Source organism: Bufo gargarizans, chromosome 10 (assembly GCF_014858855.1).
Source record: "Bufo gargarizans isolate SCDJY-AF-19 chromosome 10, ASM1485885v1, whole genome shotgun sequence".
Taxonomy (NCBI): Eukaryota; Metazoa; Chordata; class Amphibia; order Anura; family Bufonidae; genus Bufo; species Bufo gargarizans.
In genome coordinates, this window is record NC_058089.1 from 123688036 (window position 1) to 123832214 (window position 144179).

The following is a 144179-nucleotide window of genomic DNA, read 5'->3' on the forward strand; positions in this document are numbered from 1 at the left end:
CAGGCAGTGTGTGTGGACAGTATCAACAAATCGGTTTGACTTTGGGCTAGTCTTCCTGACAATCCCCTGGTTTTAACCCTTAATCCCCTATACAGGGATCTGACCTTTGCTGTAGGGAACCAACCAGGCCACCACCTCTTTAAAAAATTCCAGTTTGGTTGACAGCTGACCCACAGGGATCAGAGACACCGGTGTGAGGCACCTAGGGGTCAGGCAATACTCGTCAATAAACAGGCAGGTCAGAGCAGGTAGAGTGTGCAAATTTGTGAAATTAATCGTAGGTCAGGGCAGGCGGCATAGGCTCAGTTCTAGAGATGAGCAAATTGCAGTTGATTTGATTTGCACCAAATCCGAATTCCCTTACGCTTCGTGATGACGAATTACATTTTTTCCTGAAATGGTTTCTGCACGTGTTAGGACATGGGGCACAGAACTCTGGGAACGAGGGATCACCCACAATCAGGGCCGGCCTTTGGGGTGTGCGGGCTGTGCGGCCGCACAGGGCGCCATAGCAACAGGGGCGCCGGGCGGCCAACAGCCCGCAATGTAATATGGGCAGGCGAGGCGGCACTTATGTTTTCCCACGGGGCGGGCCCCCGCCCCCTCCATCTCCCCCTCCCCTGTATTCAGCAGGGGGCGCACGTTGCGGTTTAAAAAAAAAATAATATGTTCGGGCGGCTGGCGGCGCCCCTCATTCTGCGCCGCCTGAGGCTGAGCGCCTGCCTGCGCCTGCTGTGTGCTGTTAATGTAGCGTGGCCGAGCTCTGTTTGATCCGCGGTACAGGAGCTTTTGTTTCCTGTACCCGGCCGGACTGACAGGAAGTGCTCACTTAGTGTGCACTTCCTGTCAGTCCGGCCGGGTACAGGAAACAAATGCTCCTGTACCGCGGATCGAACAGAGCTCGGCCACGCTACACTAGAGGTGGAAAAGAGAGTGAAAAGGGGGAGGGAGAGAAATAATGAGAGTATGGGGGGGGGGGGGGGGGAGAGAAATAATGAGAGTATGGGGGGGGGGAGAAATAATGAGAGTATGGGGGGGGGGGGAGAAATAATGAGAGTATGGGGGGGGGGGAGAAATAATGAGAGTATTGGGGGGGGGGAGAAATAATGAGAGTATGGGGGGGGAGAAATAATGAGAGTATGGGGGGGGAGAAATAATGAGAGTATTGGGGGGGGGAGAAATAATGAGAGTATTGGGGGGGGGAGAAATAATGAGAGTATTGGGGGGGGGAGAAATAATGAGAGTATTGGGGGGGGGGGAGAATAATGAGAGTATTGGGGGGGGGGGAATAATGAGAGTATTGGGGGGGGGAATAATGAGAGTATTGGGGGGGGGGAGAAATAATGAGAGTATTGGGGGGGGAGAAATAATGAGAGTATTGGGGGGGGAGAAATAATGAGAGTATTGGGGGGGGAGAAATAATGAGAGTATTGGGGGGGGAGAAATAATGAGAGTATTGGGGGGGGGGGGGAATAATGAGAGTATTGGGGGGGGGGAGAAATAATGAGAGTATTGGGGGGGGGGAGAAATAATGAGAGTATTGGGGGGAGGAGAAATAATGAGAGTATTGGGGGGGGGGAAATAATGAGAGTGATGGCGGGGGGGGGGAAATAATGAGAGTGATGGCGGGGGGGGGGAAATAATGAGAGTGATGGGGCTGGGGAGAATAATGAGAGTGATGGGGGGGGGAGAATAATGAGAGTGATGGGGGGGGGAGAATAATGAGAGTGATGGGGGGGAGAATAATGAGAGTGATGGGGGGGGGGAGAATAATGAGAGTGATGGGGGGGGGAGAATAATGAGAGTGATGGGGGGGAGAATAATGAGAGTGATGGGGGGGAGAATAATGAGAGTGATGGGGGGAGAATAATGAGAGTGATGGGGGGGAGAATAATGAGAGTGATGGGGGGAGAATAATGAGAGTGATGGGGGGGGAGAATAATGAGAGTGATGGGGGGGGAGAATAATGAGAGTGATGGGGGGGGAGAATAATGAGAGTGATGGGGGGGGAGAATAATGAGAGTGATGGGGGGGGGGAAATAATGAGAGTGATGGCGGGGGGGGGAAATAATGAGAGTGATGGCGGGGGGGGGAAATAATGAGAGTGATGGCGGGGGGGGGAAATAATGAGAGTGATGGCGGGGGGGGGAAATAATGAGAGTGATTGGGGGGGGGGGGAATAATGAGAGTGACGAGGGAAGGGGGGGGGGAGAGAGTGACAATGGAGTCCCCAGAGCCAGACTGCAGCCAGAGTCCAGATCATCTTATTGTCCTGGTGGTAAGTAGACAATGCAATATGTTTATTATTTAATTGTTTAGTTAATTATACTACATTGGAAACTAATTTTCTCAGCTGGACACCGGCCGACATGCGCTGGGGGCCTCACCAGCGGTTAGGGTAGGGAAAAAGCACTGGCCCGTACGTAAATTTTTCCCTTCCCTAACCGCTGGTGAGGCTCCCGGTGCATGCGCAGTGTCGGCCGGTGTTCAGCTGAAAACATCCATCCGATCACTGCGCATTGGCCCATAGTTTTTCCCTACCCTAACCGCCGGCGAGGCTCCTGGCGCATGCGCATTCTGCTGTGAAATTTCCCTAACCTGTCGTTGTGCGCCTGCGCGATGCTGCACACCTCCTCACGTCATGTCCGGTGCGACCGGAAGTGACGAGGGTAGGGAAATCTCACGAACTAGGGAAGTATAACATTACACCGGCCTTTGGGGTGTGAGGGCTGGTAACTACTTGGTTGGATAGTCAGCCAGCCTATGCCATGATGCCAGCAACAAGCAGTTTTTTTTTTTTTTTTTTGGGGGGGGGGGCGCGCCACAAGGTTAGCTCGCACAGGGCGCCTGAACACCTAAGGCCGGCCCTGCCCACAATAATGCCATGCATGCAGCCAATCAGCAGCCAGCCAGCCCTGTGACGTCACAGCCATATAAATAGCCTCAGCCATCTTGGATTCTGCCATTTTCCAGTGTAAGTGCTTAGTGCAGGGAGATACGTCAGCAGGCGCTAGGGACGGTGCTAGGAAAGACTTCATTGTGCTGAAAAAACGATTTACAAGTTCAGGGAAAGATTATTCAAGGTGTAGGGAAAGGATAGGGAGGAATCATCTACACTATAAAAGGAGAACAGGGTGTAATAGGAGAATGTACAGCCTGGGTAATAGGAGCGACTCTATTACACCTTGCTGCACTAATTGGAAACCCAAACTGGTGTTATACTGCTGCTTTTAGGTTGTTTGCACTATATGATACATCACTAATTCCAACAAACCTTGCTTGTGATTGGGGTCCAAGTTCTGTGTGATACAGCCATTTACGGGGTGTATTAATAGGAAGTAAATATAATTAAATATGTGACGCACCGGAGTGGTGAAGCTTGGAAAAGGTGCTCTCAGTAAAGAGGATTCGCCCTTCCTCTGAACAAGAATACAATCAAATAAGAAAATACTGGGCACTCTAGTTCATGGAATACCATATGTTTTATTGAATGATTTTGGTATAATACCTTAAAACATTGTTAAAAAATAATTATAAAAAAAAGGCAGTACACAGTTCTAGGATAAATGATCACATACAGTATTAAAACATCATGATGTTAATAGCGACTAAAATTACTGGAAATCTCATATATAATAAAAAGTCTCTGGAAATCTCATATATAATAGAGAATAAAATGACACAAATAAAATACACTATATGTATGTCCGTTTTTGTGGAGATAAATTAGATGATTCCTGGATACAGGGACAATTCGAATATTATTTCTTAGGTGAGCGTTAATGCGGCGTCCCGCTTTACTCACTTAATTCAGCGCTGTCTCGTTAAGTCCTTGCAAGGTCAGCTTGTTTGTACCTGTTTTTCCGGTGCAGTGTGTTGGTGCTGCTGCACAGTAAAAGAAAAAGACTCTGCCGTTCGGAATAGTCGCTCTGGACACCGCTCCGCTCAGTAATCGAGCCGGTATCCTACGAGCTTAGTATACCTTCTTCCACGCTCATACAGCCAGACGCTTGTGTGATCTCAGCTGTGTTCCTGTTGGTTAATTGGAATCAGCGTGTCAGGTCGTGTATCTCCGGCATAATCGTTATCAGAGCCCTTTTCAATGAATAAGCTGGCAAATCTTTAGGGGGGTCTTGAGCCAAACCAGACGCGTTTCGGGGGTTAATATCGCCCCTTCCCACTTCTGCGTTGATTTTATGTTGTTTTACTTTTTGGGGGGTGTATTAATAGAGAAAAAAAATATATGTCATAAGTGCCGGTCAGCGATGAAGTTACATTGTACAACAGCCATTTACGGGGTGTATTAATAGGAAAGATACTTAAGTCCCTTAAGGGTACTTTCACATTAGCGTTTTTCTTTTCCGGCGCTGAGTTCCGTCCTAGGGGCTCAAATCCGGAAAAGAACTGATCAGTTTTATCCTAATGCATTCTGAATGGAGAGTCAGTCCTTCAGGATGCATCAGGATGTCTTCTGTTCAGTCTTTTTGACTGATCAGGCTTTTCAGAAAAACGTAGCATGCAGTATTTTTACCTCCGGCCAAAAAGCCTGAACACTTTGACTGAACGCCTGATCAGGCTTTTTTCCCATTGACTTGCATTAACGCCGGATCCGGCCCCGTGTGTTCAGTCAAAACGGATCCGGCTTTTGCATGTTAAACCCGAAAAATGTGAAAAAAAAGTTAAAGTCCATAAATGGCGGATCCGTTTTTTCCAATGCATTTTTCCATTGTGATCGAAAGCCTGATCAGGATTTAAATGTAATCCGTTTTCACACGTTTTTCCGGATCCGGTGGGCAGTTCCAGTGTCGGAATTGAACGCCGGATTAAAACAACGCTAGTGTGAAAGTAGCCTTAGCCATTCTTTATTGATTTTACATATTATTTTTTTGGTTACATATTTTTTTTTTGGGGGGGTGTATTAATAGGAAAAAAAAGGGACAAATACCGTATTTATCGGCGTATAACACGCACTTTTTCCCCCTGAAAATAGGGGGCAAATGATGTATGCGTGTTATACGCCGATTAGGGCTGAAACGTGTCCTCCGGAGGCCAGAGAGGCAGGACTGAGCCGGCCGGCACAGCGGAGGGAGGAGGAGGGAGTCCCTCCCTCCCCACTGTGAGCGGCTGCCGCTGAAGACCAACGAGGACAGAGTAGGAGGAGGAGGGGAGGGACTGTGGCCACTGCGCACCAATGAATGTGCCGGCCATATCCCACAGTTCCGATCGGAGTCCCAGCAGTGTAATGCTGGGGCTCCGATCGCTTACCATGGCAGCCAGGAGTCACGCTACTGAAGCCCTGGCTGCCATGGTATGTTAGTGAGCAGAGAGCAGCGCATTATACTCACGTGCGCTGTGGCCGCCGGTCGCTCCTTCTTCTGTCTGTGCGGCGGATTGCTAATGCTTACAGCATTAGCAATGCGCCGCACAGACCTATGAGAAGGAGCGACCGGCGGCCACAGCGCACGTGAGTATAATGCGCTGCTCTCTGCTCACTAACATACCATGGCAGCCAGGGCTTCAGTAGCGTGACTCCTGGCTGCCATGGTAAGCGATCGGAGCCCCAGCATTACACTGCTGGGGCTCCGATAGGAACTGACACTGCCACCAATGATGGGGGGGAGGAGGGGGACCCTGTGGCCACTGCCACCAATGATTAATACTGGGGAGGGAGGGGGGGGGGGTTTGCGTTACCAGAGGGGGCAGATCAGAGGCTTTATTTGAAATTTATTTATTTTTCCTGAAATTTCCCTCTAAAATGAAGGTGCGTGTTATACGCCCGTGCGTGTTATACGCCGATAAATACGGTATGTCGTTGGCGGAAAGTTACATTGTACTACAGCCATTTATGTAGTTTTTTTAAAGGAAATATGCATAAGTCTTATTAGCCGTTCTGCGGTGAATTGTGATTGTTATATTTCTTATATGGGGGCAGTGGCGTACCGCCAATATAGGCAGGGTACTCCACTGCTATGGGGCCCGTTGCACAGGGCGGCCTGGAGCGCACCGAAGGCCCTGCCCCCCTGCAACTGCGCTCACTGCAGGCTCAGCTTGAAGGCCCAAGCCCCCCCCCCCCCCCCCCGAACTTTTACTAACTCTGCGCGCTCCTTAGGACCCAGCCTGGCTGTGCGCTCCCTCGGCTCGTACGCCTGCACAGCACCACACATTGGGCCAATCAGCATTAGGAGTGTGCAAAGATCCTGCTGCTGATTGGCCCAGTGTATCGCTGGCAGGCAGCAGGCGCGCACCCAGCATAGAAGAAGTTGAGAGTGACTTGTGCTGCCCGCCTCGCCAGTGTCGCCAGCCAAACCATCATCCCGCAGCCAGTCCGGACCTGTGCCACTGCCAGCCCGCCCACACAGTAAGACTGCCCCAGCCCCAGTCACTATCTTTCCAAACCCAACCCGGATCATTAAAGAAAAAAATTTCTGTACTAATAACAGTCTCTCTTACTGGCACTGGCGTAATTAGAAATGACTGGGCCCCACAGGAAATTTTTGAATGGGCCCCACAGCACATTTTTGAATGGACCCCCCCAGTTGTCCGGCACCTCTGACCGGCAGAGACCCTTGACTTCTTCCCTAATACAGTCCAATTATCGTCCAATAGACAGTGTCAAAATATCATACTACAGTATACATATTGTCACGGCCTTTGCTGTGTGCGCCGTGACCCTTGTGCCATGCTTGCGGTGGCCGGTGGCAACGTGTTGCTGTTTAGGCATGTGGTGGCAGTGTCTCGGCTTAGGCTGTGTGCGCCGTGACATGGTTGCCGGTGGCAACGTGTTGCGTGTTGGCTGGTATGTGCACTTCCCCTTTAAGTTGTAGCCTTCCCCTGTCTGGTGCTGTAAGGGTTAACTCCATGACTCCATGGGTGTGATCACTTGGGTTTTATCTCCTGTGGCTTCCTGGTTGGAGTCAGTTGTACTTCAGGTGCAGGAACTCTGCTCCAGTCCAGGGTGTTCTATCTGCCCAGCCTTTATTGGCAAATGGGGTTGTGGCAGGGGAGGAGCCAGGGCAGAAGGTGGGATGGGCCAGTGGGTGGGGTTAAGGGGCCCAATTCAGATGCTTGTTAAGGGGCCCAATGATTTCTGCGGTGAATTGTGATTCTGTGGGAGTTTATTAATCAGAAATATATATATATATATATATATATATATATATGTCTTAATGGCCGTTCAGCGCTGAAGTAACATTGTACTACAGCCATTTACATGGTGTAGAAAAAAGAAATAAATGTACGTCCCATTAGCCGTTCAGCAGTGAATTGTGTTTGTTATATTTCTTTTTTTGGGGGTGTAGAAAAAGGGAAAAAAGGAAAACATATGTCATAATTGGCATTCAGCGGTGAAGTTACATGCTGTAGAAAAAGGAAATATACGTATGTCCCATTAGTTGTTCTGCGGTGAATTGTGATTGTTATATTTCTTTTTTTGGGGTGTAGTTATAGGAAAAAGTATACGTCTTAATTGACCTTCTGCGGTGAATTGTGATTATAATTTTTTTTTGGGGTGGAGCTTATTAATCAGAAAAAAATATATATATATGTCTTAATTGCCATTCAGCGGTGAAGTAACATTGTACTACAGCCTTTTTTGGGGGGTATTGTTTTGATTTAATTATTTTATTATGCAGTATGTCAGACAGACAGGTGACAGGCACTTCAAAGGGAACAGGAAGTGGGTAAAATGTTTCTGTCGCAGGCAGCAGAAGAAGAGGGGGTGGCAGCAGGAGTCGCAGCGGTGTCACGGAGGCAGCGGTAGCAGGCAGTCAGCACGGAGTGTTGGGGGGAAAATGCCATACTCGGCGGTGTGGCAATTTTTTCTTAGGCCACCGGAGAAGGTGAACGTGGCCATTTGTCGAATTTGTGGGCAGAAGGTGGAGTGTGGCCAAGGTGCCAATGTTCTGCATCAACACATGCAGCTTGTGTGGCTTGGGAGAACCTAGGCTCCGATGTGGTGATCCAGCCTGCCGCAGCAACCGCAGCATCACCCAGTGGCACGCACCCAATTTCATGCAGTCAATGCTCCACCACCTCAGCCGAAGGGAGCTGTCTGTCCTTCCCATCATCTGCTGGTCCTGATGCTCCTCCTACTCCTCAGCAGTCATTCCGTCAGCAATCGATCACTGAAGCGATTGCCAAGAGACAACAGTATGCGTGCACTCATCCAACAGTGCAGAAGCTGAACGTGCTCCTGGTCAAGTTGCTGGTGCTTCAGTCCCTCCCTTTCCAAGGGGTGGACTCTGCACTTTTCGGAGAACTGATGGCTTGTACCGAGCCAAGGTGGAGAGTCCCAAGCTGTCATTTCTTTGCGAAAAAGGCAGTACCAGCCCTGCACACATATGTAGAACAGAAGGTGGGCCAGTCCTTGAGCCTCTCGGTGTCTGCCAAAGTGCATGGCAGCGCCGACGTGTGGAGCTATAACTACGGTCAAGGACAATATATGTCCTTTACGGCCCACTGGGTAAATGTGGTTCCTGCCCAGCCACACCAGCAACTTGGCCAGGTAACGCCGCTTCTGCCTCCACGTTCTCACGTGGTCCTGCAACAATGTCCGCCTCTGCCTCCTCATCCTCCACCATGTCCTCAGCCTCCACTGCAGGGACAATTCACAGTGCCCATCCAGCATACCACATGTGCAGGGCACTACGGTGTCACACTGTTCTGCACCTAGTTTGCCTGGGCAAACTGAGTCACACAGGGGAGGAACTGCTCCGCGTCCTTGATCAAGAAATCGAATCCTGGCTTTCTCCTTGACAACTCAAAATCGGAACCATGGTGACCGACAACGGGAAAAACATGGTTTCGGCGCTGCATCAAGGAGGGCTGAGCCATGCATCCTGCATGGTGCACGTGTTCAATCTAGTTCCTGAAGTCTTCACCCCCTTCTGCAAGACATTCTGAAACTCGTACACCACAAAGCACACCCTCCTTGAGCTGCAGTGGCAGAAAGGTGTCCCCCATCATAGGCTGATATGCTACGTTTCCACCCGTTGGAATTTCACCATCCATATGTTGGACCGATTATATGAACAGAGAAAGGCCATAAACGATTTCTTGATTATACAGGCGGACAGAAGTACTCCCCTGTGTAACTTCAATGTTAGCCAGTGGCAGCTCATGCGTGACACCTGCCATTTGCTCCGGCCCTTTGAAGAGGCCACTTTATTTGTGAGTCACTAGGACTATGGGATGAACAACGTCATTCAACTGCTTTATGTCCTGGAACAGATGCTGCTAAATCTGGCTGGCCAGGGGACAGGAGACGTGGCTACTATATCTCATGGCCACATGAGTCCTGTGGGGGCTGAACTAGAGGAGGAGGTCTGAGCACAAGCAATATGTAGAGAAATTGGTATTTTTTCTACACAGGTGACAGGAGAGGAGGAGCAGGAACAGCCAGAGGAGCTACAGGGCGATGAGGAAGACGAGACAGAGCACCCAAATGCACCGTGGCAATATGCAGTGGAGATGGAGGCAGGGAGTCCCTTCAAGTCACTTGCGCAAAAGGCCCGATACATGTTCGCTTGCGTAGTGACCGCCAAATTGTCACCATTCAGTAGAGGGATGACTACTGGCTCTCCACCATGTTAAACCATCGCTACCAGTCGAAAAAGAGGGCCTTTTTTTACACCCGCTGAGAGGGAGGACAAACTGAACTACTATTGAAGAATCCTATGTAGTCAGTTGGCCGCTGCCTATGTGCGCTATCGCCCATCCTTACACAGGTCTGACCTGGGGGCCCTCTGCGCTCACATTCCACTGCCATGGCTGCTGGGGGGGGGAACAGGAGCAGTACCAGCTCCATCAGCAGCAACTTAAGTCTAGAGTCACCCACCTACTGAACAAACTACTCACCAGCAGCAGCTAGACATAGAGCAGAACCTGAACCAGCAAGTTGTGGCATACTTGGAGTGCACCCTGCCCCCCTACATCGAAGATTCCCTGGACTACTGGGCAGTCAAACTCGATTTGTGGCCACAACTGGCCAAGTTTTCCCTGAACAAGCTTTCCTGCCCAGCCAGCAGTGTGGCATCAGAGCAGGTGTTTTGTTGCGGCGGGGGCCATGGTTACCCCAAGGAGAAATTGCCTATCCATCCAAAATGTGGAGAAACTGACCTTTGTGAAAATAAGTCAGGCATGGATCAGCCAGGATTTTCAAACAACAGTGCCTGATGCATCAGACTAGATCATCATCACACTTTGACAAAAGAGACCTGTTTCTTCTGGCTACATGCTTCAGCTACTATTCTGATGCTGCCACCCACCTGATGCCACACCTGCTGCCAAGTGCTCCTACTGCCAGCCACCATCTCCAGCTGGTATTGGTATAGCCCCCCACTTTGTCACTGGGGCACTCTGTGGTCTCCTCATGCTGATGCCACTTCACCACACTGTGGTCTCCTCATGCTGCTGCTATCTCAACAATATGTCACTGTGCCACTCTGTGGTGTCCTCATGCTGTTGCCACTTCAACACTATGTCACTGGGCCACTTTGTGGTCTCATCATGCAGCTGTCACATCACCACTGTGTGGTCTCCTCATGCTGCTGTAACATCACCATTGTGTGGTCTCATGCTGCTGCCACCTCCCCACTATGTTACTGGGCCACTCTGTGGTCTTCTCATGCTGCTGCCACATCACTACTCTGTGGTTTCCTCATGCTGTTGCCACTTCAACACTATGTGTCATGGATCAGAGTGGGGTTAACTCTAATCCGTGGGATGTCAATATGAAAGATAGCTGCTAGGTCAGGACAGGAATCAGGGAGCAGGTCACCTCCTATCACATCCCTAATTCTGACCCTGTCTCCTAGCCGTATGAGCCAACCCTGATGGTAGGAGGGCTCATACTCGGGAACCTAAGATCCCTACTAGCCCTCAGGGTGGCCCTGGACTAGGAGCAGAGTAAGACGACCTGTTCCTCCACATCACGGAGGAACCGGAGTCTCACTGGCCAAGCTGCAAGGAAAAGGGAACATGTACAGCATATGGCAATGGCAGGTAAGTAGACAAGTACCACACGTACCTGCCACAGACACACAGCCTGGAACCCATGCACGAGTGCTGTTGTCCACAAGAACATAAACGGACACAGCCCACATCACACAGGAACTCAGGACCATAAGCTGCAATAAAGATAAAGACACCACTAGACATATAATAATACAAGAACAATAATGTCTAACATAACTTATGACCACAAGGGTGGCCCTCAGTGGACAGTTGGAATAATACCAGGAGGATGACTCCAGCAAACCGCATGGCTGAAGTACCCCCCAGACACAGGCATCCAGCAGAGGCTAAATAGCCTCAAGTAGACACACCCACACAGAGACACACCCAGTGTTCACACACTAGGAAGGGAATTAACCCTTCCAATACCAGGCAAGGGATGGAAGCTACTTAAAGCACAAACAAGCACACACTCCACCTGTTACCGCAGGCAACGGCATGAGTGGCAACCATGTCCTGGGGATCAGCCAGAAGGCCGAGGCACTGCCACCACATTCACACAACACCACACGTTGCCACGGGCAACCACAAGTGAAGGAAAGTGTCACTAAACACACCATAGGCCGTGACACTATGTCACTGGGCCACTTTGTGGTCTCCTCATGCTGCTGTCACATCACCACTGTGTGGTCTCCTCATGCTGCTGTAACATCACCATTGTGTGGTCTCCTCATGCTGCTGCCATCTTCCCACTATGTTACTGGGCCACTCTGTGGTCTCCTCATGCTGCTGCCACATCACTACTCTGTAATTTCCTCATGCTGCTGCTACATCAACACCATGTCACTGGGCCACTCTGTGGTCTTCTCATGCTGCTGCCACATCACTACTCTGTGGTTTCCTCATGCTGCTGCTACCTCCCCATTATGTCACTGGGCCACTCTGTGGTCTCCTCATGCTGCTGCCACATCACTACTCTGTGGACTACTCATGCTGTTGCCACATCACCACTCTGTGGTCTCCTCATGCTGCTGCCACTACACCACTTGGTGGTCTCATGCTGCTGCCACGTCACTACTCTGGTTTCCTCATGCTGCTGCTACCTCAACACTGTCACTGGGCCACTTTCTGGTATCTTATGCTGCTGCCACTTCACCACTCTGTGGTCTCCTTATGGTGCTGCCACATCGCTACTCTGTGGACTCCTCATGCTGCTGCCACATCACCACTCTGTGGTCTCCTCATGCTGCTGCCACATCAGTACTTTGTGGTCTCCTCATGCTGCTGCTACCTCAACACTATGTCACTTGGCCGCTTTGTGGTCTCCTCATGCTGCTGCCACATGACTCCTTTGTGATCTCCTCATGCTGCTACCTCAACACTATGTCACTTGGCCACTCTGTGGTCTCCTCATGCTGCTGCCACCTCACCACTCTGTGGTCTCTTCATGCTGCTGTCCCATCACCACTCTGTGATCTTCTCATGCTGCTGCCACTTCACCACTCTGTGGTCTCCTCATTCTGCTGATACCTCACTACTATGTCACTGGGCCACTCTGTGGTCTCCTCATGCTGCTGCTACCTCAACACTATCTCAATGGGCCTTTTTGTGGTCTCCTCATGCTGCTGCCACTTCACCACTCTGTGGTCTCCTCATACTGCTGCCACATCACTACTCTTTGGTTTCCTCATGCTGCTGCTACCTCAACACTGTGTCACTGGGCCACTTTCTGGTATCCTTATGCTGTTGCCACTTCACCACTCTGTGGTCTCCTCATGGTGCTGCCACATCACTACTCCGTGGTTTCCTCATGCTGCTGCTACCTAAACACTATGTCACTGGGCCACTTTCTGGTCCCCTTATGCTGCTACCACTTCACCACTCTGTGGTCTCCTCATGCTGCTGTTACTTCACCACTGTGTGGTCTCCTAATGCTGCTGCCACATCAGTACTTTGTGGTCTCATCATGCTGCTGCTACCTCAACACTGTGTCACTGGGCCACTCTGTAGTCTCCTCATGCTGCTGCCACTTTACCACTCTGTGGTCTCCTCATGCTGCTGCCACCTCAACACTATGTCACTGGGCTGCTTTGTGGTTGCCTCATGCTGCTGCCACATCACTCCTCTGTGATCTCCTCATGCTGCTACCTCAACACTATGTCACTGGGCCACTCTGTGGTCTCCTAATGCTGCTGCCACTTCACCACTCTGTGGTGTCTTCATGCTGCTGTCCCATCACCACTCTGTGATCTTCTCATGCTGCTGCCACTTCACCACTCTGTGGTCTTCTCATTCTGCTGCTACCTCACTACTATGTCACTGGGCCACTCTGTGGTCTCCTCATGCTGATGCCACCTCAACACCATGTCACTGGGCCACTTTGTGGTCTCCTCATGCTGCTGCCACTTCACCACTCTATGGTCTCCTCATGCTGCTGCCACCTCAATACTGTTTTACTGGGCCACTTTGTGGTCTCCTCATGCTGCTGCCACATCACTACTTTGTGTTCTCCTCATGCTGCTGCTACCTCAACACTGTGTCACTGGGCCACTCTGTGGTCTCCTCATGCTGCTGCCACCCCAACACTATGTCACTGGGCCACTCTGTGGTCTCCTCATGCTGTTGCCACCTTACCATTCTTTCATTGGGCCACTCTGTGGACTTTTCATGCTGTTCCCACCCTCCCCACTCCATGACTGGGCCACTATTTTGCCTTTTTTGGCCTGGTTGACATCATCATTTATTTGACCCTTCTAATTTTTCAGAAGGAAGGAAAAATGAGACGCACAACGGATCCTGTCTATGGGGTAGCTGTAAGGCCTGTATGACATGGTCCATATTTTGCATCAGAATTGGCTTATGATTTGGTAGCCAAAAGCAGGACTGGGTACAAAACACAGAAGACATGCAAATATTCCATTCACATGTCATCTCTGTTTTGTATCCTATCCTATCAGTATTTAGCAATACTGATGCATTACTGACCAAATGCTGACCGAGTGAAGGCGGTTCAAGTCAATGGGTCCGTGAAAAATCACGGATGCACACAAGATTGTCATCCGCGTCCGTGATCCGTGTCCGTTTTTTCCTATCATTTCAATGGCAAACTTGACTTAGATTTTTTTTTCATTTTTCATGTCCGTGGATCCTCCAAAAATCAAGGAAGACCCACGAACGAAAAAACGGTCACGGATCATGGACCTACGGACCCCGTTTTTGCGGACCTTAAAAAAAAAAACCTTGTGTGCATGAGGCCTAAGGCTGAGTTCCTACTTCAGTTTTTCACAAATAAGTGAAGTGTGCAGTGATTCTAAGAGCGACGCCTGCCATCATTATGTCATACTGCCTCACAGTATTGTTTCACTACCACAGCAGACTCCCTATGCGTGTTACTGCAAGGCACAGTGTTCTACACCACTATACACTCTCTGCAGTCAGGAAATATCTGTTTTTATAATGTGATTTGCTCAAATAAATTTGCATAGAATTTAATATTTTCTGAAAATTCGGCGAACCGACCAAATTGAATTTTTGAGAAATTCGCACATCTCTAGTCAGTACGGTTGACAGGCTAAAGAAAGCAGGTAGAAGTTTGGTACATGGGTAGACAGAATAACACACCTTCACTGGTTTACCTAAAGGTCAGCCAAGGAGTGAGAGGGCAGATCAGCATTTATAGCAGAAGCTGATTAACAATGAGACACACCGAGCAAGGAGAGGAGGATAGTGGTGGTGACAAAAATGGGAGTTGTAGTTCAGTGAATAACGTTCAGTAGAATAGAAGTAACGAGTTAGTGATGGACATTTTGTTGAAGTAACGCTTTCCTTTATTTAAGAGGAATTGTCTCGAACCCATACTTAGATGACATCCTGGTGAGAGCTCCCTCCATAGTATCCAACCTAGACAGCCAAAAATCCAACCTGATGCATTCTCAACGTCTTTTCTTCCTGGAAATGTGCTTTGAAACCCATCTGGAAAGGGTCATCCTTCCTACAGAGAATATAGTCCACCTATGCAGCTTTCTTCAGTTATTCTCGCCCATTTTCAATTAGCATCTGTATGCAAGTCTTGGGTCTTATCTCATGGTCTCATTAATGGAAGCATTCCTATATGCCCAGTTTCACTTTCACCCTCTTCAGCACATGATCCTGGCCAAGTGGGACAAGTCTCTAAACTCCCTAGGTGATGCACTTTCCAACTATGCTTCATCACTTTCTCCAGTGGTGGCTGTCCTCCCCCATGCTAACGATGGGTTTATCCTTCACCCCTATCTGATGGCTAGTGATCACAACATATGCCAGCCTCCATGGATGGGGAGGAGTTCTTTAATCAGTGCAAGGGGAATGCATGTCTAGCAGAGTCATCCCTTCTCATCAATATATTAGAGTTGAGAACTATGTGGCTATCGCTTGAAGATTGGACCAACGAGTCTGCATCCAAAAAGACAACTCGACATGACAGAGGTGGCATACCGCAACCATCACAGAGGAACGCCGAGCCCAGAAACCATGGCGGAAACGTTTCAGATGGGCAGAGATACACGTACCAGCACTGTCTGCCATTTTTGTCTTGGTCTTATGACCCCCTTGCTCTGGTGGTAAATGTTTTTGTCATTCCCCGGAGTCAATTCACATTCCCTTACGTGTTTCCTCCTCCTTATCTATGACACCAGCTGCTCCAGAAGATTCTGGCAGAAGGCCTATCGGTCATTCTGGTTGTACAAGACTGGCCTTAGCGGGTCTAGTATGCGTCTTTAATGGCTCTTCTAGTGGACCTACCTTGGTCTCTAGCATTGCGTGGAGATCTTCTCTCACAAGATCTTTTACATCACCCAAATTTACCTTACTTACATTTAACAGCATGGCTGTTGAAGCTGTTGTTCTCCAGAATCAGGGGTTTCTCAGAATTTGTCAACCAGACCATGATCAAGGTCAGGATACCGGTTTCCTCACGTATTTACCATAGGACTTGGAAGTACTTCTTCCGCTGGTGTGAACAGTAGTGATAAACGGCATAGGCAATATTCAAATTCGCGATATTTCGTGAATTTTTGGCCGAATATTCGCCATAAATGAGCAAATTCGAGAATTCGTGATCTCCAGTCATTGTTTACTTGATTGCAAAAATCGGCAATGTAATATATTCGTGATAAATTTGCGATTAGAATATTCAACACTATTAGCGAATACGAATATATAGCACTATATTCTAAATATTCGTGAATTCTCGAGGTGGCGATATTCGCGATTACAATTTGCGATTCGAATATTAACGCTCAACACTAGTGAACAGTTGAAACCTTCTCCTGTGAATTTCTCCCTTTCTTCTACCCTCATCCTCAGGAGGGGTTTTATCTATGCCTAGGACTCAGTTCTCTCAAAGCACACTTTTCAGCACCCTCTAGGTTACAGTTTAACGGTTCGCACTTTTCTTCAGGGTGTGGCCCACGCTGTAGTTAGTGATGAGCGAGCACCAAAGTATTCGGGTGTTCGGCCCAAACACATTGCTATATTCGTGTGCTCGGCCAGGCACCCGAGTATATTGGAAGTCAATGGGGGACAATCAGGCACCCCCTGCTCGGAAGAGAAGAGGGTGTCTGGTTTATAAAAAAAGGTTAGAAATTGATGGAAACCCCATCAAAATGGTTTGGAAACAGCATTAAGAGGATAGCTGGTTGCGTCTTAGACTCCTATTATGTATGACATACAATAGACAACCACACAAAGGCTGTATGCCAAAAGCCAGGTATGTGCAAGCCATCAATCTATCCATGAGACAGATGACAGTGTTAGTCAGCATACCTTACAATGGCAGCCTTTGTAAGGTATTTTGCATCTGTTGGATGGCTTGGGTGGACCTGCACACCTAGATCAATATCATTAGGGTGACAAAAAGTTTTCCGATTGTCCTAACATAATATTCAATAAAATTTCTATACAGTTTTGTCATGTAAAAACTCAAAATCTGCCTTGTTTTTCAGCTGTCATAAGACTACGAAAACCAATAGATGGCGCTATTTAGTTATGAACAGCGCCCTCTATTGGTTTCACAGTCTTATGACCAGACAAATATTCTTGTCAGAAGACTATGAAACCAATAGAGGGTGCTATTGAATTATGAACAGCGCCCTCTATTGGTTTCACAGTCTTATGATAAGACAAATATTCTTGTCAGAAGACTATGAAACCAATAGAGGGCGCTATTTAGTTATGAACAGCGCCCTCTATTGGTTTCACAGTCTTATGACAACACAAATATTCTTGTCAGAAGACTATGAAACCAATAGAGGGCGCTGTTCATAACTCAATAGCGCCATCTATTGGTTTCATAGTCTTCTGACAAGAATTTAGAAATTTTAAGACTAATTTTCTAACTTTTGTGCCTATTTTCCGATCTATTTATGTAGGTGCACTTTATTTTGCGCCGGATATAGTTGTAAAAACAGTCAAATTTCTACTTGAACTATTTTGAGTGGTGAGTTGCACCACATTTTTCCTACTTTCATGGAGACGTGTGCCTAATTTCAGCTCACTTGTGCCACATTTCCATACTAATTTGACCTTAGTCTTAGTGAATTTGAACCTGTCTTACAAGAAAATAACCACTAGATGTCAGCTTTGAAACAAAAAAGAAAAGAAAAACCTGATTTATTAAAGGATAATAAATGAGTTACAAATTAAAGACAGGTGTTTTTCATTACACCTGTTTTTTTTTTGTTTTTTTTGTTTACTCCAAAAAAGGTGAGCTTGATAAATGTGCTAATTAAGCTTAGTCTCTGCAAGAAGGGTATAAAGCTGGTAGGAGGAGTGATCACCTTTTAATGGTTAATGTCCGCCTTCTAGTGGCAGCAGCTATACCCATGGTTTGTGTCCACCAATGAACGGAAGAGAAAATGATTTTACAGTAACAAAAAAATCATATTTTTTTTTAAAACCGTGGAAGGACAAATTTTTTTAAACTACACCAGTTATTAAATGTAAAAAAAAGTTAGTGTATAGAAATGTAATGTTTTACATTTCCATCCATCTCTCATAAACTGGAATGTCTATATATTTTTTGTATGGCCCCAAGTGGAGGGAGGTGTGGGAGGAAATTGTGACACATCGTCTCTATGCTACACGGAGACTGAGACGACAGCTAGTGTGAAATTACAAGCTACAGCTCTTTCTGTCTGTGTGAAAACAGCTCAATTACCAAAGGGGCACTATATGTCATGGTCCCTCCTGTGACAGATGTCAGGAGATCAAGGAGACTGGCGGAGCATGGATGAATCTAACTGCCTCTTTGATTACTCTTGATTCAGTGTTGTTGTTAATTACCACATCCCTTGTTTCAGGTGTAGCTTAGTAGTCATTACTTCTACCCTATTTAGTCTTACCCCACCCTTCTGACTGTGTGGTAAGATAGCTTCATTTGGTTTTGGAAGAGCTGGTGTGTGGTCCTCTCTGGAGTTCCTGCTCGTCCATCTCACTACAGAAGTTAAGTGTCGCATTTGTTTGTTTTTCGTTTTCCCTTCCTTTGTGGGTTGTTACTAGGCCTCAGGGAGATGCTTGTTCCTTTATCAGGGAAGAAACTGGCTGTCTCAGCCCTGCCAATATCCACAGGGCTCTTTAGGGTCTCCAGGGTCCAAGGTTCCAGGGTATGGGCATTCCTACCTGCCCATACGGTTAGGAGTCAGGGCCAGGAGTAGGGTTCTCTAGGAGGTGACCTTTTCCTAGTGGTAAAGCCTAGTGGATTTCCCTCTCCCTCCTGGTTCTTAGTGTGGTGTTTCCTCCTATACCTCATCCGTGACACTATATTAGTGAGTGTTGTATCATATGTATTCAACACTGAAGAGTTTTCTCTGCCGGGAGTACCCCTTTAAGGTCTGTAGTAGCTGCATTCACTGAACAAAAGGGTATTTTACATTCCACTCCCTAAATAAATATCACTGAATGACGGAACGTTGTGAAAAATGATAAAATCACCTTTATTAAATATTATTAAAATATAAGGAGGGACAACACAAATAGTGATTTGTGATAAATAATGGACGACTATCCGCACATGAGAGACCAGTTCAGAAGTGAGTCTGATATACTGAACAGCTGTGTCGCTGAGATTCAGTGTAACTAGACATCCACATGTGAGGCAACAAGTCAACCATATACACGACTTAAAACTATGACCACACCATATACAGTAGCTAGCGGTGGTTGTTGCACCTCAATGAACCAGTCCGGTTACAAAAGGTCAACACTACCAGCTAAGTGCGGTCATAGTATTACCTGCTAATGCAAGCGGCTAATAACGCTGATACCTGGGCTGCAATACTGGCTATAGGTACCTTGCCAATTGCGAATCTCTGCCCTATGTCTTATAGGAGATTGCTAAACATCTGCTCACATCCTGGTATGCATCCACATTACAGTGACGGGATGCACCCAGTATCTGAGATGTGAGCACGAATCATTCTCCCAATGATTGTCTAGCATCCAAGCCCCCAGTCCTGCTCTACGCGTTTCACCCTAATATGGGATCCTCAGGAGCATTAAGATATCTGGGCTACAGACAAACATGAACGCTAACCGCCTCGTGTTCTGAGGCTGACGGCAGCTGTACTAGAATGGCCGTACACTGACGCTGAAATGCTCAGGCTGTGAGGAGGAAACCCCTCCCCTTTGTTGGATCGAGCCCCTGGGTCGGCCAATCGCGTGGAGGGGGATGCGGCTAACCGCAACCCAAACCCTGCCCACACTGCCCGACCACTGACCGGAGCGATACCACTTTGCTGGAGTGTCAAAACACTCCCAAGATAAACGGGGACCAAACAGCGGTATTTCATAATGCAGCAGCACGGTAAGGATAGTATTCAAGGCAGCTGATTGTGTTGCTGTCATAACATTCCTATTCGGACAGCGCTGAGGCAATCTTATGAGGATATATCCTAGAATACATAGATATAAAAGAGTAGTAGGGGCATATATAAACACGTAGGGAGGTTAAACCTCAAATCGATTAGGGCAAAGAGGATATCACAAGTGAGGATGCTAATGTGTAGCAAGAGGGAATGCAGGCGCTACTCCAGTGATTTACAGGAAGCACGCATATGAAATGTGCTCATTCAGACCTTGCGGTTGCACCGTTCGTAGCCTGAATATCCATTGCGCCTCCTTCTGCAATAACTTTCTGTCAAAATCACCCCCTCCTTGGCGACCTTCTCACAACTTCAATCCCTTGAAATTTGATCGCATTTTCTGCGTGTTACTGTACCCATAAATGCATTGCCCAATAATATGGCATTGCACGCCACGCATCCCCCACATCGAAATGTACCCTTGAGATCAGTGCTGAGCCAGGTGGTACTCATTGGAGCTTGAAAAAAAAGCTGTGTACCAGGCGGTCTTTCAAATTATCCCCGCGGCGATAGGTGATTGCCGGTCTGTCTTCAAGGAGATGTCCCACATCCGGGTCAGATTTCAATATTCCCCAGAATTGTGTAAGGACATCTCTGACCTCCTCATGTGCCTCATCATATGTACCAATGATGCAAGCTTATCTGGAATTGTTCCAGAGTGAGTGACTACCGTGTTGCATCTAAAGATCTGCAACATAAGTTTAGGCGCAGAGGATATCCTCAAAATGTCCTGGCTGGGGCATACCAACATTCCCTAGCTGTGGATTGGAATACATTGCTGGCTCCCAAAATGACATCAATGGGGAATGATAAGTGTCGCACTTTCAGGCAACGGAACTGCGTGCGGAATCAAACAACGCAAGTGTGAAAGTACCCTAAATCATAAAATACAAACTTTTGACAATGAAGAAAATGGCAGCTAGATGGTTGATAAATACAAGGCATTTTCAGTTCCATAGATATGCAAAAAGAATAAAAAATATCTGTGGTTTGCAAGCGTATACTGTTTGCATTATCAACGTTGGCCAAAATAATGTCAGCTATACATTGTTATTATACTTGAAGTGGTTTGATGTTCAGTTATCAGAATTAAAAGTTAAGGTTCAGTGTTCCTTTAAATTTTCTTGATGCCCCTGCTCTGTCTGAATACGTGCTATTTATGTGTGGCCGTTGCTTTGTACTGCATTTAGTAACAGGCAGATCTTTTTGGCTGGTGACACAAAAACAACCAATGAACTCCTAAAGGTTACAGCTTCAGGTCTGCACTATGACTTCTACAGGACTGTGGTCTGTCGACTACGAAGTTTACGGAGATGTTCAGGGTAAGGCAATGAACTTTTATCTTTTATTAATAAATGATGAGTAGAGTGGAGTAGATATGTCTGAATTTGTTGCTGAATTTGTTAATGTAAGTGTGTGATGGCTAGTTGCAAGAGACATAGGGGGCCATTTATTAAAAACTGCGTTTTAGACATCAGTTTTACTACAACTCCTGCTCAGGCGGGGCATCCACCAAAGTTATGTAGAGGCGCAGGCCTCTCCATAACTTTGACACATCCAGCACCAGTCTAAATGTAAGACAGTTTCCTTGCTGTCTTACATTTAGATAATTTTCTACGCCTAAACCAGGCATAGAAAATAATGAATGAGATGGACCTGCCGACCCGCCCCCCTTCCCTGTCCACACCAAGCCCCCTTCTTTTAGACCTGACGTGAACAGGAAAAAGTCGCAGATTGCAAAAAAAAAGTCATAGATTGACTCTCACAGGAGTGCTGATCTGGGCTGTTTTACCCTTACATGCCGCGTGCCTGCAATATGTAAGCAGTGACCGAGGAAGCGGACTCCCTCTGTCTCCCATCCAAACCCCCCACATGTTTGATATTGCCATGTCAGTAACGACCCGCACTACACAAATACAGCCAGGTCCATAAATATTGGGACATCGACACAATTCTAACATTTTTGGCTCTATGCACCACCACAATGGATTTGAAATGAAACAAAGATGTGCTTTAACTGCAGACTGTCAGCTTTAATTTGAGGGTATTTACATCCAAATCAGGTGAACGGTGTAGGAATTACAACAGTTTGCATATGTGCCTCCCACTTGTTAAGGGACCAAAAGACAGAATAATAATCATAAATCCAACTTTCACTTTTTAATACTTGGTTGCAAATCTATTGCAGTCAATTGCAGCCTGAAGTCTGGAACGCATAGACATCACCAGACGCTGAGTTTCATCCCTGGTGATGCTCTGCCAGGCCTCTACTGCAACTGTCTTCAGTTCCTGCTTGTTCTTGGGGCATTTTCCCTTCAGTTTTATCTTCAGCAAGTGAAATGCATGCTCAATCGGAGTCAGGTCAGGTGATTGACTTGGCAATTGCATAAGATTTCACTTCTTTCCCTTAAAAAACTCTTTGGTTGCTTTTGCAGTATGCTTTGGGTCATTGTCCATCTGCACTGTGAAGCGCCGTCCAATGAGTTCTGAAGCATTTGGCTGAATATGAGCAGATAATATTGCCCGAAACACTTCAGAATTCATCCTGCTGCTTTTGTCAGCAGTCACATCATCAATAAATACAAGAGAACCAGTTTCATTGGCAGCCATACATGCCCACGCCATGACACTACCACCACCATGCTTCACTGATGAGGTGGTATGCTTAGGATCATGAGCAGTTCCTTTCCTTCTCCATACTCCTCTCTTCCCTTCACTCTGGTACAAGTTGATCTTGGTCTCATCTGTCCATAGGATGTTGTTCCAGAACTGTAAAGACTTTTTTAGATGTCATTTGGCAAACTCTAATCTGGCCTTCCTGTTTTTGAGGCTCACAAATGGTTTACATCTTGTGGTGAACCCTCTGTATTCACTCTGGTGAAGTCTTCTCTTGATTGTTGACTTTGACACACATACACCTACCTCCTGGAGAGTGTTCTTGATCTGGCCAACTGTTGTGAAGGGTGTTTTCTTCACCAGGGAAGGAATTCTTGGGTCATCCACCACAGTTGTTGTGATGAATACCACCCCTCGTGCCTGCTGACGTCAACCACGTCGAGCTCACGAGACCTGGTATGATCACAGGGTTTACCAAAAACGTGAAGTTACGCCCTCCAGAGGAGCACGTAAGGTCAGGCTGGTATAGTTTACACACACACCTCCTGTCCACGCGGGCACAGAGAGGCAACAAGCTGAGAGAGCCTTTTCACTGTCGCAGTGAAAACAGAACACACTCAGCCCGGGTAACTGCCAACAGTTTCTCGTTTGATATAAGCCCGGTCCGCTAACGGGATTATATAGGGTCAGAAACCAACCCGCGATAGCTTATAACTAGGCCAAAACACGGACGTGGGGATTCGTGATCGAGATACAAGATAGCACAAGATTAAATTATAGATTTAATCGCTGTAAGAGCACACTAGATATGACACAATATACACAGACAATATATACAGTGGTCTGAGGTTACAGATTACAGGTTATATGGTTACAACAGGGTTAAGCAGTGTGAAAGTCAGTTACCGAGTATGATGAAAGTTCCTTTGAGATGTTCTTTTGCCGGAGTCCACATGAAGGGCCGTGATCTCCTGCTATTTCCTGGGTCCCTCTAAACACATGTGTAGGATGTGACCCCTCTTCAGAGAAAGACGCGCCTACTTGCTGGCACCAGACTTTTAACCTGCAGCTGGCCCCTCCCCTCCCTGCCTCGGGGGGGGGTCCACTCCCCCTCCTCTGGGCTGGCAGCAGATGACCCACAAAACCCTTTTGAGTTCATAGCTCCAGACCAGAGGGTCACAGGGAGATGGTTCTGCGACTAATGGACCTGCCTGGGTTCCGGCTACAAGTAGAGCCCAAACCTGGCACCGTTATGTGGTTTTTATGGGGAGATATGGGTATCTCCCTACCCCGACTGTGTACTAGCAAACAAAGACCATGGGAACGTACCTCGTGGCCACCGGGACACAAATATGTATCTGGTTTGCGCCTACGATGGCCAGGCGTTTCATAATTCCTTATGAACGGTAGGTGCCAACATGTCTGGGAAGTCTCATTGATCCTGGGGAAGAGCAGATACCCACAGCAGGGGGTTTTCCTGCAGATTCAGGTGGCTCCAAACTGGTGCACAGAGGTGTGACCTTCTCCTTGAAGCCTGGACCCCCTGAGGGGTGTCTTCCTGGCCAACTTACACTCAGATGGCTGGGGGGAGGGTGGAAACTTATTTTGCATGGACACTGAACAGGCCAAGAGGTGCATTAAATCACAATCAGGGCTGGGGCTTTGAAGCCGGGCCCTCCTGTGGAGTTCCGTACCTCTGCTATCTGTCAGCAAATGGGGGGTGTGAGGACATGGCTGACAGTAAATATTAATCCATATTCCTTTTAGGATCCCCATTCATGCTTCCAAATTATGTGTTAGTGTCCAACCGTATTTTCCTTTCTGAATCCTTTAAACTTTTTTACTTTAGCAATGTGCTCAAAGCAAGGGAACATGCAGGAAGAAATTACATTTACTGCTGCTCCAAAAGTCAGAGTATTCCAACTATTGCTAGAGAGTTAAAATAAGTAATTATTTCTCCATCGGCTAAGGCCGGGTTCACATCACCATTTAACTGATGCTCAAAATAACGGATCCGTTTTTTGTTTTTGTTTTTACGGTCAAGTGAACGCGGCCTTATTTGCATAAGTCTGACTGTTCAACAGACCTATAATCCATCCCTAAGCTTGTGGAGCAGCTACCGTGCTCTGCAAGCATGGATAGACATTACCCTTTTTTATTTAAAGGAACCCTAAACATAGGAAATGAACAGATACCCCAACACTTCTTCCCTTAATTTTCTCCTTTACTTTCATCCTACTTTGTCCCATATTATGATTAAAACTGAGAAGTATATAAAGAATTGTTCATGTCCCAGGAGCTCAGCAATATCCACCCCTCCTGACTATTCTTTGTCTGACTGTATAAGGTGTCCATACATCAGATGAACTATCTCTTCTAACTCCCCCATACACATACAGTCTCGGCTGAGTATGTATGTGTTTTTAATGGGAGAGAGGAGAATACCGCTGCAAGAAAACTCTGGCTGTGTCTCAACTCCCAGGAGAAAAATGATTGGCATTGAAATTCAACATACTTGATCCTTCTCTCCCCAATATGGTCTGTTGGTGCTGAGTCAGAAGCTTCCCATAAACATTGACAAGTCCCACGGAAAATGGCAGGTTTGGCTCACAATAATCGAATATGTCTGGGGCCCTAAGACAGCTGGTTGGAGAAGGACCCTTCCTTTCTAAGCCATGTATGCAGTAGAACAAAAAGGTTGTTAAGTCTTGCCCATTAGCCAACCCCTGACCCCTCAGCAATTCCCTAGCCAAATTTGGTATAAATAAGGAGTAGATTAACCTTTTTTATGCAGGATTTTTACAAAAAATGTTTGTTTAGCTCACACAGTGAAGATTGTATCGCTACTTGTATCATGTATTTCTTTTTTTTTTTTTTTTCCTGGAAGAAATGAAATCCATAAGATAAGATCTGGTTAATTTTAATCTGAATGTTATAATATGTCATATTATTTTTTACAGGGGTATTCTTCAGAAAGGTATGGTACGAATGCTTTTATTTTGGTTGGACTCTGTATTGATTTGCATTGTGCTAACATTGGGGGGGAAGAACTAGGACATATAATGATTTAGCACCATCAGAGATGCTTTTCTGACAGCATGCAAACAGCCATAGAGATGATTGTTAGTGTTACTTCTTTATATAGCGCCAACATATTTCACAATGGTTTACAGTTCAGACAATAAGCAGGCATAGAGTTTCTGTTGGCTGTCCTAGACTCAAAACAAAGGAAACTAGAAAAAATGACAAGATTTATGAGAACCCAAACCTTATGAGAAATCTGCAATGCATTCAGAAAATCTTCAGACCTCTTAACTTTTTTCACATTTTGTTAAGGCCTCATGCACACGACCGTTGTTGTGTTCCGTGTCCGTTGTTCCGTTCTCCGTGATTTTCTGCGGACCCATTGACTTTCAATGGGTCCGTTGAAAATTCGGATAATGCACCATTTGTCATCCGCGTCCGTGATCCGTGTTTTCAGTCCGTCCAAAAAATATGACCTGTCCTATTTTTTTCACGGACAACGGTTCACGGACCCATTCAAGTCAATGGGTCCGTGAAAAAACACGGATGCACACAATATTGTCATCCGCGTCCGTGATCCGTGTCCGTTTTTTTCCTATCATTTGCAAGGCAAACTTGACTTAGATTTTTTTTCACTTTCCTTCATGTCTGGTGATCCTCCAAAAATCAAGGAAGACACACGGAAACAAAAACAGAAACGGTTCACGGAACAACAGAACCCCATTTTGCGGATCGTGAAAAAATACTGTCGTGTGCATGAGGCCTAAGTTGTAGCCGTGAGCTAAAATTAAAAAAAAATTCAGGTTTTCCCCTATCAATCTGCACTCAATTCCCCTTAATGAGAAAGTGAAAACAGAATTTTAGAAACATTAGTAAATTTATTAAAAAGGACAAACTCAAATCTTGCATGGACTTAAGTGTTCTCAGACCCTTTGCTATGACACTTGCAATTTAGCTTTGGGGTCTCACCTTTCTCTTGATCATCTTGGAGATGTTTCTACACATTGATTTGAGTCTACTTCTAGTAAATTTATTGAACATGATTTGGGAAGATACACCCCTATATAATTTCTCACCGCTGACATTGCATATCCAAGAAATAACCAAGCCATGGGGGGGGGGGGGGGGGAGATCAGAGACAGAATTGTATGGAGGCACAGAAGGATATATAAAAATTCTGCTGCATTGAAAGTTCCCAAGAGCACAGTGTCCTCCATAATTCTTAAATTGAAGAACTTTGGAACAACCGGGAGAAGTAATCGGGAGAAAGGGACTTTGTAAGAGAGGTGACCAAACTCAAGGGTCACTCTGGCAGAGCTCCAAAGATCCTGTGTACAGATGGAAGAAACTTCTAAAAGGTCAACCATCACTGAAGAACTAGTAAAAGACACATGAAAGTTAGAAAAAAGCACCTTAAAGGACTCTCAGACTGTGAGAAACAAGATTCTCTGGTCTGATGAAACCAAGATTGAACTTTTTGGCCTCAATACTAAGAATATGTCTGGAGGAAATCTGGTAGTGCTTATCACCTGTCCAATACCATCCCTACAGTGTGGCATGGTGGTGGCAGCATCATGCTGTGTTTTTTTTTTTTTCTCCAATGGTTGGAACAGGGAAACTGGTGAGGGTTGAGGGAAAGCAGAATGGAGTAAAGTACAGAGATATTCTTAATGAAAACCTGATCCAGAATTCTCTGGACCTCAGAGTGGGCCGAAGGTTCACCTCCCAACAAGAAAATACATAATAACATACGTTATAAGGCTGAAAAAAAGACACATGTCCATACAGTTCAGCCTGTTAACCAGCAAGTTAATCCAAAGGAAGGCAAAAAACCACATGAGGTAGAAGCAAATTTTCTACCTCATGTAGAATTTTCTACCTCAATCAGGCAATCAGAATAACTCCCTGGATCAATTATCCTTCTCCAGAATTCTAATAACTATAACCTATAATATTAGTACACTTCAGAAATACATCCAGGCTCCTCTTGGTCTCTTTTAGTGAATTCGCCATCACCACCTCTTCAGGCAGAGAGTTCCATTGTCTCACTGCTCTTACCATAAAGAATGTTTGTGTAGAAACCTTCTTTCCGCAAAGGATGTCCCATCATCACAGCCCTGGGTATAAATAGATGATGGGAGAGATCTCTGTATTGACCCCTGATATATTTATACATAGTTATTAGATCTCCCCTCAGTCGTCTTTTTTCTAAAATGAATAACCCTAATTTTGACAATCTTTCAGGGTACTGTAGTCCACCCATTCCAGTTATTACTTTGGTTGCCCTCCTCTGGACCCTCTCCAGCTCTGCTATGTCTGCCTTGTTTACAGGAGCCCAGAACTGTACACAGTACTCCATGTGTGGTCTGACTAGTGATTTGTAAAGTGGTAGGACTATGTTCTCATCACGGGCATCTATGCCCCTTTTGATTGCAACCAATTCTCTTATTGGCCTTGGCATCAGCTTGTGTCTACAGCTTAGTTTACTGTCCACTAAAAACTCTAAGGGTGCATTCACATCACTGTTTAGATTTCTGTTCTTCTGTTCCATCAGAAGAAGAGAGAGAGAGAAAATAAAATATCCTGTGATATCAGTTAGGGCTTGTTCACACGACCGTGTGAAGGCCGTGCCCGTGATGTGGACCGCAAATTGCAGTCCTCAATGCACGGGTACAGACCGTGGCCCAGTGGCATGAGGATCGCTGACCCAGTCACTTGAATGGGTCTGCGATCTGTCTGTTCCACAAAAAGATACAGCATGTTCTATCTTTTTGCGGTGCGGAGGCATGGAACGGAACCCCAGAAAGCACTCCGTAGTGCTTCCGTAGTGTTCCATGCTTCTGTTCTGCATCGTTCCGCATTTCCGGATTGGCGGACCCATGAAGTGAATGGGTCCGCATCCGTAATGCGGAATGCACACGGAACGGTGCCCATGTATTGCAGATCCGCAAATGCGGGCTGCAATACGGCAATGGGCAGCACACGTTTGTGTGAATGAGCCATTATGTATAGAATTGCATAGGATCCATTTTTTTACAGGATCCAGTAAAAAAAACTGATCTAGTTGTATCAGTAATCATCAGTTCGAGCCATTTCCGTCTGAGATTTTTTAGATGGAAACAAAAGTACTGCATGCAGGACTTTTTTTCCCTTCTAAAAACGGATCTCAGACGGAAATGGCTCAAATGGATGACAACTGATGCAACAGGATAATTTTTTTTTTCTCTCTCTCTCTTCTTCTAACAGATCAGAAGAACGGAAAGCTAGACGGTGATGTGAATGCACCCCAAGTCCTTTTCCATGTCAGTGTTACCCAGTGTTTTACCATATAGTATGTACTGGTGACTTGCATTATTCCCATGTGCCTAACCTTACATTTGTCAGTGTTAAACCTCATCTGCTACTTATCTGGCCAAGCCTCAAATCTCTCCAGATCCATCTGTAGCTGTATACTGTCCTCTTCCATGCTACGGTAATTACTTTACACAGTTTAGTGATATCTGCAAAAAATGATTTTTTACTGTGCAAGCCTTCTACAAGATCATTAAAAAATATATTGAAGAGAATAGGGCCCAATACTGACTCCTGTGGTACCCCACTAGTGACAGTGACCCAATCTGAGTGTGTACCATTAATAACCACCCTCTGTTTTCTGTCACATGAACTGTCACCCCCATTTTCTTCCATTCTTATTTTATGTACTAATCTTTTATGTGGCCCAGTACCAAATCCTTTGGAGAAGTCAACATATATAACATCCACTGACTCACCGCAGTCAACTTACTTTCTCATAGAAACTGCTTGAATTAGTTTGACAGGACCTATCCCTCAAAAAGCCTCAATGACCCTAAGGCCCCTTTCACACGGGCGAGTTTTCCGTGCGGGTGCGATCCGTGCGGCGAACGTATAGCACCCGCACTAAATCCTGACCCATTCATTTCTATGGGGCTGTGCACATGAGCGTTGTTTTTCACGCATCACTTGTGCGTTCAGTGAAAATCGCAGCATGCTCTATATTGTCCGATTTCCACGCGACGCAGGCCCCATAGAAGTGAATGGGGTGCGTGAAAATCGCATAGCATCCGGATACCATGCGTTGCGTTCAGATTTTTTTGACGGAAGTAACTTAGCAACACTCCTGGGCTATATAATACAGGAAGTAGGCGTTTTTTTTCTCTGTGTCTGTCTGCATGTGGTTTGTGGCAGCACATGAGGGATCAGTTTTTTCTGCAGCTTTTTCAAGCCCTCGTGGAGCGAATAGTTGTCAGCATGCCCAAAAATCCACGTGCCGTGGATGTGGAAAAGCTCATTGTCCTGGTGCAGGATAGGCCCTGCCTCTGGGATCTACGTTGTTCCGAATACCAGGACAGATATAAAAAGGACGCTGCCTGGGAGGAGGTTACCCAGGATCTGTTTGCAGCCATATGGCAAATGACCAAAGGCCAAAGTCGCAGGAATTTAAGTAAGTTAACAATGTATACATGTTTGATCCATGTTGTCCTCCCTAGTATATATGCCTTGTTATACGTTAGTTTACCTATCACTTTAGAAATTGATACATGTTCCTTTCTTGCCTTTCTATTACCAGTTGAAGAGGTCAAGAATCGTTGGCGGAGCTGCCGTGACCAATTCCGCAAGGAAATGAGAAAGCAGGGGCGGAGCGGGGCTGGTCTCCCCAAGAAAAGACCGTACCTCTTCCGGGAGCAGCTAATGTTCCTTCGCGCTGTCATGGATCTGCGTCCATAAGTCCATTCTACACAATAAGCTATACGCACTGTATGTCGAATTTTTACGTACTGTGAATGTTTTGAATGGATCAATGTGAAATGTCATATTTTGCAATAGCAAACATTCACATTGCTCCTTTCTTAACCAAAAGTAGGAGATTAAAATGATAAGTTGAGTAAAGATTGATGGTACGTAAATAATGTAGCAGGATTAACCCACATGCTCTATGGGACATAAGATGTCTAATAAATGTGTCAAAAAATTTTTGTTTCCTCGTTTTGGTTAAAGTTAACACGATAGTATACACGAGTATAGACCTTATATTTCTGAGTGTGTGGGTTATCCCTGCTACATCTATACTACCACAATTACCACATATGTCTATTTTTGGTTGGCAGGGGAGTTGCTAGTGTGTGAAAACATCTGGGGCACAAGGCCACTGTACAACGCCCCCGTGAATCAAAGTTCCACCCATGAAGCTATGTCGCCATCCCCGGGAGGGAGGGGGGCTTCACAGTAGTTATTAACCCCTTTCAGCAGTCCCCCCTTCAGTGAATGGGGGAGTGCTGAAAGTGGTTTAATAACTATTGCGAAGGGACTAGCCATCTGGGCAACCCCCAGATCACCCCCCCCCCCCCCCCCCCCTTGTACTAGTTCCGCTACTTATCTGCTGCGCCGGCATGAGTTCAGTCACTTCTGTGCCACCGGTGCTCAATCGCAGCAGATAAGTAGCGGAACTAGTACAAGGGGGGTGATCAGGGGGGTGATCAGGGGGTTGCCCAGTTCCAATCAATGGAAAAATTCCCTTGAATATTTCCTTAAAATTCTATCAGCAATCCAGCATAACATTCAGGGCACTGGACCAAACATATGGGGCACAAGCCCCGAATGTTTTGCCATAATGACACCTCGGTTTGTTGGGCCTGTTAGTACTATGTGACAAATGTAGATTGTGTAGCTCATGACAGGAATATGTTAATAGATTTTTTCGAATCGTCATGTTTATATATTTTAATCATTTTGTAGAACGGAGGACAACCTAGAGGAGGAAGGAGAAGAATCGGCTCCACAATTGTCCAGTGCTTGTGAGGAGGAGACGACAGCTGGGCAGCAGGAGACTCTTCCGGGACCAACACCAGCACCTTCCGAGCCTCCTGCAGCATCAGGAGCTGATTCCCCCCCCCCCCCCCTCTGGCACTACCCATCAGGTCCAGACGACGGGCAAATCCTCCTGCCGAGTCCAACGTGAATGTCCAAGTTTTGGATTATTTATCTCGGGCTCGGCAGGAGGATCATCACAATATGTTTGCCCGTAGTCTGGCCCATTATATGCGGCAGCTACCTCCAGAACGATTATTACGGACAAGAACTTCAGTAGAAATCGTTCTGGAGCTAGCAAATTCCCTTCCTGATCCCTCTGTCATGCATGACGCCCTTGAAAATTTGCGCCGCTATGGGCAACTAATTGTCCCCAACCACCCCACTGTTTCCCAGCCATTACCCGACCAACAACAAATGCCCCCCCAAGGGATCATTATGGGCCACCAATGGCGCCATATGTTCCCCAGATTCAGGGTGAACCCAGCTATGGTCCTCCGGGACCCTCGCCCAGTCGAGCTGGGCCACCACAATGCCTTGGCCCCCCTTCCCAGGCCCAATATTCAAGGGCTCCTTCCCAGGCCCAATATTCAGGTCCCCCATCCCAGGGCCAATATTCAGGTCCCCCATCCCAGGGCCAATATTCCGGCCCCCCTTCACAGGGCCAATATTCCGGCCCCCCTTCACAGGGCCAATATTCCGGCCCCCCTTCACAGGGCCAATATTCAAGGGCTCCTTATGAGGGACAAGCTCAAAATCAGGCTGGACCCTCACAATATTCAGCCCCTCCTTATCAGGGATCTTCTTCGCCATCAAGGCAATATGTTAATTTGTAGTAATTTTGCATGAAAAATGTATTTATTTTCATATACCAGAGATTTTATTTTCATATTGTGTGCAATAAAACACATTTTTGTTTTCAAGCTTCTAATGTGTCTGATTTAATTTTATTGTGCATACACATACCACAATATATAGATAGTGCATTTGTACTAAACATTAGTAACCACATAGGACACATATGAAATGTTAATTTTGCACACAAACACTGACGTTCAATAGTTTTTATTTTTAGGGGTTCTTACATCAAAATGTAGGTCATAATAAATTTAAATGAGTTTGTTTTATTACACATACATACAAAACATGTTAGACCAACAAATATATACTCCTACAACACCATATAATCAATATTAACACATTTGTTTAACTCTGTATTATACCGAAAAACATTTTTACAAATTTGAGTAATTTTGCCACATTTTGTAGGTAATAGAGAAATGAGGTATTAGTACATATTTCACATACCATGTAGACTATTTATTTGCAAAATATGTAAGCTCGCAACCCACGTCAAGGGTCCTCATTATCTTGCGAGTCCCTAACTAAAAAAAAAAAAAACTGAACTAAACTCAAACCATCCTGGTTATGAAAATAAAGTGGCAAACACAAAAGTCCATGAATTGAGGACTACTGTTGAAAAGGAAAAGAACCGATAGGGGACATAAAATAATCCGAAAAAAATTCCCGCACTCTGAGTCCAGCATATCCAGATCGTCCAAGTAGTAAAGTGTCTCTTGGTGATGGTGTACTGTACACTTGGGCGTCTTCATCAGGTGTGGCCTCATAGGTGCGTATGTAGTTATGCAGCACTACACATGCCTTGATGACCACATTGACATTTTGTGGTGCCAGCTGTATTGACGACTGGAAAACCCGCCATTTATTAGAAAAAATGCTGAATGTGCACTCCACAAACCTTCTGGCTCTACTTAACCGATAATTAAAATTGCGCTTCTTGGCATCCAAACCGCGTCGAGGATAAGGACGCATCAGGTGGCTAGAAAGGGCAAATCCCTCGTCCCCTACGACCACATAAGGCGCAGGTGGCCCAGTAGAGCCAGGAAGGTTTGCTGGTTGTGGTACGTCCAGTTGGTTGGACTGAAGCCAACGACCCATTCGGGAAGCCCTGAAGATGCGAGCATCTGCAGAACTTCCACAGGACCCAATATCTACAATTATAAACCTGTAGTTTGTGTCAGCCAAGGCCAACAAAACTACAGAGAAAAACTGCTTATAATTATAGTATTGGGACCCTGAGTTCGGTGGCTTCTTAACCCGTATGTGCTTCCCGTCAAGGGCACCAATACAATTAGGAAATTGAGCCCTTTCCTGGAAGCCATGGGCTATATCAAGCCACTGCTGCCTGGTTGGTTGTGTCAGCACTGAAGCCTTCAGTGTCAACCAAATGGAGGCACATGTAGCCCGTACCACGCCAGCAATTGTGGAAGTGCCCATTCGAAAAACAAAATGCAAAGACGAAAAAGAATTACGGTACCAGTTGCCAGATATCTGAAAATAAAAAAATAAAATAGAATTAGATACTTTCATAGCACATGTTTTTAAATCTAGCACATTACTTGACATTATTTAATGGAAAAGTAGCTGGTAAATATATGAAACAAGCACATAGTGGTATATTTTTAAAACATATGATTTATATTCTGATATAAAACTAAATAAGGAATAGCATTTAAACCTTCATAAAGTTCAAGACAATTAACATATACACACAGGTGAAGTGTCCTCATCATTACAGGCTGCATTTGAATAATTAACCCCTGCGGAACTGGATTCTGGTGTGACTAATCTAACCACACACAGTTTCTCACTAAAAATAAGGGAGTTTAAATACAGGTCTACTTCATTTACGCACTCAGGCATATAATATTAAAAGTTTATAATACATAGGCCATTGACCTAACAACTATGTATTGGAAAACAGGGTGGCATTTAAGTATTTAGTCTGAAAATATATATAGTCTTACCTTAAAGTAATAATAAGCCGTTATTCAGGTGACACACTCCGCCGCATATTGGTGTCCTGAAAAGTTAAGGAAGGCCTCAACTCCTCCAACAGACGATCAAACGTAGACACCGACATGCGGCAATAATTGAAGAACTTTGGAGGGTGCGCACTGAGCTCAGCGTACAAGCCAAACAAAGATACCTTTGCTGGCACGCTGCGAAAGTATAGGATGCACCCACATGCGCTTCCTCCGCGGCTCCTCCTCAATCATTTCTGGCTGCTCTCCAAAACAGCGGGAGACCAGCCAGTGCAAAAAGACATGGTCAGTGGATGACAGGGTGAAAGTGGACATCCTGCAAAGGATAATCCACTAACAAACACACACACCAATCAACACACAAACCACTCCACCAAAAAATGGAGCTGTCCAACAAAACAATGCATGCTGGGGGTATTTATATGGTGTTTGCAGTTACAGGTGAATGTAGTGGATTGATCAGTTTTTTTGAACGCGCATGGAAAAAAACGCATGCCATCCGGATGTCACATGCACGGGAAAAACGAACGCGAGGCAATCGTATAATGAACTGACAGCACTCGCCTGAAAAATCGCAAGCTTTTCACTGAACGCACCCTGAACGCATCCGGCTAAAAAACATGACGCCCGTGTGAAAGAGGCCTAAGAAGACAACAAGGGAGTGGCTTAGGGACAACTCTGTGAATGTCATTGAGTGGACCAGCCAAAGCCCTGACTTGAACCCAATAGAACATCTCTGGAGAGAATGTCAATGCAAGATTTTAGTTTTTCCTGTTCAATAAATTAGCAAAGATTTTGAACATTCTGTTTTCACTTTCTCATTGAGTGCAAAACGATGGGGAAAGTTTTAAACTTTTTTTTATTTCAGTATAAGGCCGAAACATAAAAAAATATGAAAGGGTCTGAAAACTTTCCAAATGTATTGTATCAGGAACTAGTGTCTATGGGGGGTGCCAAGCATGTGTCATTGGGGAAGTTGCTTCAGTTACATCCCCTCTAATGAAATAACATCGATGTTCTGAGCTGAACCTCTATGTTTAAGGAGTTATCCGATATCTAAAATATCCCCCCAATGCCGGTCCCCTTGAATGGATTAAATTTACCTGCTCCCTGGTACCCGCGTCGCTCCAGATCCCTGCATGGCCCTGCTGCATCTTCCTGTCACTCAGATCAAAACATCTGGAGATGGGGGAGAGCAGCCAAAAGAAGGCCACAACGAGAACAAGCCCCCTTGAGGCTGGTGAGCATTGCGGCCTGCTCCCTTCGGTTTGATCCGAGTGACGGGGGAAGCAGCGGCGACTGTGCAGGGATCTGGAGCGACATGGGTGCCAGGGAGCAGCTAAGTATAATGTATACAAGAGGCCCTGACATGGGGGGGATATTTTAGATATAGGATATCCCCTTTAATTGAGACATCCAGGCTAATAGATGTCTAACAACTGACCTGAGTTTGGTTGGTCCTTGGAAAACTGTAGTAGATCTCAAGTATCTTTCAAATGTTTTAGATTTTCAGTGAGGATTCTGCACCAAAATCCACAACAGAGTCTAATACAATAGGTCTAATGGGTCCTAGGTTTGAATCCGACCAAGGACAACATCTGCATGGAGTTTGTATGTTCTCCCTGTGTTTGTGTGGGTTTCCTCTGGGTACTCTGGTTTCCTCCCACACTGCAGTGACATACTGACAGGGACATTAGATTGAATGCTAATGTATGTAAAGCGCTGCGGAATATAGTAGCGCTATATAAGTGCATAAAATAAATGAATCTAGGGTTTGTATAAATTTGTGGTCTGTATAAATGTGGGGTCCAATCAGGGGTCTGTATAAATTTGGAGTCTGATGTAGGGGCTGGTTTGGGGATTAATCTCTAATAAATTTGGGATCTGTAAAAAACTTATGGGTTGACCTGGGATCTGTATGACTATGGTATTTTATCTAGGGGCCTGTATGAATTTGGGGGCTGATTTAGAATGGAATATGGGATCTGTAAGAATTTGGAGTTTCTATGAATATGACACAAGTCCACCCGATGCATCCAGATTCACATTACTAAGGCCGTGAACAAGGTCCTGGTGGACCGAAACGTTGGCCAGTGTTATAAGATTCAATCTTGGGATGGACAACAAATGAACCATTTCTGATCACTTTAAATACGAGTGCCATGGTCTTTACCAAAAATACCTGTTTTCCCAAACCATTCTCCTCACTGTGTCACATACCCACCCCCCCCACCCCCCCCCACCCTTTGTTCAAAACTGAGGGGGTGAACACTTGCCAGACAATGTACTCAGGACAGGCATCCGCGTTTCCCTGCAACCGGCCTGCCCTGTGTTCCACTGTAAATTTAAAGTTCTGTAGGGAAAGAAACCATCTGGTGACCCGGGCATTTCTGTCTTTGGCCTGGCTCATCCACTTAAGAGGGGAGTGGTCGGTTACCAGGCAGAATTTTATCCCCAACAAGTAATAACGGAGAGACTCGAGTGCCCACTTGATAGACAGGCACTCTCTCTCCACTATACTGTACCCGGTCCCGGCTGGGGTGAGCTTATGGCTGAGGAAGACAACGGGATGCTCCTCCCCGTTGATTTCCTGAGATAGTACAGCACTGAGGCCTACTTCAGAGGCATTGGTCTGTACTATAAATTCCTTTTTTAAGTCAGGCATCACCAAAACCGGGGATCCGCACAGGGACGACTTCAAAGCGGAGAAATCCCTTTCCGCCTGATCGTCCCAGCAAACCATCACCGACCTGCGTCCCTTCAAAAGCCCTGTCAATGGCGCGGCCACCGTAGCAAAGTAGGGGGCAAACATCATGTATTAGCCCACATTTCCCAAAAACTACTTTACTTGCCTAATAGTGACAGATCGGAGCCAATTCCGTATCGTCTCTATTTTGTTCACTTGTGGTTTGATGACTCCGCGCCCAATGACATACCCCAGGTATTTAGTCTCCTCTAACCCTATTGCACATTTTTTGGGGTTAGCGGTTAGGCCAGCCAAACTTTGGGTAAGTGAATTTCCCAGTCGGTACTGTAGATGACAATATCGTCCAGGTAAGCCGAAGCGTACTGACGATGTGGACGAAGCACAGTGTTTATAAGTCGTTGAAAAATGGCAGGGGCGCCATGCAGACCAAAGGGTAATGCCTTATATTGGTACAGGCTCTCTGGTGTGATAAAGGCAGTTTTCTCTTTGGCAGCCTCCATCAAGGGTACCTGCCAGTACCCTTTGATGAGGTCCAAAAATACTGGGCTTGTCCTAACCTCTTGATAAGCTCATCCACCCGGTGCATGGGATACGCATCGAATTTGGAAATCTCGCTTAGTTTACGAAAATCGTTACAGAACTGTCCCGTCCAGTTTGGGTATTAAAACTATAGGACTGGCCCACTCACTTTTAGACTCCTCAATAATGTCTAGTTGCAGCATTAGCTGCACTTTCCCGACTTTTGCCTGAGGCTCAGTGACAATGTCATGCTGGATTATGGAAGTGCGTCCAGGGAGGTCCGAGAACACATCTGTGTTCTGACTAACTCCCTGGCCTCCTAAGTCTGTTCAGAAGAGTGTCTCGGTAAGTGGGGAAAGGAAGATCACCAAATAAACAAAGTACAACAGAAAAACAGACTAGGCCCCAAAGCTCGTGAAGAGGGGGGTGGTAACCTCCTAAGTTATCCATGAGCCTCTCCCTGACTACTGACAGTATGAGCAAATGGTGGAAGAACTCATACACCGGAACCTAAGACCTGCTGAAACTGTCACAAACCCTAAATTAGGGAGCGAGGATGAGACTGCCGGTACCTTTCACCGTGAAGGGACCAGCGCCTCCCTGAGACCTAGACACAACACACACTCAAAGTAGAAACAGGAGGATTTAGCTTGAGATGAGTAAGAAGCAGGAGAACCTCTAACAACCAGCTTAGAACTCCAGTAGGAAATAACAGCCGCAAGGTCTGCAATGAGAGGCGGACTTAAATAGAGCCACTAAACAGCAAATGAGCAGAACCTGTGGAGAGGTGATATCCTGCCCACAACAACAGACAGCAAGGAAAAACAGAAAGACCTGTCAGATAGACTCACCTGCTGCGAGTCTATCTGATCTCAGACCTCTCACAGGACAGGCAGTGACAAGGAGAGGCTGTCAGCAATTGTTACTGTGGCAGTCGCCTCTCTTGCATCAGACCGAAGGGCCAGTACCTCTTCTAGAAAACCCAGATGCAGGCTGTCTTCTGTACAGGTTTCCCTATCTTTCCATAGTTTTAGTAAATTCACATGGTAAACCTGCTCCGGCTCTTATCGCCCTGGCTGGTGTACCTTGTAGTTTACATCTCCAATTGTAGCCTCGTAGGGCCCCTGCCACCTAGCCAGGAACTTACTGTCCACAGTCGGCACCAGAACCAAAACCCGATCACCCGGGTTAAAGATCCGGACCCGAGCCTGTCAATTATAGACCCCACTCTGGGCTCGCTGAGCTGCCTCTATATGCTCGCTAACAAGAGGCAACACTGTCTCTATCTGATCTTGCATCTGGGTAACGTACTCAATGACACTTTTATGTGGCGTGGGTTGTTGCTCCCACGCCTCTTTGGCTTTGTCCAACAGACCACGAGGATGTCTGCCATATAGCAGTTCGAAGGGCGAGAACCCAATAGAGGCCTGGCACCTCTTGCACTGCGAACATAAGATAGGGCAGAAGGAGGTCCCAGTCCTTTCCATCCTTAGACACCACTCTTTTTAACATGTTTTTTAATGTTTTGTTAAACCTTTCTACCAGGCCGTCAGTTTGCGGATGATAAACGGAGGTCCGTATCTGTTTGATGTGCTGCAACTTACAGAGTTCCCTCATGACCTTGGACGTAAAAGGGGTCTCCTGGTCAGTCAGAACCTCTTTAGGTAGCCCCACTTGGGAAAACATCTCCATTAACTCTTTAGCTATAAGTTTGGCTGATGTTTGTCGCAGTGGCACCGCCTCCAGATACCGAGTGGCGTAATCTAAGACGACAAAGATGTGTCCTCTAGCGGACTTCGGTACTGGACCTATGAGGTTCATAGCGATTCGCTCAAACGGTACCCCGATGATCGGGAGAGGTACTAAGGGACTGCGGAAAAGGTGCTGGCAGGTCCACCTCTCTAAACACACTTGGCCAGTAAATATCTGGTTTGTGTTTTCTGCATTCCCAGATGACCCCCGAGAACATCTTGGTGGGCTAACTCTAACACAAGTTTGCGATAAGCCTGGGGCACCACCAACTGTACAATATGTTCACCCCGCAGCTGGTTTGCCTGATACAGCATATTCTGATGAACCACAAAACAGGGAAACATTGACTTGGCCACAGGTTGTTGTGGTTCAGCATCAATTATTACCACATTTTCGCAGGCTCGGGATAGGCTTGGGTCCCAGTGTTGTGCTGTACCGAAATTTTCCCGGAGATGTTCAGGTCTGCCAACTCAGGACCCGGTGGCAAGTCCTCCACGTCTCCCACCATTACACTCAGTGGGGTTGTCCCCCCCTCTTCCACCGAAGTGGCAGTCACCCCTACTGCTGGCCCTTCAGCCTCAGATTCCCAGGGTTCTGGCCTACCTCCTGAAAAAGGCCAATCTCCTGGGTTTACCCCTGACTCATGGGTATCAGTAACTCTCACAACCAGCCATAGGGCCGGGAAGCCCGGAAAGTCTCTCCCTATTATGGGTTCATAGTGTAGATTTGTGGCAACTGCCACCTCATGGGTCCACCTGCCTGCTACCGTGGTTAAAAACACCAGCGAAGTGGGGTAGTCTTTTGAGTCTCCATGGATGCACATCACCCCGACTTTCCGGGCAGTATACTCAGTGGACCGCACTAGGGTAGCCCTTACTAGGGTTACCAGGCTCTCTAAGTCCAGCAGCGCCTCCGCTTGAGTGTCTCCCACTTCCACGTGGCACAAGTGGTCTAGAGATTCCGGGGTTCCTGTTGCACACAGTCCCCTGGCATATAGTCACTGACGGTAACCACAATTATTGTAAATGGGCTGAAACCAATGAGGATAGTCAGCCCCCTTACATGGGCAGGCTCCGGACACTGCCGGTAGACTAACGGAGCCAGGCCCATAGTAGGTACATCCCGGGTGGGTTTCATCAGCTCAAATCTCCAGGCCTGGGGTGGAGATTTCTGGGGTTTGACTGCCCCCCTCCCAAAATAACCCCCCCGGTAGATTCTTCGTAGCCTCATAGATTTCCAGGTCCACCCTCTCCAGGGTATTGCCAGGAGACACCTGGCCGATCCAGTGCTGGAGAGGGGGTGGCAAAGCCCTCCAGAACATATCAGCTAATAATTGATCCAGCATAGCCATGAGACTCAGCACACTAGGCTGTAGCCACTTTTGCAAGAGGTGGAATAAGTCATAATACTGGGGTCTCGGGTTAAACCTCCACTGATGTACCCGCTGGGCCCGGACCAACACATTCACCCCCAGTCTTGCCAGTCTCACCCCCAGTCTCACCCTTTACTTTCTGGTAGTCAGCTGATTGACTGTCCGGCAAGTCGAAATACACCCGCTGAGAATCGGATGCCAGGAACAGAGACAACCTCAGCCCACTGGTCTTGGCGAGTTTCTCCCTTGTGGCCACCTACATCGCCAGGTAGGTTTCGACGTCATCTAAGGTTGTTATCCTGGGGATCGCCGCATGGACTGCTTTCCGGACTTCATGAACGCTTTGGGATGTTCCTGCCATCTGTATAGCCATCATGTGTTGTAATAGCAGCTGGTTTGTTTCTTACTGCTGCCTGTTAGCCTCCTATTGTTGCATGTTGGTTTCTCGCTGCTGCTGGTTAGCCTCCACAAGAGCCTTCATTATGGCCTGCATTTTGTCATGGGTCACGGGTTGCAATTTAGCGGGTTTAATGCATAACATACAACCGTTCCCGGAGAAAAAATGAAAAACAACAATACTTCGGCGATCATGCCTGCCTCACTGCGCTTGCACGCATCCTCCACCAATTGTGGGGTTTCGCTCTGGTAGATAGGATAAGCGGACGCAGTACAGAGGCAAAAGACAAGTTCTTAACGCAAAACTTCAGTGTTTTATTCACATTTCAGGAAAATGCACAAAAAAATGCGTTACTTTGCAGTCTTGGTGTTTACTTCACAAACAATGGAAAGTACATCTTGGTGTTACTTCACACAAATTGGAAAGTTCATATAAGACAAGTAACCTTGATGTCAGTTCTGCCTCCAGCAGTCCACGGCAGGCTTTAGGGGCCTGTTTCCTCGGCCCATGGGTCTCAGCCCTCCAATCTGGCACAAAGCCTCAGATCCCAACACAGAGATCCTGCTGCTGAGCCCTTCTGCCTATTTAAGGACAGCCAGGTGCTGTCAACAACCCGGACCGGCAATTAAAATCCAGTCCGGTATTTGACCCTACCTGGCTGCAAATCAGCCCAGCAGCACACACTGGGAGGAAAATACCTGCTTTCCCAAACCATTCCCCTCACTGTGTCACAATATATATATATTAAATATAATAGATGCCCATAGTTTACAATGAACAATTTGCCATCTAGCTCTCTCTCACCTCTCCAATTGTCACACCCTGCCCTGTGGGTGTTCTGACTCGATCTGTCAGAGTTTCTGCATCTGACTTGATCTGACAGTTTGTTTTGTTGTGGGTTTGAGCGGAATCCCACCTCCTCCCAGGTGTTGCTCTTTAGGTAATTGGTGAGGCTATTTATTCCTCCCTCTCCCTATAGCCTTTGCGGGTTATAGTTCTGCCTTGTGTGAGCTCTGGAAGTTTGGTGGGTCGTCTGCTCCAACACATCTCTAGATAAGTCCTTTTCCCTTGTTCCTTCTGTGTCTCTTTTGACTAGGCCTCTAGGGTGACACTAGCTCCTTTGGTTGTTGAACCTTCCCTACAGCTGAGGGTTTGGTTCAGTGTGTTATAGTCTTAGGTACGTGGGCATGTGCATATCTACCGTCGAGATATGCACATGGGCATAGCAGCTTAGTGTTTTAGGGATTGCTAGGAGGTGGCCCCTTTGTTCCCTAGCATTTGGGGCCTAGTCAGTTGTTTTGCTTGCTTTGCCGTGCTTTGTTTCCTTCCTTTATCTTACCTACCGTGACACCAATCTATTCTCAACTCTGCTACCCGGTTAATTCACCTCTTCCCTTGTTGCTCCTCTGTTGCTCCCCTGTGCCAATCCTTTAGCTGGCTCCCCACTGCCCAGTGAATTCAGTTTAAAATACTAACAGCATATAATGCCATCCACAATCTGTCCCCTTCTTATATCTCTGACCTGCTTTCCAGATACATCCCCACATGTAATCACCGATCCCCACAAGATCTCCTTCTTTGTTATCCTCTCATCTGTTCTTCACACAATCATCTACAAGATTTCTCAGGTGCCTCTCCCACACTACGTTATAGTAGGCGGAGTCTCCTCCTCCTAGGCTGTAGCGCTGGCCAATCGCAGCGCAGAGCTCACAGCCTGGGAGTTTTTTTTCTCCCAGGCTGTGAGCTGTGCGCTGCGATTGGCCAGCTCTAAAGCCTAGGAGGAGGAGACTCCCAGCAGAACAAGGGCATTTCTCCGCCTACTATAACCTACTGAGCGAAGATACTGGAGGACATAACGGGAGAACGGAGCGGCGCCCAGGGATAATAGTAAGTGCAGTGAGATCCCTGGGCGCCACTATATATGTCAGGATACTTAGTTCACAATGTTTTTCCAGGTGAAAGGTCCTCTTTAATCTCATAAGTGCATTATCATAATAATAATAGGGATACCATTTGAAGGTAGTAAAATATTTTAACTTTTATTAAAAATAAAAAATCTGAATGAGATAAAAATGTAGAGGCCCAGTTACTGGGAGGACACAGTGTGGCAGACCTAAGAGCAGGAAACAATGTCTGTAGTTAGGAGTGTTATGATGTATGATGTACAAAAATGTGAGATCATGCAAACTATATTATATATATATATATATATATATATATATAGCAACACAGACACCAAAAAACAAAAATAGCAAATGGGTGTAAAGCCCAAAGGGAATAAGCAATTACCCAAAGTATAAAAGTGAAAAAAGGGCAGCACTCCAAGGTAAAAAAGTAAAAACTTTTATTCACCCAAGTGGTACAGCGAGGTTTCAGCTCATCAATAGAGCCTTTCTCAAGCAAAGAACAAGGACAAAGTGCTCAGTGTATATACCCAAAGTAATCAAGTACATAATTCCACATTACTATAACTTAATTAGTTCATATATCCCAAAAAAAACATATATTAAGAACAACAAGTGCAGCATATGATAGAGTCAACGTGATTATAAAAAGATCATGCTTCAAACCATTAAAAATAAGATAATTAATGTTACAAAATCAATAATTGACATGATTCTTAATTAAAATAAATTCATGACATCTGTGATTAATAAAGTGTCATGTGCAATTCATCTGATAAGCTGAATTAGGAAAGTAGGAGGACTTACATACACTAACCAGATACAGGGCGACAAAGTGTGTGATACACACCGAACTCTGCGTTTCGGGATCACCTCCGCGCATGCCCGGGTTTGCTCTCATCACCTGCAGTACGCCGCTACGTTGAGCAGCCACTGGAGCATGCGCATAATAGCTGCACAGTCCCGGTGGCCATATTGGAGAAGGCAAACACCCGCGTTATCTTGGCGCATGCGCAGGCCATCCTTATGCCACACTAGCCACCATGTTTCTAACTGGCATACCTATAGACTCATATAAGGAGCACTTAGAGTCTACTTAATAGGGCATGTGACACAACAGACCAGAGGGATAGGTGGACACATACTAGCCATCAGGGGGAAAAACAAACAGATGTCCCCACCTTAATAGGGCATCCGTAACAGGTCTCCCTATAGATCCTACATGCCAAAAGACCAAGAGGGATCTCCTCATTTATACTAAAGAAACTAGTGTGCATAATGAAAAAATGTTTTGGCCCATATAATAATGTCACAACCTGGGTACATTTAGCAGATCACATAACAATTATAGCACTATTGTTGCACAAACATCTGGCAGAATCATCCATCACCACTGCTCATCCTCTCCTTTTACAGCACACCATCCACAAAAAATAATAGATAAAATGCCAATTAGTGATAATTATAAATAATAAGACAATAATTACATGTATTAGTCCTTAAAAAACTACCTGATAGACAAGGAAGAGGAAGATAAATCCCACAGGGGACCGAGGGCAAACTCGCAATTAGTTTCCAATTTTGTAATCAACATTACAGACCAAAGGGTTTTAGAGAATTAAGACTACTTTCACACTTGCGTTTGGTGCGGATCCATCATGGATCTACACAAACACTTACATTCAGATAATACAACCGCATGCATTCGTTCAGAATGGATCAGTTTGTATTATTTGTAACATAGACAAAACGGATCCGTCTTGAACACCATTGAAAGTCAATAGGGGACGGATCTGTTTTCTATTGTACCATATTGTGTCAGTGAAAACAAATCCGTCCCCATCGACTTACATTGTGTGTCAGGATCAGTTTGCCTCTGCATCGCCAGGCGGACACCAAAACGCTGCAAGCGTATATATACATATATAGCAACACAGACACAGTCTGTTCATTGATTTGTGTTTTCCTGTTTGCTTGATCCTAGGTGACCCTGACTCCCTCCGTATTAAGTGTAGGGAGCCGGTGGTCGTGTCCCCTCACTATTATAGGGTGTTCAGGTGTCATACAGTCTAGGCACGAGGGCATGCAATTTTCTATCATAGAGATCTTTGCATGGGCTGAGAAGACAGGGAGAGTTTCAGGGCTTAAATAGGGGTCACCCGTTTGTTCCTTAGTTTCGGAGCAAGCCAGTTGAATCCTTCTTTGCAACTTCTTGTTTTCTGTTACACCATCCGTGACATTATAAACCGCCGAAACCGTCTCAAGCATGGATCCGGTTTCACTTTTGACTGAACACATGCAGGGTCTTTCATTGGGGGTAGCAGATCTCCGTAAAACTGTATCTCAGTTTCAGGTGATCGGTTCAGCTTGCGTTCATGGAGTTTGTTCTGAGCCTAAGATCTCGCTCCCGGATACGTTCTCCGGGGGTAGTGAGAATTTTGTTCGTTTTAGAGAGGCTTGCAAACTCCATTTTCGTCTACCTCCCCATTCCTCTGGTGATGAGGGGCAGAGGGTGGGGATCATCATCTCGCTGCTCAGGGATAACGCTCAGTCTCGGGCCTTTTCGCTGCCGGTGGGGGCACGGCCCCTCCGTTCAGTGGATGAATTTTTTTTAGCCCTGGGTCAGATATATGATGATCCGGATCGTATTGCTCTGGCTGAGTCTAGACTACGTCTTTTATGCCAGGGTAAACAGTCCGCAGAGATATACTGTTCAGAGATGGGCAGCTGATACTGGTTGGAATGATGCTGCACTCTGAAGTCAATTTTGCCATAATCTTTCAGAGGGATTGAAAGATGCATTTGCCTTTCATGAGAGACCTACCTCCTTGGACACTGCCATGTCTCGGGCCGTTCGTATTGACAGGTGTCTTAGAGAGAGAGGAGAGATCACTCCTTCCTGTCATACTCAGTCCAAGGACAGTGCGGCGGTCTCATTCAGTGCGCAGGGGTCTCAGTCTCTCTCAATCCCCTCTGAGCAGGAGCCCATGCAGCTGGGTTTGCTTGCCTCTGACAATAGAAGATTCAGCTCTCAGAGGAGGCTTTGTTTCTGTTGTGGAGGTATAAATCATTTGGCAAATGTTTGTCCTTCTAGGAGATTCAGGCAGTTTTTTGAGAGTAATAAAAAAACAAAAAGAAAAAAATCCTCTAAAAACTTTCCATCTGTTACTATTGGCAAGGTTGATGCGGAAATTGAAGGTTTTCCGTTTGCTTGTAGTTCCCGTTTTGTCCTACCTGCCAGGGTGGTGCTAGAGAGCAAGAAAAAATGTTGTGAGATTTTTGTAGATAGTGGAGCAGCTGTCAATCTCATTGATAATCAATTTGCTATAACACATGGTTTCCAGGTATGCACTTTGGGAAAGGATATACCTGTTTTTGCTATTGATTCCGTTCCACTTTCTCAGAAATCATTAAAGGGCATAGTTCACAATATCCGTTTGATTGTGAGTGATACTCATGTTGAGGATGTGTCATGTTTCGTCCTAAGCGGGTTGCCTACTCCTCTAGTGTTGGGGCTACCCTGGCTCACTAAACATAACCCCACTATTGATTGGCAAGTGAGGCAAATAAATGGTTGGAGTGACTTTTGCAGAGAGAATTGCCTCATGGCGTCTCTTTCAGAGGTTTCTACTAAGACTGTACCATCTTTTCTCTCAGAATTTTCGGATGTGTTTTCTGAGAGTGGTGTTCAGGAGTTGCCCCCTCACAGGGAGTACGATTGCCCTATCAATCTCATCCCAGGCGCCAAGCTGTTTAAATCTCGTTTATACAATCTCTCCCAACCTGAAAGGGTTGCTATGCATGCTTATATCTCTGAGAGCCTGAGAAAGGGACACATACGACCCTCGAAGTCACCTGTTGCCGCTGTTTTTTTCTTTGTTAAGAAAAAAGATGCTTCTTTAAGACCATGTCTGGATTTCAGGGAGCTGAACAGTATCACAATTCGTGACCCTTATCCGCCTCCTCTGATCCCAGACCTGTTTAACCAGATTGTTGGGGCTAAAGTTTTTTCCAAGTTGGATCTAAGAGGGGCATACAACCTGGTCAGAGAAGGAGACAAATGGAAGACGGCCTTCAATACCCCTGAGGGCCATTTTGAGAATTTGGTTATGCCTTTTGGTTTGATGAATGCTCAAGCCGTCTTTCAGCATTTTGTGAACAGCATTTTGTATCATTTAATGGGGAAATTTGTATTTGTGTATCTAGATGACATTTAGATTTTTTCTCCTGATTTCAAAACTCATAAGGACCACCTACGTCAGGTCTTGCTCATCCTGCGGGAGAATAAATTATACGCTAAACTGGAAAAATGTGTGTTTGCGGTTCCAGAAATTCAATTTCTGGGGTTTCTTCTCTCCGCTTCTGGTTTTCACATGGACTCCAAGAAGGTCCGCACTGTGCTTGAGTGGGAGCTTCCTGAGAATCAGAAGGCGCTGATGCGTTTTTGGGGTTTTGCCAATTATTACAGGAAATTTATTTTGAATTATTCCTCTGTTGTTAAACCACTCACTGATATGACTAGAAAGGGGGTAGATTTTTCCTCCTGGTCGGTAGAGGCGCGTAAGGCCTTTTCTAGTATCAAGGAGAGTTTTGCCTTTTTCTCGAAGAAACTCTCCTCCGCAGAGAGAAATTACGATGTGGGAGATAGGGAGTTGTTGGCCATCAAGTTAGCTTTTGAGGAATGCCGCCATTGGCTAGAGGGAGCCAGACACCCTATTACCGTGTTTACCGACCATAAGAATCTGGCCTACTTGGAGTCAGCCAAGCGTCTGAACCCGAGACAGGCCAGATGGTCTTTGTTCTTTTCAAGGTTTAATTTTGTTGTCACGTTCCGCTCTGGGGTTAAGAATGTGAAGGCAGATGCCCTGTCACATTGTTTTCCGGGAGGTGGGAATTTTGAAGACCCGGGTCCCATTTTGGCTGAAGGTGTGTTGGTCTCTGCTCTTTATCCTGAATTGGAGGCAGAGGTTCAGGCAGCCCAGGCAGAGGCTCCTGATCTTTGTCCTTCTGGGAGGTTGTTTGTGCCTCTCGCTTTAAGACACAAGGTTTTTAAGGAGCACCACGATACTGTCCTTGCTGGGCACTGGGGGGTAGAGCCACAGTGGATCTCATCGCTTGGAGATTCTGGTGACCGGCGCTTCGTAAGTCGGTTGAGGGTTTTGTGGCAACCTGCGAGACCTGAGAAAGTGGGCTCTGAGTGTCCAGAGTCCACTCGTAGAAGGAGGGTACTGTCACCTCCAGACAGCTGAGAAGCTCTGACAGACGTTCTTCAGAAGGTTCTTTTGTTTTGCTTTCGTTTTGTCATCTCATTAGCCTCTCTCAGCTGTCATGTAGTTGCACTGATTGCATCCCTTTAAATCCCTTCCCATACTGCATCACTTTGCGGTTTATACAACTTCCTGGAGTGTGTACATGCTGGATGCTACAACTGATCCTTCTACAGATAAGTCTGTTCATTGATTTGTGTTTTCCTGTTTGCTTGATCCTAGGTGACCCTGACTCCCTCCGTATTAAGTGTAGGGAGACGGTGGTCGTGTCCCCTCACTATTATAGGGTGTTCAGGTGTCATACAGTCGAGGCACAAGGGCATGCAATTTTCTATCATAGAGATCTTTGCATGGGCTGAGAAGACAGGGAGAGTTTCAGGGCTTAAATAGGGGTCACCCTTTTGTTCCTTAGTTTCGGATCAAGCCAGTCGAATCCTTCTTTGTAACTTCTTGTTTTCTGTTACACCATCCGTGACAATCTATTACTAGCAAAAGTACTTTTTCTGTCTAGTTTACATACTGCATCTTTATGTAGCTGTAATAACTTGTGGGGATAACCACGTTGCTCAAACTTCTCCACCATCATATTTAAAGTGGTATCCAAAATACCTTGATCAGAAACAATGCATGTAGCTCTCAAGAATTGTGAATATGGAAGATGTCTTACCATTTTTCTAAGGTGACAGCTATTGTAGCGTAAAATAGTATTCCTAGCAGTAGGTTTTGTATATAACTGTGTGCTCAATTTACCATCAGAAAAAAACACCGTAGTGTCCAAAAATTGAGCCTCCACAGTAGAAAGGACCAATGTGAATTGCAATGCACCATCAATACTGTTCAAAAAGCTATGAAATTCTACCAAATCCATCTCAGTCCCAGTCCAGATGAAGAAGATGTCATCAATGTATCTCCACCACCTCAATACATGTGCGAAGTAGTGGGACACAAAGACAACATCCTCCTCAAATCGTCACATAAAGATATTGCCGTAGTTCGGGGCCACATTTGACCCCATGGCCACGCCCCGTTTCAGAACATAATATGTGTCCTGAAACAAAAAATTGTTATGTCTCAAAATAACATTCAAAAGAGACCTAACAAATTTGCTGACCTGTATTGAAAAATAAGAAATTTCCATCATCCGTAAGACGGCAGAAGTACCTTTGTTATGGTCAATGGAAGTGTGACGATCCCTACTCTCGGGTCACGGGGGTGAATTATACTCGTGAGCTCATAAATTTACCACATAAATTCCCACCCACCTATTTTAGATGATGGAATTATGCTAACGTACTCTCCTAGATTCTAACACCCCAATATTTTCTATTGCAATTGCTCCCACCACCTATACTATAAGGCAATAGGGGCCTATACTCACATATTTTCTCAACCCTAAATTAACACCGTAACACGAGTTATCTATATGGGACCTAAAATCCTCTGAAACACTACCGGTAACGTTATTCCCTCCAAAAGAGCAAGTTCTATAAGACAACAAGGAAGGGAATTATCAATTTTTTAATTTTATATTTAATAGTGCAGTACAATACAAAAAGAAAGTGTCAGATAAAAGATAAAAAACAAAACTGTACATACAATAACAATGCAGTGAACAGATAAAATAAAAGTGATAAAATACAGAATATTGGCTTACTGAGATGCAGCAGTCATATTCCGACTGTGGGGACAGCTGAGGATACGGGCAGTCACTCCAAACAATGTGGATACCCAAATGGCTGACAATAAACTGTTCCCAACCACCCATTTTTATCCCCCCTTAGCCAAGGGGTGGGCTGTGATGGAACCTCTCTCCTTTCGGTCCGGCCTTCTGGGACGTCTGATATTATTCCGGTTTTTGCCCCACCTTCATAAACGGCTGACCGATGTGGCAATATGAATCACGGCAATTTATCGCCATATGACAGGGACTGCGGGTACAGGTAAGATCCCATAATTTGATTTGCCTCGTACCGGTAATATAGGCACCAAATATGATCGAGTTATGATTTCCAGGTCAGATCCTGAACAGTGATGGTCAGTTCGCAGTGTTCGGCAGCGAACACATGCAGGCTGCCATCTTGACTCACACGTCCGGCGATGCAAAGGTAAGCTCTTACCTGTGCCTATGCTGGGAGCCGGTTTGAAATCAAATGCGGTCATCTGGAGCAGGCAGTTCCGAAAACAGCCCAATGAAGGCCCCCGGCGGCGAACACTGCAAACTGACCATTGCTAATCCTGAATACCGAGAAATGCCTCATGTCCAGTATGGTGTGTCTAGACTCTCCCTGAAGCCCATGTCAGGCTGAACACAATTACTAGGGTTCTGAGGATGTGGGTGTTATGAGGTCGGAGTTATGGCTTCTGATATTATTTCATCCACCTACTGAATGGCTTAGACAACCTGCTGGGTTAGCAGCCACCATGTCTGGGGTTGCCCTGCATTTTTTGTGTCCCCTTCCAGGTCTTCATTAGTATGCCCATATGGCTTGTAAGTAGCAGGCCTGTGCTAAATGGAGTTTCCTCTGAGAATGTGGAGTGTCTCACCTTTTTGCAGACTGGCTCAATTTGCATAAGTACTTAATAGATCAAAACACACTGAAATACAATCAGCTATTGATAATGCAAATTTAGAAAATCTAAAATGTATCTATCTATCTGTCTATCTACCTCAGATTTCGTTACAGGAAGTATACATAGAAGTAACATCAAAGGAAGCCAAAATGATTGTTTCAACATCTGATAAATCAATTTGTTCCAATTTGCATAGAAAGTCAGATGTATCTTGTATGTATGAAGCCCCACCCGTAGCAAAATAATGTAACAATTTATCAAGAAAGATTGCAATATGACTGAAAATAGAATCCAATCCAGACTCAATAGGGTGTCCAGGAGGATCAATCAAAGGCTCTATTGTTGAGCTGAAACGTCGCTGTACCACTTGGCTGAATAATTTTTTTTTTCTTTTTTTACCTTGGAGTGCTGCCCTGTTTTTACTTTTATACTTTGGGTAATTGCTTATTACCCTTGGGCTTTGCACCCATTTGCTATTTTTGTTTTTCTTTGTCTGTGCTGCCATTTATTTATTTTTTATATTCAGCATATTGGCTTTGCACGACTATTTTTGCTTTATTTTTTTTTACTTTTGCATTATGTCTATTGTTGAACTGGATTCACCCGATGGTTTTACCTATACACAGGAAGAGGCTGATTGAATCCTACAGGGTATAGAGGGAGATGCCACCTTTCTCAATACTCCATCTGTTAAGGAACTGAGAAAGAAATATGAGTTTCTGTCCAAGAGGTCCACGGCACTTCGCCTACATATGACTACTCTTGGGGAATATTACAAAGTTCAACGGTCACATCTTCGACCAAATACATTTTTGGGCAATCCTTTTTTTTCTGCAAAAGATTTGAGGCTCTTTCTAATAGATATGCATAGGACTTTATTCTTTTAAATATTGAATACCTACAGCATGAACGTTCCATTGTGTCTTTTGAACTCTCCATTGTTGAACAACAACTTTTATCACAGATATCAAATGATGAATTGATTAAATTCAAAGAGGGTTTGTCAAATCAACTACACAAGTTTCAAATGGAGTCTGACGAGGGGAAATGGATCAAATGGAACAGAGACTTGGCCAATTATAAAAAAAGCACCATCTATACATGGCAATCTGACAATATGAACAATCGGAACTATAAAGATATTAGGAGGAAGAAAAGGAATCCACAGACGTCTCCATCTGGTGAGAAATCTTTTTAGGGGACAATGTAATTCCACAGAAAAAAGACGACGACAAACTAGACGTGGCGGTCACAAACATCGAAGAGGGCGGAAAATTGCGCAACAACAAAGTTCGACCACCTGTGGGCAGACTCCAGACGTCCAAGAAAAAATGACTGTCATTAATCTTTCCTCTAAATAATTGACCGACACATAAGTGAGTGTCCTTATAAAGGGTTTATCCTTTTGCCCCAACGCATTTATTGATTGGTTTGATTTTGATTTAGATCTATTTTCTTTTTTTCGGTCCATCAAATTGAAAGTTTGGTTCAGTGATAAAACTCGGGTTGACCATCCCCAGCGGAGTGATCTTTCCCTGGGGATGTTCAACTTTTCTGTCAAAAGCAATTTCAATCCTGCAATGAATGAACCTGCCATTGATGCCTTTGATGTTGCTGTTAAATCTGACATACACATACTTAAATCTACATATTCTGGGTCTTGTTTTAAACATCCTAATCTCACTTCTGTAGAAGTGGAAGCACTCAATCAAGTGAAAAATGATCGCAGCCTCGCGGTTAAAACAGCAAAAAAAAGGGTGGGGCATTAGTTATTATGGATACTCATAAATATGTCGCAGAAATATTAAGGCAACTCAATGATTCCAATATCTATTGTCCTATTCATGCTGATCCTAAGTTTGATATTGCTAAAGTAATTTCACAGATCTTGTTAAATGCAAGTGTGGCTGGAATAATGGATTCCGATCTTGCTGATTATCTTATGGTTACACATCCTGTTACTCCTGTAATTTATGTGTTACCCAAAATTCATAAATCTTTGGTTGATCCTCCTGGATGCCCTATTGTTTCTGGATCGGATTCTATTTTCAGTCATATTGCAATCTTTCTTGATAAATTGTTAAGTAATTTTGCCACGGGTGGGGCTTCATACATACAAGATACATCTGAATTTCTAAGCAAATAGGAACAAATTGATTTATCAGATGTTGAAACAATCATTTTGGCCTCCTTTGATGTTACTTCTTTGTATACTTCCATTGACCATAACAAAGGTACTTCTGCCGTCTTACGGATGTTGGAAATGTCTTCTTTTTCAATACAGGCCAGCAAATTTGTTAGGTCTCTTTTGAATGTTATTTTGAGACTTGACTATTTTTTGTTTCAGGACACATATTATGTACAGAAACGGGGCGTGGCCATGGGGTCAGATGTGGCCCCGACCTACGGCAATATCTTTATGCGACAATTTGAGGAGGATGTTGTCTATGTGTCCCACTACTTCACACATGTATTGAGGTGGTGGAGATACATAGATGACATCTTCCTCATCTGGACTGGGACTGAGATGGATTTGGTAGAATTTCATAGCTTTTTGAACAGTATTGATGGTGCATTGCAATTTACATTGGTCCATTCTACCATAAAGGTTAAATTTTTTGACACTACGGTGTTTTTTTCCGATGGTAAATTGAGCACACAGTTATATACAAAACCTACTAGTAGGAATACTATTTAAAACTAATACGCTACATCAGCTGTCACCCTGGAAAAATGGTAAGACATCTTCCATATTCACAGTTCTTGAGAGCTAGATGCATTGTTTCTGATCAAGGTATTTTGGATACCACTTTAAATATGATGGTGGAGAAGTGTGTGCAATGTGGTTATCCCCACAAGTTATTACAGCTACATAAAGATGCAGTATGTAGAATACACAGAAAAAGTACTTTTGCTAGTAATAGATCTAACATGAAGATGTCTAGAATTCCATTAATTTCTACATACACTGAACTGAGTACTGATATCAGCAAAATCATTAGACGCCATTGGAATATACCTGAAGGTTGCCTTAGGAATGTTCCTGTATTTAGGTTTCCTCCATTGTTTTCATACCGTAGATCCAAGATTCTGCGTGACCAGTTGGTCAGGGCAGATGTGGGGCACACAAAAATTATTAAATAGACCACATTGACCCGGATTGGACTGGGATGTTTTCCATGTCTATCCTGCGTCAATTGTCGTTACATATGTAAAGGTAAATCTTTCATTCACCCTATCTCTGGGGTTCCTTACCACATTCGCTTCCATTTGACCTGTGAATCTAATTTTGTCATTTATGTGCTCTCATGCCCATGCAAACTGTTGTATGTGGGTGAGACTTCTACTGACATGAAGACACGTCTCAATAATCATCGTTATGCAATACGTAAGAAACGTCTTGATTTACCTGTTTCCAAAATTTTTAGGGATTTCAAACACACTGAAAATGATTTAAGATGCTGTATTATAGATCATGTTCCCATGCCCAGGAGATGGAGCAACAGGGTAAACATTTTAAAGAAAAAGGAATTACTGTGGATCTACAAACTTAATTTTCTAAAACCCTTTGGTCTTAAGTTGATTACAAAATTGGAAAATTATAGTGATTGGCGAGTTTGCCCTCGGTCCACTTTGGGATTTATCTTCCTCTTCCTTGTCTATCAGGTAGTTTTTTAAGGACTAATAAATGTAATTATTGTCTTATTATTTATAATTTTCAGTAATTGGTATTTTATCTATTATTTTTTGTAGATGGTGTGCTGGAAAAGGAGAGAATGAGCAGTGGTGATGGATACATCTGCCAGATGTTAGTGCGACAATAGTGCTATATAATTGTTATGTGATCTACTAAATGTACCCGGGTTATGCCATTATTATATGGGCCAAAAAATATTTTCATTATGCACACTAGTTTCTTTAGTAAAAATGAGGAGATCCCTCTTGGGCTGTCTTTTGGCATGTAGGATCTATAGGGAGACCTGTTACGGATGCCCCATTAAGGTGGGGACATCTGTTTATTTTTTCCCCGATTGGTGAAGGGGATGCGTTCTGGCTAGTATGCGTCCACCTATCCCTCCAGTCTGTGGTGCCACATGCCCTATTAAGTTGACTCTAAGTGCTACTTATATGAGTCTACAGGTATGCCAGTTAGAAACATGGCTGCTAGTGTGGCCTAAAGTGGCCTGTGCATGCGCCAAGATAATGCAGGTGTTTACCTTCTCCAATATGGCCACCGGGACTGTGCAGCTATTATGCGCATGCTCCAACAGCTGCTCAATGTAGCGGTGTACTGCAGGTGATGAGCGCAACCCGGGCATGTGTGGTGGTGATCCTGATACGCCAAGTTCGGCGTGTATCACACACTATGTCGCCCTGTATCTGGTGGGTGTATGTAAGTAGTGATGGATGAACATCGGCTGGGATGATTCGTGAACGCGATCAAATGTTAGCGAACCACAGGTTCACCGTGCGCCCCTTTCACTTTAATGGCAGGCGAACCTGAAAAACCTTCAGGTCATATTTGCAGCCACCAAATACTTACTAGAAGTGCACAAATAGTCCCACAACATGGACAGTGACATACTAGAGGGGGATCAATGACAAAAATTCCCACAAAAAAATATGTATATTAATCATGGGCCATTTTTATGCGTCTTAAAGGGAAATTCTCAAAAATGTGCCCTGCTGGAGCCTAGAAGCTTTTTATTTTAGGCCACGGGAGTACGGGCCCTAAAAAAATAGGCATTCACCTGACATAAAAGAAATTGTGATGATGTGGCTCAAAGTACATTACGTGGTCACTTAATAACAAACTTACTGTAGCCCACTGGAGTACAGGCCCCAAACATTAGGCATTCACTGTACAGAAACGAACAAGTGATTATGTGGCTGGAGGTATATTAGACGGTCAATGGATATCAATTTTACTGCAGGCCAGTGGAGTACAGGCCCCAAACATTAGACATTCACCGGACATAAAAGATCAAGTGATTATGTGGCTGGAGGTATATTAGACGGTCATTGGATAACAATTTTACTGCAGGCCAGTGGAGTACAGGCCCCAAACATTAGGCATTCACTGGACATAAAACATCAAGTGATTATGTGGCTGGAGGTATATGAGACGGTCATTGGATAACAATTTTACTGCAGGCCAGTGGAGTACAGGCCCCAAAAATTATGCATTCACCGTACAGTAAAGATCAAGTGATTATGTGGCTGGAGGTATATTAGACGGTCAATGGATATCAATTTTACTGCAGGCCAGTGGAGTACAGGCCCCAAACATTAGGCATTCGCCGGAAAGAAAAAAATCAAGTGATTATGTGGCTGGAGGCATATTACATGGTCATTGGATAACAATTTTACTGCAGGCCAGTGGAGTACAGGCCCCAAACATTAGGCATTCACTGGACATAAAACATCAAGAGATTATGTGGCTGGAGGTACAGTTGTGTTCAAAATTATTCAACCCCCAATGCTGTAAAGGGTTTTAGGGAATTTAGTGTACATTTGTAATTGTGTTCAGAATGAAATCTTACAAGGACTTTTTAAAGAACCAAATGCAACTAAAATGACATCAATTGTTTTTGTAATACAGTATTAAATGTTTTTTTGTGATTTCTTCATTGACACAATTATTCAACCCCTTAAAGACTACCACTCTTAAGAACAGAGGTTCATTCAAGTGTTTTCGATCAGGTATTGAAAACACCTGTGGATGTCAAGGAGCAGCAATCAAGCATAATAAGCACCAATTAGGCAGATTTAAAAGGACTGTGATACTCAGCTCCTTCTAGACATTTACTGGTGTGTTTACAAACATGGTGAAGTCAAGAGAATGGTCCAGGAAGACAAGAGAAGAGGTGATTTCTCTTCACAGGAAGGGCAATGGCTATAAGAAGATTGCAAAGATGTTAAACATACCAAGAGACACCATAGGAAGCATCATTCGCAAATTCAAGGCAAAGGGCACTGTTGAAACGCTACCTGGTCGTGGCAGAAAGAAGATGCTGACTTCGACTGCTGTGCGCTACCTGAAGTGCAAAGTGGCGAAAAGTCCCCGTGTGACTGCTGAGGAACTGAAAAAAGATTTGTCAGATGTGGGTACTGAAGTTTCAGCTCAGACAATAAGGCGCACACTGCGTAATGAAGGCCTCCATGCCAGAACTCCCAGGCGCACCCCCTTGCTGTCTCCAAAGAATAAGAAGAGTCGACTGCAGTATGCCAAAAGTCATGTGGACAAACCACAAAAGTTTTGGGATAGTGTCCTGTGGACTGATGAAACAAAATTAGAACTGTTTGAGCCCATGGATCAATGCTATGTTTGGAGGAGGAAGAACAAGGCCTATGAAGAAAAGAACACCTTGCCTACGGTGAAGCATGGCAGGGGGTCAATCATGCTTTGGGGCTGTTTTGCTTCTACAGGTACACAGAAGCTTCAGCGTGTGCAAGGTACCATGAATTCTCATTAGTACCAGGAGATATTGAATGAAAATGTGATGCAGTCCGTCACAAACCTGAGGCTTGGGAGACGTTGGACCTTTCAACAGGACAATGCATACCTCCAAGTCCACTAGAGCATGGTTGCAGATTAAAGGCTGGAACATTTTGAAGTGGCCATCGCAGTCACCAGACTTAAATCCGATTTGAACCTCTGGTGGAACTTAAAGAAAGCAGTTGCAGCGCGCAAGCCTAAGAATGTGACTGAACTAGAGGCTTTTGCCCATGAAGAATGGGCGAAGATACCCGTAGATCGCTGCAAGACACTTGTGTCAAGCTATGCTTCACGTTTAAATGCTGTTATAAATGGAAAAGGATGTTGTACTAAGTACTAAGATTGAATGTCACTTGGGGGTTGAATAAAACTGATAATGATGTGAGCACAGAAAAGACATTTGTGGTTATTTCATTATAAATGTTATGTTATATTTGTCTGACTTACAAGTGCCTCTGTGATTTAATTGTAAACAAGATGACTGAAATGATCAAAATCAATGTCAAACTGGCCAAAACACTCAATTTCAGTGGGGGGTTGAATAATTTTGAGCACAACTGTATATGAGACGGTCACTGGATATCAATTTTACTGCAGGTCAGTGGACTACAGGCCCCAAACATTAGGCATTCACGGGACAGAAAAGAACAAGTGATTATGTGGCTGGAGGTACATTAGGCCGTCACAAAATAACAATTTTACTGCATTTTACTGTAGGCCAGTGGAGTATAGACCCCAAAAATTATGCATTCACCGTACAGAAAAGAACAATTGATTATGTGGCTGGAGGTATATTAGGCGGTCAATACATATCAATTTTAATGCAGGCCAGTGGAGTACAGGCCCCAAACATTAGGTATTCACCGGACAGAAAACATCAAGTGATTATGTGGCTGGAGGTATATTAGACGGTGATTGGATAACAATTTTACTGCAGGCCAGTGGAGTATAGACCCCAAAAATTATGCATTCACCGTACAGAAAAGAACAATTGATTATGTGGCTGGAGGTATATTAGGCGGTCAATGCATATCAATTTTAATGCAGGCCAGTGGAGTACAGGCCCCAAACATTAGGTATTCACCGGACAGAAAACATCAAGTGATTATGTGGCTGGAGGTATATTAGACGGTGATTGGATAACAATTTTACTGCAGGCCAGTGGAGTACAGGCCCCAAACATTAGGCATTTAACGTACAGAAAAGAACAAATGATTATGTGGCTAGAGGTACATTAGGCGGTCACTGTATAAAACTTTACTGTTGGCCAGTTAGATTACAGGCCCCAAAAATTATGCATTCACCGTACAGTAAAGATCAAGTGATTATGTGGCTGGAGGTATATTAGACGGTCATTGGATAACAATTTTACTGTAGGCCAGTACAAATACATGTCAAATACATATGTTTAAAAGAACTAAAAATATAAAATTGGATTAAAAACATGGTTAACGAAACCCCCCCTCTTGAATAAACCCCAAATGATAATAGGTGAAATTCGATAACACGTGGTCGTCACAGGTGTTGAATTCCTCAGAGCCCCCAACAATTAGGCATTCATCTGACAGAAAAGATCAAGTGGTTATGTGGCTGAAGGTATATTAGACGGTAATTGGATACCAATTTTACTGCAGGCCAGTGGAGTACAGGCCCCAAACATTAGACATTTACCGGACAGAAAAGGCCTTCTATGCCGCTTTATATACATAAGACAAGGACCATTCTTTGTTTTGGGTGGTGGCAGATATGTGTGGGCTGGCATGAAGAAATTCAATTAAACGTGGTCGTCACAGGTGTTGAATTCCTCCGAGATCAATGCCTCATTCATTTTTAGAAATGTGAGGTAGTCCACACTGTCGTGAGCTAGGCGAGTGTGCTTATCGGTCACAATCCCCCGTGCTGCGCTGAACATCCTTTTGGACAGGACACTCAACAAGGGGCAAGCCAAGAGTTCCATGGAAAATTGTGCCAGCTCTGGCCACAGGTCAAGCCTGCATACCCAGTAGTCCAGGGGTTCCTCCCTTCTCAGAGCGTCCACATCGGCCGTTAACCCGATGTAGTCGGACACCTGTCAGCCTAGGCGTTCCCTGAGACTGGATCCAGAGGGCAGCTGTCAATGGGTTGGCTGCAAGAATGATCTCATATCCGAAGTAACCAACACATCTTCAAACTTCCCTCTTCGTGCATGCACGGTAGGATTGGTACCCGCAACTGTTTCTGTGTGGGTGTAAATTCCTCTGCCAGAGCCCGCAACAGCAGAATGCAGCATCTCTCACAGCAATGCCTGGAAATTCTGCATTCTGACAGCCCTCTGTGATGCTGTACGCCATTTTGTGTTTGTACCGGGGGTCCAAGTACGTTGCCACCCAGTACTGGTCCTTGCCCTTTATGCTTTTCATACAGGGGTCCCTCTTCAAACACTGGAGCATGAAGGCCTCCATTTGCACTAAATTGGAAGCGGTGGAGCACCACGACTCCTGCTCATCGCCCAGGAGAATGTCGTCCTCAGTCTCCTCCCCCCAGCCACAGACAACACCAGGAATCCCTGAAAAGTTTAAAGCCTGCTCTCCTTGTTCTTCTTGCTCCTCCTCCTTCCCCCAGGCACCATCCTCCTCTGATTCCTCTTCAGACTCCTGCTGACTTGTCTCATATGGCGTAGCCCCCCCTGGGAATTCATTCAGCATTGTGACTTCCTCATCTTTCAGCTCCTGCTCCTCGACAGCTTGATCAATGACACAACGCAATGCATGCTCCAGAAAGAAAGCGTAAGGTACGTTGTCACTGATGGTGACCTGGCTGTGACTGACCAGTTTGTTGATCTCATCAAATGGCCGCAGAAGTCTGCATGCGTCGCGCATGAGCAGCCACTGGCACAGTGAAAAGAAACCAAGCTCCCCAGAACCTGTCCTGCTGCAGAGTTCGTACAGGTAGTCATTAATGGCACGTTGCTGCTGGAGCAGCCTATCAAGCATATACAAGGTAGAGCTCTAGCGCGTCGGGCTGTCACAAATCAGAAGTCTGACGGGCAGGTGGTGTCGCTGCTGAACGTCAGCAAGGTAAGCCATGGCCGTGTAAGATCTTCTAAAAATGGCCAGAGATTTTCCTGGCTTGCCGCAAGACTTCCTGGACCCCGGGGTATTTAGCATTGAATCGCTGCACTACTAAGTTCAGGACGCGTGCCATGCACGGCACGTGTGTCATTTTGCCCTGTTTCAGCACGCTCAGCAGATTGGCACCGTTTTCGCCAGGTGCCTTCTTAAGGCCGTCGTCCCTAGGTGAGTGTTGGGCTTACTGCGACTTACGCGTTGACAGCACATGCTGCAGATGGCAAATCTATTGTCAGCAGCTAACACGTTAAAAAAAGCCCACACTGCGGAGCCATGTTCCAGCGTCCTGGGACCGCCAGATGTGACCGTGCATGGTGGATGTTTCACTCCAGAGGTTGAGCACCTATCGATAGCACACATATACCAGTCCTTAAAAGGACTTTTGTGGTCCTATTAGCTAGCGTATGATGTCCCTAATAGTCTGTCCCTGCTCCACACAGCAAACTCTCCCTACACTGGCAAAAAACAGAATGTAAAATGGCTGCCAGATCGGGTTTATTAATAGGGTAGGGGGTGTTCATGTGCTGAAACGTGTCAATTGGCTGTCCTGTCCCACCTGATGGATGTGTCATTGGTCAAAGTTCGGCACAATGCAAAAGAATATGGTGTTGGCGAACCACGAACGAGTAAAGACCGGTGGGCGAACTACAAGGCCATCTCTATATGTAAGTCCTCCTACTTTCCTAATTCAGCATATCAGATGAATTGCACATGGCACTTTATTAATCACAGATGTCATTAATTTATTTTAATTAAGAATCATGTCAATTATTTATTTTGTAACATTAGTTACCGTATATACTCGAGTATAAGACGAGTTTTTTGGCACATATTTTTGTGCTCAAAAAGCCCCCTCGTCTTATACTCGAGTCTAGGTCTGTATTATGGCAACTTACATTGCCATAATACAGACCATGACATGTTGGGGGCCGGAGAAGCTGTTACTTACCTTTACAGCTGCTCCGGTCAGCTCCCAGCACGTCCGCGCGGCACCTCTGTTAGACACGCGGGCTGCGAGATTTACACTGGGAGCAGACCGCGAGATTTACACCGGCAGTAAGTACCGGCCCCTGCACAGCCTCCCCTCCCCCTGGACAGCCCTCCCTCCCCCTGGACAGCCCCCCCTCCCTAGCCAAGTATGAAGTAGGGAGGGGTATTTTCTTGATTGCGAAAATTCGCAAATAAAAATCGCATTCAAATTTTCGCATAAAAATTCGCATGAACTGGTATTTTCCCAAAAATCTAATTTTATTGGTACGGTATCTATTTTTATTTTTGAAATTTACCAGTAGCTGCTGCATTTCCCACCCTAGTCTTATACTCGAGTCAATAATTTTTCCCATTTTTTGGGGGTAAAATTAGGGGCCTCGGCTTATACTCGGCTTATACTCGAGTATATATGGTATCTTATTTTTAATGGATTGAGGTATGATCTTTTTATAATCACGTTGACTCTATCATATGTTTCACTCAATATATGTTTTTTTTGGGGGGGGGATATATGAACTAATTATGTAATAATAATGTGAAATCATGTTCTTGATTACTTTGGGTATATAGTGTACACTGAGCACTTTGTCCTTGTATATGTATATGTATATATATTTCAGTGAGAGTTAGTGGCTCACCTGCATGCACTACCGTGATATGGTGCTCGCTCCAAGGGCAACACCCCAAGCCCATAAAAGTAGACAAAAGTAATTGAAATTGAAAGTTGGAGGGCACTCAATTATCAGGAGGTCAAATGGAGATTGACACTTTCCTTTAAATAAAAACCTTATTTATTAAAATAGAAAATATATATATATAAATAGCAATAGCGATAGATACTGAGCGTTTTTGACAAAACACCAGACTATGATCTCGATAGTACTAATATCCTATTGCAGGGAAATCCTTATGTGGATCCTTGTGTGGATGGTCCACGTGGATATCAGCGCTCACTCCTTAATGTGGGGTCGAGTTTACTGCTTTAATAAGCGTTGTCCTCCACCTAAAGCAGGGGTGTCAAACTCAAATTCATCGGGGGCCGCATCAGCAGTTTGGTCACCCTCAAAAGGCCGGTTGTATCTGTAGGACTATGTGTCCACTCTTTATTATCATAAATTATTGTCACTGCATTCAATTAATCAATTATTACTCGCGCAATTTCTTCAGCCACAAGATAGCTGGCTTTCACTGCTGCATCATTTTTTGCTGTCATTTTTGCAAAAATATTCCGTTGAGAATGCAGGCTACCTTTTAATTCTTGGACCTTTTGTTGCTTTTCCTGGTGGCTAAGGTTAGCAAATTTGGCTCCATGTTTGGTCTCAAAGTGCCGGCGTAAATTGTATTCCTTCATCACTGCCACTGCCTCATAGCAAATAAGACATACCGGCTTGTCTCCATTAATCACAAACATGTATTCACTTTCCCATCTCTCCTGAAATTGCCTTCCCTCTGCATCAACTTTTCTTTTCTTGGACATTTTTGGGTTATTTGATTGTAGTTTATGGTCCCTATACCACTGTAAAGTGACATGGAAGTGGTCAGTATATCCAAAGTTTACCGCTCCACCTGCCATGGTATGTAACCATTGCAGTGCTGTGAAGGACAGGTGCAGACCAACGCAGAGCCCACTCACATTTCAGTAGCAGATGATGCAAGTCAGAAAAGGAGGGTCACACATAGCTAATATTGTCCACAAGACACTTTATTGGAGACTGCTCAGACCAAATACCATGTTCTTCCGTCTGAGCAGTCTCCTATAAAGTTTTCTTGCGGATGATACCAGCAGTGTGCAACCTTCCTACTGGAATTATATTCTCAAATTAATTATAATCAGACTTTTAAGCAGAATAATAAGCAGACCCCCCGAACTCCCCCCCCCCCCCCCCCCCCCACATATATCATATGTACTTACAGTACAGGAGAGAAGGGTTCAGGCAGCCGTTGGATCTGTCACATCACAGGATGGCATGCGCTCAATATAAAAACAAGTGGAGGTTTCATGTGTAGAACGGCCGGCGCCGCTAGAGGGCAGACGTTCTCTGGCTTGTAGGCTGCCGCGCATGTGCTGAAGAGGCGGCTTTCTTGTGTCAAAAAAAAAAAAAGCGAGAATAAAAGGTGAAGGCTGACGGCCGGCGGCGGCTACGCGGGCCACATGACGAGGTCTGGCGGGCCGGATTCGGCCCGCGGGCCTTGTGTTTGACACCCGTGGCCTAGAGCATCAACCCAATACTGTCCACAAAGGATTGTAACAATCAATTATACAGTATAGCACAAATAGATAATATACAAAAAAAAAGGATGAAGCAAAGAAATATATATATATATATATATATATATATATATGGATAATAAAATAAAAAATTAAAAAATAAAGTGCAAATTTGTGGATTGGAGAATGCAGCAGAGAAAGATACGAATGTCTATTCCAAATTCTTCCAAATAATCTCGTGGATAACAAATCCCACTATATTGCAATATAGTAATTCTGCCAAAATATTTGCAAACTGCAAGGTATGGTAGATTAAAATTCAAAGCAAAATCCTCCCATAATCCATTGCATTAATCGCCCTCAGTGGAGTTCGACCAAAAACACCATAGTTCACTGTATTGTCAGAGGTATAAATATCAGGGGTATATATATATATATATATGTGTATACACTGTCCAACCTCTCTGTGATCTCCCTGTAAATTACCGCAGTTCTATTGCTGCGGTTAGGTTGCAAATAATACCACGCTGGCCTTTGTTCATCGGCATTTGTTACCCCTTAAAACAATAGGTTTATAGATCAGTATATTTGCCACAAGGGCTACGTTACCCTCCAATTGACTTAGTAGGCTGTTGCCGGCTTGTGTGTGTCCTGCGGTGTTTGCGATGATATCTGTTCCGGTCGGCGTTCCACGTGGCGTCCCACGTATGCTGGGATCACCGTTCTCTTCTCTACAGCGCTTAATATGATTTGGGAATACTCGTCCTTAATTGTGTTCAGGTAGCTACCCTGGTGTATTCCAATGTTTAAAATTAGCAATAGGTCCATCTGATATATACTGGCTTGAATTTGCATACTGTTTTTTAACACCAAACGCGTTTCGGGGCTACTGTCCCTTCGTCAGTGGTATTTTGGCAGAATTGCTATATTGCCATATAGTGGGATTGGTTATCCACGTGATTATTTGGATGAATCGGGAATAGACATTCGTGTCTTTCTCTGCTGCGTTCTCCAATCCACAAATTGCACTTTATTTTTTCCTTTTTTTATTTTATTATCCATTTTGTATATTTTTTTATATATCTATATTTTTTTTTTGCCTCATCCTTTTGTTTTTATATTATCTATTTGTGCTATACTGTATAATTGATTGTTACAATCCTTTGTGGACAGTATTGGGTTGATGCTCTAGGTGGAGGACAACGCTTATTAAAGCAGTAAATCGACCCCACATTAAGGAGTGAGCGCTGATATCCACGTGGACCATCCACACAAGGATCCACATAAGGATTTCCCTGCAATAGGATATTAGTACTATCAAGATCATAGTCTGGTGTTGGTGGGTCAAAAACGCTCAGTATCTATCGCTATTTCTATTTTTATATATATTTTCTATTTTAATAAATAAGGTTTTTATTTAAATGAAAGTGTCAATCTCCATTTGACCTCCTGATAATTGAGTGCCCTCCAACTTTCAATTTCAATTACTTTCATATATATATACTGTATATATCAAAGTAAAATCTCTCCAAAAGACCACCTCTTTAAGAAGACCACCACCCCTTATCTAGAACAGATTCCTTGTAATAGATTTTCAGTTCAACTACACTGAACAAAAATATAAAACGCAGCACTTTTGGTTTTGCTCCCATTTTGCATGAGCTGAACTCAAAGATCTCAAACATTTTCTTCATTCACAAAAGACCCATTACTCTTAAATATTGTTCACAAATTTGTCTAAATCTGTGTTACTGAGCACTTCTCCTTTGCCGAGATAATCCATCCCACCTCACAGGTGTGGCATATCAAGGTGCTGATTAGACTGTTTGAATATTGCCCAGGTGTGCCTTAGACTGCCCACAATAAAAGGCCACTCTGAAATGTGCAGTTTGATCACACAGCACAATGCCACAGATGTCGCAACGTTTGAGGGAGCATGCAATTGGCATGCTGACTGCAGGAATGTCTACTAGAGCTGTTGCCCGTGCAATGAGTGTTCATTTCTCTACCATAAGCTGTCTCCAAAGGCTTTTCAGAGAATTTGGCTGTATATCCAACCGGCCTCACAACCGCAGACCACGTGTAACCACACCAGCCCAGGACCTTTACATGCAGCATGTTCACCTCCATGATCGTCTGAGACCAGCCACCCGGACACCTGCAGCAACAATCGGTTTTCATAACCAAAGAATTTCTGCACAAACTGTCATAAACCATCTCAGGGAAGCTCATCTGCATGGTCGTTGTCCTCATCGGGGTCTAGACCTGACTGCAGTTCGTCATCGTAACCGACTTGAGTGGGCAAATGATCACATTCAATGGCATCTGGCACGTTGGAGAGGTGTTCTGTTCATGGATGAGTCCCGGTTTTCACTGTTCAGGGCAGATGGCAGACAGCTTGTGTGGTGTCGTATGGGTGAGCGGTTTGCTGACATCAACGTTGTGGATCGAGTGGGCCATGGTGGCCGTGGGGTTATGGGCAGGCGTATGCTATGGACAACGAACACAGGTGCATTTTATTTATGGCATTTTGAATGCACAGAGATACCGTGACAAGATCCTGAGGCCCATTGTTGTGCCATTCATCCACGACCATCACCTCATCATGTTGCAGCATGATAATGCACGGCCCCATATTATCTGTACACAATTCCTGGAAGCTGAAAACATCCCAGTTCTTGCATGGCCAGCATACTCACCGAACATGTCACCCTTTGAGCATGTTTGGGATGCTCTGGATCGACGTGTACGGCAGTGTGTTCCAGTTCCTGCCAATATTCTGCAACTTCGCACAGCTATTGAAGAGAAGTGGAACAACAGTCCACAGACCACAATCAACAACCTGATCAACTCTATGCGACGGAGATGTGCTGCACTGCGTGAGGCAAATGGTGGCCACACTGGTTTTCTGACTCTCCCCCCCCCCTTATCTCGGCAAAGGAGAAGTGCTCATTATCAATAACACAGATTTAGAGAGATTTATAAACAATATTTGAGAGTAATGGGTCTTTTGTGTATGTAGAAAATGTTTCAGATCTTTGAGTTCAGCTCATGCAAAATGGGAGCAAAACTGAAAGTGTTGCGTTTATATTTTTGGTCAGTGTATATATTGAATATATATAGCTCTCTTACATAATATATATAGCTCTCTTACATAATATATATAGCTCTCTTACATAAGAATGGTGTTCTCATAATCCCACCGATTCATATATTATATAAGAAATAATTTTATAAGAAAGTGATTATTTGACTAGATCTAGACCTAGTGTCCATAAATTACTAGGTGTTTAGGGATGAGACTATTAAACTCCAAAAAGTTTAATGGCCTTTTACCCAGGCCGAGAATCCTAAAGATAATCTCTAACGAGCGTTCATAGGAATGCTTGTTAGCGATTATCTGATGGTGTAAATGTACCACCAATTACCTGATGAACGAGCGTAACACTAGTTCATCAGATAATCTGATCATTTGTGCACACATAAAAATCATTGTTTGCCGGCAGCAGATCATGCTGTGTGAACACGACCTGCTACCAGGAAACAACGAGTCAGTATGGGGATGAGCGATGGCATTAGCGATCATTCCCCCCTATACTCTGGAGGAGATCGCTGCATGTAACTGCAGGAAACTCCTCCACCAGTGAGCAGCAGATTGTCAGGAAGGAACACTTCCTTCCTGACAATCTGCTGCTCTTTCGTCCCATGTAAAGGGACCTTTACCTTCAATATGTCTCTAAATTCTATAGCAAGCAGTCTGAGCTCTTCTAGATTCTTAATCTTGACAAATCAACCATTCACCTGCAAAACAAAAGAGATTTATTCGCACGTAGATCAATATTCATAAGGTATTATGTTTATTTAAAACAAGTGATACTTAAAACTGGTAATGTGAAAGAGGTGAACGGCGTTGTTGCCATGATACATCATTTATAATGAACCCCAAAACAAGGAAACTGAAGTAAAACTGAAAGTGAATAGTCACCTATGAAAAAAAGAGGGACAGTTAATACTGAAACATATATTATATAGTATATATTAAAAACAATCCAACTTTTGTGAGCATCTGCCATCGCTTTCAATACACACAGAACCAATCATCTTAGAGAGTATTTTACAAATGTTAATGCTTTAAAGTGATTCTGTCATGAGATTTGAGCCCTATAAGCTAAACATATGCCCATGTCCGTACTAATAACATGAATCCTAAACTGCCCTTATTAAACCTGCTTGTAGCTCTATTAGCCCAAAAAACTGGTTTTTATAAGCTGTCACTCACCTACCTAAGGTGTCCAAGGGGTTTTACGTTAATCCAGGGTGCCCGCCCGCACCCCTCGCAGTCTGGTGCCCAGCGCCGCCTTCCTCACCTCAGCGCCGCCTCCGCAATCCTCCCGTCCCTCTGCCAAAACTTCCAATACAATATAAAACTGGTAACTCTGAACTGGTAAACTGCATACTCATAAATCCTCCTAAACTGTTTGTCTCCATGCTTTAGCTTCTGGAAACTTGTCAATCATGCTCTGAATATCAAGCTTCTTGGCCATCTCATTCCCAAAACTTAGTAGGGCTAGGTGACTTAGTCTCTGTTGAGACATTGTGCTCCTAAAGTAATTTTTTTAACTTTGAAAATGATCTGTCTGCTGACGATACTGTTACTGGCCGTGTGAGAAACAGAAGATCTATGTAGATGTCAGGTAGAGTGGAAGATAATCCAGAGTTGTCAACCATCAGAAGAATGGATAGATCTCTAAAAGATGAAGATTTTTGGATATCTTCTTGAAGTGCAGATCGGAAACTTGACAGCTGACCAGGAAAACCATTGGATAAGTCATCCGGGTAGAAGTCTTACAATGTTGTTGCTTCTTTGAAGACTGCATCATTCAATTCTGTTGACAGTGTTGTTGGCTGAAGAATTTAGAATCTTTGTAGAACAGTATTCATGCCTATAAACCAATTTATCAGCTGATTTATAGCAATATCCAAACATCAGTAAAATAACGTTGTTTTAACTCTTTCTTCTGGATCCTTTCATCTAAACGTAGCTCATCAAAGTGTCGCTTGACTTTCCTCTTTTATTTTAAAATATTGCTTGGATGCCCAATTTTTCTGCTACAGAAACTGTTGTCCATTTTGCCTTTTCATACTGTATGTTTCACCCTATAAGACGCACCGGCCCATAAGACGCACCTAGGTTTTTGAGGAGGAAAATCAGAAAAAAAATATTTTGAACCAAAAAGTGTGCTTTTGGTGGATTTTGAACTAATTGTGGTCTGTGGATGACACTGTTATGGGGGATCTGTGGATGGCACACTGTTATGGGGGATCTGTGGGTGACGCACTGTTATGGGGGATCTGTGGGTGACACTTATGGGGGATCTGTGGGTGACACTTATGGGGGGATCTGTGGGTGACACTTATGGGGGGATCTGTGGGTGACACTTATGGGGGATCTGTGGGTGGCTCTTATTGGGGTCTCTGGATGGCACTGTTATGGGGATCTGTGTATGACAGTTATGGTGGGGATCTGTGGATGACACATATATAGCATCTTATGTTATGTGTCTTCCACAGATCCTCTCCATAAGTGTCCCTGTAGTGAATGACCCTCAATACAGGGGGTGGGGGTCGCATCTGCTTTTATAATGACAGCGGGGCCCGTGCAGTGACTGTATTCTACTACACGGGCCCCGCTCAATGTATAATCATATTTCTAATAGTTAATTATTATGTATATACCGTAATCGCATAATCAGCGCCTGTATACTTACAAGTGCTCGGTAGGTAGCAGAGAGGAGGGAGGAGGCAGGCCGGGAGGACGGTCGCTGGCAGCGTGAGTCACTACGTCATGCACCCACGCCGCCTGCTTCATTCATAAAGTGGACGGCGCAGTGACGTAGCGCTTGTAAGTATACAGGCACTGATTATGCGATTACGGTATATACATAACAATTAACTATTAGAGATATGATTATACAGTGAGCGGGGCCCGTGTAGTAGAATACAGTCACTGCACGGGCCCCGCTGTCATTATAAAAGCAGATGCCGGCCCCCAGCCCCTCCTTCCGCACAGCTGATACACCCGCCGCGCAGCATCACGGCGGGTGTATCATTGAAAATTCGGCAAAATCAGCAGCATTCGCCCCATGACGCACTGCTATTTTCCCCCCACTTTTGGGGGGAAAAAGTGCGTCTTATTGGGCGAAAAATACGGTAACGTAAGCTCCTGAGAACTTGAGCAGTGTTGTGTACTAGTTTTGTTGCATTAGAGAGATCCATGTATTTTGACTGCAGCATTTTAGAAACTGAATAAAACATTTTAAAAAATTTTGGTTTGCAGGACAGTTAGGAAAATAAAATGGAAGGATTCCAGTTTTGTCTTCAATGCACTAGCCTCATCTCTCTCTCTTTTGGCTTGGAGGAAATAATGATTTTAGACACAGCCACTTTAAACACTTGACTTAGTTGATTGATTTTCCCAGTATCCTGGTTTGTATCCATTATTATACAATAAAACGGTGACTTCTGGATTTCAGAAATGGTCTCCTCCACTTAGGGGCGGACTGGAAACTTCAAGTGGCCCTCAAAAAAAAATAAAAAATAACGGTGGCTCCGTGTTGTAGGCGTGCTCAAATTGACAGAAGGTAGACCATCACAAGTAGACAAGGAACACAGAAGCAGGTGGGGCAATAATACCATAATGCAGCACAAAATACCACCCCTGCAGAACTAAATACCACAATACACAATGCTGCCTTAGCAAAATAAGATATAACAGTGCAACACATAATACTGCTTCCCTCGCCTTAGTATTCAGCCTGTGCCATGTTCTGTGTGTGTAGTGTAAGGCTGGTACTGGCCGGGAGCAAGAATTCAATAGTGCGGTCGTGGTCAATATGCCAGTGATTTGTGGCAACAGGGGCCCTGTGTGTCCTGTACAATTTTCTGTTGCCAGTCGCATAACTATAGGGGTTGCAGCAGTCACAACTGCAACTGGGACCCAAAGCCAGGCTAGGGATGCACAATTAGGCAAGGTGAGGGGAGGCAAGGCGGTCTGGCCCAGATACAAGTGGGGGTGGCAGAAGGGCAGCGGGAAATGAGCACTTCCATTGTGGGAACTCTCATCTCTCTATATCTAAATGTATTGCCGTTCTGAAAACACAATACAATTGAATGCTGCTGCCCAGCCTTTCCCTCTAATAGGCTTCATGCTTATGCAGCACGCCAGACCTGCAGGGTATAGCGACAGTGAGGTCACGGTATGGGCAATCGAGGGTTACTCACTTTTTGGAGGACCCTGGGCAGGCATGCAGCAGTGAATGAGAGGCAGACACTAGTTCCTCTGGGGCACACTCTGGGTGTAGAGACCTGGCCTGATGTTGGGTGAGGTGCCCTGGTTGTTGCAGGTGTTTAGAGTGCCTGAGGCAAGGTCCCTTTAAGGATCGTGACGCCAGTGCCTGTAACGGTGGCACACCGGTTGGTAGGAATAGTAATTGAGGTACACAGATTGTATGGTGAACCAAACGTTGCTTTACATGAAAACAGTCCAACTTTGTACAGTCAATTACAGTGGTTAATGATGATGATGCAGTCCCTTGAACAATACGTCCCAAGCAGGCTTACTTTCAATGATGGCAGGTATTAATCATGCAAGATACTTGGAGGGCAAACAGTTAATGCTTTGCAGTGCAATGCTGCTCTATCCCCTCAGCTATTCTAGCTGGCTGGATCCCAAGGCCCGGATGCCTAAGTGCTGGCTTAAATCCTTGGTATAAATTCCTTCCTCCAGTATAAACCCTTGCTCTTCACTTTCTAGTACTTCTGCCCATCAGGTTACTTATCTGCACTTGGTTGTATGATCCTCTCTTGGTAGGGAAACTGCAGGTTGCTCCCAGGAGGTCCTCTCCTACTACTGGGGTATCTCAACTGAGCTCTGCTTAGCCTCAGGAGCTTCAGGCTGACGAGGTGACCCCTCTAGTCCCCTGGAATACACTCGGTCTCCAAGCAGGCTGTACTCCTTCTAGCCTCTTGGTGCAGCTAGGAACCAGGACTATCCAGCTGCATGTCAGGAGGAGGCCCTCAGCATATCCTTGGCTGGTGCCTTCTCACTTCTGTCTCCACAGACTCCTGACTATGACCTAACCCCTCCCTGTCTGGGCCTGGACATTTATACTAGGGGCTCCCTATCTCCCTCTAGTGTCTAGGATGTCTAACTACACCCAACTAGGCCTGATAAACATGAACAGGGAAATATACCAATGCCAAAAACACATTGAAAATACATTACAATGCATAGATTAATATAATATCACTGTCCCTTGTGAGTAGAAGTAACACGCTTCCCAATTAACCCTTGTGTAGTGCCCACTCCTACCTAGTGGGACACTACACTTAGTGCCTGTAGCCTATCAGAGTCCAGTACAGGCAGTGCGGTGACATAATCATCATCACGCCGCTTGAGCTTGGCAGTGTACAGCCCAATAAACAGGCAAAAAGAGGCCTACACTGCAACGCCGACAACTTCATGGAGGTAAGTAGTTGAGTTTATTGATTTTTATTTGGGACAATGCTGTTGGACCATGATGGGGGGCGGAGTAGAGCACTATGGGGGCACAAAAAGGGGGCCTTTTTTGTATTGGCACACAAAAGGGGAAATTTTTTGCACAGACACACATTATATGGGGGCATTTTTGTACTGATGCACATTATATGGGGATATTTTTTGCATTGGCATGCATTATAAGGGGGTATTTTATGCATTGTATTTTTTGTGCTAGTGAATATTATAAGGGTATTTTTTTGTTCTGGTGCACTTTATGAAGAGATATTTTTAGTGCTGGTACACATTATAAAGGGGATAGTTTGTTCTAGCACATTTTGTACTGGTGCACAATATAAAGGGGTATTTTTTTGTACTAGCACAACTTACAAGGAGGTAGTATTTTTGTGCTGGCACACATTAGGGGGCATTTTTATACTGTCCCACATTATATGGAGAATTATTACAACTGGGGACTATGGGGACATGATTACTAGTATGGTTACAATAGGGCCATCATTATTATTATTATTGGGGGCACTGTTAACCCTAAGTGCACTCTTGCAGAGAATTATTACTATTGGTGCTAATTTGGGGAGCACTATTACTGTTGGAGGTACCCTGGCACAGTATCTCCTTAGCACAATTAATTTGGGGGATATTTTGTTCAGGGACACTATTTGCTGCGCGCAGTTATTTTTTAGGGCACTGTGTGCCAATAATTATTGAAGGGGGCACTATCTGTGTTGTAATAGTATTTTAAGGGGGCTGTTTCTGCAGTATTGTATTGGGGAGCACAATGGGCACAATATTGTCAGTGACAGGATAGTTTGTTCTGAAGGTGGGAGGATGATGGAAAAGTAGAAACCTAAGATGTCTGTTTGTCAAACTCTGCAGAGACAAAAGATGGCTTAAAGAAATCATCATGGCGGTTTGGTCTGGATGGGGGAGATGAGAAAAAAAAAAGGCTAGACAATATGTGTCCCTGGATGAAATTTGAAGTGGGGCCCCAAATAAAATATTGTAAGACACATTTAGTCAGTTCAAATGACGGTATGCCAGAGTATGATCAGGGGCAAAAGCCTCAAGGCGTATGCTCCCCTCCAAAATATATTTATATGGGCCGACTCCAGGTTGAGCGATAAAGTCTCAGTTTGCCCCCTTATGGCATTTTGCACGGTGCACACCGCAATGAAACTGCATGTATTATAGCTGTTGCCAAATTCAATAGACAGAGCATGTGTGGCAGTATAAAGAATACCCCCTTATAATGTGAGCGACCCAAAAAATACCCCTATAATGTTTATGAGTAGGTTATTGGCTATTTTCTCGGGGGCCCACTTTACTGCTCTGACCCCACTTATAACCCTAAATCCCCAAATAAAACACAGAAACCAAAAGCTTGGATTATAATGGCCACAGCAGCCGTTTATTAACATAAATACAATAACCATAAATAACATTACAGTTTTATACCCATGACGAGGGAGGTCCTTGAAGCCCCAAATCCGTTTAAAACACAAGTCCCCAAAAACTGGCACATCCATCTTGCCTCCAGCCGTAAAGCACCAGCTCGGAGACCACCTGACGGACGCCTTTCATCCGAGCCAACTGTCCAACCATGGGAGTCCAGCCCCACCATTGAGGCGCTCCGATTCACCTGAAGCATCCGTACCACCAACTTCGAGGACCTCCCACCGCCAACGACGCGCAACCTGACTCAACACCCTCAGAATTGCGTGTTCCTCCACACACCCAATGCTCGCTCGATTCCTCCTTGAAGCCCCAACGACCACAAGTCAATACCTACAGCATTCAAATGCACACCATCAGCCCTCCAGAACGCCCCCACACCAGGCTCCAGCTCTGAATGCCGCACTGCCACCGCCCCATTCCTGGCCATAAACTTACCCAACGCCCTATTAACCTTTATCCTCGCTTTATTAAGGCGTTCCACCAAACGCGCCCCACGCCATACCTGTCTAGGCACTATATCCGACCACACCGTAACCATGCCCGTGAATAAAGACCACAAGCGTAACAAGTCAAACTTAATATCCCTTAACAGCTCTCTCACAGGCCGCACCCCCAAATCGTTCCCCCCCCACATGAAGTACCAACACATCCAGCGCCCTACTCAACCGTACATAACGATGAACCTCCCTTAGCACCCCTTCCCACAACATACCTCTCACCCCCAACCATCGAACGACCGTGACGTCCCTGTCAAACCCCAGCTGCCGACCCTCATGCCAAACATCTGCCCTCAAAGCGCCCCAGAACACAGACCAACCCAGCTCCTTAACATGCCCCAGAAACAATAATAACGGGATATCCCCCTCATCCACTTGAGCCCCCAACTCCTCACACCACCGCGGCCACTCCCCCCACACTTTACCGTACGCCAACCACGTCCCGATACTCATCGAATCCCGAAGGAGTCCGTCTATGGTACCTCCAACATCTCCCACATGGACTCCGGACACTCCAATCCCTCGGCATACACTCCCGGCGCCAACTGCCGAAACCGCTCCCACTGCGAACGAGAAAGGGCATCCGCAATATTATTAAAAACACCTGGCACATGCAACGCTACCACCCAAACATTACGGGACAAACAGACCAAAACTAAATGCTGCAACAAACGAACAAACGGCAGCGACGACGCCGTCATACTATTAATGGCCTGAACCACCCCCAAATTATCACAATGAAAACTGATTTTTTTTATCTCTAAACCGATCCCCCCCACAACACCATAGCTAACACAATCGGAAAAAGTTCTAACAGCGCCAAGTTCCAAACCCATCCCTTCTCCACCCAGGTCACTGGCCACCTGCCTGCACACCATTGCCCATGACAGTATACCCCGAAGCCCGAACTGCCCGCCGCATCAGAAAACAACTCAAAAAGGTCTCTCTTTGGGGGGAAATGTAGATTCTTAGCGTGCAAAACAAACGCATGGTAAGAGGCAAAACTAAATGGGACGTTGAGGTGTTACAAAAAAGGAAAATTAGTCCCTTTTTTCCTATATGGACAATATTTGAAACACGGGTGCTTTTTTTGTAGGTTAAATTGTTACAAAACTTGTTTAATTTTCAATCATTGGTTTAGTGTACACAGTTTAAAAGAAATGTGTGTTCTCATTATTTGTTTTGTACAAAAAGAGCGCTGGGGTGAGGAGTTCTGTTTCAGTTTTATTTTTCCAGAGGGTATAGGGATTGGTGTTGGACTATATGAAAAAAAATCTGTTATTGATTTATGTTGCACTTATTATTTTGTTTTATGTATGGATATTTTATAATCACGAATATTGTACTTTTGCAAAGATTTTGGCGGTATAACAATGTATTGATTGTTATTTAATCTTTTTTTTTGATAATCATGGTTTAACCCCTTAGGGACCCATGACGTACCGGTACGGCATGGATCCCGAATCCTTAAGGACCCATGACGTACCGGTACGTCATGGCTTTAATTTGCAATTCCGGCGCCGCGGGGGTTAATCGGAACGGGATGCCGGCTGAAATCATTCAGCCGGCATCCCGTAACAACGCTGGGGGGGGTCATTTGACCCCCCCGTATCGACGATCGCAGAAAACCGCAGGTCAATTCAGACCTGCGGTTTTCTGCGTTTCCGGTCCATTCGTGTGTCCTGTGACCCGATGAACCGGAAAAACACTGCGATCGGTGGCGTGATTACACACCACCAATCGCAGTGTGAAGATTTGCAGAGGCGGAGCTGGCCCTGGTGCTGAACACTGCTGTCCAGGGTGCTGATTGGTGCAGGGGAGAGAGGCGCGAGATTCAAACTTCCTGCGCTCCTCTCTTCCCTCTTCTTCCTGTCCAGCACCCTGACCGTGCAGCACCATTCAGCACCAGCTTCTGCGTCCCCCTAATCGGCATCCATCACCCTCCTGCACCCATCGCCACCCAGGTAGGTTAGGGTCAGTGAGGGAGAGGCACCATTAGGAAGGGAAAGAAGGGAAAAGTTTCTTTGATCCATCTATCAGACCCCAGACCCCCCCCCCTGCCACTTGCCCCCCCTACCAGCCCCCCACCACCACCATTTTAGGATGCCTGCTTAGTGTCTCCAAAGTCTGAGAGCCATACATATTGGGCATCGTCGCGTGCGTAAAAGTCGTCGCTATAAAAATAACTTTTGACCAATCGCCTCGGATGAACGGTGTTAAAAATATAAAACAAAAACGGTGCCAAAACACCCATTTTTGGGCAAAATTTCAATTTGAATCCTTTTTGCCGGTAATAAAGCAGTTAACCCTCAGCCAAACAAAACTCAATATTTATGGCCCTGATTCTGTAGTTTGCAGAAACACCCCATATGTGGTCGTAAATGGCTATATATTTGCACGGGAAACAGTGGGGTTGCGTGAAAGCGCAATAAAAAGGACCACAGGGGGGCGCCTCCTGAAGGCCCAGTGACTAACCCTCTTTTTTTCCTTCCCCTGTCTCTGACTTATATATTTGCACGGCAGGGCATAGAACGAAGGGAACTCCATACGGTTTCTGGAAGGCAGATTTTGACAGTTATTTTTTTGACACCATGTCCCATTAGAAGCCCCCCCTGATGTAGCCTAGACTAGAAACTCCAAAAAAGTGACCCCATGTAACAAACTACACCCCTCAAGGTATTCAAAAGTTACTTTACAAACTATGTTAACCCTTTAGGTGTTCCACAAAACTAAATAGCCAATGTAGAAACAATTTTAGAATTTAATTTTTTTGTTACATTGCCTCAAAAAAGAGTAATATAGAGCAACCAAAAATCATATTTACCCCTAAAATAGTCCCAAAACAACAACCACCTTATCCCGTAGTTTCCTAGATGGGGTCACTTTTATGGAGTTTCTACTCTAGGGGTGCATCAGGGGGCTTGAAAGGGTACATGGTGTAAATAAACCAGTCCAGCAAAATCTGCCTTCCAAAAACCATATGACGTTCCCCTCCTTCTATGTCCTGCCGTTTAGCCAAATAGTAGTTTACGACCACATATGGGGTGTTTCTGAAAACTACAGAATCAGGGCAACCCATTTTGAGTTTTGTTTGGCAGTTAACCCTTGTTTTACTCCTGGAAAAAATTGATTATATTGGAAAATTTTCCAAAAAATAGAAATTTCTAAATTGTTTCTCCATCTGCCATTAACTCTTGTGGAACACCTAAAGGGTTAACAAAGTTTGTAAACCCAGTTTTGAATACCTTGAGGGGTGTACTTTCTTAGATGGAGTCACTTTTTTGAAATTTCTATTCTAGGGGTGCAACAGGGGGCTTCAAATGGGACATGGTATAAACAAAACCAGTCCTGCAAAATCTGTCTTCCAAAACCCATATGGTGTTCCCCTCCTTCTATGTCCTGCCGTTTGGCCAAACAGTAGTTTACGACCACATATGGGGTGTTTCTGCAAACTACAGAATCAGGGCAACCCATTTTGAGTTTTGTTTGGCAGTTAACCCTTGTTTTACTCCTGGAAAAAATTGATTATATTGGAAAATTTTCCAAAAAATATAAATTTCTAAATTGTTTCTCCATCTGCCATTAACTCTTGTGGAACACCTAAAGGGTTAACAAAGTTTGTAAACCCAGTTTTGAATACCTTGAGGGGTGTACTTTCTTAGATGGAGTCACTTTTTTGAAATTTCTATTCTAGGGGTGCAACAGGGGGCTTCAAATGGGACATGGTATAAACAAAACCAGTCCATCAAAATCTGCCTTCCAAAACCCATATGGTGTTCGCCTCCTTCTATGTGCTCCCGTTCGGCCAAACAGTAGTTTACGACCACATATGGGGTGTTTCTGCAAACTACAAAAAATAGAAATGTCAAAATTGTTTCTCCATCTGCCATTAACTCTTGTGGAAGACCTAAAGGGTTAATAAAGTTTGAAAAAACAGTTTTGAATACCTTGAGGGGTGTAGTTTCTAGAATGGGGTCATTTTTGGGAGGTTTCTATTATCTAAGCCTCACAATATGACTTCAAACCTGAACTGGTCCATAAAAAGTGGGATTTTGAAGATTTCTGAAAAATTTCAAAATTTGCTTCTAAACTTCTAAGCCTTGTAACATCCCCAAAAAATAAAATATCATTCCCAAAATGCTACAAACATGAAGTAGACATATGGGGAATGTAAAGCCATCACAATTTTTGGGGGTATTACTATGTATTACAGAAGTAGAGAAACTGAAACTTTGAAATTTGCTAATTTTTCAAAATTTTGGGTAAATATTGTATTTTTTGTGCAAAAAAATAAACATTTTTGACCCAATTTTAGCAGTGTCATGAAGTACAATATGTGACAAAAAAAACAATCTCAGAACGGCCTGGGTAAGTCAAAGCGTTTTAAAGTTATGAGCACTTAAAGGGACACTGGTCAGATTTGCAAAAAATGGCCAAGTCCTTAAGGTGAAATAGGGCTGAGTCCTTAAGGGGTTAAGCACAATCCATAAAGGTTATTATCACTATCCTATTATGTTAATTCAGCAAGGGTATGTGTGTCACACTATTTATTACAAGTACACAATATTGTCCATTTCACTTTTTATCGTTCTTTATTTTAATAAACACTATATACAGTGCCTTGCAAAAAAAAAAAACATTAGACCTCAATGTCAGAACTCCCAAGTATTAGACCTCAGATCAGACTTTGAAATAAATAAATTAACTTACATTTTTTGCTCCGCCTCCACTCCCCTGCTTTCTAGTCTTCTCTGGGCCTGTGCTGCACAGTTCTCCTGTAGGCAGTCAGTACAGTGGAGTGCAGCCCAGAGTAAACCAGGGAGGAGGGGTGAGTACAGCGCTTCACTCCCCCACCTCTTGGAGACTAGTGAGCGCTTCCATAAATGGAAGTACTCACTGCATCTTATAAAGCGAAAAATACAGCGCCACCTGCAACTGCGACCAATTCAACCCCTATAGCTACACCAGTGGATTTGGGCTCCTTTATATACTTGATATGGTTGGGAAAAAAAAAGACTAGGGTCCATCTAAGCCAACTGCAATACTAAAATTGAACAAAACGCATTATACAAAGGACAATTCTACCAATGATATCACTAAATGCCCTTGGTCTCCACACCCTTTTCCCTCTGCTTCAAAGTGAAGGCTGTAAAAGGCTTCTTGATGGATGCAAGAGCAGCAGAAAGAGGTTGTTAAGCTTTGCTAATGAAAAACGGAATTAGACCTCCACTGATTGGCAAAGGGTTGCCTTCTCTAATGAATCACGTAGTCCGCTTAATGGATAGACGTTGGCTTGTCAAGCGAAAAACATCAGAGAAAAACCTTGCAACCATAGCAGGAAGAACACAAGCTGGTGGTGGCAGCGTTATGGTCTGGAGAATATTTTCTGGGCCCACTCATCCATGTGGAAGGCACTCTCAACTGATTTGGGTATAATTCCATCCTTGCAGATCAATGTGACATGTCACATGGCTAGAAATGTCAGACACTGATGGAAGAGCATGACCAAGACTTCCAAGTACTACCCAGGCCCCTTTATTCCCCATACTTTAACCCAATTTAGTATCTGTGGGACCGCCTTAATCACCATGTTCGCTTTATGGATCCTTCCCCATGTATCCTCCAGAAGCTGTAGGATGCACTGCAGTCAGCTTGGCTCCAGGTACCTGTAACACCCTACCAGGACCTTATTGAGTCACTCCCAGCCAGGGGCGTACATAGAAATAACTGGGCCCCATAGCAAAAATCAGAATTGGGCCCCCTAACCCCTCCCACTACCCATCTGTGGCCCATTGCACTGGGTTATCGTCATCTATATAAGCATCAATGGCAAGCAGCATTCATGGGGGGGCTGCTTGAGGCCCACTGTTCTCTATATGATAAGACTAGCATAAGGACATGGCTTCGCATGGGTATATGTTATCTATTTCATTTGATGTTTCTGTGTGTCGTTGAAACATAGCGACAGTATCCCCCATAACAGTGACCTCTACAGTACCCCGCCCTTTAACAGTGAACTCCACCTTTCTGTCATGGAACCATGAACCGGACGTACAACAAGAGATGAGTGGAAATAAGAAGGCTTTATTGAAAATCAAGCTGTAAGGCGAAAGTCCAAACGGATGGCTAAACCGAAGCAGGGTCTTGCGAAGCCAGAGGTCAGGAACCAGAAGGGTGGTCAGACGAAGCCTGGATCAGGAACCAGCAGGGTAGTCAGACGAAGCCAGGATCAGGAACCAGACGCAGCAGCAGTCTTAGAAGCATGTGAACACAGGAGGACCAAGCAAGGAACTGAAGCCACAGACCTCCTATATATATGAGCTGGGCATCCAGCTCCTCCCAGTGGGAAGGAGAAGCCGCAGGGTGGGAGGCTACAAGAAACCCAGAAACCAAGATGGCCGCCAGCACATGTCAAACGAAGGGGAACAGCAAGAAGGTAAGACCATGACAGTACCTCCCCCTCAAGGGCCCCTCCTCCGCGGAGTAAAGAACGGTTTCTGAGGGAAGCGTGCGTGGAAGGCTCGGAGCAAGGCAGGAGCATGGACATCTGCGGAGGGAACCCAGGAACGCTCCTCTGGACCATAACCACGCCAATGGACCAAAAACTGCACCCGACCGCGGACCAGGCGTGAGTCCAGGATATTGCTCACCTCATACTCCTCACGATTGCCCACTTGGACCGGACGAGGCCGAGGAACCGAGGAAGTGAAACGATTACACACCAGTGGCTTCAACAGGGAGACATGAAACACATTGGAGATCCGCATGCCAGGAGGAAGCGCAAGGGCATAGGCTACCGGGTTTACCCTGCGAAGCACTCGGAAGGGACCAACAAAGCGAGGCGCCAGCTTGGGAGTGGGCACTCGAAGGTTGAGGTTGCGGGTGGACAACCATACGCGGTCTCCGACCTGGTAGGAAGGAGCGGGCGCTCGTCTGCGATCAGCCTGGAGTCTCTGGCGCTGCGCAGAGACCTCAAGGGACCTCTGGATCTGTACCCAAGAAGCACATAGGACGGAAAGGTGATCCTCCACAGCCGGAATATCCTGTGGAGAGAATACCTCCGGTAACACGGCAGGTTGGAACCCATAATTGGCCATGAAGGGAGACGTCCCAGAGGAAGAGTTCACCGCCGTGTTCCTGGCAAACTCAGCCCAAGGCAGAAGGTCAACCCAATTGTGTTGGTGATCGGAGACATAGCAACGAAGGAATTGCTCCAAGGCCTGATTGGATCGTTCTGCGACCCCATTGGACTGAGGGTGGTAGGCCGAGGAGAAAGAGAGATGAATCCCCAACTGGGAGCAAAAGGCGCGCCAGAACCTGGACACAAACTGACTCCCCCGATCCGACACAATTTCCTTGGGCAACCCGTGCAACCGGAAGACCTCCCTGGCAAAAATCGTGGCCAACTCTTGTGCAGAGGGTAACTTCTTGAGAGGAACACAGTGGCACATTTTGGAAAACCGATCCACTATCATGAGAATGACCGTATGGCCTCGGGATGCAGGGAGGTCCACAATGAAATCCATCCCCAGGTGTGACCATGGACGCTCCCCGGTGGCTATGGGTTGCAAAAGGCCCAACGGAAGGTGCCGAGGGGGACTTACTCTGGGCACAAACGGAGCATGCCGCTACATATGCGGCGATGTCGGAACGTAGAGAAGGCCACCAGAACAGACGTGAAACAGCCCAGGACAGCTGATTCTTTCCAGGATGCCCCGCGGCCTTGGAGTTATGGTAGGTTCGCAACAACCGAGTGCGCAACTCCTCAGGCACAAAACATCTGCCGTTGGGTCTCCCAGAGGGAGCACCAGATTGAGCCGCCAAAATCTGCTCACCCAGGGGAGAGGTCAGGCTGGTGCGAATGGCGGCCAGGATCTGATTCGGAGGTATGACCGAAGTCGGAATCGACTCCTCCCCGGACAGCTCGGAGTACTGCCGTGATAAGGCATCCGCTCTGATGTTCTTGGAACCGGGTAGGTAGGAGACCACGTAATTAAAACGTGACAAGAACAGAGCCCATCTGGCCTGACGTGGTGTCAATCTCTTGGCCTTAGAGAGGTAGGTCAGATTCTTGTGGTCTGTCAGGATGAGAACCGGAACCACCGAGCCCTCGAGCAAGTGCCTCCATTCTTTAAGGGCCTGCACGATGGCCAATAACTCCCTGTCACCAATCTGATAGTTGCACTCCGCGGAAGACAGTTTCCGGGAGTAAAACCCACAAGGAAGCAGAGGGCCCTCTGGTGTTCTACGCTGAGACAGAAGGGCGCCTACTCCCGTCTCAGACGCGTCCACCTCGAGGACAAAAGGCAACCCAGGGTTGGGATGCGACAGAATCGGAGCTGACACAAAGGCGGACTTTAGAGCCTCAAAAGCTCGGATGGCCTCGGGCGGCCAGACCTGGGGATTACTGCCCTTCCTGGTCAGATCCGTGAGAGGCTTGGCTAGCATGGAAAAGTCCCTGATGAACTTCCGATAATAATTGGCGAAGCCCAAAAAGCGCTGCAGGGCACGAAGACCACTGGGCTGGGGCCACTGTAAGACAGCCGAAACCTTCTCAGGATCCATGGAGAACCCCTCAGCGGAAATGATGTAACCTAAGAAGGTTACCTGGGATCGGTGAAATTCGCATTTCTCAAGCTTACCGAACAGCTTGTTCTCTCGTAACCGTTGCAACACTCGTCTGACATCCAGAATGTGGGCCTCCATGGATTCAGAATATACCAAGATGTCATCCAAATAGACCACCACACACTGCTGCAACAGGTCACGGAAAACATCGTTGATGAATTCCTGGAAGACTGCGGGCACATTGCACAACCCAAAGGGCATAACCAAGGATTCATAATGACCGGTCCTGGTGTTAAACGCGGTCTTCCACTCATCGCCCGCCTTGATCCTTACCAGGTTATATGCCGCCCTCAGGTCGAGTTTGGTAAAGACCGTGGCCCCTTTGAGGCGATCGAACAGCTCGGAAATCAAGGGTATCGGGTAAGCGTTCTTGATCGTGATGCGATTGAGACCCCTGTAATCGATGCAAGGCCTCAACTCACCGCCCTTCTTTTTCACAAAGAAAAATCCAGCCCCTGCCGGGGACGAGGATTTGCGAATGTGTCCGCGTGAAAGCGCCTCCCTCACGTACTCCTCCATGGCCTCATTCTCCGCTACCGACAGTGGATAGACTTTGCCACGAGGAGGAACGGCACCAGATTGTAACTCTATGGCACAATCGTATGGGCGGTGCAGAGGTAGGGCAACCGCACGCACCTTATCGAATACATCCCGGTACTCCTCGTATTCAGGAGGACACAGAGAGTCCGAGGAAGTACACAGCAACTTGACAGGCCCATGGATGCAACTAGCCCCACACTGCGGTGACCACGAGAGGATCTCGGCCGATTTCCAATCGAAAGTCGGATTATGCTTCTGGAGCCAGGGGTACCCCAAGACCACCGAGTAGTGTGGAGACGAAATAACCTGGAGACAGACCGACTCTCTGAACGGCACCAATGGCCATCCCCACTGGAAGGGTCTCATGAGTCACGTGTGGCGGCAGAAGGGGTCTGCCGTCTATCGCCTCAAGAGCCAGTGGGGAACCTCGAGGCTGCAGAGGAATGGAATTGGCGGCAGCGAACACACTATCAATGAACAAACCACCAGCACCAGAGTCCACCAACGCCTGGGTCGTCACCGAGCCCCCGACCCAGGAGAGGACAACAGTAATCAGTGGTTTGTCAACACGGGAAACCGGGGACGAGGAGACTCCACCCAAGATCTGCCCCCGACAGGATCTCAGGTGCGAGCGTTTCCCGGACGGTTCGGGCATGCCAACCGAAAATGCCCACCGAGACCACAGTACATGCATCGGCCCTCGCGTCTCCGGAGTACCCTCTCCCCCTCGGACAGGCGAGCAAACCCCAGCTGCATGGGTTCACCCCCAGACAAGTCATCCCCAGGAGGCGTGGGAGGAGAGGGAGGCACGGGTGGGACAGCAAACGTAGGCGCCAATCTGTTAGAAGGCCTCCGCAGGCTCTCCTTAAAGGAAGGTCTCTCCCTGAGTCTGGTGTCAATCAAAATCAGGAAAGAAATAAGAGACTCGAGCTCCACTGGTAGGTCCTTAGCTGCAACCTCATCCTTCAAGGCATCCGAGAGACCATGAGAGAATGCAGCGACCAGAGCCTCATTATTCCAGCCCACCTCTGCTGCCAGGGTACGAAACTCAATGGCATATTCAGCTACGGATCGTGAACCCTGTCTGATGGACATAAGGAGCTTCGCAGCAGAGGCAGCACGAGCCGGCACATCGAATACCTTCCGAAGAGAAGCAACAAAACCGGAAAACTCGGCAACCACCGGATTGTTGTTCTCCCATAAAGGGCTGGCCCAGGCCAAGGCCTTGTCCGAGAGCAGCGAGATCAAGAAGCCCACCTTTGATCTCTCAGTAGGAAAGGCATGTGGCAGCAACTCGAAATAAATGCCCACCTGGTTAAGGAAACCTCGGCACTGAGTTGGCTCTCCCCCAAAGCGCTGTGGAAGGGGGGCAGAACCGGTCATACCCCGAAACACCGCAGGCGCAGCAACAGGTGTCGGGGTAGACTCTGGCGCAACAACCGGAGCGGCAGTAGGAGCGGGCCCAGGAGCGACAACCGACCCATCGGCAACGGAAGCTAAATGAGCCGTGCGTTCAAGCAGGGTTTGCAACGCCACAGCGAACCGACCCAACAGGTGATCCTGCTGATCAAGTCTGGCAACCAGCGTAGGTAGCGAGGATGGCCCTGTACCGTCAGAATTCATGGCTTGGTCCTAATGTCATGGAACCATGAACCGGACGTACAACAAGAGATGAGTGGAAATAAGAAGGCTTTATTGAAAATCAAGCTGTAAGGCGAAAGTCCAAACGGATGGCTAAACCGAAGCAGGGTCTTGCGAAGCCAGAGGTCAGGAACCAGAAGGGTGGTCAGACGAAGCCTGGATCAGGAACCAGCAGGGTAGTCAGACGAAGCCAGGATCAGGAACCAGAAGCAGCAGCAGTCTTAGAAGCATGTGAACACAGGAGGACCAAGCAAGGAACTGAAGCCACAGACCTCCTATATATATGAGCTGGGCATCCAGCTCCTCCCAGTGGGAAGGAGAAGCCGCAGGGTGGGAGGCTACAAGAAACCCAGAAACCAAGATGGCCGCCAGCACATGTCAAACGAAGGGGAACAGCAAGAAGGTAAGACCATGACACTTTCCCCCTTTAATAGTTGCCCCTGACCCCTTAACGGTCCCCTCCACAGTGCCCTGCCCCTTTAACAGTAACATCCACAATGCCCGCCTCTTTAACAGTGACCTCCACAGCGCCCTGCCCCTTTAACGCTAGGGCTACACGACAACATGTGTCACATAACATTTTTTCTCAACAACTTTTATAATGATAGGCTAAGGTGTCCCACTGAGACATGGTACATGCTGCGACTGCAACATGACAGTCGCAAAAAATCCATCCAATAAGCACAGAAGAAAAATGGCTGGGTTGTTATGGAAATCTGGAGTAAAACTGTGTGTATGGCAGTTTGAAGAGAAAGACTTGCAGGCTCGTATTGGCTAATGCAGGTAATTTTTTGGGAATATCTCAGGAACGGTACGTACTAGAGAGCTAAGACCCGGAACCTTCCCAGAAACCTGATGTACCTGTGTGCCAAATTTGGTGATCGGTTCAGTCATTTGGTTGCGCATAAAGAACAGACAGACGTCCAGACAGACAGACAGAAACTCATTTTTATATATAAGAGATTATGTAGAGGGCAGTGTGCCCTTCCTTGAACTCTGCTTGCTGCTGCCCCCTCACACTAACACTCCGCCCCCCCCCCCCCCCACTTCCCCATTAACTTTTTTTTTTTTTACTTTTGACAGTGCACAGCTGCACACTACTTAGGGGACTTTCACACTAGCGTTAAAGTTTTTCGTTATTGAGTTCCCTCTTAGGGGCTCAATACCGGAAAAAAACGCATCAGTTTTATCCCAATGCATTCTGAATGGAAAGCAATCTGTTCAGTATGCATCAGGATGTCTTCAGTTCAGTCACTTTTACGGTATTTGGCCAGAGAAAATACCGCAGCTTGCGAAACACACTTGCCTGATTGCCAGATCCGGCATTAATTTCCATTTAAATGTATTAATGCCGGATCCGGTACCAAGTGTTACGGAAAACTGGATCCGGTTTCCTGGTCTGCGCATGCAAAAAATAACGGATCCGTTTTTTCGGATGACACCAGAGAGACGGATACGGTATTTCAATGCATTTGTTAGACAGATCTGCATCCAGATCCGGAAACAAATGGTATCCGTTTGCACACTAATTTCCGGATCCGGCAAGCAGTGACGGCAACAGCACTGCCTGCCGGATTCCTATAACGCTAGTGTGAAAGAACCCTTACCTTGTCCGTAGCTGTGCACGGCATGCTGTCTGGAGACATTACCAGTCTCTGGGGATTAGAGTTCGTCTCTGGGTGGTTATAAATCACTGAGCCGGGCAGGCAGCGCGGTGGAAGACATGTCTCTGTCTACTGAGCTAGGCTAGCCAATCAGCAGCAGGCTATTAACTCTGCTAAATGCTTATTGGCCAGTTCAACACCCAGCAGACACACAGAGGAAAGTGCACTGGCATAGGCTGGCTAGGGACTGTCTGTCACTGCAGGAGTCGGCACCAGATAAGGAGAAGTGATAGTGGAGCCACAGCAGCTATTTTAGTGTAATTAGGGGCGGGCCTTCCATCCACTCCAGGCCCCTCCCCTTCACAGGCCCCATAGCAGCTGTGTGGTCTGCCGCTATTGTAGGTATGCCACTGCTCCCAGCCCATCTAGCTGTTGCCCGTGCAGCACATGGCGGTTACTCTGGATATTAGCTGGTGATCATAATAATGTGACTCAACTATGCCCCACTTCTGGCCTGGGGCCTTAGTTGGCATGTCCCTGCGCAAGCAGTCATGATGACATCACTGACCTCATGCGCCAAGTCTCAGGTGGGTCAGGAGGTCGCTATGAAGTTATCTCAACCTCCTTCATTGTTCTACTTACTAATAGGCTTCAGGCCTAGTGGCCTGCAACCTATGAGGATGAAAGGCAGGGATGGGAGCCATAGGTTTCTATGCCCTGCATCAAACTGGCCCTGAAGAAGGCCATTGGAATTGCCAAGTTTGCCTCCTCCCGTCCCCAAAGCCAGTCCTGACTACAGAAAAAAAGTACAGATTGTTTGCCTTGTTGGCTGGATTCAGAGGAAAAGAATTACACCATAGCGCAAGAAGTTTATTTTACAAAGTGACTATTAAGAACCAAACAGCTTTATTTATAAAAAGTTTAGAATTTATTTAACCAGTTACCTAGTAAATTACTCCTAAGGCGCAGAGATAATTCCAGTGTTCAGCTCTGCTGAGCCAGAAACAAACCCGTTTAATGTTAGGAATCAGGAGACAAAAGAACAGTAGATTAAAAAGACACGTTTTATCTCTCTTCTGGAATCAATTACAAAGGAAGAATGAAATAACAAGAACAGCACCATAGTAAAATCTAGAATTTAGCTCCCATTAAATCAGCTATGTTTGCTTTGCAAATCATACTTGTATATTTTAAAGGGTTTGTAAAAGATGGGAAAAAAGGATTTGCTTTTTTTTTCTTCCAGAAACAGGATTATGTCTGTCCATGGCTAAGTTGGGTATCATAGCTAGGTTTTGTCACCATGCTAACAAACCATGGGTCTAGCTGGTATTAAAGGGTTTTCCAAGATCAGACAAAATTTAGCCAAGGAGGGAAATGCCATAAAAAAACTAAAGACCAATTACCTGGTAAAACCCCTGCTGCTGGTGTGCAACCACTCTGGTCCTCCAGGAGGCTGTTGCCAGTAAAACAAAATTTACCAGCAATAGCAAGTGTTGGTATAGAGTTAGGGCGTATATATACATGCTGGTTTTGTGACCTTTTTTTGGTGCTATTTGGACATAATCACAGCAAAAAAACAAACAAACACAGAAAACCAGCACATATGAACACAAAAAAGAAGCAGAAAGCTGAATTTTTTAAAAATCCTGGACAACCCCTATCAGGTAATTTCTAAGGATAATTTATGCTCCACAAATGTAAGATTTCCAAGATTTCCACAAAAGTACAGGCCAGACTCCAATAACTACCATTATTGAATGCATTATCTGCGGAGCCAGCACTGGGGCAAAGTGGCCTTCCTCTGGCCTTTTGGATTCTGACTACACCATTCAGCCTCATGGGCCACAGGCCACCAAGCGTCCTGACACAGGCGTTAATAATTATGTCATCATGCTGCCTCAGACCCCGGGCAGGAGCTCACAGTGATGTCATTGCAACATGACATGACAACTCAGGCATGTGACCTACATCACGGATGGTGGTCAGAAACGGAGGTGAGTGGTTTTTTTTAACACTAAATATGGGCACTACTGGGGGCACTATGGGCATTATATAAACCTTGCACTACAGGCGGGCATTATATACTGGCACTACAGGGGAGACAGGAGCATTATATACTCGTGCTATGAGGGGGGGCATTATATATTGGAACTACTGGAGGGGATGGAGGACCATTATATACTATTACTATAGGGGAGCATTGTACATACTGGCACTAAAGGGGGCATTATACATACTGGCACTACAGGGAAGTCATAACTGCAGGGATCATTATAACTAAATTGGGAACTGCAGGGGGGGGCAATATAAATACTGAGGGGACTATAGTGAATTATTACTAATAGGAGTACTTTGGGATGGGGGCATTATTATTTTTTGGCAGTATAGTATTTGGAGGCATTAGATAGCACAACGGACACAATATTGGGGCTAGCAGGCACTGTTGGGGCAGCAGGAGGACAATGGTCGAAAAGTGAGGAATTTAATATGTCTGTATGGCAAACTCTGCTTAGATGAGATATAGCTGAAATAACTCATCATGGCGGTCTGCTTCCAGTGGAGAAGATGAGGAAAGAGAGCATCTACATCAGAGGAGACATCACTGGATGTAAGAGGTATGTAGCACTGTGTTCTCCTGTATGTTTGGTAGCACGGAATGTAATGTCCATCCATATATACCTTTAGTAGTAGGGCTGACAGGGACGCCATTTCAATCTTTACCTCAAGCAGCAGAGAACCTAGAGTGGGCACTAGCCTTCCTACAATGTAAGCTGGCCACCCTTCACAACCTCTTCCTACTGCTCTAGCATCCATCCAAGAGCCTTTTACAGCCTTTACTCAGGAGCAAAAGGTTGTGGAGTGTTTACTGCAGAGACCAAGGGCATTTAGAGGTATCATTGGTAAAATTCCCCTTTGTACAGTGTGCTTTGCTCAATTTCTATATGGAGGTTGGACTGGATGGAACCTTTTCTTTTTTTCAACCACATTAACTATGTAACTATGTAATTATTTAATCACTGTATAGCAGTAATATTTGACAACTACATACGTATATAAATGTATTTTGGGGGTGGGGGCATACACCTTGGGGCTATTGCCCCTGGTCTATTAAGACCTTAGCAATACTCTGGCATACAAACAGGACTGACTAAATGTGAGTGTGTTACAATATTTTATTTGAAGCCCCACTTCAAATTTTGCCTAGGGCCACATATTGTCTAAAAGCAGCCCTGACTATCTGAGTTCCCTCCAATAACCTATAGTGCCAGCAGGTACATAAACAGAAAAAACATTTCACCACCTTACCTCGTCTTTCTTTAAACTCTTGAACTGAGCGGCCACTGCAGGTCCACATCCTATATTTTGTACAGACACATATGTAGCCCCAAGAAAGACATGTGTCTGCATGTGTCCCCACTACAAAAATGGCACCTAGTGCCAATCATCTGCCCCCTCAAACACAGTGCACTGCACCAGTCATGTGCCCTCTGCCCCCTAGAAACCCAGCACTAAGCTTCTATCATGTTTCTCTGCCTGCCACTAACGCAGCACTTAGCCTCAGTCATGTACGCTCCCACAAAACCTACACTTAGAGCAAGAATGCAAACATTTTCTAGCAAAAGCCATGAATTGATCCTAAACATGGAAAAAAAAGTACAAAGGTAAGGTTTAATTTTAACCATCTTTTTAGATGTAAAAAAATCATGCAAAATGCACTCCAATTGCACTATGCTTGCCCGCATAGTGCAATTGGAGTGCATTTTGCATGATTTTTTTACATCTAAAAAGATGGTTAAAATTAAACCTTACCTTTGTACTTTTTTTTCCATGTTTAGGATCAATTCATGGCTTTTGCTAGAAAATGTTTGGCCTTGAGCGTTAATATGTTTCATGTGTGAATTGCTCTACATTTTGTTATGTACTTAAGTTATGTAACTCTAAGGCTTCTTTCACACGGCCGTTGCGGAAAAATGTGCAGGTGCGCTGCGGGAACACGTGCGATTTTTCCGCGCGAGTGCAAAACATTGTAATGCGTTTTGCACGCGCGTGAGAAAAATCGCGCATGTTTGGTACCCAAACCCGAACTTCTTCACAGAAGTTCGGGCTTAAGATTGATGTTCTGAAGATTTTATTATTTTCCCTTATAACATGGTTATAAGGGAAAATAATAGCATTCTGAATACAGAATGCATAGTACAATAGCGCTGGAGGGGTTAAAAAAAAATAATTTAACTCACCTTAATCCACTTGCTCGCGCAGCCAGCATCTCCTTCTGACGTCAGATCACATGCTCCAATCACATGGTCCACCACCGTGGTGATGGAGCATGTGATCTCACGTCACCACAGGTCCTTTAGCCCACAGCTCATCATTCAAGAAGTAAAGAGACCAGGAACTACGCGATCAAGAGGAGAAGGTGAGTTAACTTTTTTTTATTTTTTTAACCCCTCCAGCACTATTATACTATGCATTCTGTATTCAGAATGCTATTATTTTCCCTTATAACCATGTTATAAGGGAAAATAATACAGTGAATAGACTGTCACCTAGCAACCATGCGTGAAAATCGCACCGCATCCGCACTTGCTTGCGGATGCTTGCGATTTTCACGCAACCCCATTCATTTCTATGGGGCCTGCGTTATGTGAAAAACGCACACGATAGAGCATGCTGCGATTTTCACGCAACGCACAAGTGATGCGTGAAAATCACCGCTCATGTGAACAGCCCCATAGAAATGAATGGGTCGGTATTCAGTGCGGATGCAATGCGTTCAACTCACGCATCACATCCGTGCGGAATACTCGCCCATGTGAAAGGGGCCTAAGGATTTGTAATATATCATAAGTAATGCTCCGATCCACCAAGTTTTCATATTTTTATTAGATAGAAAAGTCTAGCCAACTAAGCTACTTGGCCCATAAGGGGCAATAGAAACCTGTTGAAAAGGAAACCTAGTTGGCAGTTTATTCATAGCCCATTTTTCAGTCTGTCTATATTTGCAGTATACAGAAGACCAAGCCAAACGTGTTGCTGTTGTTGGATGGGTCAAAAATACTCCACATGGAACAGTTACTGGGCAAGTCCAAGGATCAAAGGAAAAAGTGGAAATAATGTGAGTACCGTTAATTTCAATAGTCATTTTTATGTACCTTTGCCACGTTTTGCAAGAGGCCTTAGGCTGGGCCGCGCCTATTTACAGCAGGCCCAGTCTAAGCACTGCCCGGGTCCACCGAGCAGCACATGAGAGCCGCGGCCCTGCTCTAACAGCCCAGACCGGCAGGAGTGCCGATCCTGGCTCTTTAACACTTTACATGCCGCAGGCAATGGCACCCGCCACATGTAAAGTGCTGACAGAGGGAGCGGACTCCCTCTGTCTCCCTCTGACTCCCTCTGTCTCCCATTAGCACCCCGCTGATGTGTGTGAAGGCTGGCTGGGGTCTATGAAGGCCCCAAGACAGCCTTGATTATTTTCCATCAGCACTGACATTAAAATGCAATGCACTATAGGGATAGTGCATTGCTATCTTAAAATCAATCAAAAAGCTGTCTGTTATAGTCCCCTTGTGGGACTATTAAGTGGTATAAAATGTTTAAAAAAAAAGACATTTATTCAATAAAAAAAAATGTAAAAAAATTATGCCTTTTTTGCCATTGAAAATACGCTTTTCAATGAAAAAAAATGCAAAAAAAAAATCTCCCCCATATGTTTTGTATTTCCGCATCTGTAATGACCCAGACTACATAAATATCACATAAATTATCCCCTACGGTAAATGCCATAATAAAAGACATAATTGCTAATTTATTCTTAGTTGCCACTGAAAAAACATAATAACAAGCAATCAAAAAGCGTCATTTACTCTGAAATGATACCAATAAAAAATACAATTCGTTACGCAAAAAGCAAACCCTCACACAACTCCATAGAAAGAAAAATAAAAAAAATTATGGGTCTTGGGAATCAGCAATGCAAAAACATTTTTATCTTTTAAAAAAAAGTGTTTTATTGCAAAAAAGTATCAAAACGTAAAAAGAAATATATGCATTTGGTATCACTGTAATCGTACTGACATAGAGAATAAAGATATTATGTTATTTATAAAAAATGACCGTAAAATCTATAATGTAAAAACACAGTGGCAGTATTGCTGTTTTTCCCATCTCCCTCCAAAAAAGAGTTAATAAAAGTTATGTGTACCCCAAAATGGCGCCATTAAAAACTACAGCTTGTCCCGCAAAAAACAAGCCCTCATAAAGCTATATACATGGAAAAAATAAAAAAGTTATAGCTCTTTGAACGCGACGATGAAAAAACGCTTGATCAGTAAGGCCCAAAACAGGCTGGTCACTAAGGGGTTAATTATTTATCTGTTTTTTGTTGGTCTGATTGCGCCAATGTACAGTGCAGCTTGGTATTCATTTTATGTGATTTCAACTGCTCCTTACATTGCAAAGCATCTGGAGTTTTACCAAGCAGTTACAATAATAACACATAATATCAGGTCCAGCTTTATTATGTGTTTAGTTTAGTTTACTTACCGACTAGCAGACATTTAGGCCCTGGTTTATCAAGGTTGGGGTGTGCTGAGCCAGGCATGATAGGGCCGGTTTTCCCGGAGGAGGCACGTGGTATTAATGACAAGGTGCAGGCCTCATTATAAGTTACCTGTCTCCTTTGGCTTTCAGTGCTCCAGAATGAAATGTTCAGCAGCTCCAAGCTGTCGTAGATCCAATGATGAATTAGCTGGGCCGATGGTCCTACTCTCGCAATGCTTCCTTTTCATAGACTTGGTAAGGACAGCGTAAAAGGCAGATTGCGACTAGAAAAGTCGCAATTGCATTGAAAAGTTGCAAATCTGGTGGATATGTGACTTTTCTATGCCAAAAAAGGCGTAAGGAGGATGATAAATTTCCTCCTTTTATTCTAAAATCTGGAGTTGTATTTATGGTGCATGTTTTTTGTAGATTCACCAATAGAGGCAATAAAGGGTCATTCCTGTGGCAATCCCAGTAAAAATGAATGTCTTGCAAGTAACAGGCAGCCCCTTTATGTATTTTATCATTGTCCAATCTTTTTTTTTTTTCAGGAAAAATTGGCTGAGAAATGTTGGCAGTCCAATGTCCCGAATTGACAAGGCTGTTTTCTCAAATGAAAGGCAGATACAAGATCTGGAATATACAAATTTCAAGACAAAGTACTAACAGTTTACTTAACTTGGATAGACTGCAAAATGTTCTCATCTGAAATAAAATAAAAAATAACTCGACTGAGAAAACAAACAATAGATTTTGTAAAGACAAAATAATTTTCTAAGAGAAAAACTTTCCTTGAGTTTAGTTTTTTTCACATTTCTTAATCAGCTAAGAGAGGCCTAAACGACTCCAAGATCCTAAAGTCTATCACAGGCTGATTGTACCACCGTCTTTAATATGACTAACCTTCACATATAGAGATTTTCACACATAACGTTAATATCAACTATTTCTATCTTTTGTTCATATATTTATACCAAAGGTGCCCCCAATTAATTATGCCTATGGCCTATGGCCTCTCTTAGTTGAAGTTTTTTGAAGTTTGGTATTTTTGTTTCTCGCTGAAGAAACACTCTTTTGAATGATAATTGGAAGGTTATTATTTTATGGTCACTATTTCCCAGGTGTCCCCCAACCTGCACATCTGTTGTTCTGTCAGGTCTATTGGTTAATACTAAGTCTAGTTAACTGTTATTTCAGCAAAGTGTGAACTAGAAAGGCAACACAATATTTGCCCTTAATAGCAAGCCATTTACATATTAGTATTGGTATATGTCTGCACAAATTTTAATAGTTTTTAACTGGAACACTTTTTCAACCATTTTCAGGCCACTTCTTTACTATAAACTTCCATGGAGTTTCCTGAAGGGCCTTGCAGAGATGGCAGCTGCACACTAACCAAAGTAACAGCTGAGCTCCCCATAGAGAAGGCAGGGATGTTTTTTACTATCTTTTTCGTCTCCATTGCTATATACAAACTCAATGAGTGTTGTGTATAGAGATCAGGAAGTGGCAATGCAGCCGCCTCCTGCTCGGATCCTAGCAATCATGTGATGGTTGGGGGCGGCTATCTGCATAAGCTGCTGGTTCTTTGCAGATCCAGATCAGCACTGCAGTTTTTGCCTATTGTAAGGGTACGTCCACACAGAGTTTTCTTGGATGAGGTTTTGAGGCAGATATGCCTCAAAAAGCAGATCTACCAGGAAAGTATAAATCCTTCCTTTATATTTCCGATTCCTTTCGAATCCACTTCTGACATTGGCAGAAAATCCTGCAGGCAAATCTGCCTCAAAACCTCATCCAAAAAACTCTGTGTGGTCCTACCCTAGTGCCTCTATGGGCTGCATTTCCCTTGTAACTGGAGCTGATATGTCAGCCCCCAACACAGGAGAAATCAACAATAAAAAATGTAATGGTTGATGCCCCAGCAAAGGTCTTGGATTACTTTAAAGGGGACACAAAGTAGAAAAAAAAAAGTAGAGACAAAATGCCACCACACGCCACAGCTTCTAGCCCGTCCCAATGCATCCCTTACCTATACATTGCCTTTTTCAAAACAGGAAAGGGGACATACTTGTTAGTTTCACTTTTTGCTAGTAAAGAAAGATTTTAAATAAAAAAAACTGACAATTTAAATTTTTTAAAAATATTTTTACAGGTATAAAAACTAAAAGAAAAAAAAAAGAAAAATTACAGAAATAACACCCCATGTCTCGAAAAAATTAGCTGGATGGAAAAGAATATGGCTTTCAAAGACGAATGTAATTAGAAAACCTAAAATGTGCTTTATCAGGAAGAGTTTAACTGCTCTTTAGCTGGTTAAAAACCCCATTTGTGTGTCATCTCTTTGCGCAGTAAATCAGTCATATGGAATTCACATCTCTGGTAACTGTCAGAAGTATGCAATAAATACATATTGGTGCTACTATATGCAAAATTAAAGGACAAGGACAGAAAAGGAGTACAAAAAAGTAAACAATCGTGATATAAATTTCATAAAAAAGTAGCAGTAACAATATTAATATTATAAATCACTTTATAGGAAAGTCAGTGCCATCTGCAGGTTAAAATTAAAACTTAACTTTTATTATCACTTGTTTATTAACATACATCTGCTTTTATGAACATATGTGTATATTAGGTGCTAATTATTTACGGGGGAAAATGATTGTTTAAAATAAAAGGACTAAGGTGTCTGTGCTATTTTATCGAGCAGCGTTCTAGCTTTGTGTTATGCACTATTGTAACATTTATCAATGTGCTTGCTGTCAAACAGTAGGGACCTGAGCACTAACCAACAACATAGGAGGTCATGTACTTTAATTTTCACTTGGCAATTACCAGAAGGGGGTATGAACAAATGCTCATTACATTTCTCATGCTTGCAATTGTTCAATCAAGCCCCTCCTCTCATAGGGATTGTTGGTAGCACATCACAATTTATTATATATATATTGTGGCAATGTGAACATTGAGGTATTGTTTCCCCAGGTTCCAGTCCGGGACTTAGGGCATGCTCAGGGATCCTATTTAATCCTGCTACTGGATCTTGGGTGCGGCTCACTCTGGAGTGTCTTGTGAAGCAGAGTCTTGGTGAGGCTCTGTGTGAGTGGTCTCAGCTGGGTGGGCTGAGGGGCCACGAGGCTAGGCGATAGCCTGAACTTTGGGGGACGCGGTGATGCCTGTGAAACAAAGATCACGAGGCCAGAGTCGGGAGGGCTACTGGGCCACAATCCCCCAAAAGGTATTGAAGTGTCACAGCCTGGAGGTTGCTGGACTGAATGGCTGAGGAAAGCCGCATTTGTGTTCCATGTGTAAACAGGGCTCTCTAGGTGAGTCAGGCAGGGCCGTCTTTAATATTGATTGGACCCTGGGCAAAAATTTACTTGGGCCCCCTGGATCCCGCCTTCCCACACCCTAGCATGCAATCACGCCCTCCACCACAACACACACACAAAAAATCCACATATCTGGTAGAGTCCAGTGAATGACTGTAAATACTTCCAGTTCTGAAGACTCCAGCGGCTCAGGATCAGTGCTCTGGGCTCAGGCTGGAAGTGGGCACCGCTCTGCAGGAAAGAGACCAGGGCTCGGCTCACCCTAGTGTTACAGTGCACCCCAGCACCCCACAGTATGCAGTATAGCACCCTATAGTATACAGCAACCCACAGTATGCAGTATAGCAGCCTATAGTATACAGCACCACACAGTATGCAGTATAGCACCCCACACTATACAGTACCCCACAGTATATAGTAGAGCAGTATAGCAGCCCACAGTATACAGCACCCCACAGTATACAACACCTCACAGTATACAGTAGAGCAGTATAGCACCTCATCGTATACAGCACCCCAAAATATACACGATACAGCACCCCACACTATACAGCACATACAGTATACAGCCCCCCACAGTATACAGTACAGCAGTATAGCACTCCACAGTATACAGGCCCCCCACAGTATACAGGCCCCCCACAGTATACAGGCCCCCACACAGTATACAGGCCCCCACACAATATACAGGCCCCCACAGTATACAGCCCCCCCACAGTATACAGGCCCCCCACAGTATACAGGCCCCCACACAGTATACAGCACCCCACTATACAGTAGTTTACAGTATATTAGCATAACAGCCCCTGTCACCTTTTTCTGATGTAATCTTCACAAAAAAAGCTCCACAGTTAAGGCAAACTTCTCCTGCAACACGACTGGTAGGACCTGTGATGACCTCATAGCCATGTGACCAGTAATATTGCTAGATTACTGGTCACATGGTGAGGATGTCATCTAAGGTCCTAGATCACAGCTCTCATCACAGTATGCTGCCTGGACTCAGTGCCGTCAGGCATGGCAGCACCCCCTGTGTAGCTGACAGCCTGACACCCGGGGGAGTGGCTAGCAGGGCTCAATAGGCAGCTGCCTTGGGCCCCCCAGGAGCAACTGGGCCCGGGGCAGCTGCCCCTTTTGCCCCTTGGTAAAGACGGCCCTGGAGTCAGGGATACGCTTATGTGTTTAGTTAGAGCCTAGCCGGGCAAGGGTTTGTTATTTTGTGTGGATGTCACACGTCATAAGTTGAAGCTGCAACTTCTTAACCTGTGCTTTGCTAAAGTGTCTGAAATAAAGCAAGAGTTTCGACATTATAATCGTGTCTGCGAAGATATCTGTGAGTGTGACCCCCTGAAAAGAGACGATCCCTTACAATATAGAGAGAGGGAGATGTGCTGCCGACAAACATTCCATAAAAGATGCCATGAACCACAATCAAGCGTTGTCTCGGTTGTCACTTGATCGCACCTTGCAAATGTTCTTTCAGATGATTATCAGCCTGCGTAAAGGTCCTTCATCTTGTTATTTTTTTATTCAACATTGATTCGTTTTTATTCTTGTTTGTTTATGAATTACTTATTAGCAAATCAGGGAAAATGTATCTGATGGCAGCATTTTAGCCTAAAAAAGAAATGGCAGGCAAAAAAACGACGAAACATATTGGTAATTGTTATATGTGACACTGACCTAGACAGTCAAGGTCAGACATTTTTGAACTACATGGTCAAGGAGGTGGAGGTGTGTAGCTATTTTCTTTTTAGGCAATGCTGTGTAAGCAGGAGAGGACTGGGAACTTAAAGAGGACCTTTCACCTGTAAAAACAATGTGAACTAAGTATGCTGACATGGAGAGCGGCGCCCGGGGATCTCACTGCTCACTTACTAAAACCTCCCAGGCTGTGAGCTGTGCACTGCGATTGGCCAGCGCTGCAGCCTAGGAGAAGGAGACGCCCCCAGGACAAGGGCAGACACCGCCTACTATAACTTACAGAGCGAAGATACCGGAGGGCATAACGGGAGAACGGAGCGGCGCCCGGGAATAATAGTAAGTGCAGTGAGATCCCCGGGCGCCGCTCTCCATGTCAGCATACTTAGTTTACATTGTTTTTACAGATGAAAGGTCCTCTTTAACCGCCCCTGGACCGCCTAACGCAGGATCGCGGTCTGGAGGCGGCTGTCCCAGGCAGAGTCACGCGTCTACGCGTCCTATTGCGAGATGCGAGACTTCCTGTGAACGCGCGCACACAGGCGTGCGCGTTCACAGGATCGGAAGGTAAGAGAGTGGATCTACAGCCTACCAGCAGCGATCGTTCGCTGGCAGGCTGTAGATGCGTTTTTTTTTACCCCTAACAGGTATTTTAGACGCTGTTTTGATAACAGCGTCTAATATACCTGCTACCTGGTCCTCTGGTGGTCCCCTTTGCTTGGATCGACCACCAGAGGATACAGGCAGCTCTGTAAAGTAGCACCAAGCACCACACTACACTACACCCCCCCTGTCACTTATTAACCCCTTATTAACCCCTGATCACCCCATATAGACTCCCTGATAACCCCCCTGTCATTGATCACCCCCCTGTTAGGCTCCATTCAGACGTCCGTATGTGTTTTACGGATCCACGGATCCATGGATCGGATCCGCAAAACACATACGGACGTCTGAATGGAGCCTGACAGGGGGGTTATCACCCCATATACACTCCCTGATCACCCCCTGTCATTGATCACCCCCCTGTAAGGCTCCATTCAGACGTCCGTATGTGTTTTACGGATCCACGGATCAGATCCGCAAAACACATACGGACGTCTGAATGGAGCCTTACAGGGGGGTGATCAATGACAGGGGGGTGATCACCCCATATAGACTCCCTGATTACCCCCCTGTCATTGATCACCCCCCTGTAAGGCTCCATTTAGACATTTTTGTGGCACAAGTTAGCGGAAATTGATATTATTATTTTTTTCTTACAAAGTCTCATATTCCACTAACTTGTGTCAAAAAATAAAATCTCACATGAACTCACCATACCCCTCACGGAATCCAAATGCGTAAAAATTTTTAGACATTTATATTCCAGACTTCTTCTCACGCTTTAGGGCCCCTAAAATGCCAGGGCAGTATAAATACCCCACATGTGACCCCATTTAGGAAAGAAGACACCCCAAGGTATTCGCTGAGGGGCATATTGAGTCCATGAAAGATTTAACTTTTTGTCCCAAATTAGCGGAAAGGGAGACTTTTGTGAGAAAAAACAAAAAAATCTATTTCCACAGCTAACTTGTGCCCAAAAAAAAAATCTTCTATGAACTCGCCATGCCCCTCATTGAATACCTTGGGGTATCTTCTTTCCAAAATGGGGTCACATGTGGGGTATTTATACTGCCCTGACATTTTAGAGGGGCCCTGAAGCGTGAGAAGAAGTCTGGAATCCAAATGTCTAAAAATGCCCTCCTAAAAGGAATTTGGGCCCCTTTGCGAATGTAGGCTGCAAAAAAGTGTCACACATCTGGTATCGCCGTACTCAGGAGAAGTAGGGCAATGTGTTTTGGGGTTTATTTTTACATATACCCATGCTGGGTGAGATAAATATCTTGGTCAAATGCCAACTTTGTATAATAAAATGGGAAAAGTTGTCTTTTGCCGAGATATTTCTCTCACCCAGCATGGGTATATGTAAAATGAAACCCCAAAACACATTGCCCAACTTCTCCTGAGTACAGCGATACCAGATGTGTGACACTTTTTTGCAGCCTAGGTGGGCAAAGGGGCCCACATTCCAAAGAGCACCTTTAGGATTTCACAGTTTTTGTTTTACACATTTTGATTTCAAACTACTTCTCACACATTAGGGCCCCTAAAATGCCAGGGCAGTATAACTACCCCACAAGTGACCCCATTTTGGAAAGAAGACACCCCAAGGTATTTCGTGATGGGCATAGTGAGTTCATGGAAGCTTTTATTTTTTGTCACAAGTTAGTGGAATATGAGACTTTGTAAGGAAAAAAAATATAATAAAAAATCATCACTTTCCGCTAACTTGTGACAAAAAGTAAAATGTTCTATGAACTCACTATGCCCATCAGCGAATACCTTACGCTGGGTTCAGACCTGAGCGTTCGGGATGTCGCGCTCTGTATGCGCGATTCTACGGGCGTCTGATATACGCGGCTCTGGAACAAGCGAACGCCAATTGTCGCACGTTCCTGCTAAGTCTATGTACGGGAACGCGCGACAAGACGCCGCAAAGAAGCTCATGTACTTCTTGGGGCGTCGGGCGTTTTACAGCGCGATCGTACGCGCTGTAAAACGTCCAGGTGAGAACCATTCCCATAGGGAATCATTGGTTCTTGCCTGTTGAGCGTTTTACAGCGCGTAGGAACGCGCTGTAAAACGCTCAGGTCTGAACCCAGCCTTAGGGTGTCTGCTTTCCAAAATGGGGTCATTTGTGGGGGTTTTCTACTGTCTGGGCATTGTAGAACCTCAGGAAACATGACAGGTGCTCAGAAAGTCAGAGCTGCTTCAAAAAGCGGAAATTCACATTTTTGTACCATAGTTTGTAAACGCTATAACTTTTACCCAAACCATTTTTTTTTTTACCCATACATCTTTTTTTATCAAAGACATGTAGAAAAATACATTTCGAGAAAAATGTATATATAGATGTCATTTTTTTGGGAAAATTTTACAACTGAAAGTGAAAAATTTCATTTTTTTGCAAAAATTTCAGTAAATTTCGATTTAATAACAAAAAAGTAAAAATGTCAGCAGCAATGAAATACCACCAGATGAAAGCCCTATTAGTGAGAAGAAAAGGAGGTAAAATTCATTTGGGTGGTAAGTTGCATGACCGAGCAATAAACGGTCAAAGTAGTGTAGTGCAGAATTGTAAAAAGTGGTCTGGTCATTAAGGGTGTTTAAGCCCTGAAAAAAGTGGCCCTGAAAAAAAAATATATGAAAAGTGGCCTCATGTTGTAGGCGGATCTAAACTGACACAAGTAGGCGGGGCCAGCAATACCATAATGCAGGACAAAATACCACATCAGCAGAACCAAATACCACAGTGCACAAAATACAGCTTCTGGGAAACCAAATACCACTGTGCAGCACAAAATACTGCCGCCCGCAACACAGTATGAAGCTATATCATCGTCCTGAGGCGATATAATTGAATTCAGGAGGGCACCTGTGGCCACTGGCAAGGTGCATAAGTGCCTGATGCTCCTAGCAAAATGTAATGCTAAGCATCAGATCTTTATGTACTTTGCTGACAGCCAAGAAGAGGGATTAAATGGCCCCCTGGGCATCAGCCCACCAGAAAATTTCCTTGTGTGGTCCATGGCCAATCTGCCCTTGAGTGTAAGACTACTTTCACACTGGCATCAGCGGGGTCCGGCAGCATGCTGTGGTTTTTGTCCCGCCACCTCTCAGCTTGTTTGCCGTGCTGCGTCCGGACCTCTGGACCGCCCCCTTATACTGAATGGGGCTGGACTGGACTTCCAGCGGAATCATGGGCTAGAGTTAGCCCACATCGGGCAGGCTGTTCCCCCGCCAGAACAACCTGCCAGACCCTGCTGCCTCCAGTGTGAAAGTAGCGAAAGTCGTTAACAGTAGTTGCAGTTGGCTAACGATATTACTACAGCTCACAATCTACCAGCAGTGAAGCCAGATTTATATTACCTAGCCATAAACAAACACAATATTTCACATTCTTATCGCCACTGTGTGTTTAAACATAGTTTCAGAAAGGTATGATTGTTATTTAGATATGGTAATATTTTACTGTAATGTGTACATTCCAAGTGATCGGAAACATTAGTGGAATGCCAGAAGACAAGTTACCGTATACATCTAAATGCCACCTATAGTTCTAACCCATGAACAGTTGTATATAATGCATACGTGTATAATGTACCATAGCTGTAGCAAATGCATTCCAGACAGATTAAATATAAGGGCTATGTGTATGCTGTATATCAGGAATTTGTTCTACGATGGAATGAAGTCACACAACTGCCAGCATAGAGGCCGTAGACAGGCTGTAGGAGTCTGGCGACTAAGAAGACAGACAAGCTCGTGCCTGCACATAAGGGCTGGGAGGGTGTGGGGAAGTTCTTATTATGGCCTATAAGGGAATTATGGGTGAATCATGGTTTTACTGCTGAAGTTTAATACTTGGTTATTATAGTATACTCCCTGTGTAGACTTTTCATTTTCTATGTCTTGGCAGCATGAGCACTGTCTCCTGATCTATCTCTTGTCAAGATACTAAAATTGCCAGAAAATTGTCAGGACTTATACTATGTTGGTGAGTACTGATCAGAGTGCACCCCCATCCTTCAGTCTATTGGTTAGTTTATGAGACTCCTACATATTTGCTTTTGGTTATCTTTGATTGGAGGGTTGGAAGATATCCATATTTCTCTATACTTTTTAAGAGATGTTTTTCAAATTACATTTAGGACTCGAACTCAAAACTGTTTGCAGTAGTGGTTTTATTGATTTTCCCACAATTTACTCCCTTGCTTTCTGTGCTGCTATTGTTCATATAAGTTGCATGTTTAAACGTGATTTAGGGTGACATTTATAAGGCTATAACTACGTAACATTAGAAGATAATTCATATAAATATGTTTCTAGTATATTATTAGTGTTCGTATTGGGTTGCTGTCTTCCTAATTCAAACAATGCATTTTCCTGAACGCATAGGTACAGTACTTATCTAAAATTACATGATGGATACATCTTATACAGTATGGGATCATTTTTCAATGGGTTTTTCACATTTGTTTTTATTTTTGTTGACTAAATATTAGGAAATAGAATAATGATAATCAATGAACAAAATAACATTTAGATCAAATAGCTACAGTACGTGACCTTAGTTTACTTAACGGGTCTTTCGAATAGGCCGAGGAGTTGCACTACTATGCAGGATGAGCATTTGTACTAATATTTGTTCCCGATACCTGGCCTGGGTAAATGTGCCACCAATCACCCAACAAGAATTATTTTTTCTGGACAACTTATATCAAAATCACGGCCAGCCAACAGTTTTATGGACAAATTTGAAAAACATAATGAATGATAAATGTTATAAATAATACATGTCTATAACTCAATATATTCATAAGAACTTATTACTAGTGATGGACGAACATCGTCCGGAACGGTACGCGAACGCTCGTTTGCGATCAAATGTTCGCGAACGAGCGTTCGTGGCGGTCCCAATTGACTTTAATTGCAGGCGAACCTGAAAAGCCTTCAGGTCATATTTGCAGCCACCAATTACTTACTAAAAGTGCACAAATAGTCCATAAACATGGACAGTGACATACCAGAGGGTGATCATTGGCAAAACAAATTCCCCCCAAAAATATGTATTTTAATCATGGGCCATTTTTATGCATCTTAAAGTGAAACTCTCAAAAATGTGCCCTACTGGAGCCTAGAAAACTTTTATTTTAGGCCACGGAAGTACAGGCCCCAAAAATTACCTGACAGAAAAGAACTTGTGATTATGTACAGTTGCAAGAAAAACTATGTGAAAACTTTGGAATTATATGGATTTCTGCACAAATTAGTCATAAAATGTGATCTGATCTTCATCTAAGTCACAACAATAGACAATCACAGTCTGCCTAAACTAATAACACACAAAGAATTACATGTTACCATGTTTTTATTGAACACACCATGAAAACATTCACAGTGCAGGTGGAAAAAGTATGTGAACCCTTGGATTTAATAACTGGTTGAACCTCCTTTGGCAGCAATAACTTCAACCAAACGTTTCCTGTAGTTGCAGATCAGACGTGCACAACGGTCAGGAGTAATTCTTGACCATTCCTCTTTACAGAACCATTTGAGTTCAGCAATATTCTTGGGATGGCTGGTGTGAATCGCTTTCTTGTGGTCATGCCACAGCATCTCAATCGGGTTGAGGTCAGGACTCTGACTAGGCCACTCCAGAAAGCGTATTTTCTTCTGTTTAAGCCAGTGGTCCCCAACCTTTTTTGCACCAAGGACCAGTTTCATGCAAGACAATTTTCCCAGGGACCGGGTGGGGGGGCAGGGGTTAGGAGGTGGGGCTTAGGGGGTGGGCGGGGCTGACTCACGTGCATAACAAAACACAAGGTGCATATTGAAATATATAACACTATATAATGACTATATAAACTGACTATGGTCTCTGCTGCACTGTACCGTATTTTTCTCCCTATAAGATGCACCTAGGTTTTAGAGGAGAACAATAAGAAAATAAAAATTTCATTACACCTCAGCTCAGACCAGCAATCAGACCCCCAATGTTAATCAGACCTCAGATCAGACCCCCAATGGCTCAGATCAACCCCCAAAGCTTTAGCCATCTATCAGCCCCCAATGTCAGCCATAAGCCCCTCCAATGTCAGCCATAATCCTGCCCCTCATGCCTGCCCCTCATGTCAGCCATATGTCTGCCCCTCATGCCAGCCCCTCATGTCTGCCCCCCATGTCAGCCATATGTCCCCCAGGTCAGCCATCAGCCCCTAGTGCAAATAATACAGAATACTAATTTTACTGTAGGCCAGTACAGGCCCCAAAACTTAGGCATTCATCTGACAGAAAAGGTATTTTATGCCGCTGTATATACATAAGACAAGGACCATTCTTTTTTCTGGTTGGTGGCGGATATGTGTGGGCTGGCATGAGGAAATTCAATTACAAGTGGTCGTCACAGGTGTTGAAATCCTCAGAGATCCATGCCTCATTCTTTTTTAGAAATGTGAGGTAGTCCACACTGTCATGAGCTAGGCGAGTGCACTTTCAGCCATGATTCCCCCCGCCCCTGCTGCGCTGAACGTCCTTTCAGACAGGACACTCGACGAGGGACAAGCCAAGAGTTCCATGGCAAATTGTGTCAGCTCTGGCCACAGTAGTCCCGGGGTTTCTCGCTTCTCAGAGCGTCTATATTGGCCGTTAACCCGATGTAGTCAGACACCTGTCGGTCTAGGCGTTCACTGAGGCTGGATCCAGGGGGCAGCTCTCGATGGGTTGGCTTCAAGAATGATCTCATATCTGAAGTGACCAACACATCTTCAAACCGCCCTCTTCTTGCAGGCATGGTAGGATTGGTACCTGCACCTGTTTCGCTGTGGTTGGCAATTCCTCTGCCAGCGCCCGCAACAGCAAAATATAGAATCTTTCACAGCAAGGCCTGGAAATGCTGCATTCTGACAGCCCTCTGTGATGCTGGTAACATGTCCGTCATATTGTGTTTGTACCGGGGGTCTAAGTACCTTGCCATCCAGTACTGGTCCTTGCCCTTTATGATTTTTATACGGGGGTCCCTCTTCAAACACTGAAGCATGAAAGCCCTCATTTGCACTAAATTGGAAGCAGTGGAGCGCCCTAGCTCCTGGTCATCTCACAGGAGAATGTCGTCCTCGGTCTACTCCCCCCAGCCACGGACAACACCCGGGATCCCCGAAAAGTTTAAAGTCCCCCTCAAAACCTGGTCTTCTTGCTCCTCTGACTCCTCTTTAGACTCCTGCTGACTTGTCTCAGATGGAGTAGCCCCCCTGGGAATTCATTTAGCATTGCGACTTCCTAATTTTTCATCTCCTGCTCCTCGACGGCTTGATCAATGTCACAACGCAATGCACGCTCTAGAAAAAAGGCGTAAGGTACGATATTACTGATGGTGCCCTGGCTGACATTGACCAGTTTGGTGATCTCATGAAATGGCTGCAGAAGTCTGCATGCATCGTGCATGAGCAGTCACTGGCGCGGTGAAAAGAAACCAATCTACAGCAGAACCTGTCCTGCTGTAGAGTTCGTACAGGTAGTCGTTAACGGCACGTTGCTGCTGGAACAGTCTATCAAGCATATACGAGGTATTCCAGTGCGTCGGGCTGTCACAAATAAGATGTTTGACGGGCAAGTTGTGTTGCTGATTAACGTCAGCAAGGTGAGCCATGGCCGTGTAAGATCTTCTAAAATGGCCAGAGATTTTCCTGGCCTGCCGCAAGACTTCTTGGACCCCAGGGTATTTGGCAACGAATCGCTGCACGACTAAGTTCAGGATGTGTGCCATGCACGGCACATGTGTCATTTTGCCCTGTCTCAGCGCGCTCAGCAGATTGGCACCATTGTCGCACACCACTATATCAACTGTGAAATTGAAGGGGTTAGCCACTGATCGGCCTGTAACCACAGAGCTGAAAGCACTGCAGGACCGGTGTGGCTCTTAGCTTTCAGGCACAACAGCCGCAGCACAGCATGGCAACGTCTCACCTGGGACGTTGAATAGGTTCTGGGGAGCTTAGGGGGCGCAGTGGAAGAGGCGGTAGCAGTGGAAAAGGAGGAATCAGCCAAGGAGGAGACAGGAATGGAGTAGGAGGAGGAGAAGAAGAGGCAGGCCTGCATGCAATTCTTGGCGGTAACACCAAATCCATATGGAAGCCACAGGTTACATGCTTGACGGCCATCAGAAGGTTCACCCAGTGGGCAGTAAAAGTTATGTACCTTCCCTGCCCGTGTTTGCTAGACCACGTGTCTGTGGTCAGATGTATCTTGGCACCGACACTGTGTGCCAAAGATATATTCACTTGCCGCTGAACATGGCCAGATAGCTCTGGGAAGCTCTTCTGGGAGCAATATTTCCTTCCGGGGACCTTCCATTGTGGTGTGCCAATGGCGACAAATTTTCTAAAGGCTTCCGAGTCCATCAGTTTATATGGCAGTAGTTGGCAGGTTAGCAGTTCCTACAAGCCAGCGGTCAGCCGTTGGGCAAGAGGGTTAATCCGGCGCCATCGACATTTTACCCTTAAATATTTGGGCCATGGAAGCATGCCTTCTGCCAGATGAATGCGACAATGGCACAGTGGAAGGTGGAGTGGAGGACAAATGGGAGGAGAGAGAAGGAGAAGAGGCAGGACGTGGAGTGCCGGGAGTGTGGCTTTGTGGGTTCTGACAGCGTTGCTCCCACTGGGCTAGGTGATGGAAGGCCAGGTGCCTTCTTAAGGCGGTCGTCCCTGGGTGAGTGTTGGGATTACTGTGACTTATGCGTTGACAGCACAGGCTGTAGATGGCAACACTATTGTTCTCCTCCTTCTCCTCCCTCTCTGCTGCTCCGTCTCTCTCCCTCTGAACTCTCCTCCTCTTCCTCTCTTGTGGGCATCCACGTGACGTCCATCGACACGTCATCATCATCACCTTCACCACCACTGACATTTGAGATCTTGTAGGCAGCAACAGCCTCCTTGGGCTGATCTGGGTCCTGTCGTCAAACCGCTGGGTGGCGGCCGTTGCTACCTCCTCTTTCTCATCCGATGTCAAGAATGGCTGTGCATCGGTAAGGTCTGGGAATGGATTGGAAAATAATTCCTCTGACTCGAGTGGGGGGGCTATGGTGGTGGTGTATTTGGGGGTGCACACAGCAGAGAGTGAGGAGGGTGCAGATACAGAGGATGAGTAGTGTGCAGAAGCGGAAGGGTGAGTGAGCCACTCAACCAACTCTAGTGCGCCCTTTGAAGTAATCGCACGCGCCTTCTCCAACTTCCACTTAGGCTCCGGCCTAGTGCACCTGCCCGACCCTATCACCCTTGTGGAACGGCCTGCTCCTTCTTCTGCCTGTCATTTTCAAAATGACCCTGTGCCTGTCCTTAGAGAAGAGCAGTATTTGTGGAAGCAGGTATATCGCAGGCCTCAATCAATATTTGGTGGAAACAGGTATATCGAACCCCTTAAATCAGTATTTTGTGGAAGCTGGTATATCAAACCCCTTAATTGGTATTTTGTGGAAGCAAGTATATTGCAGGCCTCAATCAATATTTTGTGGAAGCAGGTATATCACACCCCTCATTATTTATTTTTTTGCCACAACAGTTATATCACACCACCCTATTTATTTGGGGCAACAGTTATATCGCAGCCCTCAATCAGTATTTTGTGGAAGAAGGTATATCACACCCCTCAATCAGTTTTTTTTGGGGGGGCAACAGGTATATCACACCTGTTGCAAATAGCTGTTCCAATAGTGCTTGTCCCTCTTTATAGCTGCGGTATCGCAGCAGAACCGCACACAACTGCTGCACAATACAAATGCACTATATACTTTCTATGTTAGAAAGTATATTACATCACACCCCTCAGTATATAACACCTATCGTTAGCACACCTATACCAGTCCTTAAAAGGACTTTTGTGGCCCTGTTAACTAGCGTTTGGTGTCCTTAACAGCCTGTCCCTGCTCCACAAAGCAACCTCTCCCTACACTGGCAAAACACAGAATGTAAAATGGCTGCCAGATTGGGTTCTTTGATAGGGTGGGGGTGTGTCCATGTGCTGAAACATCTCAATTGGCTGTCGTGTCCCACCTGATGGATGTGTCATGGGTCAAAGTTTGGCACAATGCAAAAGAATATGGCGCAGGCGGACATCGCCATATGTTCGCATGTTCGGCGAATCGCGACCGCGCAAAGTTCTCCGCAAAACAACCGTTGGGCCTACCACAAGGCCATCTCTACTTAATACCAGCATTTACTGTGACCTGCAAAATTATGATAATTACGACCAAATGAATCTAGTCAAGAACCACCAGCCTCACAAAAAAATCACAGAAAACACCTATTTTTTGGGACGGTTGGCAACCCTGCACCCAATGAACGAGCAAAGCTTGTTATGCTGATTTTACACACTCCAACCAGCCACGAATTGTCAGAAAGGAAGAGTTGCTTTGCGACAAGTGGCTGCATGTTTAGTGGAGGTGAAGAGCCGCATTTACATGCAGCCATCACCTCCAGAGTATGAGGACGAGCTATGTGTACTGCTCGTCCTCATACAGCTGCATTGTTTCTGGGCAGCAGAGTGCTGTTTGGACTGTTTCACATTTGATCTCTGTATACACTGCTTTTATTCTATTGAAACATTGTGAGTATAATAAACCCCTTTTGTATTTCACCCTGGGTGACAGTGCTTCACTATTGCTGCGACCTTTGGTTCTCCATAGAAGTACGTAAAGAAGTGAAGGAGGCTTCGGGTGGCTTTTGATATTTACCCATGTCCATCAGTTCGAATGGCTCTGACTTGATGAATTTTCTTCTGGGACTTTTTGAGGCAGCGCAGTCCAACCAAAAACGCAACTAGAGCTGTGTCCTGGCTTAGACATATCTACTGTATATATGTATATTATACACACTCTGTACTATAGCTTCACCACACTGAGATCTGCTCAGAAAGCTGAGCTTAGAGGTTAAAGGGTTTCTACCATCAGAATTACTGTTATGTAGCTGACTGAGATTAGCGATGTGCTAATGTCAGCACTACATACCAGTGTGTGTTTTTTTACATTTGTCCCTGCAGCCGTTTTGCTAAAAATACACACTTTTACAATAAGCTAATGAGCCTCCAGGTGCTAAGTGGGCGTAGATTTAGCACCTAGAGGCTCGGTCTACTCACCCTTTATCCCGCCCAGGTCCTCCGTTCTGCCCGCCCCGCTCCTCTTGATTAATGTCCAAGTTCCATGCATCGTTGAGGAAATCCCACGCCTGCGCCGTTTACTTCTGTATTCGCGCAGGCGCAGTGAATGAAGGCCACGCACCTGGTGCCGGATTCCTCACTGCGCCTGCGCCGACTACGTCACAGTAAGGAAGCCAGCACCAGGAGCGCGGCCTTCACTTACTGCACCTGCGCCAAATCCAGAAGTGAACGGCGCAGGCACGGGATTTCCTCAACGATGTCAGTCAGCTACATAACAGTAATTCTGATGGTGGAAACCCTTTAAGCAACTGGTTTTGTATGTGAAGATCCCAGGTTTGAATCTTAGTAGAGACGTTGACGTTTTTTTTCTTCAGATATTTTTTTTCCCACCTTTATCCCATAAGAAAAGTCTATGTCCATATTATATTAAGAATAATGTTTTTTTTTTTGAAAGCTAATAAATATTACTGGTTTCTTTATAATCATGAATTGTGTCTATGAATAAAGCAGGTTTTAAAAAAAAAACACTATTCTCAATATAGTAAGGCCTTATTATTATTATATGATCACATATTATTTATTATAGAATAGCATTTTAATATGGTTTTAAAATAACCAATGAGTGGATAATGATTGGCATCAAATGTTTGTTCAACGTCATTGCCTGCTCTCTCAGCCGGTGATATTGACCAGCCTCCCTAGCATCACCGGTGAAGGTCCAACACCCAGCACCCCCACTGATCAGCTGGTTGAAGGGAAGGCTGTGCTCCGTGCGAGCCCTGCCTTCCCTTCATAGTTTACCTGCTTGCTGTTGACATCATAGCGGTGGGAAGATGTAATTACAAGCCATCCCATTAACTTCATGGGGACTACAAGTGTATAGGAACGAGCCGTCTCATAGAAGTGAATGGGACAGCCAATAACACCTACTCAACGCTGCAATGTCAACGCAATGCATGACCTGTCCTGAGGATAGGTCATCAATATTAAAATCCCAGAAAATCCCTTTAGCACACTGCATACTTGTACCTTATATATCAAGTACACCGTTGTATATAACATACAGTATATATCTGTGCACACTGCATCTATTATACCTCGTACCTTACATATCTGTATACTGCTGGGTATACTACATACCTGTGTCCACTGCATCTATCATAGAACAGTAACGAAAGCAATAAATGAAAGCATTTAAATCACTAAAACAGGGGGGTAGTGAGGAAGCACTGAAAAACTATAAGGAAAAAAATAGCTATATAGGGATTTCATTTCAATTAAAAAAAATTTTTTTCCAGTTTAAGGGCTCATTGCTTCATTTCCAGAAAGAAAACAAAGCCTTTGAAGGGTATAAAATCTATCGTGGGAAGCTTGGTTCTCAGATTTGGCTGTCAAAATAGGCAACATATTTTGTACAGATTTATACCGGAAGCAATCTAAGTTTGGCCAATGACAAATTAAACAGTTTCTAATCTTTATATAAATACAGGCAGTGCACAATTATTAGGCAAATGAATATTTTGACCACATCATCCTCTTTATGCAGGTTGTCCTACTCCAAGCTGTATAGGCTCGAAAGCCTACTACCAATTAAGCATATTAGGTGATGTGCATCTCTGTAATGAGAAGGGGTGTGGTCTAATTACATCAACACCCTATATCAGGTGTGCATAATTATTAGGCAACTTCCTTTCCTTTGGCAAAATGGGTCAAAAGAAGGACTTGACAGTCTCAGAAAAGTCAAAAATAGTGAGATATCTTGCAGAGGGATGCAGCACTCTTAAAATTGCAAAGCTTCTGAAGCGTGATCATTGAACAATCAAGCGTTTCATTCAAAATAGTCAACAGGGTCGCAAGAAGCGTGTGGAAAAACCAAGGCGCAAAATAACTGCCCATGAACTGAGAAAAGTCAAGCGTGCAGCTGCCAAGATGCCACTTGCCACCAGTTTGGCCATATTTCAGAGCTGCAACATCACTGGAGTGCCCAAAAGCACAAGATGTGCAATACTCAGAGACATGGCCAAGGTAAGAAAGGCTGAAAGACGACCACCACTGAACAAGACACACAAGCTGAAATGTCAAGACTGGGCCAAGAAATATCTCAAGACTGATTTTTCTAAGGTTTTATGGACTGATGAAATGAGAGTGAGTCTTGATGGGCCAGATGGATGGGCCCGTGTCTGGATTGGTAAAAGGCAGAGAGCTCCAGTCCGACTCAGATGCCAGCAAGGTGGAGGTGGAGTACTGGTTTGGGCTGGTATCATCAAAGATGAGCTTGTGGGGCCTTTTCGGGTTGAGGATGGAGTTAAGCTCAACTCCCAGTCCTACTGCCAGTTTCTGGAAGACACCTTCTTCAAGCAGTGGTACAGGAAGAAGTCTGCATCCTTCAAGAAAAACATGATTTTCATGCAGGACAATGCTCCATCACACGTGTCCAAGTACTCCACAGCGTGGCTGGCAAGAAAGGGTATAAAAGAAGAAAATCTAATGACATGGCCTCCTTGTTCACCTGATCTGAACCCCATTGAGAACCTGTGGTCCATCATCAAATGTGAGATTTACAAGGAGGGAAAACAGTACACCTCTCTGAACAGTGTCTGGGAGGCTGTGGTTGCTGCTGCACGCAATGTTGATGGTGAACAGATCAAAACACTGACAGAATCCATGGATGGCAGGCTTTTGAGTTTCCTTGCAAAGAAAGGTGGCTATATTGGTCACTGATTTGTTTTTGTTTTGTTTTTGAATGTCAGCAATGTATATTTGTGAATGTTGAGATGTTATATTGGTTTCACTGGTAAAAATAAATAATTGAAATGGGTATATATTTGTTTTTTGTTAAGTTGCCTAATAATTATGCACAGTAATAGTCACCTGCACACACAGATATCCCCCTAAAATAAAATAAAAAATAAAAACAAACTAAAAACTACTTCCAAAAATATTCAGCTTTGATATTAATGAGTTTTTTGGGTTCATTGAGAACATGGTTGTTGTTCAATAATAAAATTAATCCTCAAAAATACAACTTGCCTAATAATTCTGCACTCCCTGTAGTTGCTTTAGGTTTAAGTAGTGGAATCCAAGTGAGTGATTTACCTTGAAAGGAAGTAAACATTCATGGTGTCTCTTTGGTTTTCACCTAGGTCCATCTTTATGTAAACCACATATAAAAATATTCATATTTTGTTTTTGCATGTTATTGTGATCTTATAATCATGATATGTATGTAATTGAAAAATCCATGCGACAAGTTAATAATAAGATTATGGTTTTCATATGGTGTTTTTTTATGTTATAGTTCCATTGTGTAATACATAATACCTCCCGTCTTTGGGGGCCTTACATCTTACTTGGTAGACTCTATAGTCCCTTTGTGAAGTGATTCCCAGTTATGTCCATAGGTTGCTCCTAAATTTGCACCCAAAGTACTATCTAGAAAAGAGAGATAAAAACGTATCAGAAAATCACAACCAACATGTTGGGTATCAAACTTAATAAAACCATAACAATATAGTTACTCAGTAGTATTCATACAGTGAAGAAGTGGTTCTCGACCCAGAAAGGTTCAATAGAGTTACCCTATTTTGAATTCTCTATTCAGAGCTTTTGGTTCTGTCATGGAACCATGAACCAGACGTACAACAAGAGATAAGTGAAAAATAGAAGGCTTTATTGAAAATCAAGCCGTAAGCAAAAGTCCAAACGGATGGCTAAACCGAAGCAGGGTCTTGCGTAGACAGAGGTCAGGAACCAGAAGGGTAGTCAGACGAAGCCTGGATCAGGAACCAGCAGGGTAGTCAGACGAAGCCAGGATCAGGAACCAACGGGGTAGTCAGACGAAGCCAGGATCAGGAACCAACGGGGTAGTCAGACGAGGCCAGGATCAGGAACCAGAAGCAGCAGCAGTCTTAGAAGCATGTGAACACAGGAGGACCAAGCATGGAACTGAAGCCACAGATCTCCTATATATATGAGCTGGGCATCCAGCTCCTCCCAGTGGGAAGGAGAAGCCGCAGGGTGGGAGGCTACAAGAAACCCAGAAACCAAGATGGCCGCCAGCACATGTCAAACGAAGGAGAACAGTAAGAAGGTAAGACCATGACAGTACCTCCCCCTTAAGGGCCCCTCCTCCGCGGAGTAAGGAACGGTTTCTGAGGGAAGCGTGCGTGGAAGGCTCGGAGCAAATCAGGAGCATGGACATCTGAGGAGGGAACCCAGGAACGCTCCTCTGGACCATAACCACGCCAATGGACCAAAAACTGCAACCGACCGCGGACCAGGCGTGAGTCCAGGATATTGCTCACCTCATATTCCTCACGATTGCCCACTTGGACCGGACGGGGCAGAGGAACCGAGGAAGTGAAACGATTACACACCAATTGCTTCAACAGGGAGACATGAAACACGTTGGAGATCCGCATGCCAGGAGGAAGCGCAAGGGCATAGGCTACCGGGTTTACCCTGCGAAGCACTCGGAAGGGACCAACAAAGCGAGGCGCCAGCTTGGGAGTGGGCACTCGAAGGTTGAGGTTGCGGGTGGACAACCATACACGGTCTCCGACCTGGTAGGAAGGAGCGGGCGCTCGTCTGCGATCAGCCTGGAGTCTCTGGCGCTGCGCAGAGACCTCAAGGGACCTCTGGATCTGTATCCAAGAAGCACGTAGGACGGAAAGGTGATCCTCCACAGCCGGAATATCCTGGGGAGAGAATACCTCCGGTAACACGGCAGGTTGGAACCCATAATTGGCCATGAAGGGAGACGTCCCAGAGGAAGAGTTCACTGCCGTGTTCCTGGCAAACTCAGCCCAAGGCAGGAGGTCAACCCAATCGTCTTGGTGATCGGAGACATAGCAACGAAGGAATTGCTCCAAGGCCTGATTGGATCGTTCTGCGGCCCCATTGGACTGAGGGTGGTAGGCCGAGGAGAAAGAGAGATGAATCCCCAACTGGGAGCAAAAGGCGCGCCAGAACCTGGACACAAACTGACTCCCCCGATCCGACACAATCTCCTTGGGCAAACCGTGCAACCGGAAGACCTCCCTGGCGAAAATCGTGGCCAACTCTTGTGCAGAGGGTAACTTCTTGAGAGGAACACAGTGGCACATTTTGGAAAACCGATCCACAATCATGAGAATGACCGTATGGCCTCGGGATGCAGGGAGGTCCACAATGAAATCCATCCCCAGGTGTGACCATGGGCGCTCCCCGGTGGCTATGGGTTGCAACAGGCCCAACGGAAGGTGCCGAGGGGACTTACTCTGGGCACAAACGGAGCATTCCGCTACATATGCGGCGATGTCGGAACGTAGAGAAGGCCACCAGAACAGACGTGAAACAGCCCAGGACAGCTGATTCTTTCCAGGATGCCCCGCGGCCTTGGAGTTATGGTAGGTTCGCAACAACCGAGTGCGCAACTCCTCAGGCACAAAACACCTGCCGTTGGGTCTCCCAGAGGGAGCACCAGATTGAGCCGCCAAAATCTGCTCACCCAGGGGAGAGGTCAGGCTGGTGCGAATGGCGGCCAGGATCTGATTCGGAGGTATGACCGAAGTCGGAATCGACTCCTCCCCGGACAGCTCGGAGTACTGCCGTGATAAGGCATCCGCTCTGATGTTCTTGGAACCGGGTAGGTAGGAGACCACGTAATTAAAACGTGACAAGAACAGAGCCCATCTGGCCTGACGTGGTGTCAATCTCTTGGCCTCAGAAAGGTAGGTCAGATTCTTGTGGTCCGTCAGGATGAGAACCGGAACCACCGAACCCTCGAGCAAGTGCCTCCATTCTTTAAGGGCCTGCACGATGGCCAATAACTCCCTGTCACCAATCTGATAGTTGCACTCCGCGGAAGACAGTTTCCGGGAGTAAAACCCACAAGGAAGCAGAGGACCCTCTGGTGTTCTACGCTGAGACAGGAGGGCGCCTACTCCCGTCTCAGACGCGTCCACCTCGAGGACAAAGGGCAACCCAGGGTTGGGATGCGACAGAATCGGAGCCGACACAAAGGCGGACTTTAGAGCCTCAAACGCTCGGATGGCCTCGAGCGGCCAGACCTGGAAATTACTGCCCTTCCTGGTCAGATCCGTGAGCGGCTTGGCTAGCATAGAAAAGTCCCTGATGAACTTCCGATAATAATTGGCGAAGCCCAAAAAGCGCTGCAGGGCACTGAGACCACTGGGCTGGGGCCACTGTAAGACAGCCGAAACCTTCTCAGGATCCATGGAGAACCCCTCAGCGGAAATGATGTAACCTAAGAAGGTTACCTGGGATCGGTGAAATTCGCATTTCTCAAGCTTACCGAACAGCCTGTTCTCTCGTAACCGTTGCAACACTCGTCTGACATCCATAATGTGGGCCTCCATGGATTCAGAATATACCAAGATGTCATCCAAATAGACCACCACACACTGCTGCAACAGGTCACGGAAAACATTGTTGATGAATTCCTGGAAGACTGCGGGCGCATTGCACAACCCAAAGGGCATAACCAAGGATTCATAATGACCGGTCCTGGTGTTAAACGCGGTCTTCTACTACTAATGTCCTCTGGGACTAAATTACACCACTTTCACTACACCTACCTATTTTACTAAGACTTAGCTTTTATTTCATATTATTTAATAATTTTGGTGTAACTGACTAATTTGTTAAAAATCTCAGTGATCACTGGCCATTTATATATTCCTTTGAGTTACCCTGTCAGGACCGTCATCTGACTGGGTTTGAATATACACTATTCACTAGCAGGCTGTGCACTTGACTGTATTTAATATTTGTTGAGTGCAATTCATTTTATTTTGCTGTAATGGCCTAATGAACAACTGCCATAAAATTCAGAGCCTCACGCTGCCCCCCGACATGTTTCGCCGACTCACGGCGTCTTCAGGGGTTAGGGCAGAGTGTAAGCGTGTCCTCCTTGCGACCAGCTTATAAAACCTTTGTTTGTGATGTCATTATTGGGAGCCTCACTAGGGGGCGTGATGGAAGGTTTTTGTCAAGTGCCGATTGGATGTATGCTGTGGTTCGGCCTGCTTTCGTCATAACTACCGCCCCTTGACCTCGGCTACTTCTCTTCAATTGGTCCTCGTCATTGGCAGGCGTCCGTTTACGTCATGGCTCCGCCCATCCCACGTCAACTGCCTCCTTCCAATTGGTCCTCGTCATCAGGTGCTAGCACGCATGCCCAGTTGATGTAATTGCTCTCCGATTTTGAGCTATTGCGCATGCTCACCGACTTAGTCATCAGCCTCCTCAATACATTGAGCTCATGGCGTCACTGATGCGCATGTTCACGGACTTTTATTCTGGCTGTGATGGTACTTCCATTCTTGTTCTCCCTGGAGGTTCCCTTCAGGAGGTATTTCCTTATACCCGTCCCTTAGTATTCTGTCCATCTTGGGTTTATCTCTCTACTCATAGCCACTCTCACATTATGATATTCGTATATTGCTCTATTTATCTAATATATATTCACACTACCTTTCCCAATGGCCTCATATTTCCTATTCTTTCTAATATCATTCTATATATTGAGATTACCTATAAGGGAAGGATAGGTAATCTCAATATATAGAATGATATTAGAAAGAATAGGAAATATGAGGCCATTGGGAAAGGTAGTGTGAATATATATTAGATAAATAGAGCAATATACGAATATCATAATGTGAGAGTGGCTATGAGTAGAGAGATAAACCCAAGATGGACAGAATACTAAGGGACGGGTATAAGGAAATACCTCCTGAAGGGAACCTCCAGGGAGAACAAGAATGGAAGTACCATCACAGCCGGAATAAAAGTCCGTGAACATGCGCATCAGTGACGCGTTGAGCTCAATGTATTGAGGAGGCTGATGACTAAGTCGGTGAGCATGCGCAATAGCTCAAAATCGGAGAGCAATTACATCAACTGGGCATGCGTGCTAGCACCTGATGACGAGGACCAATTGGAAGGAGGCAGTTGACGTGGGATGGGCGGAGCCATGACGTAAACGGACGCCTGCCAATGACGAGGACCAATTGAAGAGAAGTAGCCGAGGTCAAGGGGCGGTAGTTATGACGAAAGCAAGCCGAACCACAGCATACATCCAATCGGCACTTGACAAAAACCTTCCATCACGCCCCCTAGTGAGGCTCCCAATAATGACATCACAAACAAAGGTTTTATAAGCTGGTCGCAAGGAGGACACGCTTACACTCTGCCCTAACCCCTGAAGACGCCGTGAGTCGGCGAAACATGTCGGGGGGCAGCGTGAGGCTCTGAATTTTATGGCAGTTGTTCATTAGGCCATTACAGCAAAATAAAATGAATTGCACTCAACAAATATTAAATACAGTCAAGTGCACAGCCTGCTAGTGAATAGTGTATATTCAAACCCAGTCAGATGACGGTCCTGACAGGGTAACTCAAAGGAATATATAAATGGCCAGTGATCACTGAGATTTTTAACAAATTAGTCAGTTACACCAAAATTATTAAATAATATGAAATAAAAGCTAAGTCTTAGTAAAATAGGTAGGTGTAGTGAAAGTGGTGTAATTTAGTCCCAGAGGACATTAGTAGTAGAAACTGTTGATTAACACACCACATCTCTGCTCTTAAAGGGGAAGTACGGATATTGCAAACGCGGTCTTCCACTCATCGCCCGCCTTGATCCTTACCAGGTTATATGCCGCCCTCAGGTCGAGTTTGGTAAAGACCGTGGCCCCTTTGAGGCGATCGAACAGCTCGGAAATCAAGGGTATCGGGTAAGCGTTCTTGATCGTGATGCGATTGAGACCCCTGTAATCGATGCAAGGCCTCAACTCACCGCCCTTCTTTTTCACAAAGAAAAATCCAGCCCCTGCCGGGGACGAGGATTTGCGAATGTGTCCGCGTGAAAGCGCCTCCCTCACGTACTCCTCCATGGCCTCATTCTCCGCTACCGACAGTGGATAGACTTTGCCACGAGGAGGAACGGCACCAGATTGTAACTCTATGGCACAATCGTATGGGCGGTGCGGAGGTAGGGCAACCGCACGCACCTTATCGAATACATCCGGGTAGTCTTCGTATTGAGGAGGCAACAGAGAGTCCGAGGAAGTACACAGCAACTTGACAGGCCCATGGATGCAACTAGCCCCACACTGCGGTGACCACGAGAGGATCTCGGCCGATCTCCAATCGAAAGTCGGATTATGCTTCTGGAGCCAGGGGTACCCCAAGACCACCGAGTAGTGTGGAGACGAAATCACCTGGAAACAGACCGACTCTCTGTGAACGGCACCAATGGCTATCCCCACTGGAAGGGTCTCATGAGTCTCGTGTGGCGGCAGAAGGGGTCTGCCGTCTATCGCCTCAAGAGCCAGTGGGGAACCTCGAGGCTGCAGAGGAATGGAATTGGCGGCAGCAAACACACTATCAATGAACAAACCACCAGCACCAGAGTCCACCAACGCCTGGGTCGTCACTGAGCCCCCGACCCAGGAGAGGACAACAGTGATCAGTGGTTTGTCAACACGGGAAACCGGGGACGAGGAGACTCCACCCAAGATCTGCCCCCGACAGGATCTCAGGTGCGAGCGTTTCCCGGACGGTTCGGACATGCCAACCGAAAATGCCCACCGAGACCACAGTACATGCATCGGCCCTCGCGTCTCCGGAGTACCCTCTCCCCCTCGGACAGGCGAGCAAACCCCAGCTGCATGGGTTCACCCCCAGACAAGTCATCCCCAGGAGGCGTGGGAGGAGAGGGAGGCACGGGTGGGACAGCAAACGTAGGCGCCAATCTGTTAGAAGACCTCCGCAGGCTCTCCTTAAAGGAAGGTCTCTCCCTGAGTCTGGTGTCAATCAAAATCAGGAAAGAAATAAGAGACTCGAGCTCCACTGGTAGGTCCTTAGCTGCAACCTCATCCTTCAAGGCATCCGAGAGACCATGAGAGAAAGCAGCGACCAGAGCCTCATTATTCCAGCCCACCTCTGCTGCCAGGGTACGAAACTCAATGGCGTATTCAGCTACTGATCGTGAACCCTGTCTGATGGACATAAGGAGCTTCGCAGCAGAGGCAGCACGAGCCGGCACATCGAATACCTTCCGAAGAGAAGCAACAAAACCGTAAAACTCGGCAACCACCGGATTGTTGTTCTCCCATAAAGGGCTGGCCCAGGCCAAGGCCTTGTCCGAGAGCAGCGAGATCAAGAAGCCCACCTTTGATCTCTCAGTAGGAAAGGCATGTGGCAGCAACTCGAAATAAATGCCCACCTGGTTAAGGAAACCTCGGCACTGAGTTGGCTCTCCCCCAAAGCGCTGTGGAAGGGGGGCAGAACCGGTCATACCCCGAGACACCGCAGGCGCAGCAACAGGTGTCGGGGTAGACTCTGGCGCAACAACCGGAGCGGCAGTAGGAGCGGGCCCAGGAGCGACAACCGACCCATCGGCAATGGAAGCGAAATGAGCCGTGCGTTCAAGCAGGGTTTGCAACGCCACAGCGAACCGACCCAACAGGTGATCCTGCTGATCAAGTCTGGCAACCAGCGTAGGTAGCGAGGATGGCCCTGTACCGTCAGAATTCATGGCTTGGTCCTAATGTCATGGAACCATGAACCAGACGTACAACAAGAGATAAGTGAAAAATAGAAGGCTTTATTGAAAATCAAGCCGTAAGCAAAAGTCCAAACGGATGGCTAAACCGAAGCAGGGTCTTGCGTAGACAGAGGTCAGGAACCAGAAGGGTAGTCAGACGAAGCCTGGATCAGGAACCAGCAGGGTAGTCAGACGAAGCCAGGATCAGGAACCAACGGGGTAGTCAGACGAAGCCAGGATCAGGAACCAACGGGGTAGTCAGACGAGGCCAGGATCAGGAACCAGAAGCAGCAGCAGTCTTAGAAGCATGTGAACACAGGAGGACCAAGCAAGGAACTGAAGCCACAGATCTCCTATATATATGAGCTGGGCATCCAGCTCCTCCCAGTGGGAAGGAGAAGCCGCAGGGTGGGAGGCTACAAGAAACCCAGAAACCAAGATGGCCGCCAGCACATGTCAAACGAAGGAGAACAGTAAGAAGGTAAGACCATGACAGGTTCTAATGTTTGAAGTTCAAAAATCAATTTTAACTCCAGTCTCTTTAATGCTCGTTCCCTATCTCCTCCCCTCCTTTGGGGGGAGACCCCATCAATAATTCTGAATCTCAATTGGGATATATTGTGACCAAAAAAAAAAAGTATATGCCAGTTCATTTTCAATATGTTTATTATTCACTTACTGAATGTACATTAAGTGGACACAAATTGTATCCTCCTATTTACACTTGTTTCTTCTTTATTTTTATGTAGAAGTTCCCTGCGGTTTAATCCCTGTACTCTTTGTCTGTGTCATCCCACCAAACTCTTGGGGTAGCCTCGTTGGTGGAAGTTGTTGCACATTTCATCAAGTTTACCTTCTAGCTTAGTCTCATCAGTCACTATGCATTTTACTCTGAGAATTTGGCTGTATGGTAGTGTCTCTATCATTTTTTTAGGATGGGCACTATTGAAACTAAACAAAACCTACAAAGACTGCTTATGATATATTATTACTTTATTGCACAACTACATAAATTAACAAACATGATTAAAAGAAAGTATGGTGCAGGAGTGTTACGGTTACTCCCCGGCTAGCTGGGAGCTGGACCGCTTGGATAGTCTGGATCTCTGTTTAGGGAGAGAGAGAGGAGCCGCTTTGTCGCGATATCCAGAAGGATCCTGTAAATGTAGAACAATCCCGGTAATGATCTTTCAGCTAGGATAATCCTTCCCCCCTCCACAAACGAGTCGAGGCTGCGATTTGAAGGTTAAGCAAGACTGATGTTTATTGACCCGGGGCCTCCTTTTATGCCATCCTGCCCTGGGAAGGGCTACATTTACATGATTACCACAATACACAATTACATGTCTGGGACAGCCCCCACGTCTCCTCCCCTCAGATAAGCCTTTAACATAATCAACCCACACACAATGTTACCCAAGTTCTGGATGTACCCCAAAACCAGGGGGTACATCTTTACATTCGGTATCCTCAGACAGTCCTGGTGTAGGGGAACAACATATCCAAAATCCGGCTCCGTCGGTCCAAGGGTTCGGGAGTTACGGGTCCCTGAAGTCCTGACCGACCGCACACAGTGTAATTAACAGTTTTGTAACAGTGTAACTAACAGTTTTGTAACAGTGCTCCCTTTTTGTGGAACACTCTGGCAGACACTGTCTGACCCCTTTTCGGGGCAGACTAAGGCTGTCCAGACCGCGGGTTATGCTGGGCTGAGGTCTGTTTGTCTGGACAACCCGTCAGCGTTGCCATTCTGTTTCCCAGGTCTGTAGGTAATGGTGAAGTTGAAGGGTTGTAATGACAGACTCCAACGTAAAAGTCTGCCGTTATCCCCCGAGACCCGGTTTAGCCACACCAACGGGTTATGGTCAGTAACCAGAGTGAACTCTTGTCCATACAAATAGGGAGTCAATTTCTTTAGTGCCCACACCAAAGCCAAACACTCTTTTTCTACCGCTGCATAGCTGACTTCGCGTGGCAGGAGCTTACGGCTGATGTAGACAACTCCGTCTTCGCCTACTTGGCTGAGGACAGCTCCCAGCCCGAACATGGAAGCGTCTGTATGGACGATAAAACGTTTGTTAAGGGCTGGGGCCGCCAAGACGGGAGCGTTGACAAGAGCAAGTTTGAGAGCTTGGAAAGCCGTTTCACAGTGGGGAGACCACAGGACCTGTCGAGGTAAGTTTTTCTTGGTCAGGTCAGTCAGGGGTTTGGCAAGTGTGCTGTAGTCTGGTACAAACCGTCTGTAGTACCCTGCTGTGCCCAGGAATGCTAGGACCTGAGTCTTAGTGGTGGGGGTGGGCCAATTGGCAACAGCTTCTATCTTGGCCGGCTCTGGTCGCTGTTTCCCACACCCCACCCGGTGACCCAGGTACTGTACCTCGGCCATCCCAAAGTGGCATTTTTCTGGCTTCAGAGATCTGATCCAGAACCATTCCTACGTGAGCTAAGTGGTCCCCCCAGGACTCACTGTGGATCGCTATGTCGTCCAGGTATGCGCAAGCAAAACTCTGGAAGCCATCCAGGAGCCTATCAACCAAGCGCTGGAATGTAGCTGGGGCATTCTTCATCCCAAACGGCATTACCTTAAAATGATATAAGCCGAACGGGGTGACGAATGCTGACTTGGGGACAGCCTCCTGGGCCAGGGGAATCTGCCAGTAACCCTTGCAGAGGTCGATGGTGGTCAGATAATTTCCCCTGGCTATACGATCGAGTAGCTCGTCTACCCTGGGCATAGGGTAAGCGTCCGTCACTGTCTTTTCATTGAGCCTCCGATAGTCTACGCAAAACCGGGTTGTACCATCTTTCTTGGGCACCAGGACCACTGGAGAAGCCCAGGGACTATCGGAGGGCTCAATTACCTTGAGTTGGAGCATCTCATCGATCTCCTTCTTCATCTCTGCCCTAACTGCCTCGGGGATTCGGTAAGAAGCCTGGCGTAAAGGAGCTTGTCCCGGGGTATCTACCTGGTGGGTGGTTAAGGTAGTGTACCCTGGCTTCTGGGAGAAAGTGGGGCTTTTGGACTGCAGAAGTTGGTTAAGCTGCTCCCTTTCAGTGGGGCTAAGTCGGTCCCCTATCTTGACCTGAGCTACTATATCTGCGTGGGGACTTTTTTCTAACAGATCTGGAATGGGTAGACTGTCGGGGTCTTCCTGAGGGGGACAGCATATGGCCGTCACGTTCTCCGGCCGCTCAAGATATTCCTTGAGCATGTTCACATGGAATGTCTTTCTAAGATTGCTGTCATGGCAGCTAGCTATTACGTAGGTGGTGTCTCCCCTTTTCTCCACTATCTGATAGGGGCCCTGCCAGGACGCCTGTAATTTGTCTGTCTTAACTGGCTTAAGCACTAACACCTTTTGTCCTAGGGTAAAGATTCTCTTTCGGGCCCCCCGATCGTACCACACCTTCTGTCTTCTCTGGGCCGACTGGAGGTTAGCCTGCACTGATTTAGCTAATTGCTCCATTCGGTCCCTGAGTTCCAGCACGTACGGCACAATGGGGACACCGTCAGTCTCCATCTCTCCCTCCCAGTGCTCCCGGATCAGGTTTAGGGGTCCCCGTACTTTTCTTCCGTAGAGCAACTCGAAGGGCGAAAACCCGGTCGTTTCCTGGGGCACCTCCCGATAAGCAAATAGGAGGTGTGGCAGAAAACGCTCCCAGTCTCGGTATTCCTGAGTAAATGTTTTGAGCATTTGTTTGAGGGTCCCGTTGAACCTCTCACAAAGTCTGTTTGTCTGGGGGTGGTATGGAGAGCTCAGGAGGGACTTAATTTTGCAAACCTGCCAGAGTTGCTGAGTCAATTCGGCCGTAAATTGGGTGCCTCGGTCGGACAGGATTTCTTTCGGAAATCCTACCCGGGAAAACACCTGCACCAGCGCATTCGCTACCGTATCCGCTTGGATGTTGGATAGGGCGACAGCTTCCGGGTACCTGGTAGCGTAGTCCACTACGGTAAGAATGTAGCGCTTACCGGAGGGACTAGGGGTAGCCAGCGGTCCCACTAGGTCAATAGCAACCCTGCTGAAGGGTTCCTCCACAATGGGCATATTTACTAAATGAGCTTTAGGGTGATCGCCTCTCCTCCCTACTCGTTGGCACACATCGCAGGTCTTACAATAAGTCCTAACATCAGCGTGTACCCCTGGCCAAAAGAATGTGTGAGTAATGCGGTGTAGTGTGCGGGTTACAGCTAGGTGGCCTGCCAAGGGAATGTCATGTCCTATCTTGAGTATTTCTCGACGGTATTTGTGGGGCACTACCAGCTGTCGCCTCTGCTGCTCCCTTTTCTCCGTCAAGCGATACAGCTTTCCCTTTTCCCATAAAAAGGTTTCGTTATCTGACCCGCTCCCTCCAGTCTCTGCTCGTTCCCGGTACTTTTGTAATGTCGGGTCAGTCTTAGACTCTGTCTCGAAAGCATCTGGGGTGTCCCAGGGTATGGGACCTAACGGGTCAGTCGAGGTCGGGGTAGGTCTTACCTGTGTCTCCCGCACCGGTGATAGTTCTTGCTCCGTTCGGGCTTGGGCTCTGGTAGTCACTGGGTTTGCCTCGTTGTTGTACACTGGAGCATAGGCAGAAGTCATGGGGCCCAAATCGTTGCCCAGTAGTACTTCGGCAGGTAAATTATCCATTATGCCCACGTTTACGGACCCCTTTCCCACTCCCCAATCAAGATGTACTTTAGCGGTCGGAATTTTGTACACATCCCCTCCCGCCACTCTAACGGCCACAGTCTGCCCTGATCGCTTGTGCTCCGGCACCAAATGGCTCTGGACTAGTGTAATGGTAGCCCCCGTGTCTCTTAACCCCTCAGTAGATCGCCCCTCGAGCCATACCTTCTGCCGATGGTGCTGGCGGTTATCCGAAGCAGCATATACCGGATCTGCTTCGTGAAGTGGTCCCAAATATTCCTCCATAGGGGCTTCTTGGTTAACACAGAGCGCCCGGGCAGGACGAGATGACCCAGGGGGGTAATTATAATTCCGGGGGGTCTGGTGTGCATTAAGGGGGCAGCTAGCCATGCGGTGGCCTGGTTGATTGCATCGGTAGCAGGTCGGTCTGGGACGATCAGAGTTGTTATTCGGTGGTCCTGAGTAACGTGCGGGGCCCGCGGGCACCGAGGCTCGGAATTCAGTACGTGGTGGCGTGCGGTAAACATCTTTGTGTTCGACCCGTGCTGGGGCTCGGTAGTTCGTGGGTTCGTGTAGACGGGAGTCGTAATGTTCATCGGCCAATTTGGCTGCTTCTTCTAAGGTAGAGGGTCGTCTGTCTCGCAGCCATTCCTTCCCCTGCTGCTCCATGCCGTTATAAAAATGTTCTAAGAGAAATAATTGTAAAATTTCCTCACCAGTCACAGCTTTACTTCCGCTCATCCAGTGATTTGCCGCTCTCCGCATTCGGTGCGCCCATTCCATATGTGTGTCGTTAGGCTTCTTTCTCGTGCTACGAAATTGTCGGCGATACGTCTCAGGAGTTACAGCGTACTGCCGCAACAGTGTCTCTTTGACCAGCGCATACTGTGTCACTTCCTCAGCGCCCAGAGTCCGAAATGCTTCCAGAGCTCGCCCGGATAGTTTTCCAGACAATATCGTGGGCCACTCTCTGTTGGGAATCTGGTGCAGGGCACATTGCCTCTCGAAGTCCGCCAAATATTCATCGATTCCTGTCTCGCTTTCTAGGAAGGGTCTAAAAGCCGCATAGGGTATCTTTGGCCTCCCGGCGTTTCCGACAGGAACGATTACCTGAGGTGCTTCGGCATTGCGGTGTGCGGTCACTAGGCTGAGTTCGTGGGCTCGAGCCTTCCGTATATCCTCGTCCGCTTCTGCCATCAACTGCTGTACCAGTTCCATAGGTGGGTTCGGCCCGTATAGAGAGAGCCTCTCCCGAACAATCCTGGTCTTTTCGTAACTACTCGTGGTCGGGGTTTCTGCCATCGTGAAGCCCTGATCCAGTTCGGTTAGTTCTGCGATCAGTTCCCTTCTCGGACGGTTGCTGGCGTTCCCCCCTCTGCTTTCGAGTAAATCCTTCAGGGTCGCACGTTTCAATTTTTCGTAAGCGCTCTCCATCCGTTCAGTACCTCTCCTAGGAAATCCAGGACAATCCCACCGCTGCCATCCAAATGTTACGGTTACTCCCCGGCTAGCTGGGAGCTGGACCGCTTGGATAGTCTGGATCTCTGTTTAGGGAGAGAGAGAGGAGCCGCTTTGTCGCGATATCCAGAAGGATCCTGTAAATGTAGAACAATCCCGGTAATGATCTTTCAGCTAGGATAATCCTTCCCCCCTCCACAAACGAGTCGAGGCTGCGATTTGAAGGTTAAGCAAGACTGATGTTTATTGACCCGGGGCCTCCTTTTATGCCATCCTGCCCTGGGAAGGGCTACATTTACATGATTACCACAATACACAATTACATGTCTGGGACAGCCCCCACGTCTCCTCCCCTCAGATAAGCCTTTAACATAATCAACCCACACACAATGTTACCCAAGTTCTGGATGTACCCCAAAACTAGGGGGTACATCTTTACATTCGGTATCCTCAGACAGTCCTGGTGTAGGGGAACAACATATCCAAAATCCGGCTCCGTCGGTCCAAGGGTTCGGGAGTTACGGGTCCCTGAAGTCCTGACCGACCGCACACAGTGTAATTAACAGTTTTGTAACAGTGTAACTAACAGTTTTGTAACAAGGAGAAAATAAAATACAACATCACTGGAGGATAAACACAGCAGATACATGTCCATACATCAGTCCATCTGTATGATACATTAGAGGATAAAGTGTAAATGCGAACATGTCATATACAATCAAAGGACATAGAACAATTACCTATGCTGTGTCTCCTCCAGGATGGCAACAACCCCAACGCGCGTTTTGGCGTACCTTCGTCTGGGGGACTATTGAAACTAAGTATATTGTTTCTGTCAGTTGGTTTCACATATAGATCCATCCGCAGGGTGCCCTTTTCTGTGTAGACTGTTGTGTCAAGAAATTGTAGCTCTGTTTGTGAGTGTACAAATGCAAATTGGAGTTCCTGATGTACTGAATTCATGTTTCGGTGAAAATCCATCAGTTTTTCTACCCTGTCGGTCCAAATGAAGAAAATATCATCAATGTACCTCATCCAGCCCTTCACAAATGCAAAATGGATAGATGTATAAACTGATGTTTCTTCAAAGTGAGTCATATACACTCACCTAAAGAATTATTAGGAACACCATACTAATACGGTGTTGGACCCCCTTTTGCCTTCAGAACTGCCTTAATTCTACGTGGCATTGATTCAACAAGGTGCTGATAGCATTCTTTAGCAATGTTGGCCCATATTGATAGGATAGCATCTTGCAGTTGATGGAGATTTCAGGGATGCACATCCAGGGCACAAAGCTCCCGTTCCACCACATCCCAAAGATGCTCTATTGGGTTGAGATCTGGTGACTGTGGGGGCCATTTTAGTACAGTGAACTCATTGTCATGTTCAAGAAACCAATTTGAAATGATTCGAGCTTTGTGACATGGTGCATTATCCTGATGGAAGTAGCCATCAGATGATGGATACATGTTCTCATTCTGTTTACGCCAAATTCGGACTCTACCATTTGAATGTCTCAACAGAAATCGAGACTCATCAGACCAGGCAACATTTTTCCAGTCTTCAACAGTCCAATTTTGGTGAGCTCGTGCAAATTGCAGCCTCTTTTTCCTATTTGTAGTGGAGATGAGTGGTACCCGGTGGGGTCGTCTGCTGTTGTAGCCCATCCGCCTCAAGGTTGTGCGTGTTGTGGCTTCACAAATGCTTTGCTGCATACCTCGGTTGTAACGAGTAGTTATTTCAGTCAACGTTGCTCTTCTATCAGCTTGAATCAGTCGGCCCATTCTCCTCTGACCTCTAGCATCAACAAGGCATTTTCGCCCACAGGACTGCCGCATACTGGATGTTTTTCCCTTTTCACACCATTCTTTGTAAACCCTTAAAATGGTTGTGCGTGAAAATCCCAGTAACTGAGCAGATTGTGAAATACTCAGACCAGCCCGTCTGGCACCAACAACCATGCCACGCTCAAAATTGCTTAAATCACCTTTCTTTCCCATTCTGACATTCAGTTTGGAGTTCAGGAGATTGTCTTGACCAGGACCACAACCCTACATGCATTGAAGCAACTGCCATGTGATTGGTTGACTAGATAATCGCATTAATGAGAAATAGAACAGGTGTTCCTAATAATTCTTTAGGTGAGTGTATATGTTTGCATGCGTCGGGGCCACATTGGACGCCATTGCGGTCCCCCGTTGCTGTACATAATAAGTATCTTAAAAAAGGAAATAGTTGCATATGAGTGCTATCTCCAGTAAAGAGAGAAAAAAATAACTCAACTCACTATCTACTTTATCTTTCTGTAAGGCCGATTCAATCGTCTCTATTTCTTTGCTGTGTTCAATACTCGTATAGAGGCTTGTGACCTCAAAAGAGGGAATAATATGCCCCTCCTGGTATTCCACTGTTTCTAGCTTATTCAAAAAATCTGTGGTGTCCCTCACGTAAGATTTTTCTGTTATAGCATACTGTCTGAGGGCTTTGTCCAAAAAGGTAGCTGGTGGTGAAAATACCAAATCTATGCCCGATACTATTGGGCGGCTTGGGGGATTTTCCAGGCTTTTGTGCATTTTCTGTAAAATTTACAGAATGGGTGTCACCAGATGTTCTACCAAAATCATCGATAAGATCAGTTGCAAAACATTATCAACAAGGATTTTCATCCTACGCAAAATAGTACACTTTGGATCAGAGTCCAGCTCTCTATACACTTCAGTATCACTTAATTGCCTCTTGATCACAGCAATATAATCAGGGGTGTACATAACAACTATGGCACCACCTTTATCTGCTTTTTTGATTGTAACACCCTTCCTATCACATAGGTCCCTCAGAGCCCTCTTTTCTTTTTCATTCATGTTATATTTCTTCATGCACTTATTGGAATCATGCTTAATATGCTTTATGTCCTTTTTCATCAAATCCATATATGTATTAATGGCCTCAATAAATACAGGTGGCTGGAAGTCACTCCGTAGCTGTAGGCCCATGTCCTTAAGTCTAACCTCATGTCTGACTCTTCATCATGTCGGGGAAGGTTTTTACATCCTGTCAGTCAGTGAGTCTATTAGGAGTATTGGAACCTTTGTAATACACATGTAGAGTAATGCATCTAAAAAACTGCTGTAAATCAATTTCACATCTAAACCAGTCCATTCCTATTGTAGGGCAAAAGGAGTGTCCCTTCTCTAACAAAAATACCGCATGTTTAGTCAGTTCACAAGAGGGTATATTTACCACTAATGATGCTCCCATCTTCATTGTTTCCATTGTAACTGTGTCTCCGAGCGTCCCAGTGTTGTCTGTAAGGCTCTGTTGTCCAGTGGCGGTTTGTTGGAACCTGTGATCCTCATTTTGTTGTTTCCTTCTCCTATAGTGTCTATGCCCTCCCCTTCTTGTTGGTCTCTGTTTCTGTCTTTGCCTCTGTTTTTCAAAGTCCTCTCCTGATCTAAAAAACATGGATTCTCACTTGTTTTCCTGGGAGATTCAGTGTCTGTATTTAATGTTCTCCTGCCATTGTTTGGTCATGGAAATCCATCTCAATTCTAGTCACTTCCACTTACAATACTGGATTACAAAATAAAGTTTTTGGCTCAAATGGATTTGGCTTTCAACTTTTCACTCCCGTATGGGGATCTGAACTTTGCTGCAGAGGCCACCAAACCACTACCTCTAGGAATATTCTCCCCTTCGGGGGCCGGAGACCGGGTGGGTCAAGAGACGCTGGTGCTTTGCACCAAGAAGGCATTCAATAGCATGGTCAGTGGACAATCCTATGTCAGGATGGGAAAAGTTTGTGCAATTTGGTAGTCGGGCAATAGGTCAGGGCAACAGCACAAGGTCAATATGGACATTAGGCAGAGGTCAGGCACAGGAGGTCAGATCAGTACAATAGCACACCTTTAAAGGACTAGAAAAGTTAGGAACCTATAGTTTTAGCACATTTCCATAGAGGAAGGTGCCCTATATACCCAAGGTAATGCTGCCATTGAATTGGTCAAGATTGGCCCTTGTGTGCACTGGACCTTTTAAATGCTGAGAAGAGCATGTGCAACCTAAGAGAGAGAGCAGAAGAATGGATGCAGAGATCACCTGTAGCAGAAGACAGTGTAGACAACAGGGATGGATAAGTACTATGGCAGCCATGCCTGCCAGGAAAAAGGAGATAGCAGTGAGCACAGACCACCGTCATCACGTTTAGTGGTGAGCACAGACCACCATCATCACATTTCTACCACAAACAACAGCACATCTGTCTACAGGTTGTGTCTAGTGTAGCAGCCCATCTTTATGGAAGTGAATGGAGCTCAGCTGCAAGTCTGCAACCTGTGGGGACTGTTTCTGGAAAAAACTACCATGTTTTTCTAATCCTGTTCAAACCCTACATAAGAAACTAGCTTGATTGAAAGAAGGCATTATAATACAGAAAGGAGCTCTTCACTACAACTAATTCTTACACCAATTTTAGCTTATGATTATGGCTTTATGCTTGATTCCATGCACAGGTAAGCCATGGGTGTGACTAAAATGGCTGACTAATAAGGAGTATCTACATACTTTTTAAATTGAATTTATTTTGAGTGCTTTATTCTATTCAACTGTGATTTATGTATACACCAATCAGTCTTATTGTTAAGCCACTGACAGGTGAAGTGAATAAAATTGATTGTCTTGTGACAAAGAACCTCCCAAGGGAAGATATATTAGATGGCAAGTGAATATTAAGTTCTTAAAGATAATGTGTTGGAAGCAGGAAAAATAGGTTAGCATAAGGATCAAACCGACTATGGCAAGGGCCAAACTGTGATGGCTAGACGACTGGGTCAGAACATCTCCAAAACAGCAGGGGGTTCCCTGTATGTAGTGGTTAGTACCTCAACTTAGATTGTGAGCTCCTTTGGAGACAACAGCATGTTTTTGCCACCCATTTGACATATACGTTAGGGAAAAAGTTTGGTTAAAAAAAAATATATACATTCACATATGTTTTGTTTTTTACATTGGAACTCAGCCTTAGTTTACGTGACCCTTTTTTCCTAAATTCTTCATTATTCTCCAAGCAATAGGAAACAACAGGTGACACCATATCACCGTTGAACAACTTACTGCTCAGTAGGATGAAGGTGGAATGGCTCTGCCAAACATCAGGTCTTATATGTAATTTCTGTAATCATCTTGCTCACCTTAAACAGTGGAGTACTGTTGAGCTGACCTGAGAACAATGGGTTATAAATTCCCTTAGCTCAAACTACTCACATTTCTTGCATTTTTCTTCTGTGACAATCTGCATACAAGAGAAAGCCTCAGTGACAGTACAAATCTAAGACATCCACTTCTAAAGGGGAACATTATGAAGGATATGTACCATGCTGAAGTTGTCAGAGCACACTCCCCCTTATGGCACTGTAAAGTAATACCAGAGTTATTAGCACTGTCTGATGGGCTTGAAGAAAAGAGGTATCTGGTTTCTATCTGAAAAGTACTCTGGCACAGATGTTAAAGAATTCCTACTAGTAAAGGCTGAATTTTCTTTCCCATAATTTCAATACCTTACAGATTTCAGATATGGATTTGGATAAGACACTGTCACAAGACATCTGGTACCTTCTTCACCTCTGGGAATAATCCAGAATGTTTGGTTTTTGAGAGTGAGTGACTACATTTCTAATGGACATGCAAATTTCACTCTTTTTAAAATTGTCTTTTTTTTATTGACCTTTGAAAAATGTGAATCCAGATATGGATGTGGCTTTTAAATCTTCCTGTCTCCTTAGGAGATCAACCACTTCTGTTACTCTCTATTACTTTCCACCCCAAAAAAGTTTATATCAGACAAATTTTTGAAAATCTGGAACAAATAACTTTGGTCCATCACCTCCTCTAGAGACCTGACATGCTCGAGAGTCTACGGCTCTTCTCACATTTCTCAACCTGAATCTGCAGACCAATAATTGTACACCATGAGGCTGTACATTACTTCACAGGTTTGACTTGGATGTATTGCATTTTATAAAAACAAACAAAAAAAATGTATTTTAGAGTAGCTACCATAGAGGCAGACCAAGCCACTGCTGTGGGGCCTCATCTGAACTGTTTTTCCTTTTCCTGACATAGATTCATTGCATTTTCTGGCAGCCACCTCTACGGGGAGCTCAGTGCAAAGAGATTATTTACAGCTACCACTGATATAAATAGTAACTGTATACATTCCTATGCACTAAGCTCCCCCTAGTGGTGGCTGTCAGCAGCCAATTTTATAATAATACACTCACCTAAAGAATTATTAGGAACACCATACTAATACGGTGTTGGACCCCCTTTCGCCTTCAGAACTGCTTTAATTCTACGTGGCATTGATTCAACAAGGTGCTGATAGCATTCTTTAGAAATGTTGACCCATATTGATAGGATAGCATCTTGCAGTTGATGGAGATTTGAGGGATGCACATCCAGGGCACGAAGCTCCCGTTCCACCACATCCCAAAGATGCTCGATTGAGTTGAGATCTGGTGACTGTGGGGGCCATTTTAGTACAGTGAACTCATTGTCATGTTCAAGAAACCAATTTGAAATGATTCGAGCTTTGTGACATGGTGCATTATCCTTCCTGAAGTAGCCATCAGAGGATGGGTACATGGTGGTCTTGAAGGGATGGACATGGTCAGAAACAATGCTCAGGTAGCCCGTGGCATTTAAACGATGGCCAATTGGCACTAAGGGGCCTAAAGTGTGCCCAGAAAACATCCCCCACACCATTACATCACCACCACCAGCCTGCACAGTGGTAACAAGGCATGATGGATACATGTTCTCATTCTGTTTACGCCAAATTCGGACTCTACCATTTGAATGTCTCAACAGAAATCGAGACTCATCAGACCAGGCAACATTTTTCCAGTCTTCAACGGTCCAATTTTGGTGAGCTTGTGCAAATTGTAGCCTCTTTTTCCTATTTGTAGTGGAGATGAGTGGTACCCGGTGGGGTCTTCTGCTGTTGTAGCCCACCTTTCTTTCCTATTCTGACTCAGTTTGGAGTTCAGGAGATTGTCTTGACCAGGACCACAACCCTACATGCATTGAAGCAACTGCCATTTGATTGGTTGACTAGATAATTGCATTCATGAGAATTAGAACAGGTGTTCCTAATAATTCTTTAGGTGAGTGTATATAGCAATGTATTTATGCCAGTTGTCTAGCATATATAAATTGAGAAATATGGCTTTGAGAATGAGTGCTATATTTATATAGCACCTGATCCACTTTTTTTTAAATTAAAAAATGTCTTCCACTTTGTCAGAAATCTGGGCAGTTTTGCTTTGTATTGCACATTGCCAGTGAGTGTGTGACTCAAATGTACTGAGTAACTGAGGCTGGGGAGTGGCCAATTACTAAGTTTTGCAATGGAGTCAGTCATGGTTATGTAAAATCACACATAATTAAATGGTTATTGTACACCTGCAAGATTTTCACCACAATTGTGTTGAGCCCATGCAACGTGCCTTCCAACAGATGGGACCTACTCTTTCAGACTTGCCCATCCTGGACCTAAGCCTACAAAATTCAAGGCAATGTAGAATCCAGCTATATTATACTCTGATTAGAAACTCTAAGCAGGAGAGCAGGGACTGCAAATAAGGACCAATATAAATGGGTCCAACACAATTTTGAGCAAAAATGTGAGAAAAGAGCTTCTAACTTTCATATAGTAAAAAAATTCTTCACATCTAGCAAATTTGCTGTGGATTTTACTTGTGGTTTTGCACAAGTTACCTGTAAATCAGCAGTGGATTATTTTACAAAACTCATCCACATGCCGCAGGTACTTTCCACATGGAAAAGTAAGCATGCTGTGGATTTTCACATCTGCAACCTGCTCATTCTGTGGAACTTCATAGGAGTGAAAACCACAGGAAGGTCCACAGCCAAATCTGTTACATTGGATTGCGCTGCAGTGTCATCGATGATCTGCAAGACATCTATGTTGGAAAATTTCCACTTTGTGGGGACTTACCCTTCATATATACTGCCAATGAAAATATGTAATCAAACACTACATTAACAGATTTAAAGGATCTGTAAAAGTCTTGTGGAATCAGCTCCATGGCAGTAGGACCAACATTAGGAGAAATAGGACAATGCTTCACACTCTAGTGCTCCTGTTTAATGAGAAGTTCCTGGCTACATTCCCTCTTACGCCTGTGTTGTAGGATACAGATCTTTGTTATGACGGTGCAGCCATCTGGACTGCTTCAGATCATACACTAAGCAGAGTCATTTATCAAACCTTTCAGGTGCAATAGACAAAACATCCCATTCATTTTCATTCCTTTTCACTGCCTTTCCTAGAACCCCGTGTAAATTCATGTTATAATAACTGATCGTATTTCTTTGGTTAAACCTTTGTATGCTGTTTTGATTGCCTACAGGATTACACAGTAACTCAGTATGCCTATTAAAATCACATGTAAAACACTCCTAATGGTCCTAGTCCAACAAGTTGCTCTTTGAGTACAAAAATCACAAATCCATCTGCACAAAACTGGTCGTCCACTAAATCTGCAGGTTACATGAGAACCATATGAGCCTGTTTGCTCTCTATGTCCTCAAAACCACAGTGGACTTTGACGCATTATGTTTAACTGCTTATTCACAATGTGCAAATTCTGTCTTTTCTGACGGTTTTGCTGCGTTTGAAAACACATGACCACACTCTGTGAATATATACGCTTCACCCCACATTTGCATACAATTCTTTAATGTAAACTGTCCAACTGCACTCATCTAGCCCAGGATAACTCTAAGCTTTACATGCAAAAAATACCGGTGGTGCAGTTCTGCAGGCCACCTAACTGCTTCCACTTGTACAATCTAAAACACTTGTATGACTGGTTTCCACCATGTGAGCATTGACTAAGCGGTTCATACTTCTGGTAGTAAGTTATGTTTGTTTTACACTTAAAGGGGTTTTCCAGGATCAGAATATTGATGACCTACCTTTATCAGTCACTGTGGGGTGGTCTCTGATTGGTAGGGGTAGCACAGTGTGCAAAACCTATTCAAAGGGTAGTGTAGTAATGAGTGAGAGAACTCACCAGTCAATGAATGAGATATCTGACAAAGTATATTAGGCTGGGTTTACATGCGGCAGCCAGTGGTTGCATGATTTTGAAGTTAGTAACCTTTAAAAATGGGCATGGGTGGGGAGGGTATTGGCAACTGGTGGCAGATGGTGTAAACCTAAACCTTACCCCTACCCGTCTCTTTAAAGATGCCGCCCACTCTGGAGCAGAATAAGCACCATAGCCTCCAGGTGCCGCTGATCACAGACATTTAACCCCTGAGATGCCATAGTCAAATGTGACCACAGCATCTGAGTGCTGAAAACCCACTTCGCTCCCAAAGCTGGAACAGCTTCTCCTAGCAGCGATCAGGGGAGCAGTTCATTCCCTTTGGTAGCCTTAATACACCTGAAGGATCCGAGGCTTCCGCAGCTATGTTTCTTCGGAGGCCCTGTCTGTGGCAGAACTCTATAGGAACATAGAAAATTTCTCATAGACTTCAATGACAGAAGCGATCTAACGATCACTTGTTCAAGTTCCCTACCATACTACTAAAATATTAAAATATTTATCCCATATGGCATAATGGAAAAAAAATCGAAATGGCCAATTCAATATTTTTTCTTTACCAACCCAAAAAATTAATAAAAAGTGATCAAGTACAGATCACCCCACAAATAATAAGCCCTCACATAGCTCTGTAGACGTAACAATTAAAAAGTTATAAGGGTCAGAATATGGCAATGAAAAAAAATTCCAAAGTTTTTTGTTTTTTTTAAGTGTTAAAACACAAGAAAAACAAAACAAATGTGGTATCGCTGTAATCATAATCATGAGTTAGTTTTACCACACAGGCAATGCCGTAAAAACAACATCCATAAAACTGGCGAAATGGAGTTGTTTTTGTTTCCTAGTTTCGTCCCATTTTGGAATGCTTACTACATTGTATGCAATGGTAAATGGTGCCATTAGAAAGTACAACTTGCCCTGCAAAAAACAAGCCTTCATACAGAAAAATATAAAAAGATATGGCCTGAGAAAGGCAAGGTGTAAAAAAGGAAACCCAAAAACGGAAAAATCGCCATGTCCAGAACAGTAGAGCACCAATAGTGCTCTTAAGCAGGAAGAAGTTACCATTACTTTGCTGCAGTAGAGCATGAAGAACAAGAGTCAGAACCACACAGGAACTTTTGGGTGGTATGTAACATACTGGTTTCTGTGTATCCTTGACGCATAGCACACAAAGCATACTGTTCTTTATTTGTGTGTATTATTATTGTTATTTACAGTGGCTGGTTGTCAGTGACAGAGCTCCCTGACAACCACAGTCAGGTGCTGGCATTGCTGATACACAGGCTCTGCCAGGGCTTAGTTTAATTGTTACTCAACATTGGATCCTGTTTCGGTTTAGGTCCAAAATTGTGAATGTGATCTTATGGTGAGTTCACATCTGCGTTTCATTTTCCATTCTTCTGATCTATCAGAACAACAACAAAAAAACATGATCCTGTAAAAAAAAAAATGGATCCTGTTGCATCAGTTAGGTGTCCATTTCAGCCATTTCCATCTGAGATCCGTTTTCTTAGACAGAAAAAAAGTACTGACTTTTTTTCCGTCTAAAAAAACGGATCTCAGACAGACATGGCTCAATCGGATGCCAAATGTGCAACACGATCTGTTTTTCGCAGGATCCTATTTTTTATTTTCTGTTCTTCTGACGGATCAGAAAAACGGTAAATGAAACAGAGATAACTCTCCCTTAAATAGTCATTTCAACAAACTTTGCATAAATTAATAGTAAGTGTAAGAAAATATGAAATATATCTTATCTTATCTACACTTATCAGCCACATCTTCCCCTCATCCCTGATCATTTATTGTCAATTCACTACTAAAATTCACCTTGAGAGATTAGATGTTACCCAGCTGCTCATGCCTGCAATTCTGTCCCCACGGGCAGGTATGGGTGCTGGGCTTCGTCACTCCTGCTGACAGGCTCGGGCAGCGGGGTTCCTAGCTGTGGTCTGCACTCCTGCCCCCAGCATCTTCCTCCTGGCTCTGGGCAGAGCTTGTGCTTTGGCTCGCAGTTCCTTGTGTGCATATAGGGTGTGTGCGGCCGGGTCTATCCTCCTTCTATGGGAAGGTACCTGAGCAACTTTGGTTCCTAGCCTTGTCTAGTTCCTTTGAACGAAGGTGTTACTGTGATTTCTGCCATTACTGTGTAAAAGACCCTGTATCTTGTTTAACGGACCTTGTCTTATTGCCGCCTGCCCTGACCCTTGGACCTAATTTACAGACTTTGCCATATTTCCACCTGCTATGACCTCAGACTCTGTACCTAGACCTTGCCTTGCCTCCGTCTGATCAGCTTCTGGCCACCTAGCACCCTTTGGGTATCCCATACCATCTGGAGGCCAGTCCAGTGGATCCACATCCAGGTTCTTGTGTGTTTTCTTATGTTCCAACCCCGCTTAGAGGTAGGGCCTCTCGGGAAAGTCTATCCAAACCATCAGAGGTATTGTGAAGAATGAGGGGTACACGTAGTCATGCCCCTCTGAGGAGGTTGGTCACGTGGGACAGCGGGTTCGCACCCACTGACCATTACACTAGACAGATTGTCAGCTCACTAAGTGATCATGTTTTATGCTGTAAAAGTCTATGGAGAAGGGAAGGAGGAGCAAAAGGCAGCTGCAAGAGTGAAAGAGAGGCAAAGAGATGCAGAGAAATGTGACTAACGCTTCTTGTGTTTTATCTCCACCCAGTGCTTGCTGCTTTTTATGGTGTGCTTCAGAGACATAGGGGAGCAAGATCTCCTCTTTTCTATGTGTACAGTGTATTGAAGATATCATACCAGATAGCCTGCACATCTGCAAGAGCTGAGCTAAGGCCTCTTTCACACTTGCGTTGTCCGGATCCGTCGTGTACTCCACTTGCCGGAATTACACGCCGGATCCGGAAAAACGCAAGTGAACTGAAAGCATTTGAAGACGGATCCTGCCATAGTAGTAGTGGGGAGCGGTATACTTACAGTCCGCGTGGCTCCCGGGGCGCTCCAGAATGACGTCAGAGCGCCCCATGCGCATGGATGACGTGCCATGCGATCACGTCATCCATGCGCGTGGGGCGCCCTGACGTCACTCTGGAGCGCCCCGGGAGCCGCACGGACTGTAAGTATACTGCTCCCCCGCTCCCCACTACACTTTACCATGGCTGCCAGGACTTTAGCGTCCCGGCAGCCATGGTAACCATTCAGAAAAAGCTAAACGTCGGATCCGGCAATGCGCTGAAACGACATTTAGCTTAAAGCCGGATCCGGATCAATGCCTTTCAATGGGCATTAATTCCGGATCCGGCCTTGCGGCAAGTGTTCAGGATTTTTGGCCGGAGCAAAAAGCGCAGCATGCTGCAGTATTTTCTCGGGCCAAAAAACGTTCCGGTCCTGAACTGAAGACGTCCTGATGCATCCTGAACGGATTTCACTCCATTCAGAATGCATTAGGATAAAACTGATCAGGATTCTTCCGGCATAGAGCCCCGACGACGGAACTCTATGCCGGAAGAAAAGAACGCAGGTGTGAAAGAGCCCTAACGGAGAACTGACAGATAGGCTGGGGCTACAGAGGTAGCGGCATTTATTAAGCTATTTATGCCACTATTATGGCGTTAAAATGTCTCAAATTATAGCGCATGCCATATTTGCACCATAATTTGTGACTTTTTGTACTTGGTGGTGGGAAAATGGGGAGATTTTCAGCAGGTGTGGAGCCAACCGCAGTCAGCTGGATTTACTATAACTTACGCCAGAAACTGGAATAGGTTATAGATCAAGTTTACTCCAGCCCTTATCTAGCTTAGATTTGATAGCATCCATCTTTAGCTGACACTCTAGGATTTTTCTTCACCTCATTGAGCAGTCTGCGCGGTGCTCTTGCAGTCATCTTTACAGGACGGCCACTCCTAGGGAGAGTAGCAGCAGTGCTGAACTTTCTCCATTTATAGACAATTTGTCTTACCGTGGACTGTTGAACAGCAAGGCTTTTGGAGATACTTTTATAACCCTTTCCAGCTTTATGCAAGTCAACAATTCTTAATCGTAGGTCTTCTGAGAGCTCTTTTGTGCGAGGCATCATTCACATCAGGCAATGCTTCTTGTGAAAAGCAAACCCAGAACTGGTGTGTGTTTTTTTATAGGGCAGGGCAGCTGTAACCAACACCTCCATTCTCATCTCATTGATTGGACTCCAGTTGGCTGAAACCTCACTCCAATTAGCTCTTGGAGATGTCATTAGTCTAGGGGTTCACATACTTTTTCCACCTGCACTGTGAATGTTTACATGGTGTTTTCAATAAAAACATGGTACCATTTAATTATTTGTGTGTTTTTAGTTTAAGCAGACTGTGATTGTCTATTGTTGTGACTTAGATAAAAATCAGATCACATTTTATGACAAATTTGTGGATAAATCCATATCATTCCAAAGGGTTCACATACTTTTTCTTGCAACTGTATATATATAAAAAAAAAAAAAATTGCCACTGTTGTAATATTCAAGTTGCCACCACCTCACGGTAGCAAAATAAATTCATGATTGCTGGATTTTTTGCAACTGTTAAGTCACATGTCAAGGCCAAAGTTGATGATCAAAATGAAAATATGCGGCGGCCCTGGACGCGCCGGGGCGTCATCTCACGAGACGCGAGATTTCCTGTGAACGTGCGCACACAGGCGCCCGCGTTCACAGGAACTGCAGGTAAACTAGCTGATCTACAGCCTGCCAGCGGCGATCGTTCGCTGGCAGGCTGTAGATGCGATTTTTTTTTTAACCCCTAAAAGGTATATTAGACGCTCTTTTGATAACAGCGTCTAATATACCTGCTACCAGGTCCTCTGGTGGTCCCTTTTGCTTGGATCGACCACCAGAGGACACAGGCAGCTCTGTAAAGTAGCACCAAACACCACTACACTACACCCCCGCCCCTGTCAATTATTAACCCCTTATTAACCCCCTGATCACCCCATATAGACTCCCTGATCACCCCCCTGTCATTGATTACCCCCCTGGAAGGCTCCATTCAGATATCCGTATGTGTTTTGCGGATCCGATCCATGGATCCGCGGATCCTCAAAACACATTCAGACGTCTAAATGGAGCCTTACAGGGGGGTGATCACCCCATATAGACTCCCTGATCACCCCCCTGTCATTGATCACCCCCCTGTAAGGCTGCATTCAGAGGTCCGTATGTGTTTTGCGGATCCATGGATCGGATCCGCAAAACACATACGGACGTCTGAATGGCGCCTTACAGGGGGGTGATCAATGACAGGGGGTGATCACCCCATATAGACTCCCTGATCACCCCCCTGTAAGGCTCCATTCAGACGTCCGTATGTGTTTTACGGATCCACGGATCCAGAGATCGGATCCGCAAAACACATACGGACGTCTGAATGGAGCCTTACAGGGGGGTGATCACCCCATATAGACTCCCTGATCACCCCCCTGTCATTGATCACCCCCCTGTAAGGCTCCATTCAGAGGTCCGTATGTGTTTTGCGGATCCACGGATCCATGGATCGGATCTGCAAAACACATGCGGACGTCTGAATGGAGCCTTACAGGGAGTGATCAATGACAGGGGGATGATCAGGGAGTCTATATGGGGTGATCACCCCCCTGTCATTGATCACCCCCTGTAAGGCTCCATTCAGATGTCTGTATGTGTTTTGCGGATCCGCGGATCCACAAAACACGGACACCGCGGATCCGCAAAACACGGACACCGCGGATCCGCAAAACACGGACACCGGCAATGTGCTTTCCGCATTTTGCGGATCCGTACATTGCCAGAACTATATAGAAAATGCCTTTTGTTTGTCCGCAATTGCAAAGTCTCATTTTCCACTAACTTGTGACAAAAAATAAAATCTCACATGAACTCACCATACCCCTCACGGAATCCAAATGTGTAAAATTTTTTGACATTTATATTCCAGACTTCTACTCACGCTTTAGGGCCCCTAAAATGCCAGGGCAGTATAAATGGCAGTATAAATATCCCACATGTGACCCCATTTCGGAAAGAAGACAACCCAAGGTATTTGCTGAGGGGCATATTGAGTCCATGAAAGATTTAACTTTTTGTCACAAGTTAGCGGAAAGGGAGACTTTGTGGGGAAAAAAATAATAATAATTTCCGCTAACTTGTGCCAAAGAAAAAAACTTCTATGAATTTGCAATGCCCCTCACGGAATACCTTGGGTGTCTTCTTTCCAAAATGGGGTCACTTGTGGGGTATTTATACTGCCCTGGCATTTTAGGGGACCTAAAGCGTGAGAAGAAGTCTGGAATCCAAATGTCTAAAAATGCCCTCCAAAAAGCGATGTGGGCCCCTTTACGCACCTAAGCTGCAAAAAAGTGTCACACATGTGGTATCGCCGTACTCAGGAGAAGTTGGGCAATGTGTTTTGGGGTGTATTTTTACATATACCCATGCTGGGTGAGAGAAATATCTCTCTATAATGACAACTTTGTATGAAAAAATTGGAAAAGTTGACTTTTAGAGAGATATTTCTCTCACCCAGCATGGGTATATGTAAAATGACACCCCAAAACACATTGCCCTACTTCTTCTGAGTACGGCGATACCACATGTGTGACACTTTTTTGCAGCCTAGGTGGGCAAAGGGGCCCAAATTCTAAAGAGCACCTTTAGGTTTTCACAGGGCATTTTTAACACATTTGGATTTCAAACTACTTCTCACGCATTTGGGCCCTTAAAATGCCCATTTTGGAAAGAAGACACCCCAAGGTATTTCGTGATGGGCATAGTGAGTTCATGGAAGTTTTCATTTTTTGTCACAAGTTAGTGGAATATGAGACTTTGCAAGAAAAAAAAATCATGCCCATCAGTGAATACCTTAGGGTGTCTACTTTCCGAAATGGGGTCATTTGTGGGGTGTTTCTACTGTCTGGGCATTGTAGAACCTTAGGAAACATGACAGGTGCTCAGAAAGTCAGAGCTGCTTCAAAATGCGGAAAATCACATTTTTGTACCATAGTTTGTAAACGCTATAACTTTTACCCAAACCAATAAATATACACTTATTGGATTTTTTTATCAAAGACATGTAGAACAATAAATTTAGAGAAAATTTATATAGAAATGTAGTTTAAAAAAAAAAATTACAACTGAAAGTGAAAAATGTCATTTTTTTGCAAAAATTTCGGTAAATTTCGATTAATAACAAAAAAAGTAAAAATGTCAGCAGCAATGAAATACCACCAAATGAAAGCTCTATTAGTGAGAAGAAAAGGAGGTAAAATTCATTTGGGTGGTAAGTTGTATGACCGAGCAATAAACCGTGAAAATAGTGTAGTGCAGAATTGTAAAAAGTGGTCTGGTCATTAAGGGTGTTTAAGCTAGGGGGGCTGAGGTGGTTAATCGCTTACAAGTATATAGTACATGTACCCCAAATCACATCTGCAAAAAGTACAACTCATTAAACAAAAAACAAGACCTCATATAGCTGGACAAAAAATAGAAATGCATTTATCCATGTATTATATGATGTATTCAAGATTGAAATCAAAAGGTAAAATCAAAAGACTGCTTATGTCCTCAAGGCCAAAATTGGCCTGATTAATGCTGAGTTTGCAAACCTGTATTAAACCCACATTGGCAGCATTGTTCTAGGCAGAGGTTTTTATGTGTAGGCATTTTCTTTGGTGTATGATGGTGTTTTTAATATAAACAATCTATCTGAATGTGAATGTTTTACCGGTAAGTTAAGCTTTAGAAAGCTACGCTTTAGATAGGTTGGCATTTTATGTGATAAGATGAGTTGGCATCATAATCATATTTCACCAGCGTCTGAATTCTTTTATGTTCTCAGAAGACATTACTTTGCATAAAATAGCTCAGAAATGAATGCTTCTGGTATTACTTTGCATTTTATAAGAAAATAAAAATCTCCTTTTGAAAGGACTGCATGCAAGACAGTTACCAATAATCCTGATAGAGATGATGAAATAGATATTCCATGGATGCCTACTTCAGCTATACTTTAAAGGGAATGTAAAAACATACCTTGAATCATCACTGTCCTTTTAGGTGAATTTTCAGTATAAGTTGAGTAATAACACTATTTCTGATAATTATATGACTTTGTATCTTGCATTGTACTTTAGCATTTCCCTCTATGTCTAATTGCCTCAGCTCCACAAGGTGTGGAGACAAGCTGCTATAATGTCGCCTATACACAGCACATAGAAGGAAGAAGACCCTGCTCCCTTGTCCAGGGGCGGATTGGGAACTTAAAGTGGCCCTAGAAAAAAAACCTAAAAGTGGCCCCATGTTGTAGGCAGGACTAAATTGATTGAAGACAGAGCAACATAAGTAGTCAGGGTCAACACAAGTAGACAGGGCCTGCAATACCACAGTGCAGCACAAAGTACCGCTGCAGCAGATTCAAATACCACAGTGTAGCACAAAATACTGACGCCCTCTCCACAGTATTCAACTGTAACATGGTCCTTAGAATGGTTACACAGTTGAGTTCAGGAGGGCAACTGCGGCCGTTGAGCATCAGATGATCATGTACCTGGCCTGCGGCGATCAGGAGAGCTTGGGTGGCCCCCTGGGCACCGGCCCATCAGGAAATCCCCCCCCCCCCCCCACACTCTCTAATGACATCTAGAAGCAGCAATCGTAACCTGATCTCTCAGTGAAGCTGAAAATTGGTCTCATGTCTATGGA

General features: G+C 45.2%; 2 protein-coding genes across 3 annotated transcripts in view; both read left to right on the plus strand.

Annotated features, from left to right (window-relative positions):
- The first annotated feature begins 21117 nt into the window (after positions 1-21117).
- LOC122920975 (acylphosphatase-2-like) lies at positions 21118-93601 on the plus strand. The gene is made up of 4 exons (XM_044270834.1): positions 21118-21172; positions 25427-25443; positions 91385-91494; positions 93470-93601. Exons 1-4 carry the CDS (start codon positions 21118-21120, stop codon positions 93582-93584), a joined length of 297 nt encoding a protein of 98 aa, XP_044126769.1. The 3' UTR covers positions 93585-93601.
- An 8867-nt stretch (positions 93602-102468) lies between these two features.
- Positions 102469-144179, plus strand: part of SPTBN2 (spectrin beta, non-erythrocytic 2) — a 258310-nt gene continuing 216599 nt past the window's right edge. For both annotated transcript variants that reach the window (XM_044270585.1, XM_044270582.1), the window contains exon 1: positions 102469-102554. The gene's annotated coding sequence lies outside the window, so the exon portion shown is untranslated. The remainder of the gene's footprint in view (positions 102555-144179) is intronic.

What these genes read in the sequence shown, in the direction of transcription:
- LOC122920975 (XM_044270834.1), top strand. Translation starts at nt 21,118, where the DNA reads ATGACTTCTACAGGACTGTGGTCTGTCGACTACGAAGTTTACGGAGAT. An exon ending in AAGGAAAAAGTGGAAATAAT is followed by an intron (nt 91,495 to 93,469) that starts GTGAGTACCGTT and finishes TTTTTTTTTCAG; the next exon opens with GAAAAATTGGCTGAGAAATG.